The 144,179-nt window shown below is 38.7% G+C and overlaps 4 protein-coding genes, 1 long non-coding RNA gene, 1 other non-coding gene and 1 pseudogene across 8 annotated transcripts; 1 reads left to right on the top strand and 6 right to left on the bottom strand.

The window, feature by feature from the left end:
- Positions 1-3,953: 3,953 nt before the first annotated feature.
- Positions 3,954-8,290, bottom strand: LOC148714572 (large ribosomal subunit protein eL30). Its single transcript, XM_088715499.2, has 5 exons — positions 8,144-8,290; positions 7,884-7,989; positions 5,395-5,496; positions 4,359-4,427; positions 3,954-4,225 (listed from the first exon to the last, which is right to left on the bottom strand). The coding sequence occupies exons 1-5, from the start codon at positions 8,162-8,164 to the stop codon at positions 4,185-4,187; spliced, it is 339 nt and encodes a 112-aa protein (XP_088571625.1). The 5' UTR covers positions 8,165-8,290; the 3' UTR covers positions 3,954-4,184.
- A 10,440-nt stretch (positions 8,291-18,730) lies between these two features.
- Positions 18,731-32,150, bottom strand: LOC149768223 (uncharacterized; annotated as a pseudogene). The gene is made up of 2 exons (XR_016399157.1): positions 31,687-32,150; positions 18,731-25,180 (listed from the first exon to the last, which is right to left on the bottom strand). The product of XR_016399157.1 is annotated as an uncharacterized LOC149768223 (transcript).
- Positions 23,694-23,800, top strand: LOC120105873 (small nucleolar RNA R71). The gene has a single exon (XR_005508133.2). It is a non-coding gene; the product is annotated as a small nucleolar RNA R71 (small nucleolar RNA).
- A 153-nt stretch (positions 32,151-32,303) lies between the features above and the next one.
- LOC103719243 (uncharacterized) lies at positions 32,304-49,248 on the bottom strand. Its single transcript, XM_008808391.6, has 3 exons — positions 48,869-49,248; positions 34,034-34,361; positions 32,304-32,640 (listed from the first exon to the last, which is right to left on the bottom strand). The coding sequence occupies exons 1-3, from the start codon at positions 49,014-49,016 to the stop codon at positions 32,436-32,438; spliced, it is 681 nt and encodes a 226-aa protein (XP_008806613.4). The 5' UTR covers positions 49,017-49,248; the 3' UTR covers positions 32,304-32,435.
- Positions 49,249-59,184: 9,936 nt separating this feature from the next.
- Positions 59,185-110,202, bottom strand: LOC103719251 (PQ-loop repeat family protein / transmembrane family protein). 2 transcript variants are annotated; one of them, XM_017845746.5, is made up of 14 exons: positions 109,872-110,202; positions 108,706-108,974; positions 95,655-95,697; positions 94,390-94,416; positions 94,202-94,300; positions 71,595-71,800; positions 63,814-63,994; positions 63,614-63,727; positions 63,327-63,446; positions 63,114-63,134; positions 61,924-61,982; positions 61,679-61,769; positions 61,004-61,117; positions 59,185-59,512 (listed from the first exon to the last, which is right to left on the bottom strand). In XM_017845746.5, the coding sequence occupies exons 2-13, from the start codon at positions 108,942-108,944 to the stop codon at positions 61,037-61,039; spliced, it is 1,281 nt and encodes a 426-aa protein (XP_017701235.4). In that variant the 5' UTR covers positions 108,945-108,974; positions 109,872-110,202; the 3' UTR covers positions 59,185-59,512; positions 61,004-61,036. The 2 variants fall into 2 exon arrangements, with proteins under 2 accessions (XP_017701235.4, XP_088571626.2); XM_088715500.2 differs by lacking the exons at positions 61,004-61,117; positions 61,679-61,769.
- LOC149768224 (uncharacterized) lies at positions 81,045-92,698 on the bottom strand. Its single transcript, XR_016399158.1, has 2 exons — positions 91,149-92,698; positions 81,045-84,155 (listed from the first exon to the last, which is right to left on the bottom strand). It is a non-coding gene; the product is annotated as an uncharacterized LOC149768224 (long non-coding RNA).
- A 29,437-nt stretch (positions 110,203-139,639) lies between the features above and the next one.
- Positions 139,640-140,743, bottom strand: LOC149768225 (uncharacterized). Its single transcript, XM_089927778.1, has one exon. The coding sequence runs from the start codon at positions 140,741-140,743 to the stop codon at positions 139,640-139,642; it is 1,104 nt and encodes a 367-aa protein (XP_089783904.1).
- Between the last annotated feature and the right edge of the window lie 3,436 nt (positions 140,744-144,179).

Here is a 144,179-nt window from a genome sequence, read left to right on the forward strand (position 1 = left end):
CTCATATTGCTTTGATATTGAATATTTTGTTTCAAAGAGCATACTGAAATGAAACAAAGTAATCTTTTCACACTGTATTGTAATAAATTCGGTAGTAAAACTGCCATATTGGTAAAGACTTCATACATATTTTTTTCATTAATTTGTTCTTTCCCTCAGTTGTAAGAATAGGAGGATTGAGGATCGTAGGCTGTTTTATGTTTATAATATTTTAACTGCCTTTTTGGAATAATATCATAGGTAGCCCTATATAGGAATTCTTGAAAACACAGTCCCAAATAGTTGGACAAGTCTTGATGATTATGATTATAATTTGCTGAAGAGGTTTATGGTTTTTATTACAGTGTATCATATGCCTTTCGTATTCTCTGATATGAGTCTTGATGCAATCACATGCATTGATGCGGAAAGCATTCCAAGTTTTTCATGCCTTCACTGCTGATTCATGTATTTTTTAGCACAAACAGTGGTGATTCTGTTCTTTAGAAACATGCATCATGGGAGGTTGACATATTTCTTTTTGTTTTCCCTTGGGTTGGTGTGGTTACCTTTGCTTCTCTCTCCTGATTACTAGTTTCTCTTCTCAGAGGTTTAACTCCACTGATTCGATATTGCCTTGGATATTCTAACAGAAGCTGACAGTGCCCATAAATCAGAAACTTATCTTTAAACAAGAAGAAGATAATAAAGTTGGCACATAAAGATCTTCCATAATTTGGATCGAACATCCTCTTTTGACCATCCATTTCCTTCCATGCACCCAACCACCATGAAAACCATCTACGGAGCGCTGGCTATCCTTTCATGTTTGCTTCTTCTTCACTTCCTTCTATGCTCTCCATCAACTGTTTCCCTCAAAAAGGAGTCTGTAAAAGAAAGTAACGAACCAAGAAGGCTGCTGCAGCTCTTGGCTTCAAATTCTACTACTCGGAAGAGCATGCATTCAACAACCGAGCAGCCCGAGAAGGCATTCAGTGCAAGCTTCAAGAGATTGCCCCTAAGCAGCTCAAATCCAACACGCAATTAGCATGAGAGATTTGTTAATTGGAAAGAGAGAAACAAGAGCTCTTTTCATACTTCTGATGAGTTCCTTTTACGCTTCTTTCTTGCTCCTTCCTAATGGAATAGAAGAGGTTGGTTTTAGGAATTTCAGGTTGCAGCTCGGATATCTTCCAGTCTATTTAGTAGAACATAGTAGGGAGCATCGAGATGTCGAGAGGTAATTCTGTAGCATTGTATTAGAGGGCGAGATTAATAACCAAAGTGTTGCTTAATAGATCAACAATTCATAATTAACTAATATGAGCTAAACTCTTTTCCTTTTTATTATTTTTTTCTTTCTATTGTTGTGTTTTTCTTGGACTAGTCATGATGATTTGCACCAAATTTTATGTCTAAAGTGAGTTTCTGCAAACTGAAAATCTCTGGTGTTAAATGGTCCTAACCATAAATTCTTGGATCCATATCGGCCTTTTTAAATGCCCAAGAAGGTTGTCCAACAGGAAGGACTTGGTCTACTGGGCAAGTAGAGATTTTTCTCGGAAGATTTGTTTTAAAACATAATTTATTTCTTTCCCTTCCAAACATTGCTTTTACGATCCCAACATTGTATGAAGGTGTCATAGGAACAATGCCATGATTATATGGCGATATATGCATTGAAATGGAAGGAAAGGGGATCTAAATAAATGTCAAATAAGTGAGTTGCATTGATGATTTTAAATGTTTTATGAAGCTATATGAATGACATTGCTTAGTCCTATGACTTTGTGCTAGTTTTATTTTTGCACCCATATAAAGTTGCTCCGGCAATCAATTCATTGATCAAGAACTGCTAGGGAATCACAGCATAAGGCAATGTGAAGATCTTGTCTTGTTATCAATGTGACAGGTCGAAGATGAGTCCAGATATCTTCGGAGTAATAAAGAACATGCAAGAATTGTATGGGCTCCCTTATAAGACAGAGAAGATTATTTTAGTTTTGAAAGAAGATGAGTTTAATTTGATTTCTCTTATTAACATATTCTTTAACTAGGGTTAAAAGGGAGATGTGCATGCCGGAAAGCTGATTCCACCAAAACGAAGTGGATAGGTACCTTCCCAAATCTATTACGCATATCATTAGTTTCCTGGAAACCAAGGACAAAGAAGACGTTGAGTTCTCACTATATTTTGTTTTTATTAACAAATAATTTGGATGGGTCAATATTGAGCGTGCGATGATCGATTAGAAAAGTAACGCATTCTTTTCAAGTCTACGAATTATCATTTATTGTGCAATCCAAATAGTGTTGTAGCATTGAAGATGCATTGAGATAGTCCATCCTCAAGCATTTGAATATTATATAATCATTATTGAAAACTCTCATCATAAACATCATCATAGAATTAGTCATCATTAACATAAGAATAATGATTATCCAAATAACAAGATGATATGTAATAGTTTTTTTTATCAATTACGCAAGAATCAAGGAACATAGAATAATTGAGAAATAGCAAGATAGAATGACCGAGATCATCTAGGTAAGCTCTACAATAGGTTGTTCCTATGCTCTAGAGGAAAATGGATAAATGAGAGGCATAGAATGCTTATTCATGTTGGTGTTGATATCAATTGTCCATGATTGTTTATAGAGTATGAAAGAGATCCTGAAGAAGACCTATTTCCCTTTTGAGGTTACAAATTGATACTTATTTTCAACAAGAACGATCTTCTTTTGGATCGTTTCTTTTCTTGATAACCTCTTCGCAGTGGTTGCATATAGTTCTTTATATTGATAACTTACTCTTGTCCAGACAACAGCTACGAGATAGTTAAATATAATAAGAAACAAGCAATATACGGCATCTTCTATAAATTGGTTAATTTTGGGTCTAAACAATTTCCTATTGAAGTGCAATCGACCGCCTCTCCAATTACAACTACAGCATCCCATACTTTAATTATTATATTTCTCTTCATATATCCCAAAAAATCCCTCTAAAGAAATTAAGACATAGCTCACTAGAATTTAGTGATGCTTACGAGTAAAAGATCAAAAATCTGTCAACTCGAATTCGATATATTTATTAAACAGATCAAAAAATTGGCACCTAGCCTCTCAGGATCGAGGAGCCATGAGATTCAGGAGTTTGGGAACCATGCGACGTGCGGTGCACCTGAATGTAGAGGTTGTCTAGTTTTCTTTAATGTTCTCTGGTATGTGATAGGCTTGGTGTCTACTACTTTGGTATATAACCTCTATTAAGTAGACTAGTCCTAAGGGAGTAGAGATAGCTCTTTCAACCATCATCAAAAGAGGAGATCGTCCACCAAAAAAAAAAGATATTGGGATAGTGAAACAAAAAACCAATATTTTCTGGGGCTTAAACCTTTGGGCATAAATAGTGGACTCGAGATAACAAGACTACATTTGATTAGGCATCAATTTTTTATCAATTGATTTAAACTCTTGGATTTGTTTTCTAAGCAACACAATTGAGCCACACAAAACGGGAAGAACATATCTGAATATTGAACCTTAATAACCTGATGAAATCATCAGTCGCATGTAAGTATGGAAGCAGACAGAAGAAAGGTTTTCTAGCATCTTTTTTGATCTTGTAGAAGGATTTACCGAACATTAATATCTTAAAAATTTATGAGAACTTAAAAAAAAAAAAAAAAAAAAAACTGAGCATCCCCCTGAAACTAAAACCAGAAAGTGAAAAAAGGCATGAAAAAATATATTCTCCATCACCCTAGCATTAGAGGTTCGCATCACCTCAAAGACCATGGCAAATAAATACCCATGAAAGTTAAAAGCCAGGCCTGACAATGAACAAGTCCTTCAATAGCGTTCAGATCCCATTAACAGGCCTAAACTTTTTGAAAGATAATAGAGTGACCACATCATTTTGTAGTAGTTATCTTTATGCGAAGCGTAAAAAACATCAGAAGAAAAGAAAATGAGTCAGTGAAACTAGATAGATAACTGCAGAAATTAAAGTATCAAATGTCATAATAAAAAGACAATTCAAATTCTATGTATTCAAGCAAGACTTCTCCCTCAAATAACTACCTCTCGTGCCACGAAAATTTTGCATAGCTAACAGAGGAAAAAATAAAAAAGAAAACCTAACCAATCAGACCCCCTCAAAAGATCATACTCAATGACCCACCAAAAGAAATGGTCTGCCCTCAATGATCACCGGGCATGCTCTTGATAATATCAGAATCACCTGAAACACAGTAAACACCATCATCCAATGACTAATATCAGGGGGGTGGGGAGAGAGAGAGAGAGAGAGGAGAAAAGAAGGAAGGGAGGGGGGGGGGGGGGGGGGGTGAGAGCGAGATTTCATAAAAGAATACCTGGATCAATGATGCTGAGGCAGCAGACACGATAATATTTGCCACAGGCTGTTCCCAAATCAACATTATCTGATAACAGATAGAAATTGAACTACTAAGAAATTTGATGAAAAAGGAGCTAGCATTCAAAACAATATTAAAACAAGTATAGCCACACTAGGTACTGTCTAAATGCGAGTACAAGAATTCCTCCAACCTTGAACACAGATCCAAATATCCCAAACCACCAACAAAGGGCACCACTTTTCCCAACCAGGAGACAAATACAAGTCAGATTAACAAAAAATAACAGATTTGTCATGTTGTAGGTGCTTTTTGTTGTGGCACTAGACTGTAATTTGTGCATATTAAACGATTACAGCATAAGCCAACAAGAGTTGGGTCATTTTCTTGGCACCCTCACTGTGCAGTGTGTGCGCTAGGGAGAGGTTCCAGGTTCAAACCCCATAAAGCTGGCATTTTCCATAGTATTTCTCCACAAAACAAAACAAAGTATTTCTGTTATTTTTTTATTAAAAAAAAAAGATATCAACTTGCAATGTTTGCTTTCAAGCAATGGCATTCATCATCTAAGGAAAAGGAAGAAAGATCAGCTTTCTTCATTTCAAGCAAAAATGGGGCATCAAACCAAGCTCCAACCTCAATGAGCTGGCTAATTGACTTCCACATACTGTAGTTGAATATGAGTTTAGCTAGATGTCACTCAACAACAATGTTTCAATGAGATTTAACTGGAAAGTGTTGAATCATGAGCAAGGGACATGAACATTTACAGTACATGACTACAAATTTTTAATGGTGTTGAATGCTTGAGTGCCAAACAAACTAGTAATCATATTTGCAGGAAAGCCACTAAGAAACATGTCAACAAACATGATAAAAGCCACTGTCAAATATGACAACAAGAAAAACATGGGAAAAGAAAGAAGGGCAAACATGATAGCAGACCATAGACAACAACTGTTGTCAATAATAACAAACACAACAACTAAATATCATGAAGAAAATATCTGTACGAGAGGGCCAGATAACTTACTTCCATTGAAATGATGGACTCCGACCTTTGCCAACATTGCATAGTACTCAATTTCAGACTTCCGAAGAGGAGGGCAGTTGTTTGCAATGAGTACCAACTTCCCTAGAGATACACAATTGGGACCAAATAATGAGATGTCAGCAAGCGGAAATGCATACTAAAGCAATAATTCAGCAACAAACTAGACTGTTAACAAAAGCAAAAACGACCAGAAACTAATTGTCATGGGCTACGTTTCCAAACTTAATAAATCTAAAATAACAAGGCTCAATAATTTAAGACTATTAAAACTTTGGAGAACAAGACAATGCAATTTACCAGTCACATAACTTTTTAGTGATTCAATTGATTCCATGGAATGTCGTGCTCATTATGTATCAATCATATACTCCACTTACAGTTACAAAAATTAACGCACAACTAGTCTGTCTGGCATGAAGGGCAGAAAAAACCTATTGGTAAAAAAAGGAAAAGGTGATAATGTACTGCAGTGTTAAAAATATCATATACATGCAAGGAATTCAATTTTTCAAATAAAGCATGGGTTTTATTGGACAAATAATCAACAAATCTTTCACCAGCAAGAGATAAAAAGGACCCCCTCCATGGGAAGGCTATTAACTAATACTATCACCGAGGCAGATTGAAGGAGAGACAGTGATGACATTAAAAATCTATCAAGGTGAAATATGTAGGATTAAAGTGTTGTCTTGCAAGCACAAAAGAAAAATATCTGACATTTCATATCACATTTATGCAATATATTTCCAAAATTCACCATAAAGAAAGACATTTATGTGACTTCTTGTTAAATACTATTATGATCCAAAATACACAGTAGGCACAGATACAATTCAGTATCAAAAGAGCAAGTCCCAAGTCGTACTTAAAACTCCCACGTAGCAATGCATTCATATCATATGCTCTGCTTTCCAAAATACTATACTCCCCACAATCCTCAGTATTGTACAGGAAACACCTTAAGCCAACTACATCACATGCCATGAGGAACTAAGTAAAATTCTTTATCATTAATGAACAAAGACATCAAACATTAATATCAGGATACAATCTAGAATGGATAAAATATAATTTGCTCATTTACAAGCTAGAACAGGAACTCTACTAAATTGAACTATGGAAAGGTAACAGAGGTTAACATCAGGAAATTTGGTTAAATATTTGAATCAGGATTATGGGCTCAGTCAGTTTTCATTAGCTACTACAACCCAGAACACACATTCATACAAAAATCCCATACATCTCTCTCAGTAAAATTCATCATCCTTATGCGTAGTTCACAATAAAACTGCACAATCAAACTGTCCACTTTAGCCATTTTAATAACTGTAATCATTCTTCACATATTCACTGATATTCAAAGTAAATAGAAATCTAGATGAATTCTGAGGGGTAAGAAGGAAGAAGTCAATCTAGGGAACTGCATTCATCTCTGAGGCATGAATCGAAAGCCATAGAGCCAAACTTCAGCCCCAAACCAACACATAATTTATTTTTCTTCTTCAAAAAACAGTTTTTCAGCAATAACCAATCTTAGTAACAAATTAACTGATAGCACGGAACACACATTCATACAAATCCCATACATCTGGTTTGGTAAAATTCATCGTCCTCATGCATAGTTCACAATAAGACTGCACAATCAAAACTGTCCACTTTAGCCATTTTAATAACTGTATTCACCCTTCACATATGCACCAATATTCAAAGTAAATAGAAGTCTAGATGAATTCTGAGGAGTAAGAAGTAAGAAATCAATCTAGGGAACTGCATTCATCTCTGAGTTATGAATCAAAGCCAGAGAGCCAAACTTCATCCCCAGGACCCCAATCCAACACATAATTTCTTTTTTCTTCTTCAAAAAACATTTTTTTTCAGCAATAACCAATCTTAGTGACAAATTAACTGAAAGCCTGGAAGAGACATTCATACAAATCCCGTACATCTCTCTTGGTAAAATTCATCATCTTTATGGGTAGTTCACAATAAGACTGCACAATCAAAACTGTCCACTTTAGCCATTTTAATAACTGTATTCACCCTTCACATATTCACCGATATTCAAAGTAAACAGAAGTCTAGCTGAATTCTGAGGCGTAGGAAGGATGAAATCAATCTAGGGAACTGCATTCATCTCTGAGGCATGAATCAAAAGCCAGAGAGCCAAACTTCAGCCCCAAACCAACACATAATTTATTTTTCTTCTTCAGAAAACATATTTTCAGCAATAACTGATAAATTAACTGATAGCAGCCAACCTTTTCTACTATTGTCTACTGATAAAGAAAGCTAATAACGACTTGTAGGAGGATTGTAATGCAACACGAGTCCATCGCTCAAACTAAATGACGAGGGATAGCAGAGAACGATTTCCAGGAGAAACTTTTGAATACAAAAGCAGTGATCGATATCTAGGGTTTATGATCCACGAATCAAAAAAAAAGAAATGGGAAGAACGATTGGTATACCTTTGTTGTTCCGAAGAGATCTGAGGACGGTCTTGTACCCCAGGGTATACTTCCCGCTCTTCATAACGAGAGCGAGCCTGTTGTTTATGCTCTCCTGGGTCTTCTTCTGCATTAAAGAAAAAGAGAAATAGAGCCATAAAATGATCAAAATGTTCTAAATATACACAAAAATCGACGAAAAAAGGAATATAGGGTTCCACGATCTGAGGAAGAATAGGATTTCTAAATCAAATGACAAGGAAAGAAGGCGAAGAGGATACCGTCTTCTTCGCGACCACCATGGTTGCTCCGGTGACGAGACGGCGGCGGGGGACGGCGAGGCAGCGGATGCGCGAGGCGAAAACCCTGTTTCTCGGCGGTGGCTGCAAAGGGAGGAGTTAGGGTTTCTGAGTGCTAGTTATATCGACGTTGTAAGTTGTAACACAGCGCCATATTTACTGTATTGCCCCTATAGCGGTTCCAGTTAGCACCGGAAGTGTATTGGGCCAGGACAAGGCCCATTGGGCCATGCCGGCTCCAATTCGAGCCATGGGCTAGATTCGAGGGTAGTTCGATCCGCGCCGTGCTCAGGTTGATGCCTGGCCTGTCCTTGTCCAGAGAAAGCCAGGCTTGAAGTCGGGTCTGAAGCCGGCTTAGAACCAGACCCAAGCTAGCTCAAGGTCGACCCGACCATATATCCAATCCTAACCTAAGGCTCAATTTGGTATTATCCTTTTGGTGAATCCAGTTGGCCAAAGGTTGAAGCTATAAGGCCTGACCGCCTAAAGGTGAGGACTGAAGGCTCAAACCTTCGATCTCTAATTCCCTAATCCCTAATTTCCTTCAACCCTTTGCTCTCTCCACCTCTTCACCCCACTTCCAACCTAACACTAGCCGCACCCTCACGTCAACCCTCTCGTTGTTGGCGATCGCCGATCCAAGCAAAGCAAACAGGATCCTCTTGTTAGCCGACAAGGTTTTAAATAATGATGTTATAATCGTTAAAAAAATTTCTATGACCATCCGTTATAAAAACTAGAAAAAAATATATTTTTATACCATCAACTTTTGGGGTACTAGCAATCGAGTCAGTGAAGTTGTGGGTGTGGTAATTTAATCAACAATATAGAGAATCATGTGACATCAAGAAATTAGATAGATGAGCTCAACGTTGTCTATTCTTTAGCATCATGTGATAGCATGTGACTCGTAAATTTGCCGATATGGCATCTAATAGATTATAACATTGCCATCTAAAAGGGAGAGGATTAGTTACAATTACTAAACAAATTGAAGCATTTATTACCTCACCTTAAACACCTCACCCACTGATTTTCCACATGTGTACCTATCATTTATACTACATACATTAAAAGGGGAGTCGGTGCTCTCCAAGCACGCCACATGTCCAGCATTTCCGAGTAATGTGTTTTTTTTTAAAAATTTATTTTTGGGATGGCCTCTCCTTGGTTAGCAGCATGGAGAGGGACACACGCCCTCTTCTGATGATTACGGCGGGAGTTCAGCTCACCCCACCTACTACGTGTCATCTTTCACATATTAATGCGTGCTTTCTCGGTACACCATGTATCGAGCATAGGATACACCACATGATTTCTTTTTTTTTAGCCTCTTCTTGATTAACAGCACATGATCTCTCCTACGGTGTTTTTTTTTCTTTTTTTTTTTGACGATTGTGATGGGAGTTCAGCTCACCCCTCCCCCATGGGTACGTTCGATGCTTTCTGCATGCCAACACAAGGTTGACTACTCCATCTGATAGAAGTAGGGATGCTTCCGTCGTACCTCCGTACACCCTCCTCATGCCATCTACTCCTCAACACACTCCATACCCTTACACCTCCTCTGCAGGTTAGCCCCTCACCACTCTCCATTCCTCCATATACATGCTCCTCTGTTTTTTCCTTCCTCAACCACCACCACCACCCTTTCCCCCCTCTAGTGTGCGTCCTCCCTCATCACTAGAGGGGGTTGCCAATGGTGGTGGAGAGGAGGAGGAAGGCAGCAAGGTTGGTAGGCAGCAGGAGGAGGCAGCACGAGAGAGGGCGAAGGCGGCCTCGAGTGAGTTGTGGGATTAGAGGACCAAGTGGGGGACATAAGGGCCGATAAGGGCGACAGGGAGGGCAGCGTTACGAAAGATGATGGTGGCTGCAGGTTGTCGGGGGAAGAGGCGGAGGAGGGTGGTAGGGTCGTCGAGAAAAAAGCGATGTATCTTCTTTGAGAACAGTCAAGGTGAATCCCCTGCTTTCAAGGTATCAAATATGTTGTTCTCTTTTCTCGTTGACTTTTACACTATTTAATGTAAGTTTTGGTTAAAAAGTTAAAAAGTTTGCTTTTTTGGGTAAAATCTGCTCTATTTTGCTAAAAAACCAATAAACTTGCTCTTATCTCTAGAAAACTTGGTTTTTTGTTCTTAAAATTTTAAACTAATGTCCTATTTCTTTGTATGGTAATCGTAGTTTCTTGATCTAGGATTATGGTTGTGAATGAAGCAGAAAAACATAAACCTCTTTCTTTCAACTAAAATGTTTCATATATTTCTGTAGTTCAATATATTTTTGTGATCTATGTAGCATTGATGGTGGAAATTTGCTATAACTAGAATCAAAGAACTAACTTGGAGCCTTGAAGAACTTTTAAACCCATCTGACCAATGGAAAGAGGGTGGAAAATGGGTAGTATTTTTTATTGAAATACTGCTACTTTAACGAGAAGTGGTGATGTAGTTGTTATGATGGTGGATGGGATAACTAATATTACAAACTTCATAATATCAAACACTAAGGAGAAGTATTGACTACGTACGTATGGCGATGACTGGAAGCTTATAAATGTGGGGAAGGATAATACAGATAATGGAGTTGAGATGCTAGGAAACTAAATGGTGAATAATTATTAGAGACATAGAATGGGTGGTAATTTATGGTAAGCATAGGTTTGATATTAGGTATTAGATGGAATATGCTAAGAGTGCATTTCTAGAAGCATGTCTAAAGGAAAAAAGTTTAATATAATTTGCAGGAGGCGGAAGGTGATTAAAGAAAAATATTTTTGAGGTTCCATGCTACTGCTAGGAGAACAAACATTTGTAGCATTATAAAATTTTTGTGGTCAACTCATGCTTGAAAAATAACATGTGTATTTAATGATCTGAAAAGTGCATTGGACATGTCACAAGTAAATTGTTATCCTTTAAGAAAACTTTGACCACATATCATAGTTTGGTAATTGGTGGTAATGGAACTACCACTAGCAGCGGATTTTTGCTCATCTTTTTCTTCTTTCTTGGTCACTAATTATATAGTGAAAATGGAGCAATATATCTAAAAAAAAAAGAGAGAGCAAAGAAACGACCTCAAAATATGCCATGCATGTATGTTATGCTTGGATCGAAATGTAGAGATAAAAAGTGTGGCACTTGTTGGCACATGCAATACATATGGTAGAATAATAGATGACCATGCATTGATAAACAAGATCCTATTTAGGTGCTGGAGGTAACTTTTTGCTTTTATAAATTTGATGGTGACAACTTTTGAATTTCAGTTTCTGGAACATTTTAAGATTAATTAGTTTCAGTATCTATATTTTGTTTTGCACTTTATGGAGGAGAACTATCATCCACTTATATGAAAGGTATCTCAATAGAGCCTTTTTGTAGGTTTGGTAAATTTGTTGTGCGTTTATAAATATTAAAATATTTTTGATTGGAGAGTCTTGAAGAAGATCTTTTGCTGATAATTGAAAAGCCTTGCAAAGGATGGTTTAAAGAAAGCTTGAAGGTACAGTGGTGATTTTTGCCTCTGCATTATGGTATTTTATTTCTGAGGGCACTCTTTTACTGTTATAAGACATTGTTTTGTTATATAGTTTGAGTATGGTGGCTAGAGTAACAACCCTATTTATGCTGAAGTTGTAATAGAAAAGAAGAAAAAATACTCTTCCAAGGTCTGCTATTACTGCCTTCATATCTGACAGATTGATATAAATTGATTTTATTATTTTCCAACTATTTATAAGGTGAAGCTTTGCCTTTGCTTAAGCTCCATTACTTAACGCTTTTTTAATTAGTTGATAGTATTTTGTGATGTTATTTGACAGGTGATATCTCTTGTTCTTTGTCGTGAGAGCGAGAAACAGTCGATTGACATTTGTATTTTGTACTCACAAGGTGTGTATTAAATGACATATGTCATTGTCTGCCTTCTTTTGTATGTCATGACAAGTATATTGAGTCTGTAAAACAACTAATTGAATGTGATTATGTACATGTAACTCTTGGTATTTTTATAATGTTCCGAATCATTATGTATTTTCTATTATTTTTTCATAAATAAATAATTTTCATTCTGCTCCAGAATTTTCATGATCCAGAAGCTTTACTGATAAATCTTGATGCTGAATAGAAATTTTCTAAATTCTCTGTTGAGAAAATCAAACAGGTGTTGGAGGTAACTATTTGCTTTTTTAAATTTGATTATACAACTTTTGAATTTCAGTTTCTAAAACTTTTAAGCATTAGCTTCAGTATGTATGTTATGTTTTGCACTTTATGAGGAGAACTATTACCCACTTATATGAAAAGTATTTCAATAGAGCTTTGCAGTAGGTTTGGCAAATTTCTTGTGCTTTTAGAAATATTAAAATATTTTTAACTGTAGGGTCTTAGAGGATATTTCGCTGATAATTGAAAAGCATTACAAAGGATGACTTTAAAAGAAATTCAAGGTACAGAGGTGATTTTAGCCTCAAACAAACTTATCATCATTTTGTAAATCACCTAATGTCCAATACAACTTAACTTTTGCTTAATTTTAGTTATTAGCCTTTTCTTACTATAACATCCCCTTATATTTTATCATCAAAAAGAATAACAATAACCATTTACATTCTTCTAGTTCTACTATCACACCATCATCACCTATGAACTTCCATGAACTTCATAGAGACCTGTTCCCAATACTGCCCACAAAAATGAAACCCATATAAGGTGATCTACCTTGAACTAATATTATGCCATTATGTTACTTGTTTTGTTCATTAATTTTCTTTGTTGCTTATTTCATTTTCCATGCACATACATCTTAGCTATTGCTTTTACCAAGTCCTAGCAATGACGGTTGATACACCTCGAAACCGATCTCAACTGATGAGGCAACCGACCAATAAAAGCTCGCCACCTAGTCGGCTATTCACTCTTGCCACATGGCTAGCTTAGAAAGTATGCGGAGAGTTCTTTGCATTTCAAATTCTCCTCCAGCTGGCAATAACTCAGCCATGATCGCTAACTGTTTTCTAACAAACACAATACCCAAGCAAATTCCCGCAACTGAGGCATGAATCACGGGCGAGATATGCAGGTTATTACCATACCAACCAGCATATAGCCCCAAACTACTCAATGATGGGCTCTAACCCTCACCTACATATTGCGTTTCTGGGGGCCCTCAAGTAGTTCTTTTTCGACTCTCTTATACTGCCTCTCTACCCCTCTTAGGCCTCCTATTTTCTAAGAGTTGTTTTTGATTTAGGCATCGGTGGATCCCCCCGTTGGGCATTCTCCAATTAGTAGACTTTTTTATCTTTGCTGTTTCAGGTCGAAGCTAGCATCAAAGCATTGGTCAGAGTAGCGCCTCCACCATCCAACGCCAACTTGAAAGTGCTCAATGTCGGAACCACCACCGATTGAGTGTAGTGCCCATCAAATCATCACCTCAAAGGCGTGCAATGACCCCCATCTGATCTTCCGTATATGGATGGCAGACGAGCCAAGATCTTGACTGACCTCATCAGCTCGGCATCTTAGTCAGTTTGATTCCCAATGGCACCAAATTGGCGCAAGAGAAAGGGATTCTTGATCCCATCTTTGGATGTCCTATCAATTAAATAAGCAACAGCTATGAAGTCAAGAAGAACACAAGCAGCGATCACAACTACCCAATATCGCAACTACCCAATAGGACGCACCCTGAAGTCAAACGGCTCTTTATAGAGGCCCTTGGAGGGCTCCTCCTCCACAGGAGCCGCAGTCAAAGCTACGAGTCACCACTTGGTAGTTCCGTCTGCTCATACAGCAAGTTCAAATACTGACCACTGCCATCCATAACCTATAACAAATGGCTGCTAATCGGCAGCAGCAGCAGCAATAGTAGTAGCAATACAGCAGACTTAAATGCCAGGAGACCAGGAGGACCTGGCACAGCCAAATCGTCATACCCATCTGCAAAGTCTAGGATAGACTCGACACAGTCATTACTCTCGCCCATGGAGCACAAGATAAGAGAGAAGGTGTCAATCACCGAGCTTACAATCTTAGGAGGGATCAACATCGGGCCATTCATCCTACTGCTGATCGGAGAGGATCTTCAAGAGGGAGGTCGACCTCAGTCACAAGATTGAGAAAATGGATCACTGCCTCAATGCTTTGAGAGGCCGCAATGCTGAGCTCAGGGATAATGTCGACTTCATGACCGACCTCCCATTTTATGTAAAGATCATGTTGGAACCCCTTCCCCTCACTTCAAGATGCCACAACCTATGATGGCACTACTGACCACCTTGACCACTTAGGGAGCTTTAAGGTCCTTATAATACTCTAGAGGGCCACTAATGCAATACTCTACCAAGCTTTCCTAGCTACTCTTTGGAAGATAGCTTTGTTGTGGTATGCCGCGCTATAGTCGAACTCGATCCACTCCTTCAAGCAATTCAAATGGTTATATATGGCATACTTCATTAGCAGCCATAGGCAGAGAAAAGGTTTGAAGTACATGTTCACTATTATACAACAACATGGAGAGTCGGTCATGAATTATGTTAACCGCTTCAATATGGCAACCTTGAAAGTGTGCAAATAGAATCACATCGATCACAATGTTTGCATTAACGCACAGACTGAAGACGTCTTGGTTCCTTCTCTCCTTCGAGAAGATGTTCTCGAGAAGCTTTTCCGAGCTCCTCGCCTGAGTTGAAAAATATATAAATATAGAAGAAGCTATGGTAGCTTGGCAAGAGTCAGTCGAGAATAAGCCTAGCAAGAAAAAGACTAAAAGGCTTAAGAGGACAAAGATGAGCCTAAAAGGAAGCCAAGGATAGGCAACCAAATTCTCCATCGTCTAAGGAGTCCAAATCAACAATTTGAGAGGTACATCCCTCTTAACACCTCTTGATATCCTGATGGATATCAAGAACCGAGGCTCCATGAAATAGCTTCAGAAGATGAAGGAAGTTGCTAAGAAACACAAAGGCAAATTTTGCAAGTTTTGCCAAAACTTCGACCATGACAACAAAGACAATCAATAGCTCAAGAATAAGATCGAGACCCTCATCCAGCAAAGATACCTTGATCATTTTGTTGACCACCCACGAGATTGGAATGACACTAGTCGGGAGCTGCGTGCCCCCAAGCAGGAGATTGACACAAGCCTACGATAGGCATTATTAGCCTCAGGTGGTCTAGTGGCTGGGGGAACAAGCTTGTCCGCGTGAAGCAGCTGCACGCGCTCTACTCAAGCAGAAGGCCTGAATCCAAAGAGAAAGAATGGGCGAGATGATTTTTTTCTCACATGTCAATATTGAGGGTGTGCAGATTCCACATAATGCGGCTATTGAAGTTTCTTTAATTGTCGCTAATTATGATGTAATGTATTTTAGTGGATAATGGAAGCCCGATGGACATATTATTTTATGAGTCATTTTGTAAAATGAATCTACCTACTAATCGATTGAAGAGGTGAACTCTCCTTTGATTTAGTTCTCAGGAGATCAGTCTTCGTAGAAGGAGTTATCTCCCTCCTAGTCATAGTGCTACTTCTTTAATCTTGCTCTTTTAAAAAGGAAAATTAAATGTAGAATACCCCAAGTATAGGGTGTAGCGAAGTAATATTCTCGATGAGTCCGAGATCGAATCCACAGGGATTTGACAGTGAACAAAAAAAACTTAAGGCTAACTAATATTCAGATTTAAAAATATAACTAAGGCATTAGGATTCAGCCTAGCCCTTAATCATGCTTTCCTAAAATCATCTATTAATCATAATAAAATAGATTTAGTTTTTATGGGCAGCATTACAGTAATTCTATTTTAAACTACAGTGATTTCTAAGCATCTGTTATACCCGGGGGAAATAACAAATCAAAGAAAATATATAAGTTTGAAATAATTTCTATAAATTTACTGCACCATAAATCAAATCAATAACATTAAAATCCCATTGATGATTAAATGAAATACATGAAGAAAATGCTAGGCTTTTCCTTAGCCTTAGCTAAAAGATATTTAGCTATCCATATGAGATGCAAGCAATTTTATAAAAGGGATTAGCATAGAATAATTAAAATAAACATAAACCCCTTTTTTTTCTTTCTTCTATTAGGAAACAGAGTACTTTGTTTCCTTTCTTCTTCTCCCATGGCCTCTCCTCCTCTCTTGCCCGGCTGGGAAGATGCAAATGAAGACTTCCTGGTTCCGTCGGCTCCTTCTCCTCTTCTTCCGTCGGCTGCTGGTCTCCTCCCTCGCACACGGCTCTCCCGGCTGCTTTCTCCCTTCCGTTGGTTGCTTCTTCACCGGATGGCTCCCCTTTTTATAGCATGTTGAAGGCGCGGCTGGTGAGACGCGTGGAGGTTTGGGGATGATCCGGTTGCTTGAGATGCGGGATGAAGTTGAATCGCTTGGGACTTTTCAGCTGGGAGCGTTGTAGAAGTTTGGGAATGGATGAGACACGGGGTGGAATGATCCGGTTGGAAAATGAATGCTGGGGACGTTGCAGAAGTTTGGGAAGCTCCGAACGTTGCTGATATGCTTGGGAGTTGCGCATGTCACCACAAATGCTTGGAGATCATAGAATACACGGGGGCGACGCATGCTCTGTTCATTGAAGATGTGCTTCACGGGTAGATGGGATGAAAAGCTGGGAAGACTTTTATGTTGGGTTTGTTCCTAAATAAAGGAGATGGGATGTTGATCTTGCTTCAACCCGTTGACGTGGATGCATGAAATTTGTTTTGATGTTTGAGTATAGATGAATGATGGGAAGAATGGAATGCAGCTGAATGTTCTTGAAACAGGGGAATCCGAAACCATGAATGAGATGTGGCTTGAATTGAAGAGCCGGTTTGGCTTAGGTCCCTTGGAGGAGATACCATGATGCTTGGAGAGCCACATGGACAGTTTTGATGATGCTAGGAAGCTCCACGATGCGGGCATTTGTGCTAGCTGAAACATGTGGTTACAGTGATATGGATTGCATGCGGATGACGGGCGACTTGAGGCTCAGATGAGACGCTAAGGATTTGTTGAGCTCGGAACGCCAGGCTTTGGGCTCAAACCCAGCGTTATTGGGTCTTTTGAATTACTTGCACTCAAACACAAATAAAACATTAATTAATTAATTTTATTAATAAAGATTAGCTATAATACTAATTAAGATAATATGAAAATTTTACTTTTGTACGCTCATCACACCCCCCAACTAGCTTATTGCTGGTCTCTAGCAATTTAGTGTGAAAATGATAAAATGAGAGTGCAAAAGTATTGTTTATTAATATGCATGAATTAAAATAAATACTCACTTTCGTAGAGCATTACGATTGCACTTAGCACGTGCAACAAGCCGTTAAACCCCTAGGTTACCCTAGTGGACGAGTGTTGTCTCGTGAGGGTTTGCAGTGATGTTACCCACAAACATCGTTTTTAAGTTAGAAGATACTTTAAAACATAGTAACCCTTAAGGCAAATGTAAATGTGACGTCTCAGAATACCTATACCTCCACCACAATTGGGTACCCTTTGAATTCTAGGTGCACTACTCAAATTCACAAGTGTTAACTACCATTTGTTAGCTCCCGATCTACTAAATTTTCTGAATATCACATGTTATTTATCCAGAATGGTTCACATATAAAAATGAAGCTATCAATCCCAACTAGACATCCCAAGTACACAGAGTTCTAAAACAATGGAGTCAAACCAGTCATCCACACGTCACTTGGTTTAAGTTTAACTAACTTACTTATGTTTAATTTATTTATTTTTTTTTTTTTACATAGTGACTACAACAGTCCAACTCCATTAGGCTCTAGTAAGGTCCATGTAACGAGCTTTGGGTCAATGACTCTTGATCCAGTTGGCTCAAGGCATTAGGTGAAACACCCCTCGGACTTAATTACTCGAACCAGACTACGCCACGAGGCCAGACTAGTCACTTATTTCAGTCATTTTCACCTTTTTACGCGAACACTCGCTGCTTTGTAGGCAAGAGGCCCGGTTACTCAGTGAAGACAAACAGTATTATTTCTCTCTTTTTTTTTTCTATTTATTTTTTTATATATATATATATACATATGTAACGTGACTGTATTGTGACTATAGGTCAACCAAGGTCAGAACATAAGGCACCCAGGTGATCTAGCCGGGAATTTCAAACTCTATCTTTATGTGAAAACCAAAACATGGACTTTAAGACAAGGACACTCGTACTTCTCTTGCGAATAAGGTCAACAAACAAATAGGTAACACAAGTGAACTCCTGAGGTTTTCCTATTGTCATTGAATACTTGTGTGGGGATCTAATAATAGGTCTCTAATAAGTCATAATATGCTCCTTGCCTTAATAGCTGCGCATGTTTATTTCTTTGAAAAAAAAAATATAGTGGTAATTAGATGCAACAAAATATATGTTTGTTATTATTATTATTATTATTATTATTATTATTATTATTATATATTATTATTATTATTATTATTATTATTTTATTTATATATATATATAAATATATATATTTTTAAATAGAAATTTTTTTTTTATTTTTTAATGAAATACATGAAATATATGACAATTGGTATGATATATAGAAAAATATAGTAATCTCTCCCCCCAACTTAAATTCAACATTGTCCCCAATGTTTCAACATGAATGCATTAAATATGATTGTATGAAGGATAATAAGGCTGAAGGTTAGAATTTACCTGATAGAATGACTGCACACTGTTGTTGCTCACCAATTGTCATATGAAAGAAAGAAAAATTATGTACAGAGGATCTCTAGCAGATATAGAGATCAATCCTGATAAACAGGATCTTCCAGATTGGTCGATTCAACCTCTGGGGTAAAGTTGTCCAAAAATAACTTCAAACGTTGGCCATTTACTTTAAAAATATTACCGGTGTTTGGATTCTCTATCTCAACAGTTCCATACGGATAAACAGTTTTAACTATAAATAGGCCGGTCCACCTAGATCTCAATTTTCCTGAAAATAAATGAAGTCTTGAATTATACAATAGAACTTTCTGGGAAGGCTCAAATGTTTTTCTCATAATATTTCTATCATGAAAGACTTTCATTTTATTCTTATAAATTCGAGCATTCTCATATGCTCCATTCCTGATTTCCTCTAGTTCATTAAGTTGAAGTTTGCGTAGTGAACTAGCTTTATCCATATCAAAATTAAATCTCTTAATAGCCCAGTAGGCTCTATGCTCCAATTCCACAGGCAAGTGACAAGGTTTGCCAAAAATAAGACGGTATGGAGACATACCAATCGAACTTTTAAAAGCAGTACGATAAGCCCAAAGTGCATCAGTTAAACGCAAAGACCAGTCTTTGCGATTTGGGTTAACCGTTTTTTTCCAGAATATTCTTAATTGATCGATTGGATACTTCAACTTGTCCGCTTGTTTGTGGATGATAAGGGGTGGCGACTTTATGGGTGATCCCATATTTTCGCATTAAAGCCTCAAAAGGCTTATTACAGAAGTGTGAACCTCCATCACTGATGATGGCTCGAGGCGTTCCAAATCTGGAAAGAATGTTTTCCTTTAAAAAATTTAGAACAGTTTTGTGGTCATTATGTTTGCAAGGAATTGCCTCAATCCATTTGGAGACATAATCCACAGCTACTAAGATGTACAAATTTCCGAATGAAGGAGGAAATGGGCCCATAAAATCTATTCCCCAACAATCAAATATTTCGATAATTAAAATTGGGTTGAGAGGCATCATATTCCTACGAGTTATCCCACCTAACTTTTGACAACGCTCGCAAGCTTTGCAAAAGTTATGGGAATCTTTAAACAAGGTGGGCCAATAGAAACCGCACTGTAAAATTTTTGCAGCCGTTTTCTTAGCAGAGAAATGACCACCGCAAGCTTCAGAATGACAAAAGGAAATGACACTAATAAATTCGTCATTAGGTACACATCTCCTAATAATTTGATCTGGGCAGTATTTGAAAAGATAAGGATCATCCCAGAAAAAATTTTTTATTTCAGTCAAAAATTTTCTTTTGTCTTGTTTATTCCAATGACTTGGTAGTTCACCTGTGACTAGAAAATTTGCAATGTCTGCAAACCAGGGTGAAGATGTGATCTCAAACAGTTGCTCATCAGGGAAAGTATCTTTTATGGGTGAATTGTCTAAGGAATCTGAAAGAGTCAGACGGGACAAGTGATCAGCTACTACATTTTCTACCCCCTTTTTATCTCTTATTTCTAGAAAAAATTCTTGGAGCAGAAAGATCCACCTAAGCAAACGCGCCTTAGCATCCTTTTTTGAAAGAAGGTACTTAAGGGCAGCGTGGTCAGTGTAGATAATGATTTTGGATCCAATCAAGTAAGACCTAAATTTGTCTAGTGCAAATACTACGGCAAGTAGTTCCTTTTCCGTAGTGGTGTAATTCTTTTGTGCACTATTTAAAGTCTTACTTGCATAGTAGATAACATAAGGCTTTCTTTCTTTTCTTTGCCCTAGAACTACCCCAACTGCATATTCACTAGCATCACACATAATTTCAAAAGGAAGTGACCAGTCAGGTGGTTGCATGATGGGAGTAGAGGTCAGCAAGCTTTTAAGTTTATCAAAAGCTTTTTGACATTCTTCAGACCACACAAATTGGGTTTCCTTTCGAAGGAGATTACATAAGGGTTTAGATATTGAGCTAAAATCTTTAATGAATCTCCTATAAAATCCTGCATGACCCAAAAATGAGCATATATCCTTGATAGTTTTTGGGTTGGGTAAGTTAGCAATTAAGTCAATTTTAGCCTTGTCTACTTCAATTCCTTCAGATGAAATAACATGCCCGAGAACAATTCCCCTAGTTACCATGAAATGGCACTTTTCCCAGTTTAAGATTAGATTCTTCTCCTCACACCGAATTAAGACTAGTCTTAAATGGTCCACACAGTTTTCAAAAGAGGAGCCAAAAACCGAAAAATCATCCATGAAAACTTCCAAAAAGCGCTCAACCATGTCGGAGAAAATACTGAGCATGCATCTTTGGAAGGTTGCAGGAGCATTACATAATCCAAAAGGCATTCTCTTGTAAGCAAATGTGCCAAAAGGACATGTAAAAGTGGTCTTTTCCTGATCTTCAGGATCAATTGCAATTTGGTTGTAACCTGAATAGCCATCTAGGAAGCAATAATATTTATGACCTGCTAACCTTTCTAAAATTTGATCAATAAAAGGTAGAGGAAAATGATCCTTCCTAGTGACAGAATTAAGTTTCCTATAGTCAATGCATACACGCCAACTAGTGGGGACCCTAGTTGGAACTAATTCATTGTTAGCATTTTTGACTACAGTAACACCAGATTTTTTCGGGACCACTTGGGTTGGACTTACCCATTTACTATCTGAAATTGGGTAGATCATACCCGCATCCAGAAGTTTTAGAACTTCTGCTCTAACCACATCCTTCATGTTTGGGTTTAATCGACGTTGAGGTTGACGAGAAGGTTTGGCATCAGCTTCTAAGTGGATTCTATGAGTGCAAATTGAGGGACTAATTCCCTTGATATCAGCAATTGTCCACCCTATTGCTCCCTTATGCTCTTTGAGAATTTCTAATAATTTTAGTTCTTGACTTTGTTCGAGTTGGGATGATATGATCACAGGAAAAGTCTCTTCTTGACCAAGGTATGCGTACTTGAGCTCAGATGGCAAAGGCTTTAGCTCAAGTTTAGGTGCTTGAACACTAGATGGTAGAGGACTATTGTTGCGTGTGGGCAATTCTTCAAAACGAGATTTCCACCTATCTGTATCCAACAAAGGAGCTGAATCTAATATAGCACTGATTTCTCTAAAGTTTTGGTTGATATCTGTATTTCTGAAATGAGTTAGGCATGTTTCTAAAGGATCAGAAGAAAGAGATGGGACAAGAGCATCTTCTACAATGGAGTCGATCAGATTAACTCCATGAATTTCATCATTTTTGTTATCATTATCGGGTTGTTTATAAATGTTAAATATATTAAAATCTATAGTCATATTTCCGAATGACATTTTCATTATTCCATTTCGACAGTTGATCAAAGCATTGGAAGTAGCTAGAAATGGGCGGCCTAGAATGACAGGTATTGGAGTGGTACAATTCATGACAGGCTGGGTATCTAATACTATGAAGTCGACTGGAAAATAGAATTTATCAATTTGGACAAGTACATCCTCGACTATTCCTCTTGATATCTTTATAGATCGATCGGCAAGTTGGAGAGTAACCTTGGTGGGTTTTAATTCACCAAGTCCTAACTGTTCATAAACTGAATACGACAGTAAGTTAACACTTGCACCTAAATCAAGAAGGGCTCGTTGTATCCTAAAGTTTCCTATGATGCAAGATATGGTAGGACAACCAGGATCTTTATACTTAGGTGGGGTGTTGTGTTTGAGAATAGCACTCACCTGTTCAGTTAGAAAAGCTTTCTTTTGTACGTAAAGCTTCCGCTTTATGGTACAAAGATCTTTTAAAAATTTGGCATAAGATGGGATCTGCTTAATTGCATCTAATAAAGGAATGTTAATCTTTACTTGTTTAAAAATTTCCAGAATTTTTTGGTCAGGTATTCCCTTTTTAGCTGCAAGCAAGCGCTGAGGAAATGGAGCAACTATCTTATGATGCAGTATTGGATCATTTTGTTCATTATCATCTTCATCATTCTTTTCAATAGATTTTTCAGATTTGTCATCTTTTGTTGGAATTTCTTTATTAATTATTTTTCCACTCCGAAGGGTTGTGACAGACTTAACTTGCTCAAATTTAGGTTGGGATGAACTTGCTACATGGACCTCATGTTGACCCTTTGGGTTAGATTGAGGTTGGGCTGGAAATGTCCCTCTTTCCCTAACATTAAGTTGAGCCTCAATTCTACCTACAGAATTTTTAAGTTCTTGGAGTGATTGCATTGTATTCTGATTTATTTGAGTCTGCCCTTGCATGAAGGTTTGCAAAGTATCTTCAAGGGATTTCCTATGTGGTGGCACATAAGGAGTAGGAACATAATTTCCTTGAGATTCATTGGCAGTGGGTCCATGTCTCCAGCTAAAGTTAGGATGGTTTCGCCAACTAGGATTATATGTTTCTGGAAATGGTCTTTTATAAGTATTGGTGAAATTTGCTTGATCATGCAACACTTCTTGAAAAGCAGGGATTGTAGGACAATCCTTGGTTACATGTGCATTACTCTCGCAAATTCCACATATACTTTCAACAATAGTTTGTGCTTTTCCTATATTGGCTTTGCTTAATTCCATGGCTTCAATCTTCCTAGTCAGATTAGCAATTTTTACATTGACATCATTATCATCTTTAATAAGATATATTCCTCCTTTTGCATTAGGTGTTATTTTTGATTTTTCATTTTTATCTGTTGTATCCCAAGCTTGTGCATTTTCTGCTAAAAGATCAAAATAATCCCAGGCTTCATTTGGTTCCTTACTCATGAATTCACCATTACACATCATTTCTACAAATTGTCTCATATTGGAGGACAAACCATCATAAAAGAAACTAATGACCCTCCAAATTTTATATCCATGATGTGGGCAAGCAAGTAGAAGGTCCTTAAATCTTTCCCAACAATGAAAAAATGTTTCTCCATCTTTTTGTGCAAAGTTCATGATATTTCTTCTAAGTGTGTTCGTTTTATGTGTTGGGAAGAATTTCTTTAAAAATTCTCTTGTCATTTCTTGCCAGGTAGCTATGGTCCTAGGCCTTAAGGAGTGTAACCATGACTTAGCTTTTTCCTTTAAAGAAAAAGGAAATAACTTAAGCTTAACTACCTCTTCAGTGACATCATTGAAATGAAGTGTTGAACATACTTCATCAAATTCTTTCAGATGCAAATAGGGACTTTCAGAATCAAGTCCGTGAAACTTTGGAAGTAATTGGATTATTCCTGGTTTCATGTCAAAAGCTCCCGCAGCAGTAGGAATAACCATACAGGATAGGGTACTGGTCCTAGTGGGTTGTAGATAATCACGAAGCGTTCTAATAGGTAAGTCATCTTGAAATTCATTATCTCCCTGATTACTACCATTATCTTCCATTTGATTATTTGAATTTTGAACAATTAAATTTTTATCTTTTGATTCAACTCGAAATAATCTATTTGTTTTATCTCTCTCCCACAACAGCATATACTAAGTTTTTTTTTATTTTATTATTATTATTATTATTATTATTTACACAAACACCCTAATACAGTAAAACAAAAGTTTAATTAGAACATGCATTAAAGCATCACCCAACAATTTCTAAGGTTTTCCTAAAAATTCTAGACAGCTCCTAACTGGGTTGAGGAGGACACCTAAGCCTCCAATCCGGTCTATTAACCTTAGTCGACCAGGTAAGCTCCCAGGTAAGTGGAGGGGTCACGATGCATGTAGCAAAGGTCCCACTTAAAACCCACTTTCCTCGAACAGAAACTGTCTCCCTTTAATCACTTAAAGGGACAAAGCTTGCCTAGACATCGACCAGATAACAGAGCGAAATTGGTGCAACTTTCGGTGATCTTCGTCCTATTGAGCTTCAATATCCTTAGGGGCCAACGTCTAGTTGATTTTAATTAGGCTTAGGATATTTATGCACTTGGATGATTTTTGGGCTAAGGACGAGTGATGAAATCCCGACCTTATCTTTTTAATGGGTTCAGCCCTTAGATTATTTTATGCAAATGCTTTATACTATATGCAACAATCAAGAAGATTTTTTAACATTTTATGTCATGACATTAAATTGCAGTTGAATAGTTGATCAAGCAAACTAGCTAAAAAAATTTTTTCTTCTTTTTATTTATTTATTTATTTATTTTTTTATTATTTTAATTAATAATAATTTTTTTTTAATTTTTTTTAAAACAAGAGTAAAATTCTAATCTAGGAAAAATAGGACTAGTATGAGCAAAACAGAAAAATTAATTTAAATACTCACGGCCGAAGTTCGTTCACTCCGGGAATCCAAAAAAAATTGATCTTGATCTTCCTCGTTACTGGTCCCGCTTTTTGTCGTCCTTGAATCTGTAAAGATTTGAAATTTCAGCTGTGTTAAAAATAAGAAAAATTGAAGAACTAAAAATAAAGAATTGAAATTTTCAGCCTTGTTCTCGTTCGCACGTTGCAAATCCCCGGCAACGGCGCCAAAAACTTGCTACTTCTTTAATCTTGCTCTTTTAAAAAGGAAAATTAAATGTAGAATACCCCAAGTATAGGGTGTAGCGAAGTAATATTCTCGATGAGTCCGAGATCGAATCCACAGGGATTTGACAGTGAACAAAAAAAACTTAAGGCTAACTAATATTCAGATTTAAAAATATAACTAAGGCATTAGGATTCAGCCTAACCCTTAATCATGCTTTCCTAAAATCATCTATTAATCATAATAAAATAGATTTAGTTTTTATGGGCAGCATTACAGTAATTCTATTTTAAACTACAGGAATTTCTAAGCATCTGTTATACCCGGGGGAAATAACAAATCAAAGAAAATATATAAGTTTGAAATAATTTCTATAAATTTACTGCACCATAAATCAAATCAATAACATTAAAATCCTATTGATGATTAAATGAAATACATGAAGAAAATGCTAGGCTTTTCCTTAGCCTTAGCTAAAAGATATTTAGCTATCCATATGAGATGCAAGCAATTTTATAAAAGGGATTAGCATAGAATAATTAAAATAAACATAAACCCCTTTTTTTTCTTTCTTCTATTAGGAAATAGAGTACTCTGTTTCCTTTCTTCTTCTCCCGTGGCCTCTCCTCCTCTCTTGCCCGGCTGGGAAGATGCAAATGAAGACTTCCTGGTTCCGTCGGCTCCTTCTCCTCTTCTTCCGTCGGCTGCTGGTCTCCTCCCTCGCACACGGCTCTCCCGGCTGCTTTCTCCCTTCCATTGGTTGCTTCTTCACCGGATGGCTCCCCTTTTTATAGCATGTTGAAGGCGCGGCTGGTGAGACGCGTGGAGGTTTGGGGATGATCCGGTTGCTTGAGATGTGGGATGAAGTTGAATCGCTTGGGACTCTTCAGCTGGGAGCGTTGTAGAAGTTTGGGAATGGATGAGACACGAGGTGGAATGATCCGGTTGGAAAATGAATGCTGGGGACGTTGCAGAAGTTTGGGAAGCTCCGAACGTTGCTGATATGCTTGGGAGTTGCGCATGTCACCACAAATGCTTGGAGATCATGGAATACACGGGGGCGACGCATGCTCTGTTCATTGAAGATGTGCTTCACGGGTAGATGGGATGAAAAGCTGGGAAGACTTTTATGTTGGGTTTGTTCCTAAATAAAGGAGATGGGATGTTGATCTTGCTTCAACCCGTTGACGTGGATGCATGAAATTTGTTTTGATGTTTGAGTATAGATGAATGATGGGAAGAATGGAATGCAGCTGAATGTTCTTGAAACAGGGGAATCCGAAACCATGAATGAGATGTGGCTTGAATTGAAGAGCCGGTTTGGCTTAGGTCCCTTGGAGGAGATACCATGATGCTTGGAGAGCGACATGGACAGTTTTGATGATGCTAGGAAGCTCCACGATGCGGGCATTTGTGCTAGCTGAAACATGTGGTTACAGTGATATGGATTGCATGCGGATGACGGGCGACTTGAGGCTCAGATGAGACGCTAAGGATTTGTTGAGCTCGGAACACCAGGCTTTGGGCTCAAACCCAGCGTTATTGGGTCTTTTGAATTACTTGCACTTAAACACAAATAAAACATTAATTAATTAATTTTATTAATAAAGATTAGCTATAATACTAATTAAGATAATATGAAAATTTTACTTTTGTACGCTCATCACATAGCTAGCCGATCCTCAAGGAAAATGACTTTGATACTCGATTTTTAGGTCATGAAGGTCCCCTTTGCATGCAACGCCATTTTGGGTCAGCCTGAATTGAACATTTTTCATGTCGTAGTATCCACCTACCCATCTACTCATGAGGTTTCCGACTGGACATAGTGTAGGAGAAGTCTAAGGCAACCAAGCACTGGCTTGGCAATGTTATGTGGTGACCTTGCAAGGGAAGACGCCCATGGAAACACTTCACATTGAAGCTTCAATATTCGGGATGAGCAAAAGCAGAAGCGAGGAGAACTAGCCAAGGAACTCCTCCAAGTCCCCATCAACAAAGCAAACCTAAGCAGGATGGTGCAGATTGGAGCCACCCTCGATGAGGCTACCAAAACTTGGCTGGTGGATTTCCTTCAGACTAAAGCAACGTCTTCACTTGGTTAGCCTCCAACATGCCAGGTATAAGATCTGATGTGATTGTTCACAAGTTGAACATGGATCCGGCACACAAGTCAGTTTGGCAGAAGAAAAGGAGCTTCATCCTAAAGAGGCAACACACCATCGATGAGGAGGTGGACAAGCTCCTTATAGCCGACTTTATCTAAGAATCACCTTGACTGGATAGTAAATGTCATCCCCATAAAGAAGGCTAATGGGAAGCAGCAGATGTGTATTGACTTCATCGATCTCAACAGAACTTGTCCCAAGGAAAGTTTCCCATTGTCAAGAATCGACCAGCTTGTTGATGCAACATCGGGGCACCAGATGCTAAGTTTTATGGATGCATTCTGGAGCTACAATCAAATTCAGATGGCACTTGAGGATAAGAAAAAAACCTCCTTTATCACCATAAAGGACTGTACTACTACAAGGTCATGCCATTCAGACTAAAAAATATCGTACGTACCAATGCTTGGTCAACAAGATCTTCGAGGACCAAATCGGTCGCAATATGGAGGTATATGTTGATGATATACTAGTAAAAAGCAAGGAGGCCGAGCAATACATAACCGACTCACAAGAGGCGTTTGCTTGCTTGAGAAGGCACCATATGAAGCTCAATCTAAGCAAGTGTACTTTTAGATTCATTGCAGAAAAGTTCCTTAGATTCTTGGTTACTTAGCACGAGATCGAAGCCAATCCATAAAAAATCTACGTGGTGATGGAAATGATACCCCCAAGGACAAAGAAGAGGTCCAACACTTGGCAGGTTCATGGCCAGATCAGCTGAAAAATGCTTGCATTTCTTCAAAGCACTGAGGTAAACCAAAAACTTTCAGTGATCCAAAAAGTGCCAAGCTGCCTTCGACCAACTTAAGCAGTACATCAGCTCATCATCCCTCCTCACCAAGCAGGGCCTGGAAGACATACTACATCTCTACCTTTCGTTGTCCCCCTCGACTGAGAGCTTAGTTCTCATCTGAGAGGAAGGAGTGCACTATACAAGTCGAGTCCTTTGTGACCCAGAGACAAGATATTTCAAACTTGAGAAGATGGCTTATACTCTCCTTATCTCGACATAAGGACTCCAACTATATTTTCATGTGCACTCCATCACAGTGTTGTCTGACCAGTCGATGCAATAAGTTCTACAAAAGTTGGATGTGTCTGGAAAGCTAACTAAGTGGGCAGTTAAGCTTTAGAGAATTTGACATCTAATTTCATCCTTGACAAAGAAACATTCTCGTCGAAAACGAAGAAATGAAAGGATTTTGGGGATGGAGCACTAGTTCACCCTCGGGCACACTCTTAGGATGACTGGTTGCAGAAATTTCAAAATGAAGATGAAGCATAGGTCACTAGCATTATATAGAGCCTCGAGTGACTCAGATCAGAGCCTCGGGTGACTCAGATCAATATCATTCAAGCAATCAATTCGATCTCTGTCGACCGGGCATTTAATTTCGAATTCTGAACCATCACTAAGATTTCTGTCGGCAAAGCGTCCAATCATCGCCCCAAAAATCCTGCCACTAATAATACCATTTTGAAAAGGGCAAATCATAAATATTGTCTCTAGAAGATTTTCAAAGCTGACATGACAACCCTGGCTGATCAACTTTGCAACTTGCCTCTGTTGGTTTTATCAAGGAAAGCTACTTCCTTCACCCGAGCTAATCATGTCACCTTGGCCTTGGAAGCGGAGTGGGGAGCAAATGATACACCTCAGAACCGACCTCAGCTGATGAGGCAAACCAACCAATGAAATCTCACCAGCATGCTAATCATTCACAGCTTGTCATTTGGCCAACCCAGAATGCTTATGGAGAGTCCTTTGCATTTCAAGCGCTCCCCCTAGCTAGCAACAACTCGGTTATGATTGCTAGCTATTTTCTAACAAATGTGATATTTGAGAAAATCCCCGCGTAGGTATGATTCACAAGCTAGATATGTGGGTTGTTACCGTATCCACCAATGTATAGCCTCAAACTACTCGACGACGGGCTCCAGTTATTGCATTCTTAAGGACCCTCCAGGTAAGTTCTCTTTTAACTTTCTTACTTACCTCTTTGGCCCTCTCAAATCTCCTTCTATTTTTTGAGAATCATGTTTATTTAGGCATTGAAGAGTGCCCCGCTAGACATGCTCTGATGGGTAGACTTCTTTATCTTTACTATTTCTAGTTAGAGCCAATCGGAACACCGGTCAGAGTAGCACCTCTACTATCCAATGCTAACTCGGAGGCACTTGATGTCAGAACCACTACTGATTGAGCACAGTGGCCACCAGATCATCGTTGCGAAGGCGTGTAGCGACTTCAATCTGATCTTCCTGATTTGAATAACAGATGAGCCAAGATCTCCAGCAACCCCATCAGCTCGGTGCCTTAATCAAGTCAGTTCCTAGTGGCAACAATGATCACACTACAAATTATTTAACTTATATTTTTGTATAAAGAACCCAAATGTAACGATACAGAATAAAAAGAGAAAAAAAAGGATTTCATCAAATTTGCTTATTCTTTTTTGTCAATGCTAATAATCTTCATCAACTTTTTTTTTCTTTTTTTTTACCACTAATACGGATAAGACTGAAGAAGCAAAATAAAAGTGAAGAATGACAATCTTCTCAACTTAGGTGGAAAAAGATAGAGGTTTTTTTGTGCAAAAAAATTTTTAATTGTAATTATATTTTTGCGAGGAAAAGCTACTTTTATATTTATGCACCATTTAAATTATGATATAATAGCAGTTTTTATGAAAAAATCATGTAATTATATAGCATCTAATATTAAATACAACTATAACTTGTGATTACTATCATATTTCTATTTTTTATTATTTAATTAAATTTTGCTGCCTAGCGTTACAAGCTAGTTTACTCAATATTTTAGAGACCACCATCCCTCCCACACTCACATAAAAACTGATCTCACAATGGCCGCCCTACTTCCCTCACCCCTCCCTCCGCCGCCGCTTACTGTTCTTCTTTAAGGCTGCAAATAGATCGGGTTGACCTGTGACCCAACCCAATCCGATCCCAACCATTTTGGAGGACCCATGGGGCCAAATCGGGTCCTAAAATTGGATCCATTTATTTTTGAGTCGGGTTTGGATTTATTAAATTCCGATCCGACCCAACCCAACTCAAGCAACCCATTAAAGTATTAAAGTATTAAAGTATTACTATAAATAATAAATAATCTGGGTTGTAAGAATCCGCTGTCACTCTGCGCTACTTCTAGCACACAAATCATAATAAATGCACATTTTGACTTTGTGAGCTAAATCGGGCAGCTGCGGGTGCCCTAATAAATTTCCAAGATTGCTTGATGAAAGAGGTTAATGATAAGTTTTTTTTTTTGAATTTTTGAAGGGAGAGGCTGACAAAATGTCACTTCCCACTCTTTTTTCCCTACAACCTCGGTCTACGACCCATGTTGTGGCTGCGGGATATCCTAATAAATTTCCAAGGTTGCTTAGCTAAAGAAGCTAACGACAAGAAGCTTTTTCTTTTTGAACTTTTTGAGGGAGAGGCTGACAAGATGTCACTTCCCCCTCTTTCCACTACAGCTATAGAACAAAGAAATGAAACGATTAGGGAGAGGGGAGTGGGAGAGAGAAGCGACAGAATGGAAGTCGGTCTCCTTCCGGCCACCTACTTTACCAGCTCCTGAGCCTCGGTCTCCCCTTCGGCCCCAACGACATCATGCTAGCCGCCATCCTTCTGCTGGCTCACGACGTGCCCACTGGTCAAGAACGGAGCACAGGAGGTCGAGGAGCTGGACGTGGCGGACGAGGCGAAGGAGGTCGACGGTCCGGAGGCCAAGGAGGTCGACGGTCCGAGGACCGAGGAGGTCGACAATCAGGGCCTAAGGAGCTCGGACATGCAGAGGTGCTTGACGAAGCGCCAGTAGGGACCGTAGGGGGTGAAGGCAAAGCCAGCGGCATCGTAGGCGAAGCGGCGAGCGACGGCGGTCTGGGGGTGGTTGGAGATGGCGGTGTCGTAGGTCTTCGCAGGCGACGTCCGAAGAGGAGGTGATGACATAGGGGGTGGAGCCGAGGCAAAGACTGAAGAGGGGGCCATGGAGGGTGGCGAGCCAGTAGAGGGGAAGGACCTCTGAGGGGTATTTTGGGAAGGTTTCGGGTGGGAAGGAGGGGAGAGGAGGAGATTTTGGAAGAAGGCAAGCCACTTCCATCCTCCGATCCCTACCTAAAACCCCAAAATTCACCAAGAATGAGAGGAGAACGAGTTTGCGATTGGTTTGGGAATAAAATGGAGGATACCTTGGCCCTGTACTTGCCGCAGATATCTTAGTGTTTTGGAGTCGAGGTTGAGATCCTCGGCAATGGTGGCGATGCGAAGGGGCTCGACGCGCGGAGTTGGCGTTGTAAACACCGAAGAGCACGGGAGACACCACTTCCGGTCACCTTTATCTTCTCAGAGGACACAGACTGGTTCACGGAAAAAGAAAGAAAAAAAAAATGTAGTCAACAATAAAACAAAAAAAATACATCTCTCTCTGGCTCTCTCATTTGGTCCATGAAAAAAAAAGAGTCGTATTTGATTAGAATGTTTAAAGATGAGAAAGTAACATTCGTTTAAAAATAAAATTTTTGTATTTTATAAAAAATATATAAAATATATATTTTATTAAAAATTAAGTTATTTAAAAAATACCTTTAAGCCATCAAAACCTATAGATCCCATATTTTTGAGTTTCAGATGATACTATTTCACGTGATTTCACGTGACACTATTTACTTAATTATAATTTTCATTAACATACTTAAGCAAAAGAAAACTAAAAAAATTAGTTATAGTTTTTTTCCTTTCAGATGATAATGCTATAATCTATTACATACCAAGTCAAGGAATTTATAAATCACATGTGGTCATACCATAATAAAAGGCAGCCATTCGTCTGATTTTTTTTTTTAATTTCATATGATTTCTCCACATTGTTGACTAAATTGCCACAACCCCAAATTCACTGATACAGAGCATAATGACAATTACAAAGCACAATCAACTATCATAAACCAATAATTTTTCTATGCAAATGCTCTCCAGTGGGATGCACCTCACCATCGTGATGATGGAAAACAAATGTTAGTATTCCAACCAGGCACAACACTGACCCAACAAGAAGCTTATCATAGCGTTCCACCCAGTGAAACTTGATGTGGCTGGCACCATAGAATGAGAGAGCTACCAATGAGGTCATCACAGTTGTAGTACTGCAGATCCACAGACAAAAACTTGCATACATTAAACACTCATAACAAAACAAAAAATTAAATAAGTCTAGCCAGATTTAAGTGTTCTACCTTGTTAAGGAAATTAATCTCTATTGAAGTGCTCTACCCTGTAAAGTGGAATCAATTTCTAGCATATGAAACAACTGCCATATTATGTATTGTGGATTCACTCCCCTTATTCTGACAATTTTCATTCTCACGTCTCTATATTCCAAGGTTGGTGGCTCTGATCTGCCACAATTTTGAGAGATTCTACTAACAACCTAAAATTTGAGGAGTTAATGCTATATGTGCAAGCCAATATAAGGAAAGAAAGAACCGCATATATAGCAGCACAAAACTAAGATGCTTCACCCACAAGACAAGCACAATCACTGAACAGGAAAATGTTCTCACACTTCTGAGCAGAAACAACAGATTGTTTCATACTGTCCACAATTTGTTCTGAAAAAAATACTCAGAGACTTATTATTTCATCACTTGGAACAGCCAAATTAGCATTTCCGAACAAAAATGATATGGCATTGAATCAGAGTAACCAAAGTCAGGCTTGAAGGACCATGCCAGGGCAGCAGGCTGCCTTAAAGGCAGAAATTTTGGGAGTTTAACCCCATTTCATACAGGCTGAGGGTTGTTCATCGTTTTAGCATTGCTATTTTAAAAATAATATACAATTACCTTGCTCCTTTGATACACTTGTTAAATATTGCATGCTTTTGAAATCCCCTTTATTTGTAAACACATTCTAGATCAACAATGTCAGAATGCAAAATCCAAACCTTAATAGCATTAATACTTCAGTAAAAAATACTACATTCATCCATATTCCATAGCCTCATATTCTGCAACTGTCATCTTATGCCAACCTGTTCCAGTACAGCCCCATTAATCATATTTAGATAAAATATGAAATAATCAAAAGCCAAGATGTTAAAACAATTGCAAGTTAGCAACACTAACCAGACCATCCAACATGCTATCAACAATCAAACAAATTAACTACTTCCTATACTACAATAAGAGTGTCTGGATGAAGAAATGTGTTAAACTTCCAACATCTTCGTCAAGTACAAGATAATTTTTCTACTAAGGTGATTCAATGGTGTCATAATATTTTAGTGTCTAAAGCATCTACATCCTCTCAATGATTTTTCCCTTCTGCCTCTCTGTTTCTAAGACTACCAGCCCAACTAGAATTTATTTCTCCATTGCATGCTGTAGAATCTATGCACCCCTTAATTGCTTATATGAAAGCATACCAGCTACTTACTAATTATTTCCCCTACAATTTAGAAGTTGTAAAGCACCTAATACATTTTCATCACTTGCCTTCAGTTAGCAAGATCAAATTACAAGAAACAAAACAGCGTACCTGAATAGTAGCACAATGATGGCAAGAATCATCATAGAGGATGAGTTACCAACTGCAAGGAAGACAGGAAGTGTTGTTGCACAAGGAGACAATGCTGGTACGAGTATAAGCCCTGCCACAGCCATCTTCTCCATGGAATGATTATGGGCGTGGCTATGGCCTCCCTTTCCGAGTGCAAACAGGACGACATAACTTCCTCCAAGAAGTATGAGCAAGAGGGAAGCAAGTCTGTGCACTGTTTCCTCCCCAGCAATAGTGTTTGCCATGGTGATTGCAGTCATGCCAAGAAGAGAGGTTGAAATTACATGCAACACGGCTCCAAATGCCGCTGTAAGGTTGATGAGGTTTCATTAGTGCACTTGGAAGTAAGAAAAAAGAACTATAACCATCAGAAGCACCAAACCTTGTCCCAAACTATTTAGGGTCGGCTTAAATCCATTTCATAGTTTGGCAAAAAAGATAACAGAACCAAGAGAAATAACAACAATGTTGAGCAAAATAATATAAAATTATATACATAAGAATCATGTGAATGTCATACATAATATTACTTCTCCAAGGAACATCCAAAATTAGCCTCACAAAACCTACAACATAAAGGATGAAAAAGAAAGTGCTGAATGGAGGCACAAATACGGATGTCTGAGATGTATCTGCCAAAAAATTAAAAAAATTCAGAAGCAGCAATTTGGTGGAATTACTCAATATAAGAAATACAATACGAAGAACATATACAATTAGATACTTGTATATGGAGAGGTACATGCATATCTGTTGCATATCCATATCCACAGTATTTACACCGTTAGAAGAGTTCTGGAAATGGTAGGATATAATACCAATCAAGGAATTGAGCAAATATGGAAGAGCCTTTTTTAGCTAGTTCAACTTGACTTAGCAAATGTCCTCAAAGGGAGAATATAAAAATTTGACAGATGTCCAGATATTTCAAAAATCATAATAATCCTCTGAGCTTGAAAAGACACCCAGCAGACATATGTCGACATAAATAAACCATCAAGGCCTCATTTCATAAGCAATTGGATAAAAATCAATAAAACATTATTTAAATATCTAGATCTACTGTTTTTCTATCACCAGGTAGAAATCTGCTCACAAATTTTTAGCTTAATCCCTCTCGGTGCGGCGCTAAGTCTCGGACTTAGCCAGCCTTCCCAATGCCCGAAAGCGTGTAGAGGTTCTGTCTCCCTTCTATGCACTTGATCTAACACTCTTCACCAAGACCAGATCATCCTTCATGCAAACATTTCATAACCAAACACCAGGATGGAGAGAAACGGGAGAATCTCCTTTCATTGAACTAAGAAAGGTTACAAAACTTTTGGACACCTCACTTCCCTTTTGGAAACTCCACTTAAGAGCTCCTTACAAGTGAACTCGAGCCCACACTTGGCTCTTCCTCTCACTCTAGGACCAACTCTTGAACAACCCCTCTCAAGCTCTCTTTCTCACTCAAAGAGTAGCACACTAGGGACCCAACTTCACTTCTCTCTAGAGTTCTCTCTGGAGTCCTGCCCAAATGAGAGCTACAATGCCCTATATATAGAGTTGGTGAAGCTCCAATCTTCCTGAAGAAGCTTCAGCCACCTAAGCTCCAGCTAGGTGCCACATAAGCTAACCAACATAACCACTTCAACCACTTCTAGTTAGCCAACCAAAATTCTGGTTCAGCCCAATAGAATTTCAACCACCTTTTGACCCAGCATAACCTCTAGCCAAAGTCGCGACATCAGCGCCTAATCAGCATCCCAATTGGTTGCCACGTTGGCTTCCAAGCTGCTGCCCAAAGTCCGGCTGTCTTTATGGGTGTTTGCTGTCCACTGCAATTCAGCAACCTGCTATTGTTGCAGTCCACCCAGCAGTCCACTTGGTTAGCTTTCTCCCGCGCACACAAGCTCCGCCGCTTGCTGCCTTGCCGAGCATCGTGCTGTAATGCTTCGGCCGTCTCCCTACATGCGGTTGCTGCACATATCCCCAGCAAGTTCATGCTGCGCACCAAACCGGCTGCGCACGCTCATGTCCTGCGCACATTTCAGCACGTTGCCAAGGCTCACCATGCCTTAGCCGTCCAGCCATGTAGTTGCTCGTGCTCTCCCACTTGTGCGCATCCAACGCCCGCGCACATGCCGTGCCAAAACTTGCGCACACCCGCGCATGTCCGCAAGCCCCGCGCACCTTGCACACGCCCGCGCATGCTCGCGCGCCTCACGTGCCAAGACCTCATGCCGCACGCCCATTCGTGCGCCTAGGTCCACTGTGCCACGCGTCTCAACTTCATCCACCTGATGCCCCGAATACCAGGCCGTGCGCCCATCCGGGCGCGCATATCGTGCGCCCCAGACTAGGGCCGTGACAATAGGATATAATACCAATCAAGGAATTGAGCAATATGGAAGAGCCTTTTTTAGCTAGTTCAACTTGACTTAGCAAATGTCCTCAAAGGGAGAATATAAAAATTTGACAGATTTCCAGATATTTCAAAAATCATAATAATCCTCTGAGCTTGAAAAGACACCCAGCAGACATATGTCAACATAAATAAACCATCAAGGCCTCATTTCATAGGCAATTGGATAAATATCAATAAAACATTATTTAAATATCTAGATCTACTGTTTTTCTGTTCAAATTTCCAGAAATCCAGAAGGTTGGTAATTTGGCATTTATGTACACAACAAACCATATGCCATTAAGAAGGTATTATGTGTAGTTTTAGCACCATTAGTCCCCCGGCCACCAATCTAAAAGAAGATCAAATAAAGATACAGAATCAAGTCTTTGGAGAACCATCAATGCCTTAACACAATGAAAGACTTATTGATAAACAGGCATTGGTTAACCTTTGTAATTAGGCCAACATTTCTAGTCATACAGCCTTAGAAATTTAGCAAGCATCAACGATCTATTTGTCTAAACGATCAACTCTAGGAAGACTTTCAGTTCTAGACGGCAATGGAATTTAGAAGGATCATTTTCTATATTAGGGAAACTAGATCTGGTTCCCTGTCTATTTTCCTGTGCCATTTAAATCTACGAGCAAAATTCCTATAGTTTCCACCATCTAAGTTCATTCCTGCTCCTGCTAATGTACCCACTACTTCCTTTTAAGCTATGAAATTCCAACTTCCCTCACTATCCAATTAATCTTGTACATTGGAAATTCTACATAACATTTAAGTTGCATGTCAACTATCAATAGGGAAATGTATATGAGATGGAAAAAGTAGTACGCTTCCACAGTCCTATAAAAAAGAAAGGTTATTTGGCATGAGAAAGAGAATTTGGGTTATATGCATCTATATGGGTCACATACATCTATACTACTACACAGTGACAGAATGACTGTTGCTTTTCATCTATCTGTTCCATATGTTGTGTCTTTCACATCTTAATCTGACATAACCCAGTGAGGAAAGACAAATTCCATCCAACCAATCAAGGGTGTTTATAGAAACTCTTGCTCCAACAACAAATGAAAAGTGGTGGTTAGTTGCATCCTTGCTAGGACATGTTTCCTTCCTATGCGCGTTCAAAATATTCCAGTAAAAAAGACAAAAATAGGGTAAGATCCCAACAGTAGGGCATGTTTATAACTTTTTGATGGAGGATGCTGGCAGCAGCCACTAAAGACCTATAAAAGGTGTCTTAAGGCTCAAGCCTTGATTTGGAATATGCTGGATGATATGGGGCCCTCTTGGGATCTTGCTTAAGGTTACCTAGTCATTATAGAATCTTAATTTATATATTTCAGCAGTAACGTAATGCTAGTTTAGTTTTATGAATGTTTTCCTAAGTTTGTAGAGTCAGTAGTATTTTTCTAATTTTCCATATTTTCTGGACATGGGCTATCTTATAGGGCTCATGGATCATATTTTAGATCTATGTTTTGGAGCTTTATTTATGGTCTTTAGTGGGGTCTTATCAGTGAAAATTATAGATTTATTATTTAGAGTCTAAATCCTAGTAGGAGTAGGAGTATTAGAACTCCATAAATAGGGCTGTAATATCTCATTATGAAGGCCATAAAAAATTTCAGAGATTTTTCCTAAGCAATTACGCTTTCTTTTAGAATTGTGTGATGCAATTCTAACCCTAGGTGTGATAGCTATGAGATTCTAGGAATGATTTCTAGAAAATCTCTCTTTTCTTGTTCTTTTTCTTTAATTACAGCAACCTAAAATCTCAAATTTAGATCTGATTCCACCCCGCTAAACCTTAGCAACCAAAAGCAACAAACCTGTAGCCACCCATCCATCAATTAGCCTTCAGATTCACAAAACAAACAATATTTTTATCCCTATTTTTCTTTTTTCCAGATCACATAAAACCCTTAAAACTTCATCTTTTTAACCCTACCTTATACCCCAATCGCTTCCCATCCATATACTGACACAAACCAAATTTCTTACATAAATTCCCTACCTTTTTTAGCCTGTTAGGCATCCCTGAATTTTCCTAAGGCTGTCCCATACCAGTTTGGTAACAGAGCTGAAGTTCGCAACATGTTGACACATATGGGAAGGTCTTTTCGGTGAAAACTAACACATACCCAATGAGATGATATGCTGTTCAGAACCATGGAGCAGCTAGATGGGATAAGTGCTCGACTGAATGACATTGAAAGCTGGTTTTCTCAACCTAGTTGCAACCCGATGGCTGATGCTCAAGAGAAACATCCTAAAGTAATAATAATGCTGAAAATCAAGAGAATAAGCTTGAAAACCAGAAAGAAAATCCTCCCCAGAGATGTAATTTGAGAGCTGTTCATGTCCAAGGAGCTCATCAAATCTTAATCTTAAGTGGGCTTGAGAATTTTTGGAAAGAGCTTACTATGAACCATATGATACAGCTGGTGATGTCACAAAGAAAGTTAGGATGCAGATTCCAGATTTTGAACGAAGGCTTGATCCTACAATATTCTCCGATTGGTTGGATTCTATTGAGGAGTATCTTGATTGTTATGACATAACTGATGAGCGAAGAGTGAGATTTGGCCAAATGAAACTAGTAGTCTTAGGAAAAATTTGGACTGGTATTGACAGTGATATTAGGAGATTGGAGAAGCCACCAACAAGCACATAATTAGAGATGAAAGCCAAGCTTCATCAAAAATATATGCCTGCAAATTATCATGATAAATTGTGCGAACAACTAGTGATTTTGAAACAGGGAAACATGTCAGTGGTAGAGTATACACAAAGGTTTGATGAACTGAAGACTAGGTGCCAAGTTGTGGAGGATCCCCACCAAAAGTTTGCTAGACTTACGGATGGTTTAAGGGATGAACAAGGAGAGAATTAATTCGACAGCCAATTTATAGTGTGGAGCAAGGTCCGCTGTACCGGTACCGGTCGGCGTACCGGTGGTGGGCAGTACCGGCCCCGTATCGGCCGGTACTGGTCCTGCGATCCCGTTAAATAGCCGACTTTTGGGATTTCACATACCGGTCCCGTACTGGTCCGTACCGATCCCGTACCGGTCACGTACCGACCCATACCGGTCTCGTACCGACCCGTACAGGTCTCGTACCGGCCCGTACCGATCTCGCACCGGTCCCGTACCGGTTCTCCAATGAAAAGCTCCGGTACTGGATTCCACACTGATCTGGTACCGGTTCAGGATGGTACTGGTACATACCGGCCGGTATGGGCCAGTACGGCAGACCACCATACATTCCAAGTAGCTCTAGATAGGGAGGAGTATTTGAGATTCTTTATCACTAGAAAAATCAGGTCTCAAGCTGGGGGAGGCTACAGCTAAGAGATCTAATGATGCAAATTGTAGCATGAAATTAGCACCTTCACAATCTTTCAATCATTCCAATAGGTCTAAGCCTTCTTCTTTTTATGAGGCTGATTCTAAATACAAAGCAGTTCTGACTAATAGACCTAATGGGAAGGATAACAAGAACATTTGTTTTTAAGTGTGGAGAGCCTGGTCACATGGGGTTATCAATGTCCAAGAAGAATAGCCTACATGTTGGATGTTATGGGTGGTTCTATTATCTTTTTAAAGGATAGATTTGAAGAGTGGCTATCATCAAATCCGCAAAAGGCCTGGACATGAATAAAAGACAGCTTTTAAGACCAAGGATAGCCTCTATGAGTGGCTGGTCATGCCTTTTGGCATATCTAATACCCCTTGCAAATTCATGCACTTCACGACTCATATATAACAGCCCTTTATCGGACACTATGTGGTTGTTTTCTTATGATATTTTGATATACAGCATGACCAAAAAGGAGTACATCTCTCATCTACAACAAGTTATGAGAGTTCTTTGCTAAGAGTAGCTTTACATAAATTTGAAAAAGTGTTCATTCATGACTTCAAGTGTTATCTTTTTGGGCTTTGTTGTTTCTTCTAAAAGAGTGGAGGTTGATCCGGAAAAAATCAAAGCTATTCAAGAGTGGCCTATTCCTTCTACTTTGCATTTATTTCGAAGTTTTCATGGGTTAGCTATATTTTATAGCATTTCATCAAATATTTCAATACTATAATGTCTCCAATCACTAACTACATGAAGAAAGTACAGTTTGTTTGGACCACAGTAGCAACAAAGGCATTTGAAGAAGTTAAGGATGATTGAAGCACCTGTTTTGCGCTTCTAGATTTTTCTAAGGTGTTTGTGGTGTCTTGTGATGCATCACATGTTGGTATAGGAGGTGTACTTAGTCAAGAAAGCTATCCGGTTACTTATTTTAGCAAGGAGATGAATGTAAATAAGCAAAAGCATTCAACATATGGTAAATAATTCTATACTATAGTTCAAGCACTTCAGTATTCGTGACATTATCTTATTCCTAAAGGGTTTGTATTGTATTCCGACCATGAAGCTCTCAAATACATCAACTCTCAAAGGAAATTGAGCTATTTCCATGGCAAGTGGGTTTCTTTCTTACAAGAATATGCTTTTGTTATTAAGCATAAAGCTGGAAATGAGAACAAACCAGTTGATGCTCTCAACCGTGTAGTGGGTCGAGCGGCACTAATTCTTTCTTCTATTGCTGTCCAAGTTGTGGGCTTTGATTTGCTTAAGAAAGGCTATTTTACTTGCAAGGATTTTGGCCTCATACATGCTGATTTGATGGCTGGACAACATGCTGACCATTCAGATTTTTCTTTGCATGATGGGTATCTTTTCAAAGGAACTTGCCTTCGCTTGCCTAATACTTCCCTATGTGAAGAAGTCATTAGAGATTTACATTCTGGTGGGATGGCTAGTCTTTTTGGAAGAGATAAAATCATTGCAATGGTTAAGGACCATTTCTATAGTGTCTAGTTTGATGTAAGATGTTGCAAGAATTGTCTCACGATATTAGACTTGACAAATTTCAAAGAAAAATACAGGTTTGTACACACTATTACCTTTGCCACATGAGCCTTGGCAAGATCTAAGCATGGACTTTGTCCTTGGGTTGCCAAAGACCCTTAGAGGTCATGATTCTATCCTTGTGGTTGTGGATCGCTATTCTGAAATGGCTCACTTCATTCTTTGTTCGAAGACTTCCGATGCTTTCGATATTGCTAAACTCTACTATAAGGAAGTTGTTCGTCTACTTGGGCTGCCTAAGACTAATGTGTTTTATTGTGATGTCAAATTCATGAGTTACTTTTAGAGCACTTTACGGAAGATGCAGAAAACGAAGCTACAATTTTCTTCTTCCATTCATCCACAAACCGATGGTCAAATAGAAGTTGTTAATAAGAGTTTGGCTGATTTGTTTCATTGTTGTATTGATAATCATGTTAATAATTGAGATCAAGTTCTTCTTTTGGCTGAATTTGCTTATAACAATTGAATAAATCAAACTACAAGTCGTAGTCCCTTTGAGATTGTAACAGGTTCAATTCCGAGGAAGCCAATTGATTTGGTACTTTTACCTGTTGAGGCACGTCCTAGGAGCTGAAATTTTTGCCAAGCATATTAGTGAGCTACATGATAAAGTTCGAAGAAAGATTGCTTTGAGCAAAGAAGGCTATAAAGCACATACTAATTTGAGGAGATGATTTGTTGAATTCAAAGGAGACATGGTTATGGTGCAACTTAGACCTGAATGTTATCCTAAGGGTACGTACAAGAAACTTGATTCAAAGAGTGCTGGTCCCTATAAGATTCTTAAGAAAATCAGCTCTAATGCTTATATCTTTAACTTGCCTGAAGAAATGGGAATTTGTAATATCTTTAATGTTGAAGATCTCACTTTGTATCCAGACCATGACGTGCTACACAACATGACACCTCCATTGCTAGACTTCCACTAGCCCCACGATTGAAGGAGATTGAAGACATCATTGACCATCAAGTGATTCGACAAAGGGGGGGGGGGGGGGTGGCCACCAAAAGTATAGTGTAAAATGGAGAGGATGTCCGCTTTTGAAGTATACATGGATCACATATGAAGAGCTCAAAAAGCTTGATCCTAATCTTTATGATAGATTCCATGCTTTTATCTTACTGGAGTCGAGTCATCTCAACCCAGGGAGAGATGATGGAGGATGTTGGTAGCAACCATTGAGACCTATAAAACACATCCTGAGTCAAGTTCTAATGCTTAAGCTTTGATTTAACATATGTTAGTGATAAGGACCTTGCTCCAAGCTAACTAGTCACTATAGAATCTTAATTTTATGTTTTTCAGCTGCACTATAATGTTGGTTCAGTTTTATGAATATTTTGTAAGTTTATAGAGTCAGGAACAAGGTCCACCGAACCAATATTGGAACTCATACCGGTCGGCTACTAGTTCGGTACAGAGTAGTTCACCCCGATTCAATAGACCATAATTCAAGCCTTTTAAACAGGTAGGTGGCCCAAACCGGTTCAAAACGGTGCGAACCACGCGGTTCCCACCGGTTGAGCTCCGAACCGCCCGGTTCGGAACAATTCGGAGCAGTTCAGAGCGATTCGAGGAGGATTTCGAAATTTAGGGCCGAACCGACTAAGTTTTTCACCAGTTTGGTTCGGTATGGGGTGAACCGAATGGTTCGACATATCTTGGTCAGGAGTACTTTTGTAATTTTTCATATTTTCTAGACATGGGCTGTTATAAGGCTTATCGGTTATATTTTAGATCTATTTATGTTTTGGAGGTTTATTTATGCTCTTTAGTGGGGTTTTATTAGTTAAAATTACAAAATTGTTACTTGGAATCCAAGTCCTACTAGGAGTAGAAGAACTAGAACCATGATTTGTCGTACCGAACTGCTTAATACGAAAAATACCGTACCGTACTTGGAGGAAACTAGTACAAAATTCAACTTCGAGTCATGACAAGCACCATACCACCTCGTATCGAGGCGTACCGCCCCGTGCAGAGGCGTACCAAGATGTACCAAAGTGTATACCAGCCCATACCGAAGCGTATCGACCTGTATTGAGGCATACCAAGATAAAAATAGAGAAAATTGGTTACAGAGCAATTACAATACAAGGTGCATACCATACCATACCAAATCGATAAAGTATCGATACGGTACCCGGTACCGAGATTGCAAACCTTGACTAGAACTCTATAAATAGGGCTATAATCTCTAATTATAAAGACAATAAAAAATTTCAGAGCTTTTTCCTAGGTAATTATGCTTTCTTTTCTTTAATTACAACACCCTAAAACCTCAAATTCGGATCTAATTCCATCCCCATTAAAGCCTAGCAACCAAAAGCAACAAACCCATAGCCACCCATCCATCAATTAGCTTTTAGATTCACAAAACAAACAAAAATTTTATTCCCTTTTTTCTTTTTTCCGGCCAACACAAAACCCTCAAAACTTCATTTTTTTTGTCCCTGCACCCAAATCACTTCCCATCCATATACCAACACAAACTTTAGCTTCTTACACAAATTCCCTACCTTTTTTAGCCCAAAACAACCTATTAAGCATCCCTGAATTTTTACTAATCAAGGCTGTCCTACACCATTTGTATTAACATATCTCTTGCTTGTTGTTTGGCCCATCAACTAGCATAGGATATCCTTCCCCACTAAGTTCTGTTAAGGTCCTCCAACAAGGAAGACCAAAAGTGAAGTTTGCTACTTGTCTACATTGTTCTTAAACAAAATGTTTAGTAGACAAGAGTCTCTTGCTACATATGGTGGGGATGGTGTTTATTCTACATCATAGAATTCCCTTAATGGCTTGTCAAGGAGATACATTACAAATCTCATACATTACAAATCTCTTTTCTCCTCATCCTATAAATTTCTTATGACATGATCTTAGCTAACATACCAATTTATGCATTACAGTTAGTCATCCAGACATGCACCTAGTAATGAGACTTAAAAAGAAAAAAAAGGAGAAAAAGTCATGCTGATCTATAATTTCCATTAAGAGCTCAATTAATCCTATCAATGATTAAAATATGTGTGTATGTGTGTGTGTGTTTGTGTGTGTGTATGCATGATCACAAATTTCCAACCATCCAGAGCTAGGATTATGGGCACCTACCTGGATCTAGTTTTTGTAGAATCAAAAACTAATCTAAATTTTGATCAAGTTGGACCTAGGAACCCAAGCCCGATCAACTACCACTTCAGTTGTACCAAATCAGGTTGAAAAAATATTTTCAGATTGAATCAAATCAGAAACAACCTAAAATTATACATCATAAAAAGTATGTAAAAAAATGGGTTGCTAATTATATACGAAACATATGACGTAAGAAAACAAACAATATAACAATAAAAAAGCATTACTAACAACAAAAAGTCGATGATAAATTGTTATTAATCCAATCCCTTTGTGGTTCAAATCCGGATTGTTGCGAGCATTTTTTTCTTCTGACCATGCTGTATTCACTAGAACCCCTTTAGTTTTCTTAGAAATTGGGAGAGCTTTCTTACTTTTCAATTTTTTTTCTTTTTATTAAGAATGGTATATGAAAGATGATTAATGAATTTTAATTAACTATAGAACTTCAAATATTTTTAATATTTTGTTTCATATATAATCTAGTACAGGAAGACTTTCTTTTTAAAAAAATTACTTTATGTTCCTTATATTCCAATTTAGTAGTAAATGAAAATGGAGGTGCTTTTGGCATTCCCATTTATTTTTAAGTGGGGCAATCAAACACACGAGGCTCCCACCATTACAGGATCTGGGGAGGATCAGAAGTACGAAATATGTTGCTTTACCTCAGAGGTTGTTTCCTTGTTTTTTGAACCTATAATCTCTAAGTCATATGGTGGAACCTTACCATTGCGCCAAGGCTCACCCTCATTCCAATTTATTTTTCTATTTCTAATTTACCTTATTTGACTGTCCTTTTCTTTATTGGACTATGAATTTGCAGTGCCAACATATTCATGCAGTTTTATGTTGACTTTCTTGTGTTGCCGTTATTTGGGTATCAACTGCACACAATTAGAATAATCAAAGAGAGTATACCTTGTTGCTTTCTGAAGGCTTTGGATATAATTCTAGGAATTCACAGAGGCTAGATAGAGACACAATAGTGGAGCAAAGGACCATGGAATAAAAGGGGAAGCTAGGAGAACTAGAGCATCATTTCCATTTTCAGTATCATAGGGGTGATAGAAACTCTTTATGCAGCGACTACTATTAAAAGGTGCATTGAACAACACCAAAAAATTCTCATTTGATAAAGAATGGTTATTTGGAGCAACCAAGACTGGCATGATCACATCTGTAAAACTTTGTACAATCTTAAATTATTTTCAGATCTAAATATTTTACAGTAAATTTCAATTTACAGAAAATCTGCATATGGATCGATTACTATGATTTGAAGTTTGAACAATCTTTCTTCTCAACGGCATACCTCAAGCCCCAGCATAAGAAGGAAAACATAAAGAAGACAAACTGAGATATGGAAGAAGAAAAAGAACAGAAGTAACATTATTATTCATATTGCATTGCCTCCTCATCAACAGGATATAAAATTGGGCAATACTTAATCCGAAGCATTAATTTAAGCAAACCAATCCTAATCTTAGAACAAATTTATGACTAATCAAAGTGCTCATGTCCTTAACTCCACTTTAGCTTTTTCAGGCCATGATAACTTGGCCTAAAGTCTTATGTTTCTGATAATCTATAAGATGCCTAGCATTGAGACAATCCAAGCTCATATGTAATTAGCTAAAAGGAATGCTTGGATCTCAACTGGCAACACCAAAAATGTTATGCCTGTAACTAAAATCCAAAGAGAAAAAATGATAAAAAAAAGTAGTTATCGACCTACAACTCATCAGATCCCACCATGGAATCTCCCAAATTTGATTACAAGATCAAGTACTAACTTCCTTGCAATCAGATTGTCCGATGATGATACTGGTAGTTCTTGATCAATGATTAGACTATCTCCAATGGCATACATTGATGGATCTGAAAATCTAACAAGGGGTGAATCATAAGTTTTGAGATATGACCAAAACCTTCAAATATTGGTGTTTGTATTTACAACAGCCAAAGATTGTCTGAAAACTTGCAGTCTTCAATTGTCCTGATGAGATTATGATAAATTTCAATCTATCCAACCGAAACAACAATACAACCAATGCCGTGACTGCTCATGTTGTCAAAAGTCTTACTCATGTTGATGTCATCTTTTATGATCCACTTGACACCACATGCATGAGGCTGGCAATTCCAACTCAAACATATGAACCCTAAGTAGCTAATGCAGGTGTGAGTGCGGGTGCGGACATGCGTGAGACTGTGGGGAATGCAAGGTTCAATAGGTTAAGGGGTGGAAGCATCTCGGAAGCATGCTTACAAATTTAAATATTTAAAATTTATTATATATTAATTATTATAATTATGGCTGTTTCTTTTTTTTTTTCATGTTCAGAATGACCGTTTTGTATAAAGTCCTCTTTCAACAACCATCAAAATATGAAAGTAAATTTGCAAAAGGTATTTGTTATGATAAATAAAAGACATTCTATTAATCAAATCAGTTATTTGAGGTTGCAGACCTTCCGGAATACTTGGTTATTGACGCAGTTGGGGTGGGTTGCAGAAAATTTTTTTTTCTTTTTTTTTTCTTCCTTCCTTGTCAATGGCGGCTAGGATTCTTTGTTGGTGGAAGGGAGGAGGAAGAAGATGGGTTGCTGGTTGGACTAGATTGGGTTCGAGGGAAATCAACCAATTGACTAAAATTGGACACCAATTTTAGTGGGTGGCTAAAATTGGTTAGATCAATTGCATGTAGGCTGACATGAGATTGGTTGGACTTTTAATTGAATGGGACTCCAAAGGGAACGTGAGGGGATTCGTTGGTGGCTGATGTGGCAAGTCAGATGGCGTACACAAGGAGGGGGAGGTGTGGATCCAAGAAGATAAGGATAAGAATGAGTTAGTTATAGAAGTCTCATCCAAACCACTCACTTGAAGGCGTGAAGGGGGAGAGGCATCCCACCTCTCCTCCAGCCAATTGGTGTCGCACCAAAGAGGGGAAGAGTCTCTCTTCACGTAAACAAGGAAAGATTTTTTTTTCCAAACACCAAAATTCTGATTTCATTCTTCATACCTTCCCTTATATAGAGAGGGAGGTTGGCAAAGATAAAAATTACAACGAGAATTTTATTTGGACTCCTATCCACATAAGGATTCTTTTTAAAATTCAAATCTCCTAATTGATCACCTAGACAACTTGCCAATTGAAGCTTAGCCACACGTGGAAGCTCTTCTTGGCGTGAGGAAGGGAGAATAGGAAGGAAATTTCAGCCGCAAGCAAGAGTCTTCTTCAAGTGGGACTCCATCTTGCAGCATGAAATCAAATCCAACTCCTTAGGACTCTATCCCAAATGACATGTGGCCACTCCTAATTAATCAATGACCTACTCGACGCCTTGGACTCAATCTAATTAGGCATCGAAGACACTAACCCATTGTGAAGTTAAATCACTTATTACATGGACTCAATCACACCACAACTTGAACTTAATTTTTTCTCACACGAACTCAATCCTCTCACACATAAACTCAACCACTCAATTCCTAAATTAAATCAAGACCCTCCAATGCCTTGGACTCAATTAAATCAGGCGTTGGGACAACTAAACCCAATGTGACTTGATGCTGAAAACCTGGACCCACTATAATTTATTGCTGGAACTTTGTGGACCCAATGTGATTTGGTGCTTACCCAAGGAAAGAACTCAATCACCACACGCGCCTCCAACTTGGGCCCATGCTCCTGCATCAGTTATGCTTAGCACCATTATGCATGATGGTCCTTTTATTCCACCATCCAATGACATATGAATGGCATGGTAACATATTACTCTGGATTTCCACAATCAAGCATGCCTTAGTATACTAAATTTATCCTATACATTGTTCTCTTTAAACATTGTTACTCCATACCAAAAGAGACTCCCAAACATAAATCTGTATTTTGGGACTAAACATTATAATGTATTTGGAAATTGAAGCCAGCAATAGCATTCATATTTAATTATAACAAACTTTAAACGAGCTGGACATCTAGCTCCAATGCTTAATATCCATAATATAATTCAAAGCAACCAAAAGTAGTCCAAATAGCACATCTTCTTGTACTTAATTCACCTGTTTTAGGAACATAGTTTAGGTTCTCATGATCAGCGAGAAACGAAATGCTGGAGATTTAGACGATCTAATTTCCAAATCCATCACCAAAGATACAAAGTTCTTCCAGATTATAAATCTCTAGATCGAGCAACGCAAAACTAGATTGCAATGACGTCAATTTCTCAGCTATTAACCAGAAATCTACTAACAAATTCACGGAATCGAAGAAACTAATAGATAAAGATCGGGTTTTTCTTATAAGAGAAGTAGAAGTAGGAGGACTCACTGACGAGGAGAGTCCTGGAGAGGGTCCACTTCTGGGCGCGGCCGACGATGGAGAAAGGGAGCCAATGCGTCGGGATGAAGGAGTGGAGGAGCGAGACGGTGGCGATCCCGCCGATCGTGGAGAGATCCTCGGCGGTGAAGCCTCCCATTTCCGCCGACGACGCCGAGATCTATAGATCCTCTCCCATCAAGAGATCTGCTCGAAAGATTGGGATTTTTGAAGGATTGAGTGGTTAGGGTATTGAAAGATCCAAGTTTTGGAGGAAGAAATTAGGAAACGGGTAAGGTGTGGCAGAAAGTGAGAGGGTAAGACCGCGAGATGTTTCAGTAATACCAATATATTCCAATTCTGCTGTTATTTTTCCAAATCCGCTTGGATGATGGATATGAAAACAGTGATCATGCCGGCTTTTACCAGCCATTGTGACATAAGATAATTAATTAAAAATTAATTTATCCTTATTTCTATATAAACTAGCTTTTTTTTTCAGTTTTTCAATTTCAAAATAATCCTAATTAGATTACTCCAAATAAAATTTAAAATATTTATATAATAATTCTAATCAAATTTCATTTTTGAAAGGGATTAAAATATAAGAGATTTCTAAAGAGAATAACTTCAATACTGCTCTACCTCTAATTAGATATCTTCTGCAAAGGGTTAAAACATGCTAGACTTTTATGGATGAAAGTACTTTAACATTGTTTGACTTCTAAGAATAAGAAAAGAAGAAGTTTTAGTATTGCTTGATTTTTGTCTATAAGAAAAGGAAGAACAGAGAGTATATGTAAGAAAAGATCTGTACAAACTTCTAAACTAATATGTGAGAGAACAAATGAACCAAGAGGAAAAAAAAAGTAATCATGCATTAGAACAAAAATTATTTATTAATTTTTATTTCAAATCTTTTTAAGTATATATTTTAATTAAAATATTTCAATCCGAATTATTAGCAATCCCATGCATTTACATTTTAACTAATATTAAAAAAATAGGCTAAACTTTTCATAGATAGCAGTCCGGCTACGTTCAAAAAAATGGCAACAAGTATTAGCTTAGGTAATTGGCATGAGGCATCACTAGATTTGGATGTTGATGGTTTAATTCTTACATATTAGAAAAAAGAAAGAAAAATGGTATGCCAAGTTTGTTCTAATCTAGTTAAATGTTAAGCATGGTAATATTTATTATTTTGAAAATAGTTATGATAATGACCAACTATAATTTTTTTAGATCCAATATTTGGACACAATGCTTGCAGGATTACAACTCCAACTTACTTCCAACATTACCTCTCATTCTCCTATGTTTAACCTATGATTTTGCTTTTCTCTCCTATCTTATCATCTAAATCCTTTGTCACCTCTCTCATATACCTCACAAGAGGCCATGCATGCACCATTGGCCACCTCAAAGACATACCATCTAAAAGGCTCGCACCCTCTTAGCTTTGATTCATGTTGTCATACACCCAGAGTGTCCACTTGGTGGCTCTTTTGCCAATTCATGACTCTCTCTTGTACTCTCGCTGCAAGCACCCCATCCCTTGCCCTCGTCATTTGTATTGCCTCCTTTCTCTCTATCCTTCCTTTCCCAATACCTGAGACCTACCCCACAATGCACCCAAACTTGTATTATCTCTTTCCTCTCTTTAGCTTCTCCATCTCCCTTCTATAATGAATATTTAGTTTTTATTTTTCTTGCCTGGTGTTCAAAGTTAGATATCAAGTCAAGAGACAAGAATCTAATGAAGTTAGTATCATTTGTATTGTTTAAAAAAATATCATATTCTACCAAGGATATTTATGATTTAAAAGAATTTCCATAAGAAAATATTTATAGAAGAATTAGTATTGAATTTTATACCCACAAATGACTAAGCTTTTCATTTTGATGATATTCATGATATTTTTCTTAATGGTTATGCGCCATTTATCGAACATTGATTTTAGAATGTAGAGGCTGCATTTATTTTGTTATAATTGTTTTGCAAAAAAAAAGGAAAAAGAAAAGGATCTTAGTGTGAAAAAATTGGTTTGATACAAAAAATTACTACATAATTGAACCAAAATTTTATTTTCATCAAGCAGATTTTACTCATTTAAAGAAAAATTGACTCATCAAGAAGATGGATGAAGAAAAGTTTACTAGAATGGCCTAATTTTATTGAGTATAGTGAATTGATATTTATATATATACACACACACATACACATCACATATACAAATTCAGCATATGTACAAAATCAAAAGAAACATAAGTCAAGCTAAACAAATCCCATAAATCAATTCATGATAGTTGCTGCCCAAGTTGACTAAGTAAACATGATAAGTGAAGACATATCCCATAAATTAATGCATAGTAGCTACTATCCAAGTTGACCAAATAAACATGATAAGGAAAGTTTGGAGGAAACTTCAAGATTCTATCACTCCCCCTTAAGTTGGAGCGTGGTGGTCCATACCACTCAACTTACACTAAAAAGAAGAAGTCGATCACATGCCAGTGCCTTAATGAAGATATTAGCTAATTGACGATCACTAGGAACATAGGTAGTAGAGATATCATGCATTTGAATATGTTCATGAACTATGTGGCCATTAATTTTAATGCGCTTGGTGCGTTCATAAAATATTGGATTAGTAGCAATGTGAAGTACAGCTTGATTATCACAATAGAGCTTCATAGGCTGGGTATGTGCGATAGCCAGGTCAGATAATAGAGAGTTGAGCTATAATAATTCGCATGTGGCAGCTGCCATAGACCTATATTCAACCTCAACAAAAGAGCAGAAGACTATGGATTGTTTATCTTCTAGGAGATGGGAGAAGAGCCTAAGAGAGTAAACTAGCTTGTGGTAGATCGCCAAGTCATAGAATAAGTAGCCCAATCCGAGTCCACATACAAAGTGAGATCACTAGAGAATAGGAGAAGTAACTATTTTACCAGAAGATGATTTCAAATAATGCAACACCCAAATAGGCGCATCACAGTGTGGCTTCTTTGAATTTTGCATAAATTAATTAAAAATGTGAATTGAATACACAATTGTTGGCCTAATGATTGTCAAATAAATTAACCAACCAACCAACCCCCTATAGACAGAAGGATCCTCTAGTGCAACACCATCATCAATTAGCCTCAACTTCTGTTCTATGGAAAAATCACATGGTTTTGCACCTAACTACCTAATCTCAGAGAGAATATCTAGTGCATACTTGTGTTGATTAAGAAAAATGCCTCTGGATCTATGCCAAGAAAATACTAGAGACAAGAACCTTGATGTGAAAGTGAGTGTTTAAGAATTGTTTAAACGTAACAATTTGTTGAGGATCACTATCGGTCACTATAATATTATCAACATATATAAGGACCATTGTGAAACCTGATTCAATATTAAGCGTAAAAAGTGAGTAATCCACATTGGATTGCTCATAATTCTTGCTTTGATAATAGAGGTAAACTTTTTAAACCAATTCTATGAGGCTTGTTTCAGACCGTAGATAGATTTATATAATTTACAAACATGATGCTCTCTCTATCGTGCTAATCCCGACAATAAATGTATACACACAACTTTATGTAAATAACCATGAAGAAAGACATTATTAATGTCAAGTTGGTACAAAGGCCAACCATGGATGGATGCAACAACAAGAAGGTAATATATTGTAACTAGTTTGGCAATCGATGCAAATATTTTATAATAATCAATGCCTTCGATTTGGTTGTAGCCCTTAGCAACGAGACAAGTTTTATATCACTTAACGGTGCCATCGGATTTATATGCGATTTTATAAACCCATTTTGACCTATTGGGAACTTTGCTTAGAGGGAGAGACACCAAAGACCATGTATTGTTCTTTTCTAATGCTTCTAGTTCGAATGCTATGGCTTCTCGCCAACGTAACGTGGCTCATTAATTACCTTTGAACAACTAGTGGGCTCATCATTGGAGGAAATGACCAATAGAAAAGCAAAGTGTGTGAGAGAAAAATGACAATAAGAGATCTAGAAGGAGATGGGATAAGCAATACATGAATCTACATCTGATTGTAGAGAAATGAGGGGTATATCACAAGAGACCGAGCAAATATAATCCTTAAGGTATGAAGCATGAGCATGAGTTCAACTAGAATGATGCAAAATATTGTTCATTTGTTTAGAAGATTTGTTGTGTACATCATTGATCGAAGCAAGGGGTGTGTAGTCACAACATGATCGTCTTCAAAAGCAAGAAAAGCTAAGGGAACTATAGGACCTATGCTTGTCGGGGTTGTATTTGAAAGGAAAGATTGTTTCATAAAATTTAACATCATGAGAAGCAAGAGCTTGGAGATTTTCAAGATCACAAACCTAGTACCTCTTTTGACCAAAAGGATATTTTATAAAAATACAACGAGTAGGCCATGGATCAAATTTATGTCGATCAGGAGTAAGATAATATGTATAACAAAGACAACCAAACATACGTAATTGGTGATAATCAGGTGAGCTTTCCAACAACATTTTATGAGGTATCTTCCTATATAGATTTCGTATAGGAAGACAATTAATTAAGCCACAATAAGAACACACTCGCTGTAGAAAGATAATGGTAATTGAGGCACAAGCAACTTCGAAAAAATGAACGGTGTTTGTATTTAGCTACCTTATTTTGTTGGAGTAGACATATCAATTGATGAATTTTATCATTTTCATAAAAATAATCGTGCATAGATGTGAACTCCCGACCATTCTCAGTTCTAATGACCTTAATAGAATAGTTAAATAGAGTTTGAACCATATTACAAAACATCTTGATAAAGGTGCAAGCTTCATATTTGTGTTTCATTAAATAAACTCAGGTGTATCTACAATAGTCATCTACAATAGTAAGTATATAATATGCACCAATATGTGAGGGTATGCAATATTCACTTCCATTATTATTTAATGGAAAAGGATTTCAAGTTTGTCGTGACAAATGATAAGTTTCAAAATAAAAATTGCAATCAAAATGAAAATTGGAAGACTACCAGAAAGAGAAAATAAATGGACCAATGAAGGGTGACCAATTTATTAGTGTCGCAACGAAGAAAAAAGACTACACGATGCTGATGATGCTTTTCAAGCAGGTGGTTGGACAAAGTGATATACACCATCACGCATCTCTCCCACCCCAATCAGTTTCTTTGAGATAAAGCCCTGAATTACATAAAAGGTTGGAAAAAATAAAAAAGCATAATTCAAGGCATTTGTTAGTTTGCTCACTGATAATAAGTTAAAGTGAAAATTTGGAATGCACAAAACATCACCTAGAGGTATATCATGTGATAAGTGTACCATGCTAGTGTGACAGAATGGACACAAGTGCCATTAGGCAGTTTAATAAGCTTGGTGTCTAGGCATTCATTAACATTTATCATATCATAGAGATTAGGTGTCAAGTGGTCTGAAGCCCCACTATCTATTAACTAATCATTATATTCAAAAAGAGTATGGTTGCATTATTACTTACCAACAAGGTTGGATTGTAGTGATTGTTTGTCTTGGTTGAAGAAAGATATGAGTTGTTTGCATTAGCTAACAGTTAACCCAAGCATAGGAGAGTTGTTTATATTGACTAGCAGTTCACCCAGACATAGGAGAGGCTTTGGCATCATCATTAGCTATGTAGGGAATATTATTAGTGACAACAGTAGCATAAGGATGAGATACTTAAAACCCCATTTAGGAGAGCTTTTGGAGGGCCAAAAAGCACTTCTGGCCCTCCAAAAGCACTTTTAGATAAAACAGGGGTGTTTGATAAAATTTTTGGGTTAGAAAGCTAAAACAACTTTTTGGGAGAAGCTCCATTTTGGAGCCGAAAAAGCATTTTTAGAAATTATCGGAAAGATGTTTTGAATTATAATATTTTTTTCTTTTTAGACTAAAATATCCATAATAAAATATAATAATTACACAAAATATCTATTTATAATAATATTTTTATTTATGTAATAATACATATTATATTTTATTATGTTATATTGTATAATACTATGTAATATCCTTTATAGTCATTTGTCATGCCAAAAGTATTTTTTCAGTTTATTTACCAAATACATATTAAAATTTTACAATATTTTAGAAATATAATTATCAAACAGTAAACAACTTTTTATAAAAACTCTAATTCTCAAAACTTTACTTCTAAAAGCTCTACTCCCAATAACTCTCCTAAATGAAGCCTAAGCAGTAGGTGTAATTCTTTGATGCTTAGTGTGCTACCCAACTTTGTCTAAATTAGTATTTTGTGATACCCAGTTTAGAAGATAACCAACAAGTTTGTAGCAAATTTCTTTAGTGTGATTGGACAACCCACAATGAGTACAGAAAAGCTTCTTTTTCTCTTTTCTTATATTTTTCTCATCATTGGATTGACCTCCTTTAGCAATGAGTGCCGTCGCTTCAACATGAGGCTTGTTAAAAGAGGCCAATGCTTGTTATTTTTCTTCTAGATAGATCAAGGAATGGACTTTGTTAACATTAGGAAAATGATTCGTTGCTAATATTTGTGTGAGAATGGTGGCAAAATTATCATTCTACCCCATCAATTACTGATAAACTTTTTCACGGTTGACTATGGTGACAAAAACTTTTGATGCTCCATACTTAGGAAAAGAATTGGCATGTTGATTCCTAGCTTGTCCCAACAACCTTTAAGAATGGTGAAATATCCAATGACATATTGTCGTCTTTATTCATGCAAAGCAATGTCACTGCGTAGGGGTCTCCTTTTCTTGAGAGAACCTTTCTTCAAGATCCTTCCATATTTTTTGAGCCATGTCAACATAGGGAACACTATTATGGAGGTCTCTTGCAAAGTTGAAAATCTATGAAACAACCATGGAATTACATTTTTCTTAGGCTTGGACATCTAAGAGAGGAGCTGATGGTTTTGAGAAGGATCTATCAACGAAGCAATATTTGTTTTTGGCAAGGATGCATTTCTCATGTCTCTTTTCTAAGTAGAATAATTATTACCATCAAGAAAACAAGATACTAAAGCTGCACCTGGATTATCAGATAGGTATAAATAGTATGGAGAAGAGCTTGAGATTTCATTATAAATAGTATGGAGAATAAATATGTTTTTGAAGGTAAGAAAATAAAAGCAACAAACTGTTGTGGAGAAATATGCAAATCTAAGAACTTCCATAGTTCTGATACCATGAAAGAAAATTTGATTAGAATGCCTAAATTTATTGAGTACAAAGAATAGGTATATATATACATCATATATACAAATTCAGCACGTGTAGTATTTGCACAAGTTGACCAAGTAAACATGGTAAGTGAGGCAAGATTGGAGGAAACTTTGGGATTTTATTAGTGGATGTCATGCTCATATACATGTAGCCGTTTTGAAGTACAATAAGTATATATATTAGTTTGATACAAAAAATGGCTACATACTAGAGCTAATTTTTATTGTCATCAAGGGGGTTTTCCTCATTTGAAGGTTATAAAGCCATCTAAACAATAGAGAAATTGACTCGCCACGAAGGGTGGATGTCATGTTCATATGCATATAGCCTTTTCCTGGGTACAACATATATATATATATATATATATATATATATATATATATATATATATATATATATATATATATATATATATATATATATATATATATATATATATATATATATATATATATATATATATATATATATATTGGTTTGATACCAAAAAAAATGGCTGCACAATTAGAACTGATTTTTACTGTCATATCGGAGGTTTTCCTTTTTGGAGGTTATGAAGCCATCTATGCAGCAGACAAATTGACTTCCATGGCTACATATAGCCTTTTTGTATCTTTAAAAGAATCTCAAAATGGAACGATGGAGCCATCATCATGAACTACTAAAATTAGTCAATTCTTTTGTGTGTTAGACTTGTGACACACACACACACATACACAAAAGATTGGGATGGGCTATTCATGACCTTTTTTGCCCTCAATCGAAACCCATCCTTGATGATTATGCCTTCCATTGATAGTCAGAATTCTTTTAGCAGTTTATATGATCTTGCAATTCTAATTTGGATTATATTTCATGAATGTGCTTGTAAAAAATCATCTTCATAGGTTTTTTATTCTTAGATTATTTTTTCTCTTGTTCATTGAAGCTTTTCTAATTTCTTAAGATCTTTATTGATTTAATATGATCCAATTTGAATTTGTAAAGCCTTTTCATTTAATTATTTTATCCATGTAGCAATCACAATGTAATGCATTATTTTCATCGTTTAGTATGAGCTAGGCCTCTATTATTTAGATGGAATTCAGAAATTTATCTTTCACGGAGCTTTATGGAGTCACAGGAAACAATGTTACCCACCAAAGGATCTAAAGAAATGCTTAAATGTGAGTCTAAATTGGGTTCTTTCCGCTAAAAGAAACCTACATATCACTTTTGGTCAGCTGAATGAAGTGATATGGTAAAGGTCATTGATTGGTACCTATGATATCAGAGAGAGCAAGAGAGAGAGAGAGAGAGATCAATAATGTGGGGCTTGCAGATGGGTCACTACCCTTTCCTTTTTCAATTGACTCTTCTAGTAGAAAGCAAAGCTGTCAATAGAGGCCAACAACCTGCTAACCCAATCCGAAAACGACCTAAGATATAGGGTTTGGATATGAAAATAAAGTCAAGAAGCTGTTAGTTTTGCATTTGAATTCTAAAATTAGACCCAAAATCTTATTGGGTTAGATTTAGGTTTCTATAAATCTATACTCAAAACCTTGAACCCGACCAGTCATCCTTAAACATACGAATATATGTATATACAAACATGAACAAACAATTATATATATATATATATATATATATATATATATATATATATATATATATATATATATATATATATATATATATATATATATATATATATATATATTCCTTTTTCAATTGACTCTTCTAGTAGAAAGCAAAGCTGTCAATAGAGGCCAACAACCTGCTAACCCAATCCGAAAACGACCTAAGATATAGGGTTTGGATATGAAAATAAAGTCAAGAAGCTGTTAGTTTTGCATTTGAATTCTAAAATTAGACCCAAAATCTTATTGGGTTAGATTTAGGTTTCTATAAATCTATACTCAAAACCTTGAACCCGACCAGTCATCCTTAAACATACGAATATATGTATATACAAACACGAACAAACAATTATATATATATATATATATATATATATATATATATATATATATATATATATATATATATATATATATATATATATATACACACCTTTTTGTATGCATCTATCAATTTTACGTAAGTGGGGCAATGTTGGAAGTAAGGGTCTACATAAGAAAAATAAGTAGGCATGGGCTTAGATGGAAAATAGGAGAATATGGAGGGCAATGTTGGAGGGCAATGTTGGAAGTAAGGGCTACTTAGATATTCTTGTGCAATCCAGCAAGATTCGCATGGAGGAAAAAAAAATAGAGGTAGGACCCAGCCTATATTCATAGAATTTACACAAACCTGCGACAAGGGGTCTTTTCCTTCTCCCCCAAGACGTGTGTTGGCTCTTTTTCTTTAGTTTGTACTTTCATAACTCCTTTATTTTCTCTTTTCTCTATAATGATTTTCATATAATAAAAAATTCAGGGGGCACATCCATCCTCCTTTCCTCAAGAAAAGAAAAACGGGTTAATGTATTTGCTTCTTTAATCAAGTTCTTTCCTTCCATAACTTTGTTCATTGTACATCCTTCTAATCTAAGTACTAAAAAAATCCAGATATTTTCTTAGAACTTTCTAATCATTTTAAACCATGTACTACCATGAAAGAATAAAGTACACAAACTGAAACAAGTAGGTATTCATTCTTTATCCTTCTCAATCCTTTTTTTTTTTTTTTTTTCATTTCCTCTTTTCTTCTCTCATTTTGTCATGGTCGAGTATTGTTGCAATTCAACTCAATCAGATGTAAACTTAACTTGGGCCTACGATCCTAAAATCAACCCTAGCCTATACAGGGTTCAGGTATGATGGAGTTGATTCACTCCGATATTGATTCACATTTTATAGGTGCTCTGATTTCAGCCATCCATCTAGAAAAGATAAATACCGGGAGTTCCACATTAACGATATTATATGTTATTGCTTTATACTAAACAACATCTTCCCTTTGAAAAAAAAATCTATTTTGAACCAATCATTTTTCGTTAATAAAACTTTTCATACATCTTCATTGATTGAATTTTATGGTCTCTTATTTGAATCTCTGTACATAAAAGGCCAAGAACATATCACACCAAACACCATTGCATAGCAAATCAATTAAAGACTTACTAATGTTCTCAAAAGAACAGCTGAACAAGGAGTAACTAAAAACATCATAGGATAATATCCTCAATCTAAAACTAAAGTACGGAATGAAATTATATCCTCCAGTTTATTACACATTTTAAGAGAACATTCCAAAACAACATTCCTTTGGAAAATCAAAAGAAGGGGAAAAATGAAACCGATCAGAATTATCATCTTGGCACCAAGTAGTATATCGGCTTGATTATCTTGCACCAGAGCATGCATAGTTCACATGCTGATCAGCACAAACCTAGTTAGAAGTTTGACGTGGGAGTGCTTCAATTCACCTACAAGAATTAGAAGAAGAATTAGATAGCAGCAAGACTAAAAACTGCATGAAATTATTATCAATGGGCAAAAGCTCCTGTGAAGAATTACTTAGATTGGTCTCAAGATCTACACCGGAAGCATAACAATAACATAATAAGCAATCCTTCTTGGAGCAACGGATCTACTCATTCTAGACTAGTCTCAAGGCTTTTACAATTCATGAGTGGTGCAGTACCATTTTGCATCAAGTAAAATGAGTAGGCTAGCATGCAACATAGCTAACATATTGTACCTATATAAAGCAGGTGGCAGATGAAACCAACATTAGCGCTGAAAATGTATTGGATATGTACCAAAATCCATATCCACATCCATTTCAATTGGTAGATACAAATATGAAAACATATCAATCATAGCTAAAATTTCTCTCCATTTTTCCTCTAAATGGATATTGATACAAATTGAACATTAGAAAATGCAAATTATTTAAAAAAAGCAACTTTTGAATTTGCTTAAATAAATGCAAATACAAAATTTCTTTAAATGAAAACATGAACCAGTTAATATCCACGTGTCTATGCATAGATAAATGTTGCGGGCAGAATTTGATTCTACTTATGTTTTTTATTCATTCAGATTATTTATACGTCTTTCAATTGTTTGGGTTAAAAGACTCACTATAGACCTAGTAGCTTTACTTGGGTTAAAAGGCTTGCCGTTGGTAGTTCAAGGATGCAACTCAAGTTAAAAACTGGTACTATCCGGAATAGAAATCGAAAGACATTATTACTTTAAACCTAGTTAAATATGGCAAGAGTCATATTAGACTAAGAAACATGGCTGAAAAAGGTTTAGATATAATCAGAAATGTGGATGTAGCTAGATCCATGTCTGCTTTAATATTAATTGGATTCTGAACTTATCCATAAACGGATAAACGGGTATTATTTGATCAGTTTCCACCACCAACCAACGAAGTTTATGGGTTCAACCAGTTATTACTTATATCCCATCGATGTCATCCCATCCATGAAAAGAATGCATCCAGTAAGATTGGTCAGCAAACAGATATTTCCAAGAAATCACAATAACCATAACTGTAACCATCAAGCCTTATCAGCTATTTGGGGTTGGCAATCTTTCCAAGAAATCAAGCATAATTCTTTTCACCAAGGGAAGCTAGGAGTTTTCCTTTTGTTATTTTCTTTGTAGGTAATTTCAACCATGATAGGATCATGGTTGGTGTGGTATGGCCGGAGCTGACACATAAAAACTCCCTAGGAAATTATTTGAATGAGATTATATGAGTATATCAAATGGTTGGTGGGGGCTAGAGAAGATTTTTTGAGGGTGCAAGCATTTACTCAACGGCTCAACCTTTAGCGACTCCCGTATATAGAAAAAAGTTGCCAGCCATACGGATGATAGGTCCTAATATATATGGGATGCGGGAAAACACAATTTGGTAAAATGGAAGCAAGAAAAGAAAATGTAAGGAAGATTATCACCTGTGGATTTGCCAAAAATTAAATTTGCCTTCTTTAAGAAGAATCAAATTGGTTATTTCTGCTTGCAACAGCAATGGGCTTCCGAAGGTGGAAATAGAGAAACTGGAGGAGAATCTGAGAAACACAGTTAAAGATATTCTAACTGCACCACATCACAACATTATATCAAATAAAAGGAGATCTCGAGGTTTACAGCAATATAAAGATGCTTCCAGAACTGAGCCGTTTTATTTTCCAAAAAACAAAATTTTCTATTAAAAGCAAGAATAAGAACCACCATTTCTTCCGTCTCCCTCTCAAACTGTGGATTTTGTTGGTGGTTTTACAAACAAACAATAGATTGCAAAATCTCCAATTCCTCCTAAAACAGGGAAATGATGTGCCTCTCATAACATCCCTCAAAAAGGTGTGAAACAGGTCTGTCCATGAACCAGTGCGAGAAAATAGGAATACTTTTCCCCAAAAACAACCCAATTCCCCTCTCCCTGGGGGGACTAGATCTCAACTCTGGTTTCCGCCCTTCTGGAGGATGTTTTAGGCACACATAGTTACCCTTGAAACGAGAATAAAAAATGAATTCTATAATTTGATGTCTGCTGAATATTATAAGTAATCAAATGAGAAGAGGTATAAAGAAAAGAAAAAGAAAATAATAAAGGAGCAATTATAGGATACAAAAGCATCCAGAAGAACACATCCTCCTGCATCCACTAACCATGGCAGGTTAGGTCTGATTCTAGACCAATCTAAGCTGTTGACAATTATACTGCAAAGAAATTGCATATGTTATTCATTTGGTGTCAGATTAAACATGGAAACACATGATGGAATGTTAAAATATTATTTAAGTCAGTAACTGTAAGTCTAAAAGAAGGAGCAAGAGATGGGTAAGTTATAAACACGTGACAACAAAAAGATACCTTCCTACATATGTTGTATTTCCAATCACTGCAAATATAAACATCAATGGATTGAGGCCCTGAAATAAAAGCATAAAAAATAAACTTTACTATTAACCACAGCATCACAATTTACAACCTACAAGAACTCCAGATATCATGACATAAATCATGAGAAACAGACCTCCAGATATGTTACCTTTTTCGTATGTGAGCATGTCATCAAATTCTCTAGGTAAGTAATGTACATTACAGGTTGTTATGCTTTTGGTTTTTTGATAGTTAAAAGAAGTCTGTCTCCCTAGTACGCCTCTCTCCCTCTTCATTACCTATTCCATCTCATTTTCTTTGGTTCATATGCCAACAATGTATATATCTTAATCCCAAGCCTCAACTTCTATTTATCAATGAATACATAATTCATCATTACTTAAGTACCTTTTTGGTGAACTAGAAATTTGAGATCTTCATGAACCCCATTTCTCACAATTCATTGTCCGTGGTGAACAAGTTACAGATTCAAGAACCAGGTAGCAGTTGTTCAATATAAAATCTTGAATGACACATGATCCTAGATGCTTGATGGCTGATCCAGTTTCAATCAATAATGAGGCACTTTATAAACCATGGAAGAAGATATCCTGTGATCTAGCATTAAAAGAAAAATAACTTGCACCATAGATTTTAGTGTTTTTTTTTAATGTCAAAACTGAATCTTCAAAATTGCGAATGTAACACGAAAATTAACTATCGAAGGAAAGAGATTGGACTGTCTTGCAATTTAAGCATCACCACTGAATACAGATTTAGCCCAGTTTCAAAATGATCCAAGGCAACAGTGTTTGCATAGGCTGCAACAATACTTTGGCATCCTAGAACTTGCATGAACATTGTGCAATTACTAACCAATTATAATTTCTTATAGTTATCCATTCGGTGCCGGCAATTCTCTTATGAGCATAAAGAGCCGCATGCAACTATAGGCATTCTTTAGGAGAAGACAACTAGACATGTCTGTAGATTTTCAATTGTATAAACTATAAAGTATAAACATTTGTTTTAGGGAAAGGTTGGGTAATTGTATAGCTAACTAGAATCAAGAACTAATCCACATAATTTATGAAATTATAGTTAGACACAAATATAAGGAACAAAATAGATTTCACTTGGCAGATAAATATCTTTTGAGAACAGCATCGTATAGTACTTGCCTCCACATTGCCTCTTCTGATCTGGAAAGATAAAAAAAAATGCTGAGTCAAAACTTGAGCCTTGCCCCTCATTTGAAATCCATACAAATTACATGCAGAGAGTAAAAAGAAGAACAATTGTTCAAGGATTTGCTCGTTTATCTATTTATTTGCTGTTTTCAGCAGCAGCAAATACTTTGATATTAGAAATAAACCAATTTATATAAGTCTCACATTTAAGCAAATTTGAGGAAGCCTTCCACCCATATATATAGCTGCCATTGCCCAGCCAAGTAAGTTTCCTATTCCTCTGCTTCCATCACCATGTCTCACTGGTGACTCAAAAACCTGGTCCTGTGGACAGAATGTATTGATTACCATATCATGTTCTATGTTATATTTTTTAAATGACATTAAGAAACTAAAACATTGTCAAAAAATTTTAATATGTACATGAGGGAAATGTATGAATTTCATTTATTTTCTAATGTTCCCTACAAAAAGTATCAGCTTTTGAGTACCTGTAAAAGCTTTCGGCCCACTAATATCACTGCTGGATGAGGTGATGCATTAAAGGACTTCTTCATGAAAAGGTGGATACTATAAATGCCAAGGAGAAATGCTACAGAAGGTACCTGTATTTGAAAGATGAGCTGTATAAATTATCTCTTGACACAGGCAAAATGAAAGATTGTCATCTACGTCATGACTTTATTCTCACCACAGAAAGCATATTTTTAGTGTTCATCAGTGGTGCAGACTTTTGTGGAACCAGCCTACCAACCAAAGGCTCTTGTGAAGAATGTCGATCATGGTTGAGAGCTGTTCTGCTATAATGATGTAAATGTGCTAACCATGAACCTGCTGTAGGGATTGGGCTCTTTGATAAAGAACGCGCAGACCTGGCAAGTCAGATAAAAGACTGTATTTCAACCAAAGAATACATAAGGACACCACTTATATTTGATTTAGGAATATCTGATCTTTCTACTGACACACAACATTCGCAGGAATGGGAACTTAACATTATCCGACACAACTGAGGTAATTTCTTTCTGTATAACATATTAACATGTGTCAATAAAAGCACCTTCAGAATTTGAATTTAGGAGCTAGCTTATCTTGAAAGGAACATGATATTTCATCAAAAAATTAAACCAGAAATATAATGAATTTACACTGTATAAGTAATGTGTTACACTAACTCAAACATGTGTGGACAACAAAATTCATACATATAAAAAGTCCATGTACAGATCCAATTGAGAATTTGAAACTTTGAAGAAAACATGAGAGAACCCTGTAGTTGTTATATTGTTTGTCTAAAGCCAGAGACTATGATATGAACTTACTTTTGAACTAGAGGAAAATCATACACCAACAGTTTGACACAAGAGAGGGAAATCAAATTATGGTTATCAGAACATCCCTCAATGGGGAAGGGAGAGAATAACAGAGGGAGGTATTAGAGAAGATATGAAAATGGAGACAGTGCCGTTATGGATGTTAAGTCATTGACAAGCTTTGGTAAGTACCAAGTACACAATATGAAATGGCTTATACTGACCAAAGTTCTAAAGTAGTTCTAAAGCATAAGAATTGACCTCATAAATAAAATATAATGATGAAGACAAGCTGGTGTTTAGTTCCTGAAGCAATGCATATGATCAAGTAAAACTCTAAAATGAAGACTTTAATGGTGATGATTATGATGATGATGATCTTTTGTCTCGCAAGATTGGAGTAAACCCCATCAATTGACAATGAGATTAACTGCCCAATGAACACAAACAATATCCAACTAACTAAGCATCTATGGCATGGAAATGGCAATGTGAAGACGTGGCAAGATCATGCTCAGTATTTTAGTCAAATGAAACAGGACACAAACACCAATATAAACAAGACGGCAAGAGTACTAGCCAAGTCTGATCACAAGGTCCAGAATATGAGGAAGAGAAGCTTCAGCCTCATCCTTCAACATGGCTGGCCTCAAAGTTGAGTGAAATTTGAAGAAATAAAGATGAAGGATAATCAAAGAGGTATATTGCGAAGTGCAAGGTATCACAGGCAAAGGCACAGAAATTCATGACTCTTAAACTATGTGCTACTAAGTGAACAAATAGCAAGAGTTAAATTAAGGTACGCTGAACCGGACCGAACCGCCCTGCTAGGCCCGTACCAAGCTAACCAGGTAGGAAACCAGGTCGGTTCACCTATTGGAATCAGTTTCGGCCCCAAACCAGCCAAAACGGATTCCAAAACAATCGAAACCAGCTGGAAAGGTCTGAATCGGCAGGAACCAACCTAGAATCAGCCTGGAAAAGGTCTGAATCACCGGATGGTTTGCATCGAGTCGACACGGTTCGGAACCACACCCCTTCCCCTCTGCTTCCTTTGCTAAAAAGTTTGGAAAGGCCGAAGGCCTTCCCAATAGTTTTTTAATGAAATTCGTTTGCCATAAGACGGCTAACCGACTCCCTCTTTCCTCCAATTTGTGAAATCACACTGATTCAGCACAATTAAAGAAATATCCAAGCCTACATAAGGCATGCTTCCTCTCCCAATCTCATTCTCTCTATTTTTTTTGGCTTAAAAAAATAGCTCGAAATTTGCAACATAAGAAGAGACATGCCAAAATTTTTAATTTGGGCTTGATTTATTATATTTTGTAGATCTATAGATGATCTACACGATGATATAAAAATTTTTAATTTTTGAATTATATATAATTTTTAAAAAATAAAAATATATTTTTGGAATAAAAAATAAAAAATATAAAAATATAAAATCAGAAGTGTATTTAGGTGCATGCAAGCTACTCTTCAGCAAAATTTGGTATTTATTTATTCAAGTTTTAATGCGATCACATGCACAGTGGCCTAAGCCTAAATTTGAAAAAAATTGAGAAATAAGCAGTTTTTGATGCATGCCATGGGCCTAGAAAAATATATGTAGTATCCATTATTGGGTTCTACATAGATCTGAGCTAAAATTAATTTTTTCAAAAATTTACATTTAAAAATTATTTTTAACTTTAAAAAATAATAAAAAATATATAATTAATACGAAAAATTATGAAAATTTAGTAGTACATATTACATAATTCAGAAGTAATTTCTGAGGTAGAAAACATATTTTCTGAATTTATGATATTTAAAAATGTTTTTAAATTTAAAATATTTAAAAATATAGAAATATATAATAAAATATGAAATATTCGTATTATGTATTAGATAAATTAGATGTATTTTCTGAGGTAAAAAAATTATCTTTATCATAACGAAATTTTTCTATTTTTAAATAATTCATAAACTGACGTATTTAATAAACCTGCAGGAATGGAACCATCAAGAAAAAAGGAGCCAGAGCGTAACATTGGTTGGAATCATGGGCAAATATTCTCGGGTCGACACCATTGGAAATGCAACTAGTGCAATACAAAATTCAAGGAAGAAAGGGTAACCAGGTTGAAGTAGAACTTAGCTGTTGGCTATCCAAATGTATCTATGTGCCAGAAATGCTCACAGAAAGTTCGGCAACTGATAAAGAAGCACTTCGCTGATTTCAGAGCAACGAAAAAGAGAATTTCCAAGAAGAAGACGGAGGTGGACCGCTTTCTATCACTCTAGAGAGTCAGAGGAGGCGTCTCCTCTAGATGATGAGAAGGCACAGATCCAGGCTGCCATATAGGTAAGCTTTGATGATCAATAGCAGCAGAATGAGGTGGCTAGAAATAGGGCTCGATTTGGGCTCTCATACTATAAGTCGAGCTCCAGATCTGCAAGCAGTAAGGCAGATCCAGAGTTTAGGAAGACCTCAATCAGGAAGGCCGTTAGCAGAGATGGTGGCTGCATTGCAAAAATGCTGTGGGCTTTTAGTAGCAAAAAAAAGTCATCTAGAGAGATTCCACCAAGAGCAGAAATCCATGATTTAGATCCATATACCTTCTCCAGCAAAGATTTGAAACAGTAGAGGGTTGACATCAAGGTTCGCCGGACCGATCGTACCGGTGAGCACCGGCACCGGTACGGTTCCGATTCGGTACTGGCTTGGAACCGGTACCGAACCGAAGCCGCGCGCGCGACCACGCGCGCGCGGACATAAAAAAAAACAAAACAAAAAAAAAACGCGTCCGCGCACGCCCGGGACGCGCGCGGACGCGTCAAATGCCACAGGGTGGCATTAAATGCCACTCTGTGGCATTTAATTCCCCCACACGGGCTGGCAGCCTGCGTGGGCACAGTGCCCCGCGCAGGGAACCGCGCTCAGGCGCGATTCCCTGCTGGGGAATCGCGTGCGGGCGCGGTTCCTGCACGGGGAATCGCGTGCGGGCGCACGTTCTCCGCTCGCGCGTCCGCGCGCGTTTCCCAAAAAACAAATAAAAAATGCGTCCGTGAACGCGTCAAATGCCACAGAGTGGCATTTAATGCCCCCACGCGGGCTGCCAGCCCGCATGGGCACGGTGCCCCATGCGGGGAACCGCGCTTGGGCGCGAGAATCGCGCGCGGGCGCGGTTCCTGTGCGGGGAAACGCTCGCGCGTCCGCGCGCGTTTCCCAAAAAAAACTAAAAAATGCATCCGCGTGAACGCGCGGACGCGTTAAATGCCACAGAGTGGCTTTAAATGCCACTCTGTGGCATTAAGAGGCCCACGCGGGCTCCAGCAGCGTGGGCGCTCTTCTCCGCGCACGGGGCGCGCTGCTCCGCGCCCACGCCCCGTGCGCGGGCGCTCTTCCCCGCGCGTGGGCACGCGGGGAAAGAGTGGCTTGGACCGGTGCGAACCGGGCCGGTTTGCACCGGTACCGACTTGTACCGGCGCAAACCGGGCCGGTTCGCACCGGTCCAAGTACGGCAGCAATCGATTCCAACCCAGTTTGGGTCGGAACCGTTTTTATACGCTATACCGTACCGGTGCCCGTCGGCACCGGTTCGGTACAGGCAGCATACCCTGGTTGACATAATGCTGAAAAAGCATAAGAAGAAGAATATGTGGCAAGTTGTTGGATCTTGATTCTACTTCAGTTACATCCTAGCAAATGTGGCAGACAATACGCACTATAGGTCTGTCATTTCCTCCATACAAGTTGTCGGTCCCGATATAGATCCTGTAGGCTCGAAGGACATCTATGGTGAGCTTTTTGACAATAATTAGGAGCTAGAGAAATGAATTACCTTATAGAAGAGCAAGTGGCCCATATATGGACCGACGGTGATGTGCGATAATTGGACTAGTCCTTTCAGGCATAGCATTATTAACTTCTTGACATATTGTGATACAAAGACTTTCTTCGACAAGTCAATTGATGCTTTTGATCACGTGCACGACGCCTCATCCTCAAATTGATGGAGGAGGCGATTGATTAGGTAGGAGAAAAGAATGTCATGAAGTCATCACTGATAATTAGCCACAATATAAGGCCACCGAAGAGATCTTGATGGAGCAGCGGCCACATATTTTCTACACCCCATATGCACATTGTATCGACCTCATGTTGATGGACATTGCGAAGATTCATAGAGTGCAGCAGACAGTGAAGAGCCCAAACCATCACCAGATATATTTATAACCATACATGGGTCCTTTCACTGATGAGGAGATACGCAGGGGGAGAGATCTTGAGACCAGAAGTCACATGGCTTGCTACCAACTACATTGCACTTGATAATATTCTTAAGAAAAAAAGCAGCCCTATGTCAAATGTTTTCCAGTCCCAAGTACCAAAAAAGTAGATATGCGAGGGCCGACACAGAAAGGAGCATTATCGACGACTTGATGACAAGATAGACATTCTGACAGTGAGCCACTACAATAGTGAAAGCTATCGGATCATTGTATTAAGTGCTTCGGACCATAGACAACGAGAGGCACCCCCAGATGGGCTTTTGTATCATATAATGGAGAAAGCAACGATTCAGATCAAGGAGGCAGATCCGATGTATGCCCAGGAGTACATCGACATTATTGAGCGATGGTAGAACTACCAGATGGGTAGGGACTTGCATCTAGCAGGTAAGTAAAAATATTAAAAATTAGATTGCTCCTGTACTTGTAAAATTTTACTAAAACAATAATAAACTCTATCTGCAGTATACTACCTAAACCCTCGGTTTTAATACACCGTAGCTGGAATCGTTATGGATGACGAAAATCCAGCAGCTCTACGTAATGTGATTTACAAGATGGAGCCTGATCCAAAAGTCGCGGCCCTATATGTAGAAAAGGTAAGTTAACTTAAGTGACATGTGTAAATTAACTGGTAGCTTCAATTATTAACATATTACAACATGATTTTTTTCACAAATCAAAATATTGGGAGAGGGCATTGATAGCTTTAGAGTCTCGACAGCTATCGTAAGTAAGAAAATTATGAATCCAGGTATATTACACATTAGGAGGACATTTACCTGACGTTAGATAGTTACTTATATGGTACTATCTTATATGCAATTTTTTTCAATGTTTTTCTAGCTAAATAGTGGATTCATTTTGGTTTGTCTGCGAAAACTAGTTTCATAGCTAGCGAGGCTTGGGTCGATGCAAGGCAATGGGCAGAGAGAAATATTTCATGCATCCTTCCAGCCGATCAACCACTGCCACAGGAGAGTCGGTCACTACATGACTCCTTGTCCGAGACATCCTCTCAGAGATATGATCGAGAGAAGCTTAGACAAGGCCATTACGCTATTCGGTCTACTCGGTCGGGAGGGCCACATACATCCTCCCAGCATAGCCAAGCAGAGGAGCACGAAAGGTCAGCAAGTAGAGAGTGGCACGAAGGGTAAGCAAGGAGTGAGTGGCACAAAGGGTAAGCAGGTATGGAGTGGCACGAAGGGTAAAAAGACAGCTTCCCAGCACACCAAAAAAAAAAATAAAAGACACCTGCAGCCCTAATGGAGCGTAGAAGAGGAGCTAGTTCACTCAGATTCAAATATCAGGAGCAGCAGTTTTGGTGGTCATGGATCTGCTAACCAAGGAGGGAGTGGAGGACATGAGACTATCATTTATAAGACACGGCTGCAGGGATCATGATCTTCGATTCACTAGGAAGTCCCAGTTTACGTATGCTACATAGAATAGAGACCACAGTGCACGATATGATGGAGCCCGCAAGGATCCGATTGCATATAAAAGACAGTCTCCTCGAGGTCATTCAGGAGAACACAGTGCAGCTGCAGATGATCTCGCACGAGTAGAATCTATGGACATATCAGGTTCCGACTCATATACTAGATCTTATGACTTGCAGCCACAAGCAATCTATGACCCATAGCCTAGAGCATCTTATGGGTCAGATTTTGCTACCAGCTTATTCGAATGGACCTCTTCACAATCATTTTATCAGCTATCAGCCAGAGGATACCTCTCAGAGCTAGAGCTTCATCAAGAGATCTGAGAGTACTTATAACCCGGAGCGCGTTCCTTATGGGATGAACATGCAAGACTGCAACGCCGCTTGGTTAGAGGGATGGATTGATGTGCCCTCTGACTATGCTAATAATTCGAATATCTACGAGAGACATTTTACTCGACGAAATTTTAGATATCAGTATATATACTATACTTTAAATAATATAATTGATTGTATTATTTTATATTATTCACTTCGCTACTTGATTTGAGAATATTTTATGTTGCTTCTTATAGCGTGCAATATCTCACTAATCATTTTATATTTTGTATCATTTTAAAACAACAAAATGCATCATTTAGGTTAAACCGGGATCAGAGAAACATCAAAAACATAATTAAAAAAGAAATCAAATTAGACACAAAATCATTGAAAAAGTTCAAAAAAACCGATTACTAATTAAATCAACTTGAAAAGTTCCAAAAAAATTTGGGCGTGCCGGCAAGCGTACTGTGTATCGATACGATGTCTGCCAATCAGTACAGATCCCGATACTGGTTCGGCAGACCTTGAGTTAAATATTGAGTCCTCAAGCATACACACCAGTGAGACAATAGTGAATTAGGTAATGCTATCAAGCACTAAAACTAACAGAATATAGACAATTTTAAGAAGAAAGAAATGCAATTTCAAGTATGGAAAAAAAGTCAGATAGACACCGAATAAGACATGTATCTCACAAAGCTAGACTTCACAAAAATCTAAAAGCAATGGAAGATGAAAAACCTATGATAACCCAGTCAAAACAACTAAGATGAATCAAACTTATAGAAAGTCAACATATCCCATTGGGGCTAAAAATGCAAGCAGCAATACAAATCCTAGGAATTAACAAGGTTGTATAATCGAAAAAACAAATATCTGATAACAAGGAAGCAGAAAGATCTTACGGCAGACATAAATGGAGAAAGAAGACCCATAAATACTAATCAGGTCAAGTAAGAGTGAGGAAGGTCCTGATAAGACCTGGTTCTATAAAGGTACAAAAAATGGAGGCAAAACAAAGAGACGGGAAAAGAAAAAGATAACCAATCCACGCATGCTCAAATACAGATGAGGGGGAAAGGTATTTCAGAAAGAGTGGAAAATTACATGTAATACAAGTCTCTCCCATAAGAACCATAGCGACCAATTACAGGTGCCGTCACGGGAATAGGTGAACTTGTCATATGCATTCCTTCCCTTACAGGATTTGATCCATTTGCCTGATAATTACTGGCTCTTGTTTCCTTGTCATCGATGTTGTATCCTAGCAGTCTTTCTTTTGTTGGTTCATCTTCTTGGTGATGTCTGTGGCTCTGCAATAATGTGAAGAGGTAAAATGGACAAACAACAACGTTGTCAGATGAAAGTTCCATTAAAATTTTATTGATGAAAAAAGTGAGTTCAATTTTTTCAACTTTATCTCATCTCCCTTCCTGTCAATAGATAAATATCTCCAAAAACAATTAGGGACACACCATATACTAAGAGCTGTTAGATATTTTCTGAATCTTGAAAAATTGCTAAAATGATAGGTGGTAATGCTAAAATTGATAGATTTTTAAAAAAATGATATAATTATAAAAAGACCCTGCTTCTATCATTACAAAGTAAAAAAGAAGGAAGATTAGTAACATAAATGTACTGAAAGTTTCAAATATCTCTACAGCATCAAACATATGAAACAAATCATATGAATCATCATGATTTTTGTGAGACACGGGGCTGAAGTCGGCAGCCCTCGCCGACTTCAGCCCCGATTCAATTAGGGGAGGAGCCGGAACAGAGGATCGCGTTGGCGATCCTCTCCGGCTCCTTCGGGGGAACAAACAGGGCAAGGACGCCGCGGGTATTCCGCGGCGCCCCCCCCCCCAGCCAATCCGCGGCCAATTCACGGCCGCGGATCTCGCCCGACCGCCGCGATTTTCACGGCGGAGGGCCGTTACGGAGGGGACGATAAAAACCCCACCCTTTCTTGCCCTAGAGCACCACCGAGCCCTCTCTTCTCCCTCTCCTCCCTCGGTTCCCTCTTCCCAAGCCGCCGGCGGGCCGCCTTGGCCAACCACCACCACCACCCGAGCCTCCCCTGTTTCGAGACCTTCTTCCTCTTCGGAAAGCACCGCCGCCACCGCCGCTTGACCACCGAATCGAGCACCGGCGGCCGAGATCTTCCTCCCACTGCCTCTGCCACCGCCGGTGAACTTTATCCGCCTATCTGAAGTAGGGATTAAGCGAGAAGAGGTAAGTAACTTAATACTTCAAGTGTGATTTTCAAATAAATAGATTAAATTCTGAAATATGTTTTGTATTTAGTAAAATGGGTCTGGCATGTTAAATTTCATTTGAAAATTATGCTCTGAAATCCGTAAACTATGACTGAAAAATTTATGAAATCTGTTTATATATATATATTCTCAGCATGGCTATGATCTGTTCTGTTCTGTTCTGGCCCCGCCAATGGGGATTATACGTTGGACCTGTCGACTTGTAAACTGCGAGGAACCGGTTTCGACACCGCGCCACCGGTGATTAGAATAGTGGTTTCTGGACACCGTTTCCACCGGTGACTAACAATAGTGGTTTCTGGCACTCTGTGCGACCCATGCCACTGGGTTACGTGGCCGTAGCCTATCATGTTGAGATTATGATATCAGAGTTTTATAAAAACAAAAATGATATTATTTGTGAATTGTTTCAAACATTGTCCTGTATTTTGATCTGATATGCTCTGACCCCACTCTGGGGTATTTTGTTGCTTACTGGGCTAGTGCAGCTCATTATTCTGTTTTCTCCATTTTTCAGATCCAGAGGCTTGATCGCACGGGATTGGGGAGTGCGTTAGAGTTTCCGATGATTCTTCAGTTATTGGCATTTTAGTTAGTTTAGTTTGGACATTTGAATTATGTTGGCATATGTTATTTTGGAATTTTGCAAGACCGCTTTTGAACAATTTAAATAATTATGTTATCTTTGAAAAGCTGTATCTGCTTTGGTATGATCTGCTGCCTTGCGCGCCCGTGCGGCCCGCCATGCGGGCGTGCGGCGTCTGCCGCGCCTCGGGCTCGGGGCGTGACAGATTTGGTGGTATCAGAGCTTAGGTTTCAGATTCATAGGGATTATGTTTGAAACAGTCATATTTGAGCCTAAGTTTTAAGATCCTTAGGATTCGTTGGAAAGTTGAGAGATGGGGTAGTAACTAGACAAAGGGATGATGTTCATTTGCTTTGATTATTTTTGTATTATTCTGTTTGGATAAATATTTTTAAAATTTATATATTTTCATTGAATCAGAATGCCGCCTCGCCGTGTCCGTAGCTTGAATCGGATGGTTGGGCGCTCTCGGGGAAGAGCCCCCACTAACCAAACGGGCGAGGTATCGCATAACTCAGGGCCCCAGGGTCAATCAACTCCAGAAGCTGCTGCCGGAAATCAAACTCGGGTGCTCGAACTGATCGAGGAGGTCGTCGGGTTAGTACGCCAACAGAGGCAACAACCTCAGCAACCAGTCCAGCAGGATGTTGCTCCTCCTGAGCAAAGGAGTATTGCAGAATTCAAGAGAATGGCACCTTCGGCTTTTAAAGGCACTACTAGTCCTCAAGAGGCTGAAACCTGGATAGATGAAATGGAGAAAGCCTTCAGGGCAATGGAGTGCACCGATGAAGAAAAGGTCAGATTTGCCACCTATATGCTTCAGGACCGAGCTCATCATTGGTGGATGTCTGTGGAGCGCACATTGGCACCCGAGCAGGAGGCACTTACCTGGCAAAGATTCCGCACCGCATTCTACTCCAAGTATTTTCCCTCCAGTCGCCTGAGGGAGCTAGAGAGGGAATTTCTCAATTTGAATCAAGGAACTATGACTGTGGATGAGTATGAGGCAGAGTTTGACAGGCTATCTCGGTTTGCTCCCACCCTCGTCATGGATGCAGAGTCCCGGATGAGAAGATTTGAAGAAGGATTGAAGCCTCACTTACGTCGGAGTTTGGCCGCAATACACTCGACGAACTATGATGATCTGGTAGACAGGGCTAAGAATTTGGAAATTGTCTGGAAAGAAACATATGATGCCAAAGATAGGAAACAAAAGAAGAGAAGCAGAGATTATGATGCTCGCAGTGGACAGAATTCTAGCAAGACTGCAAAATCTCATAATCAATCTTGGCAATCAGGGAAGCAAGGATCTTATGGAAAAACTATTCAGCAAGAGAAGCATAAGTGTGATGCATGTGGTGGTATGCATAAGACTGAACACTGTAGACGATTTTTTGGTGCTTGTTTTAGATGCGGCCAGCAGGGTCATAAGGTAGCTGAGTGTCCTCAACAGGACCTTCGACCAGTTCAGAGGCCTCAAACTACAAGAACCCAGCAAGTGCAAACTTATCATGCTCCGGCTCAGTCAGCTCAGCCTTCTTCTCCTAAGCAGCAGAAAGGGGGGAGACCACACACACAGGGTCGTATTTATGCACTGACTCAGCAGGATGCTCAGGCATCCAACACTGTGGTGTCAGGTACATTGCCAGTTGCTTCTGTTTATGCTCATACATTATTTGATTCTGGTGCTACGCATTCTTTTGTGTCATCTACATTTGTGCAAAAACATGACCTGCCTTATGTGCAATTAGAGTATGATCTGCATGTTAGCACTCCTGCCGGGAGCGGGATGATTGGTAACCAGGTCTGCAAGACTTGTCCGATTCAGATAGTAGGTAGAGACTTGCCTGCTGATTTGATAGTTATAGATATGCATGACTTTGACATAATCCTCGGTATGGACTGGTTAGCATCACAATTTGCCACCATTAATTGCCATGAGAAACGGGTAAACTTTCAGATCCCCGGAGATACCGAATTCAGCTTCGTAGGGAGTGGTGCTTATACCTCCCCTCGAGTTGTCTCCGCTATGCAAATTAAGCGGCTGCTTAGAAAGGGGAGTATGGCGTATATTGCCACAGTGGTTGATACCAGACAATCAGATCAAAGATTGGAAGATATTCGAGTAGTGAATGAATACCCTGATGTCTTTCCGGAAGACCTTCCTGGCTTGCCACCAGATAGAGAAATTGAATTTGCAATTGATTTAATTCCTGGTACCACACCAATCTCTAAGACCCCCTATAGAATGGCTCCAGCTGAAATGAAGGAATTAAAGGAGCAGTTGCAGGATCTTCTTGATAAGGGTTTCATCAGACCTAGTGTTTCACCTTGGGGAGCTCCAGTCTTATTTGTAAAGAAGAAGGATGGTAGTATGAGATTATGTATTGATTATCGAGAGATAAATAAAGCAACAATAAAGAACAAGTATCCTCTACCAAGAATTGATGACTTATTTGATCAGTTAAAGGGTGCTCAGATATTCTCTAAAATTGATCTTCGTTCTGGGTACCATCAATTAAAGATAAGGGCTGAAGATGTGCCTAAAACTGCTTTTCGTACTCGTTATGGGCACTATGAATTTTTGGTCATGCCTTTTGGACTGACAAATGCCCCTGCAGCTTTTATGGATCTGATGAATAGGGTGTTCAGACCCTTTCTGGACAAATTTGTAGTAGTCTTTATTGATGATATCTTGATCTATTCTGGGAGCCAGGCCGAGCACGAGCAACATTTGAGGTTAGTACTGGAAACCCTAAGACAAGAGCAGTTGTATGGTAAGTTGAAGAAAAGTGAATTCTGGCTAGACAGTGTGATGTTCCTAGGGCATGTAATATCTAAAGAGGGTATCTATGTGGATCCAAAGAAGATCGAGGCAGTGGTCAACTGGAGCAGACCCAATAGTGTTACTGAGATTCGCAGCTTCTTGGGCCTAGCAGGATATTATAGACGATTTGTTGAGGATTTTTCCTCTATTGCTGCATCTTTGACTCGACTAACTCGTAAAGGAGTTAAGTTTGAGTGGTCAGATAAATGTGAACAGAGCTTCCAGGAGCTTAAGCAACGTTTGGTGTCCGCTCCCATCCTTACCCTTCCCTCTAGTGGCGAAGGTTATACCATCTACAGTGATGCCTCAAAGAAAGGATTGGGTTGTGTACTGATGCAGAATGATAAGGTTATTGCATATGCTTCCCGACAATTAAAGTCATATGAGGAGAACTACCCCGTTCATGATCTGGAACTTGCTGCTGTTGTGTTTGCATTAAAAATTTGGAGACATTATTTATATGGTGAATCTTGTAAGGTGTACACTGATCACAAAAGTTTGAAATACCTTTTTACCCAGAAGGAACTAAACATGAGACAGAGAAGATGGTTAGAGTTACTGAAAGATTATGATTTGTCTATTCATTACCATCCGGAAAAAGCTAATGTGGTAGCAGATGCACTGAGCAGAAAATCCACTGGTAGTATTGCTGCCTTACTTACCTCTCAGAGGAAAATTCTGGAAGATCTGAGGAGAGTAGAAATTGAGGTATGTTGGCATGACTCTGATGCACAATTGGCAAACTTACGTGTCCAACCTACCTTGATAGAGAGGATCAGGATTGCTCAAGCAGATGACCCTCAGTTGCAAAAGCTTAAAAGTGATATTGAATCAGGTTCTCAATCAGAATTCAGACTTCATGAGGATGGATCATTGAGATACAGGAACAGAATGTGTATTCCAAATGACTCCGATTTAAAAAATGAAATTATGAAGGAAGCTCATAATACTGGATATACAGTGCATCCTGGGGGTACTAAGATGTATAAGGATTTGAAAGGTACATTTTGGTGGAATAATATGAAGAGAGAAATTGCACAATTTGTGGCTCGGTGTTTGACATGTCAGCAAGTTAAAGCAGAGCATCAAAGACCGGCAGGGTTGTTGCAGCCCCTACCACTTCCTGAATGGAAGTGGGAACACATCACTATGGACTTCGTCTCCGGGTTGCCTCGCACTCTTAAAGGTTATGATGCTATATGGGTGATTGTGGACAGATTGACAAAGTCGGCACACTTTTTGAAATTCAAAGTAGGAATGACCTTGGAAAAGTTTGCAGAGCTCTACATTGAACAAATAGTGAGGTTGCATGGAGTACCCGTATCCATTGTTTCCGATAGGGACTCGCGGTTTGTATCTCACTTTTGGAGTAGTTTGCATAAAGCCGTGGGGACCACTCTGAGCTTCAGCACAGCTTTCCACCCTCAGACTGATGGCCAATCAGAAAGAACCATTCAGACCTTGGAAGATATGCTAAGAGCTTGTGTAATGGATATGAAAGGTTCTTGGGACCGTCACTTGCCTTTGGTTGAGTTTGCATATAATAACAGTTACCAGGCAAGTATTCAAATGGCACCTTATGAGGCTCTATATGGAAGAAAGTGTAGATCACCTATCTGTTGGGATGATGTTGGTGAAAGAAAAATTATGGGCCCCGAGATTGTGCAACAAACAGTAAAGAAGATCCAGCTGATCAGGGAACGCCTCCGGATAGCTCAGAGCAGACAGAAAAGTTATGCAGATAATAGAAGAAGGGAATTGGAATTTCAGGTCGGAGATCATGTGTTTCTGAATGTGTCTCCTACTAAAGGGGTGATGCGATTTGGAATACGCGGAAAACTCAGTCCACGCTATGTCGGCCCCTTTGAGATTCTAGAAAGAGTAGGAGCAGTGGCTTACAAATTGGCACTTCCACCTTCACTGTCTGGAGTTCATAATGTTTTTCATGTTTCCATGCTAAGAAAGTATATTCCAGATATGAGCCATGTGGTAGAAGTGGCTCCCTTGCAGCTTAGAGAAGATTTGACATATCCTGAGCAGCCTGTACGTGTGGTTGATAGAAAAGAGCAAGTGTTGAGGAGGCGCACGATTCCTTATGTTAAGATCCAGTGGAGCAATCACTCAGAACGAGAGGCCACGTGGGAGCTGGAGGACGAGATGAAGGAAAAATATCCGGACCTTTTTGCAAGCTAAGGTATGTTAAATTTCGAGGACGAAATTTTTTTTTAGGAGGGAAGAATGTGAGACACGGGAGGGGAGGAGCCGGAACAGAGGATCGCGTTGGCGATCCTCTCCGGCTCCTTCGGGGGAACAAACAGGGCAAGGACGCCGCGGGTATTCCGCGGCGCCCCCCCCCAGCCAATCCGCGGCCAATTCACGGCCGCGGATCTCGCCCGACCGCCGCGATTTTCGCGGCGGAGGGCCGTTACGGAGGGGACGATAAAAACCCCACCCTTTCTTGCCCTAGAGCACCACCGAGCCCTCTCTTCTCCCTCTCCTCCCTCGGTTCCCTCTTCCCAAGCCGCCGGCGGGCCGCCTTGGCCAACCACCACCACCACCCGAGCCTCCCCTGTTTCGAGACCTTCTTCCTCTTCGGAAAGCACCGCCGCCACCGCCGCTTGACCACCGAATCGAGCACCGGCGGCCGAGATCTTCCTCCCACTGCCTCTGCCACCGCCGGTGAACCTGATCCGCCTATCTGAAGTAGGAATTAAGCGAGAAGAGGTAAGTAACTTAATACTTCAAGTGTGATTTTCAAATAAATAGATTAAATTCTGAAATATGTTTTGTATTTAGTAAAATGGGTCTGGCATGTTAAATTTCATTTGAAAATTATGCTCTGAAATCCGTAAACTATGACTGAAAAATTTATGAAATCTGTTTATATATATATATATTCTCAGCATGGCTATGATCTGTTCTGTTCTGTTCTGGCCCCGCCAATGGGGATTATACGTTGGACCTGTCGACTTGTAAACTGCGAGGAACCGGTTTCGACACCGCGCCACCGGTGATTAGAATAGTGGTTTCTGGACACCGTTTCCACCGGTGACTAACAATAGTGGTTTCTGGCACTCTGTGCGACCCATGCCACTGGGTTACGTGGCCGTAGCCTATCATGTTGAGATTATGATATCAGAGTTTTATAAAAACAAAAATGATATTATTTGTGAATTGTTTCAAACATTGTCCTGTATTTTGATCTGATATGCTCTGACCCCACTCTGGGGTATTTTGTTGCTTACTGGGCTAGTGTAGCTCATTATTCTGTTTTCTCCATTTTTCAGATCCAGAGGCTTGATCGCACGGGATTGGGGAGTGCGTTAGAGTTTCCGATGATTCTTCAGTTATTGGCATTTTAGTTAGTTTAGTTTGGACATTTGAATTATGTTGGCATATGTTATTTTGGAATTTTGCAAGACCGCTTTTGAACAATTTAAATAATTATGTTATCTTTGAAAAGCTATATCTGCTTTGGTATGATCTGCTGCCTTGCGCGCCCGTGCGGCCCGCCGTGCGGGCGTGCGGCGTCTGCCGCGCCTCGGGCTCGGGGCGTTTCCCCCCTCATGTGGCCCCCACGTGGGCATTAGGTGCCTCACGTGCCTCGCAAAGGCGGGGGCGTGACAATTTTAGCCTCTTAATTAAGAGCTAGGTAGATGTAAATGGAAACAACAAAGCTTAAAGATCATCGAAAAAGTGAATGCAAAAGTTTGACAATCAGTAAGAAACAACAAAAAAAACCCAAAAAGACAAAAGCAGAGTTCAATATATGAAAATAAGAGTACAAAACATTCTTGTGCAAGAGGGAACACGTCTACCAGTTTCAAACAAAGCACATATGCAAACTTAAGGAGAAAGAGGAAATCTGCAGTCAACATTATATCTGCTATATGTAATTAATGGACAAGCACATATTCCCATAGAGAAGATTTTAAACCCAAGGAAATAAATTATATTTAGGATAGAACCAACCTGTTCCAAAAAGAAAAATCATCACTGTAGGGTTGTAGCTTTACACTCCCAAGACAACTAAGATGTAATATAAGCTTTGGATGTGATACAAGAGCTGAGAAATTATGATAATGTAACCACAATCGCTTTACCGATTGATAGTAGTGAGGAATCTCATGGAAAAGAGTGCACCGAATGAGTAGATACAGACTTGATTAGCAACTAAACCAACCAAATTAAAGATTTTTGTAGAGAACAAAGAATCTTTTTCAGAATACTAGCACCTAAACATTCACAGCATTGTATATACATGGTCTGACTTGATTTTTTTTTCTCCAAAAACCACCGAAGAATATACAATAAGTTTAAGCTTAAGCTTAACATTTGGAACACAAAAATAAGGTGTAATACAAATTTTAAAGGTCATATAAGAGTTAAGGAACCACAGAAGCTGTTACCAACAGAAATGTACAAATTGGTAATAGAATAAAGAGGTCAACATCAGGCCAAATCTTTGACAAGATCCAAAACTATGGTCATTTTCCTTCGCAAAGTTGTATGAGATCCCAAGATTTAGCTAGATTTGGTTACTGAATGCAGTGGTTCTCAGAGTTGCCAGATTCCTGTGATGCAATAGCAAAATGGTAAATCAAAGAAACAGGCACATAAAGGCATATTAGTCAAATTCAGTGGTTGGCCTGAGGTATCAACTCTTCAAAACCTGGTACATTCTTAGAAGTTATCATGAAAATGCCACCAAGAAGCTTTATGGATGGAGCTGGATGGCCCTTGGTAGAGATTGCACATTAGGGTGAAGGCCACTCGGAGTACATGAGGGATCATCAGGTCCTTTTAATTGAGCAATAAGCAAAGTTGCAAAGTCAGACAAATTTCTGTGATAACAGACCAGATAAATCTGAACTCCCCATGTTTAACATTGACATAGCAAGAGCTACGTACTGCAATGAGGTGATAAGATCCCGGAGGAGTACCTAGCTAAACATAAACCAATTTGGCCACCTTGAGCAGGTCTTGGTTGAGCTTGGTTTGTTTCTTGACTAAACACCTACCACCAAAAATTTCTCTACAAGGTTCATTTGAGGCACAAAACAGTACATTGGACAACTCACTTATCAAAGTTTATGATATTGGAATTGGATCCCCTGATTAACATTCATTTGGAACCAATTTTATGTAGACAGTCCTACAAATTCCTTTGGTTAGAATAAAATATTATTCCTCAGAAAGAATTCATAACGATTGACAGACAGAATATTATCAAAAAAATGTTGGAAACTTCATTCTTCTAGATAGCTGTAGGCTTGCATATATCCACATTAACCCAAATTACAAATGCTAATTAAACTTAGCGTTACATGCCATGTGATTGGAAGTGCACATGCAAATCCAAGTGTACAACTCAGCAAAATGGGAAGAAAAGGAGCGATGGGAATATGCAGGAAAAAATCACCTTAATGAATCACCCTTATTTGATTTTTTTCTAAATTCCTGGTAGAAAACACAAATGGAATTTAGTTTTAAGGTGTTTAGCATACATGATCTAAAAACAACAAAAGGCCTACTTCCAATGTCAGTATAACAGGTCAAACTCATTGTTGGAGAGGCCAAATAATAATCAATCTCTAAAAGCCATAACCCAAGATTTTGACAATTATCTGACATTCTGATGAAATCCAAGTGATGGATGAGTATCCAGCATTATTTCTGGAATCGAGTTTCAGAAATACCACATATTGCCCTTGACAAAAGATCAGTACGGCATGTCCCTTAATGGGTCGTGCCAAAAAAAGAGTATTGACCTATATGCTTTGAGGTGATATAACTAAGCCCACGGTACGGCCTATTTTGGCCTCTATAATTATTTTTTCCTTAGCATTTTTCTTATATTTTATTGTCTTAATGCTATGTTTTAACAAGAAATATGACAAGAGTATCACTTTAAGTGCTCTTGTCATGGTTTTCGGTATGTCCTAAAGTTTGTGTTGCTAATTTATTGCATACCATGAGATAACTTGCAATTAATATATATGAAAACGATGTGTTAGAAATAACAAATGCAATGCAATTAGGTTTTTGGAAATCATTGACTTAAATATTATGTTTTCAGTTTGATGAAACAAGCTAGCTTATTTCTTGGAAATCACTGATTAACATTAACAATAGAAATGAATCTCTAGGGTTTCTACATTTCATCAAATCTAAAACCACATCTATAACATAACATGCAAAATTCTACCAATTTCCTTGATTTTGATCCTAAATTCAAAAGCTAGGACGTGTATTTGGCAACCAAACACCATTAGATCCACCAACAACAAAATTTCCAGTTTCTACATTATTTTTAAGTTATGCAAAAAATAATTCTCGAACTCTTCAAAAATTAATAAAAGGGGTTGGAAAGAGGGATTTATCAAACTCAAACACATCCATAGCCCAAAAACTTGATGATCCTTGCATCAATCTTGTTGAAATCCAATTCGAAGGGCTGTTAGCTTCTTCCTATGCATGTTTCTACCTTGAAATAGCAAAGAATATGCATTAAAACCCTTAAAAACATTATGACAAGAGGCACTAGGTGTGAAGAATAAGCATTGCTCCATTTGGCAATGAGTAAGGATCAACGTGGCTTAAATCAAGCTTGATATGCTCAAGTCAGATTGTCTTGCCACCATTACAGGAAATTCTAGGGAATACCAACACCCCTTCTCATCTTGGCTTTTCACTGATATGGGTTGTATTTTAAACCTTGTCTTGAACATAGGAGTAAGTAACACTTGTAAAACTACTCCCACTAATAGAGTAAGATAACGCTAATACTACAAACGAAGGCTCAGCATAAATGAGAAAGGATATTTACATATTTCTAAACACAACAATGGAAAGAACTTGTCCAACTTTCTTAAAAGCATGGTTAGGCTTCTACTTTCTTTTTTATTTGCAATATTATAGTTTTCAAATAGAAGATACAAGGGGAAGAGAATTCTCTCAAAGACTTGAAATAACAACGGACAAGGATATAGAGAGAATTAACAACAATGACAACAACAACAATAAAATATCTCAAAACTAATTTAGTTTTATTCTAGAAATGTCAACCATGGAGACTATTTCTACCTTACAACACAACTAATTTAACAATTGAGTAGAGACAATCTTAACACAATTTTCCTTAAGTGGAAGAAAGAATGATAGTTCTAAGAGAGGCAACATGGTCACATTAAGAACAAGGTGTAACACCCAAGGCACAAGAACATGTCTAAATAGTCCTGGTTTTATTGATAATTTATATACCATTGGTTGGTCTTAAGCACATGCCCTTCATACACTCAAGCCAAGATTGACTGTCAGAAATTCAAATAAAAAACGGTCTTTTCATTCTTAGGATATTTACTCATAGGAGTCATCAAGAATGATTGATTTGGATTTACATGCTTGGATAAGCATTAGAATATTGAGTCGGTGACAGCAAAGCTCATTACAAATAGCTTCTTCAATGAAATGGGCATGGAGAGAGATAAACCTTACCTTTTCATTGGTGGCTTCTTCAACAAAAACCAAGGCAACTTAACACCACTAATAAAGAGGGAGTAGGAAAAAAGGGAGATAAAAAACTGATATTGGAATGGATAGAGAGGATATCGGGTGGGAGTCTCATTGTTTTAATGCTGCCAAGCTTTCATTTATTCCCATGGACATATCCAACATGAGGGAAACAATAGCCAAGCCTTCCCAAATATTGTCTACCCCACTGTACAGAAATCCAATACCCATTAGTATCAACATTTCCATGTCTATATTCTTACCAAATATGGCAATGGATCGTCATGGGAAGCCAATACCCATTCTTGCTTCCCATTCCAATAAACATCTGGCTATAAGGAACATTTGCAGTACCTATATATACAACACCATTTCGGTACCAAATTGATACTCGGTATGGAGAGCGTACAAAGTGTCAGTGTGCCCAACCGAACCATATTCTAAGCATACCGATATTGTACCTGATGGAATGATTAATTTTAATATATATCATAAACCATACCTTGAGTCGCTATATCCATCTTGAATTGTACTCTAAGATGCGTGCGCAGCTTTGATCAACGGAGATTGTTCTCTGGACAGAGATTAGCGAGAGATTTTCTGGAGAGAGAGCTCTTAATGCGTGTATTAGAGAAGGGGTCTGACAGGGTATTTATAGCCCTCTCCAGGGACCAAACACCGTGATTAGTTACACACGTGAAGAGTCACCCCCCATTAAGGCAACCTTTCACTGCCGTGCAATTACCTTAATGCCCTTGTGATTGTCAGGATTTACAAGTGACACTTGTCAAGATGTGGGTTCTAATTAAACGGGATCAAGGTTTAATTAAACGGGATCCAACATTCTCCCACTTGGACCATATTGACGCCATTTGTCAATGTGGGCCACAACTTGACGGGATCCCAACATTCTCCCACTTGGACCATATTGACAAGTGAAATATCCTTAGCACTTGAATTTTATAATCTTTATACGCATATTCTTTTTATTCTGATATCAAGTCGGGCAAACTTTATGTTTGACTACTTTGAGAATAATAATACGAACCATGGCGGAAATAACACCTATTTGATTGGCGGATAACCTTCCATGATCACTATATTACTAAACCATCATAACCAAACCCTTATGAATGAACTTCTCATAAAATTCATTCTTTGATCACAATTTTTGCTACCATAGTATGCATAAACCATATGTATTCATTAAAGCAGAAAATACAATATATGTGATTTACAACCATCTAAAATGTGCACAATAATACATCAATTAATTTATACAGAAAAGGCCCATTTGACCGACATGCTCCTTATGCAATCCCGGAGCTATTGCTTTGGTCAAAGGATCTGCCAACATAAGCACAGTATTGATATATTGAACTGAAACTTTATGGTCTTCACATTTTTCCTTTATAACAAGATATTTCACCTCCATGTGCTTATTTCCATTGGATATCTTGTTATTCTTTATTGAGGAAACTGCTGCTAAATTATCACAATATAATTTTATGGGCCTTGAAATAGTGTCCACCATCTGTAGGCCCGTGATAAAGTTCCTCAACCAAATAGCCTGTATAACTGCATCATAGCATGCTAATAACTCAGCTTCCATTGTTGAAGCAACTGTCATCTTTTGCTTCGAACTCTTCCACGAGACTGCACCACCAGCTAGTAGAAAGATATAACCTGATGTTGATTTTCTACTATCTGGACATTCCGCAAAGTCTGAGTCTGAGTATCCAACTATCTCCAAGAGATCGGATTTGTTGTATGTGAGCATATAATCTTGAGTTCCTTGAAGATATCTCAATATTTTCTTTGCAGCTCTCCAATGTTCCATTCCTGGATTAGCTTGAAATCTCCCCAGTAATCCCACAACATATGCTATATCAGGTCTGGTACAGACTTGAGCATACATTAAAGTCCCAGTTAGTGAAGCATATGGAAATGCTTTCATATGCTCCCTTTCAATTTCATTCCTCGGAGATTGTGATTGCCTCAACTTTTCACCTTTAGTAATAGGCACTGGGCTTGGTTTGGAATTTTCCATACCAAATCTCTCCAACATTTTCTTAATGTAGGCTTTTTGAGATAGACGAACTTTTTCCTTAAATCTATCTCTATGAACCTCAATGCCGATGACATATGAGGCTTCACCCATATCCTTCATATCAAAATTACTGGAGAGAAATTGCTTAGTCTCCCTAAGCAATGCCAAATCACTACTAGCAAGCAAAATATCATCTACATATAAGACTAGAAAAATGAATCTACTCCCACTGATCTTAAGATAAATACATCTATCAACAATATTTTCTACAAAGCCAAATGTAGAAATAACATTATTGAACTTAAGATACCACTGTCGGGATGATTGCTTCAGTCCATATATAGACTTATTGAGCTTGCAAACTTTTTGACTCTGTCCTTCTGAAACAAAACCTTCAGGTTGTTTCATGTAAACTTCTTCCTCTAAATCTCCATTAAGAAATGCAGTTCTCACATCCATTTGGTGCAGCTCTAAGTCAAAATGAGCCACCAAAGCCATAATTATCCTTAAAGAATCCTTCTTTGAAACTGGAGAGGTCTCATGATAATCAATACCCTCCTTTTGAGTAAATTCTTTGGCAACAAGTCTGGCCTTATGTCGCTCTACCTTGCCTTTGGAGTCTCTTTTGGTTTTAAAAACCCATTTGCAGCGTACTGCAGTAGCTCCAGGAGGTAGTTCAACTAAATTCCAAATATTATTTTTAGCCATAGAATCTATCTCATCTTTCATAGCATCTAGCCATTTGGAGGAATTTACTGAATTTATGGCTTGTGAGAAATTTATTGGATCATCTATATTCCCTATGTCATAATCGCTTTCTTGAAGGTATACTATATAATCTGGTGGAATTGGAGATCTCCTTACCCTTGATGACCTTCTTAAAGTTGCTTCTTGATCCACTGGTTCTATAGGTGGAGGAGCAACATTCTCAGTGATAACTGGCACAGATTCAAGTGGAACATTAAAAGTAGACTCATCCTCCTCCAAATCATTATCAATGATAGGTAGAGGAATCATTGGCTGCTTATTTGAATCTTGCACACCATACGGAGTTTGCTTTTCCTCAAAATTAATTTCTTGAGGTTTTATACTCCCACTGATTTGGTCATTTTCAAGAAATCTAGCATTTCTTGTCTCCACAATCCTCAAAGTATGATTAGGATAATAAAATCTGTATCCCTTGGACTTTTCTGGATAACCAATAAAATAACAACTAATGGTTCTAAAGTCCAACTTTTTCTCTTGTGGGTTGTACACCCTTGCCTCAGCTTGACACCTCCAAATGTGTAGATGTCTTAAACTAGGTTTCCTACCTGTCCAAACTTCATAGGGTGTTTTTGGGACAGCTTTAGTAGGAACCCTGTTTAGAATATACGCAGCAGTTTTTAAGGCATCACCCCACAGAGAAATTGGGAGAGTTGAGTGACTAATCATACTTCTTACCATCTCCATTAATATTCGGTTTCTTCTTTCCGCAACTCCATTTTGATCAGGAGTACCAGGCATAGTGTATTGTGCAACTATACCTTGCTCTTGAAGAAATCGAGCAAATGGACCTAAATGTTGTCCTGTTTCAGTATACCTACCGTAGTATTCACCACCTCTATCTGATCTCACAACTTTAATCTTTTTATCAAGTTGTAACTCTACCTCTGTCTTGAAAAGCTTAAATGCATTTAATGCCTCAGCCTTATCGTACAACAAGTAGAGATACCCGTAGCGTGAGTAATCATCAATAAAGGTGATAAAATATTTATGACCAGTAAAACATGGGGTCGAAAATGGCCCACATATATCTGTATGTATGAGATCCAATAAATTTGTGCTTCTTATGGCACCTTTCTTAAACTTGTTAGTCTGCTTTCCCTTGATGCAGTCTAAACAAGTTTCAAAATCACCATAGTCAAGAGTTGGTAAAATTTCATCATTTACTAATCTCTTGATTCTTTTTATAGAGATATGACCTAATCTTCGGTGCCATAACATAGAGGAATTTTCGTTTATCATGCTACGTTTTAATCCATAATGATCTTTATTTTGCAGGGATAAAAGGGATAGCTCAAAGGATGTATCAAGGTCTAATTTGAATAAACCATCCTCTAACAAGCAATTACCAACAATAATATTATTCAAAGAAAGGTTTACAAATGACCGTCCAAATGAAACGGTATATCCAAAGAAAGTAAGTTTAGAAACAGATATCAAGTTTCTTGAAAATCCAGGTACATAGAAGGTATTTTCTAGATACAAAATATGGCCAATCTTTAAGGTCAATTTGAACGTTCCAACAGCTTCCACATGTGAACGCATCTTATTTCCCATTATGATGCTTCGTTCACTTTCCGTTGGAATTCTTTTGTTCAACAATCCCTGCAAAGTTTTACATATATGGATAGTAGCACCAGAGTCAATCCACCATGTGTTATGAGGTACATCAATAAAATTTGATTCATAACACACTAAGGAAAGAAAAGTACCTTTCTTTTCGAGCCATTTCTTGTACTTGATGCAGTCCTTTTTCAAATGTCCCTGTTTCCTACAGAAGAAGCACTTTATTTGCCTTTTGTCAGTCACTTTGGCTGACACTTTCATTTTCTTCTTCTTAACAGGAATATGATGACTGGTACCGCCGACCTCTTTATGTCCTTTTCCCTTATGAGAGGTGAGATAAACACTCTCTTGCCTCTCTTGTTTTATTCTCTGCTCCTCATCAACACACATGGCTAGAAGTTGATTCATAGTCCATTTTTCTGTATGTGTGTTGTATGAGATTTTAAATGGTGCATATTCCATAGGCAGAGAATTAAGAACAAAGTGTACAAGAAAAGTCTCTGACATGTCTACTTCCAATGATTTTAATTGGGCAGCAATGTCACGTAATTCCATAATGTGCTCGCGTATGCCACCATTATCATTATACTTTAAGGAAGCAAATCTTGATATTAAGGTGCTGGCTAGAGCTTTCTTTGAACTCACAAATTGCTCTTCTACTGATGTTAAGAATTCTTTTGCAGTTTTGCAATCAGGAATTGAGCCCCTTATCTTTCTGGAGATATGATTTTGTATGAGTAAAAGACTTAAGCGGTTTGACCGCTCCCACCTCTCATACAACTTTTTCTCCTCTGGCGTAGTTTCCTCCGTGGGGACAGGTGGCATGTCCTCACGAAGTGCCAGATCAATATCCATGCACCCTAAAGTAAATGTCAGTCTTTCTTTCCATTCCGAGAAATTTGAACCATTAAGTATTGGGATGCATGATGTAGATTGTGAAAAAACTGTCGGAAACAAAGCTGCAAAACATATGCTTACTATCAATATGCATGCTATAATTACGCTAAAACCTTATCTAAATCACTAACCCATATTAGCAATTTAGTGAGTAAATCAAAATTAACTTTACATGATTTACCCCTTTACGATAAAACTAATGCATTAAGTATGATATTTAATGAACTTTATATATCTAGTTGGAAAAATCCAAAGAATAACAGCCAGATCAGCTCCAGATCGGTGGTGGAGCACTAGGCTCACTTAAGTACCAGCCTTTCTTAGGCACGTATGCCTTTTTGACAAGCTTTTCTTAGACACCGTTATTCAATGGATAAAATTTTACTAGATATTGTTCAATATTAATGAAGAATTCAAGGCCTTTGGGCAACAAGATTTCATCATAAATATCATACTAATAACATTATTTCATCCCATCATTAACTTTGTATAATGATTTCCCTTTGGGGCCGGTTCATTATATATGATGCAAATATTCAATTTCATGAGATGATGATAAAAAGACTCTTTATTGATTAAATTAAACTAAAGCATTCTAAAATTTATGGGATGCTTTGGCTCGTCACCACAAATATGCAAAAATTTAATCATTTATATATCTTTTCCTATATAAGATGCTTTGGCTCGTCTCATGCATATATCATCCTTTTATCATGAAAAATATGAATAATTTAAACAATCATGTATCATCATAAGAAAGCATATAAATTGTTCATTTATGCAATAAATTTATTACATGGAGTAATACATAATTATCAAAGTACTGTTCTGTAATGAAACTTTAGCAAAGGGACCACATAAAAATATTTTAGGACCCTTTTGATAATTCAACTTTCGGCTGGGGACCATATATGAATTTAAAAAGCCCCTTTTTTAGAATAACATATTGTCAGGGGTTTAACTGCAAAATGCACAGTTTAGTCAAAAGGATTCAGGTTTCGGGTTGCGGTCCGAGATCCAATAACCCGAAACCTGTTAATCCCTTCACCTTTTTTTTTTAAATTATATATATATATCTATATTTAAATGGATTCGGATTGCGGGTTGGAACCCAAAACCCGATCCACTTACTTCATCTTCCCCAAATGAGATGATCGAAAGAAGAGGAAGAGGAGGAGGTGGCCAAAACCGGTGATCTCCTCCCATCCTTTCGGTGGTGCAACCGCCGCCGCCGGCCGCACGGAGGCCGGGAACACGGCCGCAGGCCGCGGGGACGGCCGCAGGGTGGGGCCGGAGGCCGGTCGGCGGCGAGGTTCAGCCGTAGGATGCGGCCGCAGCCCGCGGTTGCGGGCCGCAGGGGCGTCGGCCGCTAGCCGGCTCGCTCGCGACCGGTGGCCTTTCCGGCCAACCATGGGAGGAGGGCACGGCGGCGGAAGCCTGAGCGTCGCCGCCCTTCCTCCTTTTTCCCCTCCACCCGGCTCGGCCATGCTGGCCACGGCGAGTCGCAGCCGCTGCCGGCTCGCTGAGGGGTGGGTCGCAGCGGCAGTCAGGGAGGCGGCGACCATGGCGGCCGTGGGCGGCGGTGGCCATGGTTGCCCCTTCTCCCTTCTTCTGTTCTTAAACAGGGGTGGAGGAGGTGTGGAAAGGGTGAAGGGGTTTAGGCTTTTAGTCCCACATCGGCCAACCAAAAAAACTTTCATATGTTTAAATAACATCGGGGTCTCCAGCTTTCTCCGTCCAGCAGATTATATAGATATGGTTTATTTTAAATTTCATCTGCTCTGATACCATTGATGGAATGATTAATTTTAATATATATCATAAACCATACCTTGAGTCGCTATATCCATCTTGAATTGTACTCTAAGATGCGTGCGCAGCTTTGATCAACGGAGATTGTTCTCTGGACAGAGATTAGCGAGAGATTTTCTGGAGAGAGAGCTCTTAATGCGTGTATTAGAGAAGGGGTCTGACAGGCTATTTATAGCCCTCTCCAGGGACCAAACGCCGTGATTAGTTACACACGTGAAGAGTCACCCCCCATCAAGGCAACCTTTCACTGCCGTGCAATTACCTTAATGCCCTTGTGATTGTCAGGATTTACAAATGACACTTGTCAAGATGTGGGTTCTAATTAAACGGGATCAAGGTTTAATTAAACGGGATCCAACAGTACCAACATGGTACTAAACACCAAGATCACATAACCTGCTAAGGACACTACATATATGGGCTAGGTTCAAGTTAGGTGTAACTCTTATAGAGTTGCACCTTTTCTTGAATTGGACAATTAGGGTTCCGCAAGTGATCCGAGCCGTTGAATATGATCTATTATCTCTAAGTTGCTTTACACACCAAAAATCATGTGATTTGGAGACCCCTAGCCTATGCAACAATTGATCAAAAATTGGATAGTTTAAATAACACGAAATAATACATGTTTTTTTGACTACTTGATGTATAGGCTAAGGGTCTCCAAATAACATGAGTTTTGATATGCAGGGTCTCCAAATAACATGAGTTTTGATATGCAAACAACCTAGAGGTAGTAGATCACATCCCATAGCTCGGATCACCAATATGAACCTCCATTTTCAATTCATAAAAGGTGTAACCATGGTATGCAGAACCGGCCCATACCGGCCGGTTCAGCACGTACCGGACCGATCCGGTTCAAGCATAGAAAATGGTTCCGTCCCCTCTGGGGCTGGAATAGATCGGTACAGTTGCTACCGATGCGAGCCGAACCGATTTGTACTGGTACGAATCCGGTACCGTATTATACCAGTACGAACCGGACCGATACGCGCGCCGCATGCGCTGCCCAGCGCGCCGCAAGCTATTCTCCGCGCTGGAAACTGCGCTCGCGCAGGGTTCCCCGCGCTGGGCCACGCCTTCACGCGGTTTTCCGCACTGGGCAGTGCGGGGCGCGCGCTGGGAACCGCACCCACACGCGGTTCCCCGCGTTGGGCCGCGCGCCCACGCACGCTGACCTTATATTACATTATCAATTTGATGAGATTGGATATAGTGAGCTGATGTACAAAAGAAAACCTTGAAGTAATGAACTTTAACAAAAAGGCATGAGGAATAAATTACAATGAGAAGATAAATGAGGACAAAACCTTAACTTTAAGCATTGCAAAATAAGAATGCCGGCCTATTTGTGTCAAAAGATAGAGTCTAATCAGAAAGAGCTACACAAAATAAAGCACAAGAACTAAGAGAGGAGATACAACATTCATAAAAAGGACCAACAATCCCATCAAGAAAAGTGATTCAAAATATTATAACAAGATAATTAAAGAGAGGACGAGTCACATGGCTGAAGATAGCACAGACAAAAGTTGTTTGGAGGATATGAAAAATCTTTTGCTGAAACTTGATAAAAGACACAACTTAGTAGGAAACTAGAAATAAATATCAAGGATATACAGAGCTTAGCAACAATAGATGTAGCCTACTGGTTATAAGAGTTCTTGTCATGCTTGAATTGCATAATCAGTTAATGATAAGCAATGATTCACCTCCTGCGTACTATGTAAGCCAAGGTCAGAGAAACCGGTACCGGGCACCGTACCAGTTCTCCAACGGCACGAGTCGGTACGGGCCGTGCCAGGCCCGTATCAACAGAGGAGAGGGCACGGTATTGTCAGAGAGAGGAAAAGAAAAAAAGAGAGAAGGGGAAGAGAGGGAGGCCGATGGAGGGTGGCAGACGCCGGCGGGGGGGGGGGGGGGGGCCAGCAGAGGCTGTAGCCGGACCTCTGTTTTGTTCGAAATAGAAGAATCGGCTACGACCTTGCCTGTCGCGGCCTCCGCCAACCCTCCGGCAGCATCCTGATCTCTCCCTCTCCCTCCCCCGCTCGCTCTCTCTTTTCTTCTTCTCTGGCTCCAGCAACGGATCTCATTTTCGTTGCCAGAACCGTACAATGAGCTACCAGTACGGCTCGGAACGGCCAGAACCACCCGATTCGGAATGGTTCCGTCGACCCTGGTGTAAGCACTTAGAAGTTAGAACGCATTACAAACAAACATGCATGAAAATACTAACAAAGATCATAAGATACAAAAGAAAACATTAATTTTTTCTATTATATGACTATTTTGTATTGCTTGATAATGACACATGCATTAAATTATTGAATCAATTACTTAATCCTTTCAGGCAAAGCCCACAACATCAAACCACTCACTCATGTAATTCTTTCATCATAATAAAACCAGTGAAAATATACCTTCTATACCATATTAAATATTAAAAAATAATATCAAAATAACATTATCTAGGCCAACAAATCTCAGCACAAGAAAGCTCTATTAGCTCTAACAACTATCAGCCAAAATGAAAAGAATTGCTATGCTTGACATATCAATTAATACACCATGCTATGTAGTGATAGAGCTAGATTGATAAATAATTACAAAGAAATGGTGTATCTGTTGCCAACCATGTCTTGGCATGGCATGTTACAGAACTTATATCAAGAAAAACCATTAACAAATACAATTCTATTCAAATAGTAGATCTCTGTTTCATACAGATCATACCAGATATATTCCTTTTTTTATTTTTGCAGTGGAAGGAAACTGTTATAGCTTAATGCATTTTAAGAATATTGCATGAGTTAAGTATGTCATAAGAATTTTCTTGACCGACAAGCTTAGACAACATGATGTAATTTTAACAAGATACTAAGCACTGCGCTGTTAATGATAAAACAACATAATGTGATATGGCCCTAAAAAAGCATTGAGCTGACAAAAACAATTACGTTGAATACAATCTGAATCAGGTCTTTCAAGATAGACAGTGACAAGACCACATAAAAGTATCATGCTCATGCAGTAAACTGCTGATAATACAGCAAAATGAAAAATGTCTTCACACAAAAACTTTCATGCAGAGAAATTAAGCAGACAGGTCATCCACCTGAGCAAGAAAAACAATAAAAGGAAAACAAACTTTCCTCAACCCAAATGAGATATATGAGATATTGGGATATGCGGAGCCAACTGTGCCATATGGTGATTTCTATTTATTTCTACGGAATTGCCAGATTGAAAAGCAATTAAGATAAGAAAAATCCAAATGTGAATTAATAAGTTGATTGCCAGAGCATCGCTTTGCAAGTGGATGCTAATTTGGCTTATAAAGGGGATGAAGATAATAAAAGGGAAGTTTGACTGCATCATTTCCATGCATTAGCAACAAGCTCACAATAAATTTACCTTATGACATACTCTGTCTTTGTTAGCTTTCAGGCGATGATAGATGTGACCATAATATACAGTCTGTGCTGTCAGAATCACAGTAGTAGTCGTGTATAACTGCAAGTCAACAGATGCAGAGTGTTTCACTAAGACTTGAAAAATCTATGTCACATACTAATGAATGACTTTTAAGTTGTAATTCTCACCAACGCCATGTAAAATTGTGTTGGCAGCTGCAAAAATTAAATAAGCAAAGTCAGTAAATTAAACATGTATGTATGATCCATCTACAACATGGAATGGTGTCTCTTATTAAAATGGAATATGATGGGGTGCAAGAGCTGCCCATATATTTGGCAAATCAAATTGATTATAATAAAGAGGCTGTATGGATTATCTGGTATTGAGTACAAAGATAACATATGTCAGAATCTAACCTCAAGGCTCGAACGAAACATAGCTTTTGAAGGCAGATGAAGATGTTGAGAACAGAGAAAGATTGTAAGCAGAATAGGAAAGACAGGTCAAAAACCAGAAATTTGTATCCATAATTCAAAATTTGGGACATGTGAAACACCTTTTAACTGGATTCTCTATCAAAATAGAAATCACAATTTTACCTATCTAAATCTACAATATCACCAGCGCTGTGAACTATTTTAACCCTGAGGAGTTGGTTCTCTGATCTGCCATCATCTTGTAGGATGTCTGAGCATCCAAACTCCAAAGACATGAATAATCATATTGCTTATCATGTGTGTTAGGTTTGCGGAAATGCAGGTAAGGAACCATAATATAAGCTAACAACAGTTGAAATAGAAATTGTTTACAAGCTTGGCATCTTTCCAACAGCTGGCTCTATGTGAAAGCAAGCAGTTAATGCGGATATACTGTGACCAGATCAGTGATATCGCTAAAAGCATATGTTTTAGCAAGCTCACTGAAGCAAATACGTGCCTGCACATGCATGTACATGCGTGTGTATGAATAGATGCGCAAATGCATGCTTTGATGACAAGAATATTGACTGGTCAGACAAGTACCAGCCCAAGATGCCTGAATTGGAACGGATGTGGGAGGCATTACAAGCATGAACACAAAGAAACAATAATATTGTTATAGCTCAAAGATTGAGGTTGTACAGAAGGCGATATGAGAATCGAAAGCAAGATTGTGGCCTCGGAAAAGGCATATAGCCTTAATGTAGACATCTCTCTATCAACTGCATGTGTATACAATACATATCATATGAAAAGGACTCCAGCGCTATTATACTTACTAAGCGGTAGAAATATGTGAAATTCTTTACTGAATTCACATTGCAAAAGGATAAAGAAGCAGTAATCAACTTATTGAGGATATAATTACACAAACAGCCAATCATAATATGTTGTATAAAAAATGATACAGGAAATCTACTCCCAAAAATTTGGCAGCAAAACATTAATATGAAGATGAAAATGAAACTTACAGTAGTGGGCTCCAGCAGACAACCGATAAGATTAAATAGATCTCTGCAGATGTATGAAAAAAAACAGCAGAAGATATCACAAAATGTAACAACAAAGAAAACATCATGAAATATATAATGAAATTACCTAAAGGAAAAAAATCTTTTCATTAAGGATAAGATTGCAGCTACTTCAATGCACATTTGTGCACTATTTAAACTTAAATGCAGTCAGAGCTTCCAATAACTCTAAATGCAGGCAGAGAAAAATTGAAGACCTTTCAGCTTTAGCACATGTAAATAGGCATTAGCATAGAACCATTATGTTGCAAAATCATTTCTGTTTAACCCAAAATGTTTTTTTTTTAAAAAATGTAGAAAGATTAAGGCATATTTCTTGATAAAGCCTTTTAGAATAACAAAAAGAAGTAAATATCTTGCAAACGAAGAATGATTTCTTTAGTTGTTAGGAAAGAGGTGAAGAAAAGGAGGGAAGTTTGCCTCCAGCATGCGGTGTTGTCGCAACTCAACCATGTAAGGATTAGAAGCAGCTGGACCAGTACATGAGGTTATTAGGCTGATCCATAAAAAGAAAGCTAGGCCAGGTCAAGTTTGATGTTCCATTTGATCAGGTGAGATAAGGATTTATCAACCTCAAAAACTTTCTCGTGTCGATTAAGGATTAAAAAAAATGAAAAAATGTAGCAGTAGCAGAGTAGCGGTACACTCCTCGGAACCCATCCATACTAACATGGTATCAGTATGTTGGTATGCTAATATATCATAATCAGGTGATTAATCACCAGCATGGGCAGTAGTACCAGTACTTTCAACCCTTTTATGGACCAAAATTCAAATGGCTCAAACTTTAAATACTTTCTTATAATGGATCTAGACAAATCATTTCTGATGTACCGAGAACCTGTTCATGACCCTACCCTATTCTTGAACCCTCTGCTAAGCTCAACCCTTCCTGAAGTTCAAGGGAGCCAAGGAAATGTCTCCATCAGCTGCCAATAGCGTTCATTCATAACTCTACTGGACAGGGCAATCATCCCTTCTGTACTTGATGCATGGGTAAGAAGAATCTGAAACATTTGAAATTTTGTTTATAGGCATTTTGGAAGAGTAGTTCTCAGTGAACAGTGTGTATAATTGATTTTTTTAATACTTTACTAAGTCATTCAATGTTGGAAGGAAAAATAAGGTTTAATTGCAAATATGCATAACCTATCAATGCAGAAAGTAACTGTCAATTTAGATCCAACAAATGACCATGACAGAAACATCAAATTTTTTTACAACTTAAAGCAGTGCTGAGAATCTCCAACTCTTGCTATAGATCTCCCTCCAACTTTCTCAAGCAGGGGGCAGAAGAGTTAGAGCCAAAAGCCTGAAGATTATATGGTAGCCAGACTATCCTAGTAAACCTGGTAAAGTTATCCCCAACCTGTTCTTGGGCACTCCCGGTATACGGCAAAAGTGACCAAGTAGAGCTAGCCCAAATAGGGGCTGTTAATGAGGAGCCAGGGCTGAGACTGGGTTGGATTATATGCCCTAAATTGTTTCTGTATCTATTTTTAAATACACAAGGACATACATATCTACACCTGACCTGGAAATGGATATATATATATATATATCCGGTTATCATTATCTAAAGTTGCACGGTAGTACTTGCACCCTTCTGCATCTAAATATGATTTTGATTTTTATTACCGAACCGGTGCCGACGGGCACCGGTACCGTACAGCGTATAAAAACGGTTCCGACCCAAACTGGGTCGAAATCGATTGGTTCCCTACTTGTACCGTTGCGAACCGGGCCGGTTCGCGACGGTACCGATGCGAACCGGGCCGGTACCGGTGCGAACCGGCGTACGTGGGAGCTCTTGTACCGGCGCGAACCGGGCCGGTTCGCGGCGGTCCAAACACATTTTCCCTGCGCGCGGGCGCGCGGGGAAGAGCGCCCGCGCGTGGGGCAGCGCGCCCCGCGCGCGGGGAAGAGCGCCCACGCGGCTGGAGCCCGCGTGGGCCTCTTAATGCCACAGAGTGGCATTTAAAGCCACTCTGTGGCATTTAACGCGTCCACGCGGACGCGGTGATTTTTTTTTTGGGAATCGCACGCGGACGCGCGAGCGGAGAACGCACGCCCGCGCGCGATTCCCCAGCAGGGAATCGCGCCCGCTCGCGGTTCCCCGCACGGGGCACTAACATTTAATGCCGCAGTGGCATTAACATTTGACGCGTCCGCGGACGCGCTGTTTTTTTTTTTTTTTTTGATGTCCGCGCGCGCGCGGCTCCGGTTTGGTACCGGTTCCAAGCCGGTTCCAAACCGGACCGTACCGGTGCCGGTGCTCATCGGTACGCCGGTACGGTCGGTCCAGCGAACCTTGGGTCAAAGAAAGGGTTAAACTACTTGAAGTTCCAACAAAACCCAATGGAGCAACAATCAACTCTAAGTGGCTAAACTAGTCCTTCAACCTTAACTCTATCAATGTCTTGTCTCATGGATTCAACTTTGCACTAACAAAAATACAAGACCGTCCGCAAGAAGGTTGCTGAAACAACCCTAGTTTTTAAAATCAATGCTATTATCCTGAACTCTGCAATCAAGCACTACCTCCACCAGCCTTAATCCCTAGACCCTATCCATTGGTTGCAACCCTCACCAAATCTCCCTCCTCCATCCACACTAACTTTTCCAAACTTCTTAGGATTTTTCTTAGTAGCTATGTGATCTTTTTATTGTTAGTTGTGCATGAAATCAGCCCTCTCTTGATTCTCATGGAAAAATTATATTCAGTTATTAATAATATTGGAGGCTTCATTCTTTATTAGACCGTATTGTTATAACTTTATAATTGAGCAATGATATGAGTTAAAAAGGAAACCCACCTATTAAAGGATGGAACATCTAGAGGTCTGAAATTGTTTCCAATATAAAAAAATATTTATCTTAATTACTAGCTTGATCAAGACACATCCACAAAGCCACTATCAATACCCAGCACCAATTAATAAATGTTTCTACGATGAGCATAAATTTATTTAGTTTGCCTCTTTGATTGCTATTAACTGAAGGGGTCTAATTTGCTCAAGGTTCATAAATTTCTTTGAAGGGCATTTTGTTGAAAGGATTTGTGGTCATGATGAACCAGGGTTGGAGGAACCAGTACCAGGCACTGTACTGTTTATCTGGCGGAACGAGTCGGTATAGGCCGTATCGGGCCCGTACTGAGAATGGAAACCGCCGGAGCTGGAGAAGGAGAAGAGAAAAAGAGAGCTAGCGGGGGAGGGAGGGAGAAGAAGCGGCAGCAGAAGCCGACGGAGGCCGCGAGGGGGGCAGCGGAGGCCGCGGCTAAAAAATTTGGGGTTTTTTAAGTAAAGTCGGCAAATCACTTGCCGACTTCACTTAAAAATTTCGAAATTTTTTACATTGAAAATTTTTAAGTGAAATTGGCAAGCGATTTGCCGACTTTACTGAAACAATCCCAAATTGTTAAGCCGCAAACGCATCCTCCGCCGCCCTCCCCCCAAAGCGGCCTCTGCTGTTGCCCGTTCTCCCTCCCTTCCCCGCTTTCTCTCTCTCTTTCTCTTCTCCTTCTCCGGCTCCGACAACGAGCCATTTTCAATGGCAAACCATACCGGTGAGCCACCGGTATGACTCGGAACGGGCGAAACTGACCGATTCTGCTCGGTTTCGCATTCCATGTGATGAACCTTCATCTCCTTAAAAATTCTTAAATGTATTGTTTTGACATGAGCATCCTCAATTTTTCTGTGATATTCAACTTTATTTAAAAGAAAATATGAAAGCAGTTAAAAATGATCTGTATCAATACTATAATAAGAAATTAAGAACAAATATGGATGATGGATATTTAAATTGTATCACTATGGACTCATTTGTTTCATGAAAAGATGAGTGGGGAAGTGTGGTCAATGAGAAAATGACAAAGTGGCTTATGTTTAGTTGGAGGTTTCAAATGAGAAATATAGGAAAGTAGCCTTCCCATGGGAATGAGCTTCCCACCTCCGTACAGGAAATAGCAACCCATGCCGGACATAGGAAATGCACTTTCCCACGAGCTTAGAATTGAGCAAAAATTGTTGTTTTCTAAAACTGTCCTTAGTCATCAGAGATGAAACCTAAAAGCGTAGCCCTCATTTGCTCTCACTCCTCACATGATCTCTCTAAACCTAGCACCACCCATCACAACGCCTCTCCATCACCGGCTAAAATCAGTTGATTTTGGCCAAATCAAGGTGAATTTACACAATATTCGAACCAACCAGGATCGGCGGAACTGCCTTGAACCAGGGGGTTCCGGTTATTCCAAGCCATACCAGCAGCTCACTGGTATGGTTCCAGCAACAAAAACAAAACTATTGTTGGAGGCGGAGAAGGAGAAAGAAAAAGAGGAAAAGCGAGTGAGCGGAAGAGGAAGAGAGAGGGAAGCCGGTGGAGGGTGGCGGAGGCCGGCGCCTAGGCGGGAGGCGAGGTCGCGGCCGGTTTTCTTGTTTCGAATGAAACAGAGGTCTGACCACTTAAAAAAATCATGATTTTTAAGTGAAGTTGACAAATCGTTTGAAACAGAAGAACCGGCCACGACCTCACCTCACCTCCCGCTCAGGCACCAGCCTCCTCTCTCCCTCCCTCTCTCCCCCTTCTCTCTCTCTCTTTTCCTCTCTCCCATAGTCTGCATCGCCCTCTCCTCTATCGATACAAGCATGCATGGCACAGCGTGGGCCCGTACTGACTCGTGCCGCCGAAGAATCAATATGGTGCCCGGTACCGGTTCCGCTGACCCAGACACAACTAAACCTTTTCATTGATTGATTTTCATATTTTTGGCCAAATTTCTCATTTTTGCTTTGACCCTTTGCTGTGAAGGTTGGGTTCAACACATAACGTTGGCATTGCTGTTATCGATGGGCTTTAAGGCAACATTAGGTAACCAAGTGATATTCTCACTATGGTCTGCTGAACCGGCCCATACCAGCCGATTCAGCACGTATCGTACCGGTACCGGCGCCAACCAGTATGGTTCAGCTGTGGAAAACGGTCCCGCCCTATAAGGGCTAGAACCGACCGGTTCGCACCGGCCCGCACGCGAGATAGGATGCCCGCACACGATTTTTCGTGCTAGTAACAGTGTCTGCAAGCTGGAAACCACGCCTGCGGGCAGGGCAACGCGCCCACGCGGGAGATGTAATGCCACAAAGTGGCGTTTAATGCCACTTTGTGGCGTTTAATGTGGGGTGCACACACGGCTTTTTTCCGCGCACGCGGCTTTTTGCGCGCACGCTTAGCTCTGTCAGTACCAATTCAAACCGGTCCGAACCAAGACCGTACCAATCCGGTAAGTGATCGGTACGCCTACCAGTACCGTATGGCATACCTTGATTCTCATAGTGTATCAATTGCAATAAACATCATTTTTTTTTAATGTTTCTTTCTGAAATAAATATGAATGCTCAGCTTGTTGAGTTAACTATTTTTCCTTTGATTGTGAATGTTGCCCGTGCAAGCAGACTTCTAACCTTATTCTTTATTACTGGGTTCAATTGTGAGGGATTACTACTACTACTAATGGGTTTGATGTAGACGGCTGCAATGAATTTTATCCTTTTGATTTTCTAATTAGTGGTTTGCCTATTTCTTTGTTCCGTATTGTTGGTGTCTAAATTGATTTTTGTTTTTTGGTTGGTTTTGATCCATTTGATAGAAAAACTGATATTTGAGTTAAATTGAGTATCAAATTTTAGTAGTTTTTCTATTTCATTTTCTCTTTCAATTGCATTTGATAGAAACTAGTATTGAGTCAAGACTCAAGAGTATATATGATAAAAATAGTTCATATTTGAGTTCTAAATGGACTATGTTGTGCATCAAGTGTGCATCAAGTGTTGCTATCTTAATTATTTTCAAAAAATTATAGATTAATTCTTTTAGAGGTGAATGTAAAATACCGAGTTAGTATGATGAACAACTTAAGGCATGTTTATCAGTTTTGATTTGACATAGCTTTTTACATTATCCATATGATGTGTTGTTCAATGACTTCAGTAGGATATTTTGTAATAGAGTTGATGTTTTGGAAGTTCTTTGAGGACCCTAAGCATGCTATTGAATTATATACTATGTTATTTTTATCAGTGAATTCTATTCTATGTTATTTTTATATTTCTGCTGTGTTTTCTTTTTGGTAAGAATTAATACAAATTCATATATGATATTGTTTAGAGACTTCTAAATAGATTCATGCAGATGATTTATTTAATTTTTGTAATATGATTGCTTGTTGCTTGCTTATGGCAGTTATGGCTCGTTTACTTGTCCAGAAAGAAGAAGATGGCAATTAGCATTTTCGTGATATACACTGAGATGATGTTGATGATAATATCAATGCTGGCCATGATTCTTGAAACCTTGGCATGCATGAATGTTAGGATTCCTAGGGAGATGGTGCATGTTTTTGATAGAACACTTGATAAGAAGGTGATGAATAAATTGCCAATCTTAGGCTTATGATAATAGAGAGTGATCAAGTTTGTATTGATCAACTTACAATGAAGGGCATTTTAGAAGCTGTGAAATGCTTAAAGTGGTTGGCAAATTGAGGAGAATAGAAATGTTGATGTGAAGAAGATGGGTGTAATATTCCTTTGCACCCTAGGCCAACACTCAAAAAACAAAGTTATACAATTGTACTTTTGTAGATCAGGTGAGACAGTAAGTCAGCATTTTAATGTTGTTTTGAATGCTATCTTGAGGCTTCATGAGCACTTGCTAAAGAAGCCTGAGCCTATATCACAGAAACATCAACATATGAGAAATATAAGTGGTTTAAGGTGGGTCAATATTACGGTTAGATTTAAAGGCAATGTTTTGGCCTATTAAACTGTGATTGAACTGAGAGAGAATCGGGATGGTTCCCCTCCTTGGCTTGGAAATAGACCTAAGCCGCACTAAATTGAGCAATTTGGTACAGTACCGATGTGTACCGACCCCCTCTCAGATCCAATAATTGGGGGCGCTAAGAGCCCCCCACCCCATGAGCTCTCAGCAACTTCCAACCCCCTCCAAAGACCATTTTATAAAAGAAATTGAAATCTGCAAGATCTAGCCCATTTCACGGATATCAGCCTGAATTTTTGCTGAAAGTAGGTAATGTCACTCTCCTCTCTTCATTTCTAAAATTTTTTTACTTGGAAGCCAAAAATTAGCCATAAATTAGAAAAATAGGGTTAGGATATGTCAAACTTTCATATTTTGGTCTCATTTCATGATATGTTGTAGATTTAGGAAAGATCTACATGATGATACCAAGACTTTTCATTCAATCTGTAATTTTTAAGCTAAAAATATTTTTTGGATTTAAAAATTAAAAAAATAAAATAAAAGTCAAAAAATCACTATAAAATCAAAAGTATGTTTAGGGCTATGAATGCCCTAGGGTGGTCTTTGATTCACCGGAGAGTCCCTATTCACTCACACAACATAAGATAGGGACCACGATGCACGATCGAGAGACATAATGATATAATTGCATACGGAAGATGGGGTTCTTGAGGTCGTAGTGGATATGAGGCCACTGTAGATGACATAGCATATAGGGTAGGATCCCTCGATATATCAGGTTCAGAATCCTATATGAGATCCTATTACCCATAAACCAGCTACTTCCTTTATGGATATGGTGCTTTAGACACACCATCCTCTTGTGGCTACTATCCTACAAAGCCTAGAGCATTGTCTTATAGGTCGGAATTTGTTGCAGGCATATTCGGATGGGTCGCTCCATAGCCACAGTATTGAGCAAATGACTCCTAGAGTGACACCATCATCCACAGCACGTACAGAGACTATATAGACTACATACCTTATGACAGTCCAACAAGCTTATAAGATCGGGGGGCCCATCTGGATAGAGATTTAGGTTGAGCCCCTTGCATATGAAGACCCCTACATCTACGAGAGACATCGCCATTCCATGCGATTTTAAATGTTGGTATATATTTAAGTTTTAAATTAATTTTATATTCTGTATTTTATTGATTTGCTTTATGAATATAATGACTTATGTACTTTAATTGCATTTACCATTGAAATTATTGTCATTTTATAAACAAAATATACAAAGAAAAGAAACAAAACATTAAAGAACATCAAAACACCTCAAAAACATCAAATTAATGTCTAAATCACTCAAATTTTCATAAAACATCATTAGACGTCAAAAATAAAAATAATAAAAAAAAAATCTACCCTGATTGATATGATACAAACCTATTGATATGTAATCCATGCTAGGACAAGAGGCCACTAGTTTAGGCAAATCATAGTTGTCAAATAGCCTAGGCGATCAGGAAACTACCTAGGCAACGAACTTTGTACAAAATTCACAAAATTAATTTATCGTTTTATATATCTGGGATATTGATCAAAAACCTGCATTGTTGTCAATAAACTATTGTATCACACAAGGTCTGCAAAACCATCTCAAACTGCCCGGTTAGGGGCATTCTGAGCAAAACCGACGGCTAACCAAGACGGTTCGGAAATTGAAACTGATATGCCGTCACCGGAGGGGGAGAAGGAGAAGAAAAAGAGAGAGAGAGAGAGAGAGAGAGTAGAGAAGGGAGGGAGAGGGAGAGGGAGAGGAAGGAAGAGAGGCCGGTCGGGGCCAGCCGACAGAGGCCAGAGAGCCTCCGCACGAAGGAGGCAGAGGCCAAAAGACACGAAGGTGGAGCTCCACTTCCGATCCCTTTAAAAAAATTAAGTGAAGTCGGCAATGAGTTTGCCAACTTCAACTTAAAAAACACAAAAATAAAAGGAGCCCCCTCCGGACCCCTGTTTTGAACAAAACAGGGGACTAGAGGTGCAGCCCTGCCTCCGCATCTCTCCGGCCTCCACCTCCTCCACGCGGAGGCTCCTCGGCCTCCGCCAACCGGCCCCGGCCGGCCTCTCTTCCTTCCTCTCCCTCTTCCTCCCTCCCTCCCCCGCTCTCTCTCTTTTCCTCTCTCATTCTCTCTCTTCCTCGTCTATTCTGCTATGTCGGTTTGGGCCCAGTACCGGTTCCGCCGACGTTCATATCACATAATTCAATGATATGTTGCTGAAAATTAATGCATAAGCTTTACTTCACAAAACCGCTCCGAAACGAGCAAAACCAAGCAGTTCTTCTCAGTTTGGCCTGGTTTGGACCTTTTACCAAGCCAAACCACCAAACCATCACAGTAACTAATCTGTTCAAGCCAATAGGCCTTGAACCTAGCAATTCAAGATGGTTCAGCTGACCTTGGCTTATGTCACCTGAAAAAATAGGCATGATATTCCTTGATGTTTTGAATTTTGACCTCTTTTATTGACAAAAAAGAGGTGGAAGAGGACATTACCTTAATTTAGAAAGGATATATGCTTCAAAGGAAACCAAATAGCAAAAAAAGGGAACCAAAAGCCTTTTGACTAGTGATCGCCGAACCGATCCGAAATGGGCGATTCGGCCCATACCAAACCAAATAGATGCCAAGTTGGAAATATTCAGCATCTTGTTTTGGTTTGGGCATCATAACCCCTCTCACAATTCAACAATTTGACATCCTTCAAGACTATCTCCTTCACTCTCTCACCCTCCCCCCTTCCCCTGCAGTTCGACAATTCGAGAGCCTTCGAGACTCTCTCCTTCACTCTCTCTCTTCCCAAAGCAAGCGATTGAAGCGAGCAAGAGAAGAGAGGAGACAGAGAGAGCGATCGAAATCCTAACCCTCGACGTCTTCTGGCCAAGATCTCGAGCTCTAGAAATCCTAACCATAATGGCAATCAATGCTTCCTCCTAGTTGCCAACAGTAGATCCCTAAGTCTGGCATGCTTGCACCGGCCCACCACCAAGCTCCCTGCAATCGATTCCCTCACCTAGTACTTCCCCCAAGGCCATGTCGAGTAGGCCTCCTCCCCACCTGATCCCCCAACGGTCTCTGCCACTAGTGGCTAGCACCCCCTTCTTCCTCTGCTTTTTCGATGCTGTAAAGGCCTCATTGGTAAGAATCCTCCCTCTCTCCCCCCTTCCTCTCTCCCTCCATCTTCCTCCCCCTCCCTCTCTCTCTCTTCCTTTCTCTCCTCCCTCTCCCACCCTCCCTATTTCAGTATGCCTCGAAACGACACAGTACAGACCCTTCTGTATTGAATCGGTCGCCAACAGTACAAGCCCCGATACCAGATCGACAAATCTTGCTTTCGACCATGTCTTAGCTAGTATTGACAAGGACTAGTTGGTGTCAATCAAGTTTTGCTTGGTACCACTTGGTAGTAACTAGTACCAATTAAGACAGCCCCCTCATAAGGGCATCAAAATCTTGGGTGTTTATTAGGACAATCGGTGACTAATCTGATTCAAGACTACCAATATAGGTTGGGACCAACCGAGTCCTTAATCCTTGCACTCCAACATGGTAGTGTTGGATAACTAGACCCAATCCTCTCATACACTGGCCAATATGCTAACCACATGGTTCTTTTAAAACAGAGGACTTGTCATGTTCTAAACTGGCACAATAAAAATCCATAATAATGAATAAAAAATAGTTATGTAAATGTTTTGGATTTCATTTTCTCCAATTACTCTTAAGAGCCACTTAGGTTCATGCTTTAGACCCATGCTATCAGTAATTGTAAAATAAACTTCCCCAAGAGAAGTTTACCTAATGAATCCATAATTTCATCAACAAAAGCAATCATGGACACCTTGATGTCCTTGTCAACAATTATTGTTCCAACAATGTGGTATGTTCATTTTTCATGATTCATCTTCTTATGGCCTTCACTCTACAAAATATGCTAGAGCTTCACTCTTCTTATGGCCTTCTTATGATTCATCATGGGCTTTTCCATATGGGGTACCACTTCTAGATTGACTACTAACTCTTTAGCCAAGTAGACCCCTTTACTTGCTTTAATTGCAATGATATGTTTTACCTCAGAAGTCAAATCATCAAAGCACTTTTTGTTCATTCTACACCATGATACAGCTTCTCCATTCAGATGAAAATGTTTTAATCTCTATCATCCGGATCAGACTACAAATTAGCATAGCAAACACAACGGTCTTAAAATCACCATCTACAAAGACAAGCACATAAACCTTAGTACTTTTAATCCGCTTAAAGATATGGTACAAAGCCTCCTAACAAGCTCTTTTTGAGGATTTTTAAATTTGATATCATGAAGCAATACCAACAACATTGGACATCTAGCCAAGGATACGACATAGCATACAATTCCAAATTTATTCGATATCACTGAAGAAACACAAACCATACTATAAGCTACCCACTCTAGAAGCATATCACACCTTTTGCATGTGATGGATATCCTATTGAATCTCAAGACCAATCACACTGAACTAGTGAATCCCCATATTTGAAGGGTCATGTTCTTTTGCAAATACCAATAGCATAACTGGTCAAAACCTAACTATGTATGAAACCTAACCTAAGCCAATAATTTTCATCTTACATTTCTAAGCAACTTCAAGTTGGGAATGGAAAAAAAAAAATCACTGAAACCCTTTACAGATAATTGGTGAGACAACTAAGAATTTATAGATGATAAAGCCTCTAGTTTAACTAACTATTATTCAAATAACATCACAATATAGGGCATGAAACAGAAAAATGTTTTCGATAATTTTTGGTACAACCAAGTTTCTATAAGTCTTTAATTCTAGATTCAACAAGCTTTCTTAGTCTGTAAATAGGCCCATTCTACTTAGATATAGAATGCTCACTCCTTAAAGAAATAAAACAGCATCTTGGCACGTACTTTGTCTTCATTCAACAACTAGTCAAGGAGAAATGTTTGTACATCCAATTGCAAAATAGTGTATTCTACAACTATAATCAAGAGAATAGTGGTAAGAAGGTTTCTTCATAATCGATAACTTTGGTTCGAGAATAACCTTTTGCAACAAGTACAGCATTGAAGCCTTTGCATCCTCACCAGCTCACTGTTTCCTCTTGAAATCTATTTAGTCCTTACAAATTTTATTCCATAAATAAGAGTCAACACACATTTCCTTCTTATCATATCAGTATCCAATGCCAAGACCACAATTCATTTTACCACATCAACATCACAGACTGCTTCTTGATATGTAACAAATTTCACATCAGCGTATCAATCTCAGGCAAAAACAACTCAGCAAGATAGGTGTACCCAAATGGTTGACACACTTGTCCTCTTAAATTACAATCATTTTCGGTTTCACCATACAGAAGCATATCAGCTTCCAAAAAGGTTCATTTCTATTCATACAAAAAAATGATCCTCTATGCAATAGAAATAAAATTCCTTAGTTTTCTCTAGAGCCAATGAAAAAGCAGAACTCATCTCATGACCCCAAAGACATTATATTGACTCCATAATGAGTTGAGGGATCCTTAGGACTAAGGACTCATAATTTAATCTGCAATGATTAGTTAAATGCTCAAAGATATAACAATATGACATTCAGAAGTGAGTCCATAATCTGAAACCAATATATTGTTTTGTATATTTGTAAACACAGGTAGACTGTAGATGTTTCCATTATTTGAAACACCTAACATGTAGTAAGCAGATGTTTCCATATTTCTTCCCCCATTACTGCTCTTGCCCCCACCTTACAATTATCAGAGCTAAAAGTCAGAGGCGACAGATTGGCCAAGGCATGCTAAGCATGTGATCAAAAATTGCATCCCAGATAGCCATGGACTTGATACACCTTGGCGCAAACAAGCTATGCCATGCCTGAGCATGAACAAGCAGCTGTAGACAAAACTTGCTCTACCCATGCCCAGCTTAGTTGCAGCTCTAGCTAAAAATTGTTCAACTATAGAAAAGATCTTACATGCAATAGTAAACATTATGTGTAACTTTATGAACCAAAAATAATTATATCTTTCTTGTTTTTGAGGAACGTGAGAAGGAAGTCACTAACCACATTTCAGTAAGGAATGAAAAAAGCAACCTCAAAATGAACAAAATTGAAAAGGAGTTATGATATCAGTGTGTCAAATATATCCATTACCCGATAATCCATGTCATCAGAAAAGCAATTGAAAGGCCTTCCATGGATTTCTCTTTGTAATTTGTGATGATTTGAGGAACCTCAGCAACACCCCAACTGACAACACTGACCAGTCCAAGAGCTAAAGACATGCCATCCTTTGCACTACACAGACAGTAGTTCAAGTAGATTCGAGCCCACTGCCAGCAATGCTGGTTTAACGAGCAAGCATGGGGGAGAGTTTCACTAAGAAGAGACATGACATACAATCACCTTTCACCTATTCCAACCTGAAAATCAAATTCAGGAGAAGAATCATTTTCATGTATGTTTACATAGATGCAAACTATATATATAAACAGGTAGAAGCATTGTAACACCTAAAATTATATGTTGCATTTATGAGAAAGACTCAACTACACAGGATAGAAGATTGCAGTAATGTCAACATGGTAATCTTCATAATGTGCTTTCAAGACCTTAGAAATGTTATAGTTGGTCACAGAAGTTATAAACCACACAAAGTGATCAGATGAAGTAGAAGAATACCATTATGTTGTAAGGAAGAAGACTCCAAATTAAACTATCAGATTATAGCAGTGAATTACATGTCTCGATAAGAACATAGGCATAATTAATGACGCATCAAAATCCAAAAGGCATCAATAATGTTGCAACAGTAAGTTCAGGAAATCCTAGTTCTATAAGAACTGAAATACTGCCTTGGGCAATATGAATATTCAGTGTATGCAGATAGACAACACCAAAAGCTTCAATAAAACTACAAAATTTTCTCAAAAAGACTCAATAAATTCTGCGATTCCTACAAATCTAAAACCAACAGAAACAGAAACAAAGTTCGAAAGTTACATCTCTCGCTATACTTTGGTATGCTTCCAATCCGTTCTTCCCTAGTAACTAAGCTAAAAATCGCCGAAGAAACCAAGCAACAATACCTGAGAAACTTATTGCTTTAATCAAAAACCATCCAAAGTATTCAAGTTTAACGGTGACGGCTATAAAGTCTCTACAGAATACTCTCGAAAATTCCAATCTCAATCCCTAGCGAATATTCTCGAAATCCAAATTAATGGCCATGCCAAGAAGCAAACCCACAAGAAGCTCCAAAACATTGACATGGTAGAATGAAATTTCGGATTAAAAATCAGAAAAAGCAGAAACAATACCCGATTTCAGATCACTTAACAGGCCCCAGAGAACAGATCAAAGAAAGCCTCGGAGATTTCTAGGGTTTTCCTAGTTTTTCCGGAAAGAAGGGATTAAAGAAGGAGAGACTCATGGAGATGAGAAGAGCCAGAAAAGATATCCTTCCGGTCGGGTGGTGGGGGGATTAAGATTTGGAGCTGGATGTTGGCGGGTATCTTGGAAGGATTCGCATCCGCCGCTTGCGCTGGGGGCACGTGACGGAATCTGGGACCGCCACGTGGCACGTGGAGGCCCTGAACGGAGTCCGCGCGCCGCAAGGGCGAGGAATATTTTAGCTTTTTCGCCTAAGCTATTTTGGAGCACATAGGGAAAGTGATCGCTATATCCTTTTTGCTCCAGCTTTGGCTTCTCTTTTCTTTGCTCTTTTTTTTTTATTGAATCCTTTTCACTATTTTATGTTACAATTATTTTTAGCATTCTTGTTAAGGTATTTTTTAGGTTGTGATCCTAGTCATGATTCTAGCCTTTCTCCAATGGCAATGTTGGTTATAAATGGAAAGAAACTCTCATTTACATTTTTTCCATGGTGTATCAAAATCTACCATATGGTACTCCAACTTTCCTAGATGATGCATTACCGATATGGTAATGGTGCAATATTGCATTTTTGTAGTTTGGGAATGGTTGTTTTAGAATTCCTTTAATTAAATGAAAATAAATTTGAGAATAATTTAGCTAAAAGTAAAATCAGATTTCATAGACAAGTCCAAAAGTCACCAAATAATTTCAGGAATGTTTCAAATGGTTAAAAATATGTAAAGATGAAGAAAACAAGAAGATTTTAAAATCATTCAAATATTCATGAAAACAAAAATATGTAAGGCTGGTAAAACATAGCAAAGATAACCTCATTTGTAACAAGAAATAGCATCAAAAAGTTGTATCTCATAAAGATGTCTTTAACGAGTCCTTCATAAATAAATTATAAAATTGATGAGGGAAATCATGGATAATTACATAGTTATAGATTAGCTATTCAGCAAGAATACTTGCGAAAACTACTAACCTAAAAGAAAAATTGAGAATAACTAGATAGTAAAAAAAAATCAGAGAATATTGTAAACATGCATCATAGTAGTTTGAGGATTCATCTCCAAAGTAAACTCTTCTTTAATTTTGGGCATATAGAGGGAATGTCAATATATTTGCTTTTGTGTTATTTTTTTAATTTTTTGTTTTATTTACTACTTTATGTCATAGTTATGTTAGATAGATGGTGTCAAACTCATAGTCGGAGAATGCCGTCTCATTGAAGAAATAATGCGGGTCCGAGGGTTTCTATTCCTTACCATTTTAATTGTATAGAAATATTTCCTCTAATGTAAGGAAAATAAATTTGCATAAATATTTCCTTCATTTTTACAGTTGATATATATTGAATAATTGAAATCCACATTGCAGCATTCAAGCACAAAGCTTCATTGCTGATCTGTTAAAATCAAGTAGACAAATAGCAAGAAAGTCCCTGCTAAGTTGATGATCTAATTTTCTTGTGGTCTCTCCAGGGTTTCCACATGCATTCAATCATATTTGATGTTAGATTACTTAGCATTTTGTATTAAAATCTTTTTTATTGTGTTATTAGTTTGATAAGTGCTGATTAATCTATAATTTAATATTCTTTTTCCAGCATTTATCAATGTTCTTAAACGGATAACTACTTGTTTTACCATGAAATTGAATAAACAATGAAATAAATTTAAATTATAGTAAGAGGTAAATAATACTTTTCTTAAAACAGACTCTGAATTTGTCTCTCTTCTGGTTGAGATCTTTCATAAAAATATATAAGGAGGAGATTGTGTTGACCCGAATTATTAACCTGATAGAGTTGCAATCAAGCTAAGGGTATAATTCAATGGGCTTTGGTCCTGGTTAGATTGAAAGTTATAATTATATGGAAAAATATTTGATTAACCCTTTTATTAAGTCACGGTCTGATCTGGTTGAGTTCAATCTGAAGCGGTATAGTAAGAATTAAATGTCATTGGGCTCGAGAACAAATTCAAGCAAATCAACAATCATGACCCACCTCAAACCCAAAGTCAATTCCCAACCAATGCCTTGTATGCCTTCATATAAAATTTATAATTTTAAAACAAAAAAAAAATAATAATAATAAATGGATCGGTTCTTTCAATTTTGAAAATAAATCACGCAATAGCACGTATCCTGTAGGATAGTGATTACGGGTGTCGGTCCACAGGGATTGGAGACTAGTTATTTTTCTTTAATAATAAATCAAAAAGAAGAATTTGCTAACTTGATTTAACTAAATTAATCTATGAGTACGAATTGAAATTTTTATCAAAGTAAATAGATCAAGAGTTTGGAATCCACCACATAGCATTGCATCAAGGATTGTGTTCTTAATTTTTATCTTTTGGAGAGGCATGCAATTTTGGCTGCAAGCCTTTTAAAATGAAAGCATAAAGAGTGTTAGGAAGATCCATCTTCGGTGTAGCATGAAGTGTCTACCTAAGTATGCTAATCTAGGATGCAGCACGCTTCATCTTCCTAGGCATGGATCATCTTAGACTACTTTAGCAAACATGATTAATAACTAGCATGCTCAAAATTTAAATATCATGAAGAAATATTTTATTGGAAATAAGAATTTAAACAAGCTCCAAAATAATAAAAAACAAGAACTACAATTACCCTGATACATTGCTAGGGCTTCATCCAGCCCTAGACTAGATGTTTAGCCGAGCATGGCTTCCGGACGACCTCCCATCTTCAAATGAAATTGATCACCTCCCATTATTCCCAAAATATCCAAAACTCTTCTCTTCCCCCCCCCCCCCCTCCTTTCTCTCTTTTTTTTATTTTTTTATCTCTCCCGCTCGGTTTCTTCTTCCTTTTCTTCACCGAAACAAGGGTTCTCCCCTGTTTTCTCCTCCCCCAAGCCCCCTTTGCCACCGAACGATGGCCTCCTTTTATAGTGGATGAATGGTGTCAATGGCGTGGTTGGATCTTGGGAGGGATCCGTGGAGCGTTTGATTGTAATGGCCGGAAATGAAGCCGGCCGCTGGATCGACGGGAGGAGGAGGGAAGAAGATGAGTGGCCGCGGGATCGATGGGAGGTGCTGATTCGGAGTATCTGGATCTCGGAGAAGCCGAGGACTGAGCTGTAGATGAATGCCGAGCTGGGTTTCCGGCGGTTGGGAGCCGATCACGGCTTGGTGCTAGGGATGAATCCGGACGGAAAGATGTTGCAGGTGTCTGTGCGAATGATGAATTGGAAGCGTTACGATCGGAAGGAGAGGCGGGGGATCCGGTCGCTGGCTGCACCCCGTGGAACTCGTGCTGGAACGGGCTGATGCGGAGCATTTGATTCCCGACGGTTGGAGCGGCTCGTTGATTGCAGCGGAGGAGTGATCGCCGGCGGAGCATCCAGGAATGAGGACGACGCCATGGCTGGATGCGGAAGGTGCCCGGCTGATCTCCCTCTTGGATTTGGCACGCGGATGATGGGGGATCGGGTTGTTGTGAGCGAGGCGAGATCACGGGAAGGTTTGGCAGCGGGAGGAAGCTGGAAAGGATAGGTAACGGGGAGGGGAAAGAAGATAAACAGTGGGATATCGGGAAGAAGAAGAAGATAAACAGCGGATATTCTTTATTAATTTATTTATTATTTGATTTATATATATACATAAATATATATATATTTGTAAAAACACTGTTCATGTGAACAGTGTTTTCACGGGATACTGTTCATATGAACAGTGTTTCCAGTAATTCTTCCCGAAATTATTTTTATTTATTTTATTATTTTATTAATATTATTTATTATTATTTTTTTTTGTTTTAAAATTATAAATTTTATATGAAGGTACGCAAGGCATTGGTTGGGAATTGACTTTGGGTTTGAGGTGGGTCATGATTGTTGATTTGCTTGAATTTGTTCTCGAGCCCAATGACATTTAATTCTTACTATACCGCTTCAAATTGAACTCAACCAGATCAGACCGTGACTTAATAAAAGGGTTAATCAAATATTTTTCCATATAATTATAACTTTCAATCTAACCAGGACCAAAGCCCATTGAATTATACCCTTAGCTTGATTGCAACTCCATCAGGTTAATAATTCGGGTCAACACAATCTCCTCCTTATATGTTTTTATGAAAGATCTCAACCAAAAGAGAGACAAATTCAGAGTCTGTTTTAAGAAAAGTATTATTTACCTCTTACCATAATTTAAATTTATTTCATTGTTTATTCAATTTCATGGTAAAACAAGTAGTTATCCGTTTAAGAACATTGATAAGTGCTGGAAAAAGAATATTAAATTATAGATTAATCAGCACTTATCACACCCCCAAACCTATGTTTTGCTAGTCCTCGAGCAAAATAAAATTAGAAAAGAACAACTCTAACTCACTTTCGCAGGCATCGCGATTGCATTTACCATATGCAACATGGCTTTAAACCCCTAGGTTACCCTAGTGGACGAGTTATAGTCTCGTGAGAGTTTTCAGTGAAGATACCCACAAACTTCAATAAATCATTTTTTTATTATTATTTATTATTATTTTTTTTATTTTTTATTTTTTTATTATTTATTTATTTTTTTATTAGATCGATTGATCTATGAAGTGAAAATCGAATTCCAAATGCATACTAGCTAAGATTTTCAAAAACTCTCTTTTATTATTATTATTATTATCTAAGATACATAAATGATAAGAATTTCAAAGCACACACGGTTTTATTTACTAAGTCAGCCCAAATTCTAGGTTAGTATGCAATCTAAGTTAAAGTCATTAAGTTTCCTTTTAGGGAGTTGTAAGACTTATTTATACTGGAGTGCTCGGTGAAATCTGGACCGTACCCAAGCTAAGAGTTCGGATCTCCAAAATATTGCTAATACCAGTAGTTTCCAAGGATTGGTCACTGATTCAAAATCATCTTATCTGCAGGATTTCGAGAGTTGTGGATGTTTACTTTAGTACCTCACGGGCTTTATCTGTAATATTCCAGTTTACTCGAATTTTTACAACGACGGCTTTCACACTATTGTCTTTTCGGTCAATACAGCATTTTTTTTCTTTTTTTTCTTTTTCTTTTTTTTAAGAAAGATATATAAATTGTGCACTTTTACTCTTGTGGCGATTTCTCCGTGTAACGAGCAATCAGTCGACAACTCTCACACCAGTTGGCATAAGGTGTCGGGCATCAAGACTCCCCTACGGACTTATGCTCGGAGTCCTCATCACAAGCCCACTTGACCTTTGACAATAGGTAGCCCTTTTCGATGTTCCTGACTAAATCCATTTTTATTGATTTTTTTTTTTTAATTGGATTAGATAAGTATGATTCATCAGGGTCCAAGGTTGCTACTATACTATCAACATAATGTCGAGCCTAGACCTTAGAAGGGTCGGCCAGTGTGTAGTGAAATTCCAAAGTATTAATTAGCTTACAACTCCCTAAGAGAGACTTAATAAAAAGAACTTAAATTTGTATTACTTTCCACTAGTCATTGGGCTTTTAAATTTTATATACCTTGTGTGTTTATCATTCTCGCATAAATGTATATAAATTAGGTTTTTTTTTAAAAAAACTTTTTTTTAATAATTTTTTTTATTATTATTTTATGAAAATAAATACATTTTTTTAAAAAAATATTTTTATTTTTTTATTTTTTTAAAAAAGATAATTTTTTATTATTTTTTTAACTTTTTTTTTATTATTATTTTTAACTTTTTTTTTTGATGAAAATCAAGATGAATATGGGGGTAGAAAAACTGCAGCAAAAGTTTTACAAAGTGGATTTTATTGGCCCACACTTTTCAAAGATGCCCATAACTTTTGCCAAACTTGTGAACGGTGCCAACGGATGGGTACCATCTCTCGTAGAGATATGATGCCTCTCAATCCTATTTTAATTGTAGAAATCTTTGATGTCTGGGGTATTGACTTCATGGGCCCTTTTCCACCATCCTTTGGTTTCGAATATATTCTGGTAGGGGTTGATTATGTTTCAAAATGGGTAGAAGCTGTCGCCACTAAAACTAATGACCACAAGGTTGTGATTAAATTTTTACATGAAAACATCTTTTGTCGTTTTGGTACACCCCGAGCCATTATCAGTGATGGGGGATCTCATTTTTGCAACCGATCTTTCGAGGCTTTGGTTCGCAAATATAACGTCACCCACAAAGTTGCTACCCCATACCATCCCCAAACGAGTGGACAAGTCGAGGTGTCCAATAGAGAGTTAAAACACATCTTAGAGAAAACGGTACGTCCCGATAGGAAAGATTGGTCTCAAAGGATAAATGATGCACTCTGGGCTTACCGTACCGCCTACAAAACTCCTATTGGCATGTCCCCCTACCGATTAGTTTTTGGTAAAGCTTGTCACTTACCGATAGAACTTGAACATAGAGCTTTCTGGGCTATAAAAAAATTTAACTTAGACATGGCAGTAACTGGTCCTCACCGAAAACTCCAACTAAGTGAACTTGAAGAATTACGTAATGAGGCTTGTGAAAATGCTAAAATTTATAAAGCAAGGACTAAGGCTTTTCATGATAAAAATATTAACCGTAAGTCCTTCGAACCTGGTCAAAAGGTTTGGCTGTTCAATTCCAAGTTGCGACTCTTCCCGGGTAAACTTCGCTCTAGGTGGGATGGACCATTCATAGTGAAAAAGGTTTCTCCTTATGGTGCAGTAGAGATCCAACACCTCAATGGTGGACATGTTTTAAAAGTCAATGGTCAAAGGTTAAAACCTTATGTAGACTGTGTTGCCGACGGGCAATTGATCGAATCCCTTAATTTAACGAACCCTGTTTATCAAAATAATTAAGGACCCACTGTGTCTGGCTGAAGACAATAAACTTAGCGCTTGTTGGGAGGCAACCCAATTCTCTTAGATTATTTCTTAACATTGAGGACAATGTTAGGTTTAGGTTTGGGGGTATTCATCTTGATTTTCATCAAAAAAAAAGTTAAAAAAAATAATAAAAAAAATCATCTTTTAAAAAAAATAAAAAATTAAAAATATTTTTTTAAAAAAAATGTATTTATTTTCATAAAATAATAATAAAAAAATTATTAAAAAAAAGTTTTGTTAAAAAAAAAACCTAATTTATATACATTTATGTGAGAATGATAAACACACAAGGTATATAAAATCTAAAAGCCCAATGACTAGTGGGAAGTAATACAAATTTAAGTTGTTTTTATTAAGTCTCTCTTAGGGAGTTGTAAGCTAATTAATACTTTGGAATTTCATTACACACTGGCTGACCCTTCTAAGGTCTAGGCTCGACATTATGTTGATAGTATAGTAGCAACCTTGGACCCTGATGAATCATACTTATCTAATCCAATAAAAAAAAAATCAATAAAAATGGATTTAGTCAGGAACATCGAAAAGGGCTACCTATTGTCAAAGGTCCAGTGGGCTTGTGATGAGGACTTCGAGCATAAGTCCGTAGGGGAGTCTTGATGCCCGACACCTTATGCCAACTGGTGTGAGAGTTGTCGACTGATTGCTCGTTACACGGAGAAATCACCACAAGAGTAAAAGTGCACAATTTATATATCTTTCTTAAAAAAAAGAAAAAGAAAAAAAAAGGAAAAAATGCTGTATTGACCGAAAAGACAATAGTGTGAAAGCCGTCGTTGTAAAAATTCGAGTAAACTGGAATATTACAGATAAAGCCCGTGAGGTACTAAAGTAAACATCCACAACTCTCGAAATCCTGCAGATAAGATGATTTTGAATCAGTGACCAATCCTTGGAAACTACCGGTATTAGCAATATTTTGGAGATTCGAACTCTTAGCTTGGGTACGGTCCAAATTTCACCGAGCACTCCAGTATAAATAAGTCTTACAACTCCCTAAAAGAAAACTTAATGACTTTAACTTAGATTGCATACTAACCTAGAATTTGGGCTGACTTAGTAAATAAAACCGTGTGTGCTTTGAAATTCTTATCATTTATGTATCTTAGATAATAATAATAATAATAAAAGAGAGTTTTTGAAAATCTTAGCTAGTATGCATTTGGAATTCGATTTTCACTTCAGAGATCAATTGATCTAATAAAAAATAAATAAATAATAAAAAATAAAAAATAAATAATAATAATAATAATAAATAATAATAAAAAAAATGATTTATTGAAGTTTGTGGGTATCTTCACTGAAAACTCTCACGAGACTATAACTCGTCCACTAGGGTAACCTAGGGGTTTAAAGCCATGTTGCATATGGTAAATGCAATCGCGATGCCTGCGAAAGTGAGTTAGAGTTGTTCTTTTCTAATTTTATTTTGCTCGAGGACTAGCAAAACATAGATTTGGGGGTGTGATAAGTGCTGATTAATCTATAATTTAATATTCTTTTTCCAGCACTTATCAATGTTCTTAAACGGATAACTACTTGTTTTACCATGAAATTGAATAAACAATGAAATAAATTTAAATTATGGTAAGAGGTAAATAATACTTTTCTTAAAACAGACTCTGAATTTGTCTCTCTTCTGGTTGAAATCTTTCATAAAAACATATAAGGAGGAGATTGTGTTGACCCGAATTATTAACCTGATGGAGTTGCAATCAAGCTAAGGGTATAATTCAATGGGCTTTGGTCCTGGTTAGATTGAAAGTTATAATTATATGAAAAAATATTTGATTAACCCTTTTATTAAGTCACGGTCTGATCTGGTTGAGTTCAATCTGAAGCGGTATAGTAAGAATTAAATGTCATTGGGCTCGAGAACAAATTCAAGCAAATCAACAATCATGACCCACCCAAAGTCAATTCCCAACCAATGCCTTGCGTGCCTTCATATAAAATTTATAATTTTAAAACAAAAAAAATAATAATAATAAATAATAATAATAATGAAATAATAAAATAAATAAAAATAATTTCGGGAAGAATTACTGGAAACACTGTTCATATGAACAGTATCCCGTGAAAACACTGTTCATATGAACAGTGTTTTTACAAATATATATATTTATGTATATATATAAATCAAATAATAAATAAATTAATAAAGAATATCCACTGTTTATCTTCTTCTTCTTCCCGATATCCCACTGTTTATCTTCTTTCCCCTCTCCGTTACCTATCCTTTCCAGCTTCCTCCCGCTGCCAAACTTTCCCGTGATCCCGCCTCGCTCACAACAACCCGATCCCCCATCATCCGCGTGCCAAATCCAAGAGGGAGATCAGCCGGGCACCTTCCGCATCCAGCCATGGCATCGTCCTCATTCCCGGATGCTCCGCCGGCGATCACTCCTCCGCTGCAATCAACGAGCCGCTCCAACCGTCGGGAATCAAATGCTCCGCATCAGCCCGTTCCAGCACGAGTTCCACGGGGTGCAGCCAGCGACCGGATCCCCTGCCTCTCCTTCCGATCGTAACGCTTCCAATTCATCATTCGCACAGACACCTGCAACATCTTTCCGTCCGGATTCATCCCTAGCACCAAGCCGTGATCGGCTCCCAACCGCCGGAAACCCAGCTCGGCATTCATCTACAGCTCAGTCCTCGGCTTCTCCGAGATCCAGATACTCCGAATCAGCACCTCCCATCGATCCCGCGGCCACTCATCTTCTTCCCTCCACCTCCCGTCAATCCAGCGGCCGGCTTCATTTCCGGCCATTACAATCAAACGCTCCACGGATCCCTCCCAAGATCCAGCCACGCCATTGACACCATTCATCCACTATAAAAGGAGGCCATCGTTCGGTGGCAAAGGGGGCTTGGGGGAGGAGAAAACAGGGGAGAACCCCTGTTTCGGTGAAGAAAAGGAAGAAGAAACCGAGCGGGAGAGATAAAAAAATAAAAAAAAGAGAGAAAGGAGGGGGGGGAAAGAGAAGAGTTTTGGATATTTTGGGAATAATGGGAGGTGATCAATTTCATTTGAAGATGGGAGGTCGTCCGGAAGCCATGCTCGGCTAAACATCTAGTCTAGGGCTGGATGAAGCTCTAGCAATGTATCAGAGCAATTGTAGTTCTTGTTTTTTATTATTTTGGAGCTTGTTTAAATTCTTATTTCCAATGAAATATTTCTTCATGATATTTAAATTTTGAGCATGCTAGTTATTAATCATGTTTGCTAAAGTAGTCTAAGATGATCCATGCCTAGGAAGATGAAGCGTGCTGCATCCTAGATTAGCATACTTAGGTAGACACTTCATGCTACACCGAAGATGGATCTTCCTAACACTCTTTATGCTTTCATTTTAAAAGGCTTGCAGCCAAAATTGCATGCCTCTCCAAAAGATAAAAATTAAGAACACAATCCTTGATGCAATGCTATGTGGTGGATTCCAAACCCTAGATCTATTTACTTTGATAAAAATTTCAATTCGTACTCATAGATTAATTTAGTTAAATCAAGTTAGCAAATTCTTCTTTTTGATTTATTATTAAAGAAAAATAACTAGTCTCCAATCCCTGTGGACCGACACCCGTAATCACTATCCTACAGGATACGTGCTATTGCGTGGTTTTATTTTCAAAATTGAAAGAACCGATCATAGTTCTACAAACTAACTCTTTGATTGGCCTTATATTTGAACTATTTTCATTTTTTATTATAGAAATCTTTGAATAGATTGATAAGGATCAAATGCCATTTTGTATTCTTTTAATTGAGAAACGTTTGATCCCCAAACAACCACCAAAATATGGGGCAGTCTCATTAATACAAAGGCCTGACACCTTCAATCATCATCCATTTTCTAAAAAATATTGTATTAAATCTTCGAGTTGCTTCAGTTTAGTGGATTAGTGACTATTGGTTATATTAGTCATACAAGCAAACAAGCTTAGACAAATTACTCATTAATGTTGTGCGTAATAATTTTTATACCGAATATTTTACTAATAAGATGCTGCATAACAGCAGATTAGATACAAAGAAAGTATGTATATTGTGCTTTTGGAGCATAGAACAAGATTCATGGCCAACCCATCATCAAGCTAGAAATATGCATCAAGTCTGCCAACCTGTCCACAGCCCCATTAGTATCTATGGAAGGGCACCATGAGAATTGTCTCTCCCTATAGTTTTAGTTTTTGTATCCTTTCTGGCCATTTTTGTTGATCTAGCAAGATGCTTTGTAAAATATTTAAATCACATAAAAAAGGAAATCTAACAATTATAATAAAACAGTTGTAAGAAAATATCTGGCCTGTGAGGTGTGAGAGGCACGCCAAGAGACGCACTGTCCTAAAGCCGTTGTTGCCTCCCCACGTGCAGGTATTGGCAGTCAGCGACGGCTCCAAGATACAACCCAAACGGCTCACAGCGGGTCTAATCTACAGTGCACGTCTGTAGTAGGTAGATTACCTAGTCTATATCGGTTGCCCAAAATATAAAATAATATAGAAAATTATAAAAGAGAGAATGGTGGTAGAGAGAAACAATGAGAGCAAGAAGAAGACTCTTGTATTGTATATATGTTGTTAGATGCAAGGAATGGCTCCTTTATAGGCCTTTTGCAATTCAACCATAACGGTTGAATACTTATGGCCTCATTAAGGCCATAATGAGAGATAATGGGAAGTTTTGAAACTTCCAAATGGAATTGAAATACTTAAAGGTTGCAACAACTCTTTTACAAATTTGGGGGTTACAAATCTTTTAATTTACACCTCTTTAAAACTTTTCAAAATTCATTGAAATTCCAACAGTCCCCCACAAGTTTCAAAACTTTATAAAATCATATACATATATATATATATAGAAATTTGGGCAACTTTATACTATGCAATGGGTGCAGGTGTCTTCCGGACTTGAACCTCCACTTAGTGTTGATAGTTCTAACCTGAAGGATCATAGTGAACTAAGTCTTGAACTAGACCCTTTGGACCAGATTTTAACATGCCACACACATAGTATTGATATAGACTTGGTGCGGGTTAGCGCTATTTATGGCCATGCGCTGAATCTTGATTCTCATGAGAGTTATTAGAGAACAGCCCAATTCTCACAGTCGCGGCCTCACGACAACTCTCATTTAGGTGAGTCCTCCAAGAATACATGTGACCTGTATCCTGCAGGAGTATGCCTGCCTTGGGCTCATTCAGGGTAACACCCTTCCTTAACGTCACATATCAAAGCACTATTGCCATAGGGATGAGCAGGAGACTCTCTCCTTAAAAGTAGTGCTGAAATGAGTCACGCAATATGGATTGTTTCTACCCATTGAACCTTCTTCATGGGATCTCCAATCACAAAGGTTGGGTTACCTCCCTAGGTGACTCCCTTATGGGCTTAAGCCCATCCCCCTCGACAAGTCAATGATAGCTCTCTTAGAAAGAGCTTTGGTCAGCTGATCAGCTATATTTTTCTCAGACTTTACAAATTCTAAAGACACAATATTCTTATTCAATAGGCTTTTAACTGATTTATGCCTCACTTGCAAATGCCTATTCATTTCTTATTGGTATGTGCTTGCCTTACTAACTCTATTACTGCCTTACTATCACAATGTATGGAAATGGCAGGTATGGGTTTATTAACTAAAGGCATGTTAAGCATTAAGTTCTTAATCCACTCAGCCTCAGAGCAAGTTGTATCTAAAGCTATAAGGTCTGACTCCATAGTACTGCGAGAGATAATAGTTTGTTTCTTAGATCCCCAAGATATTGCTGCTCCACCCAAAAGAAATACATACCCTGAAGTGGACTTTACATCCATATTGTCTGTTATCCAATTCGCATCACTATACCCTTCAACTACATTCGGAAATCCCTTATAACACAATGAGTATTCCAAGGTTCCTTTAAGATATTTAAAGACTCTCTCTAAAGCAACCCAATGATCTTTGCTAGGATTATGAGTATATCTACTAAGTCTCCCAACAGCATATGCTATATCAGGCCTAGTTTTATTTGCTATGTATAACAATGATCCAATCATTTGTGAGTACTTCAGTTGAGATACTGGTTCACCATTATTTTTCTTCAAATGCACATTTAGATCATATGGTATTGATATAGATTTACAATCAAAATAATTAAATTTTTTTAACATCCTTTTTATTGTACTGGTTTGATTAAGAATAATTCCATCAGGTGTTCTTTCCAACTTCATTCCTAAAATTACATAAGCTTCTCATAAATCCTTCATGTCAAACTTTCTAGAAAGATAAGACTTAACATCATTTACTATCTCCAAATTTGTCCCAAATATTAATATATCATCAACATAAAGACATAAGATCACATGTTCTCCATTACTCTCTTTGCAGTACACACACTTATCATATTCATTAATCTTAAAGTCATATTCTAAGATCACTTTATCAAATTTCTCATGCCATTGCTTAGGAGCTTGTTTAAACCATACAAGGATTTAACTAACTTACAGACCTTATGTTCTTGACCTTTAACTACAATACCTTCAGGTTGCTCCATATATATCTCTTCATTTATGTCTCCATTTAGAAAGGCAGTCATAACATCCATTTGATGAATCACTAGATTATGCACTGATGCTAAGGCAACTAAAATTCTAATCGTAGTTATCCTAGATACAGGTGAATATGTATCAAAGTAATCTATTCCTTCCTTTTGTATAAAACCTTTAGCCACTAGTCTGGCTTTGTACTTGTCTATGGTTCCATTAGGTTTTAACTTCTTCTTGAACACCCATTTACACCCAATAGCTTTATTTCCAGGAGGTAAATTAGTTAACTCCCAAGTGTTATTTTGAATAATAGACTTTATCTCACTTTGTATAGCTTCCTTCCAAAATGGAGCATCTAAAGAAGACATAGCTTCCTTATAGGTAGTAGGATCTCCTTCTGTTAAAAAGGAATAAAATTCGTCTCCAAAATTTTTCTCTATTCTAGACCTTTTACTCCTTCTTAACTCTAATTGTGTTTCTGGTTCCTTAAATGCACTTGTACTATTGGAAGGTTTATCATTAGTAGATGATTTATCTATTACTTTGTGTGAAATTTTATTTTTATAAGGAAATATATCTTCAAAATAGGTAGCATCTCTAGATTCTATAACTGTGTTATTTGAAATTTCACTAATCTCAGAGTTTATAACTAAGAATCTATTAGCACTACTATTTTGAGCATACCCTATAAAGACAGCATCTATAGTTTTAGGCCCTATCTTCTTTCGCTTAGGCTCAGGGATTGCTACTTTAGCTAAACACCCCCACACTTTCAAGATTTTAAGATTAGGTGTTCTTTTCTTCCAAATTTCGTAAGAGGTCTTATCATTATCTTTCACAGTTACTCTATTCAATATGAAACATGCAGTAAGAATTGCTTCTCCCCACAAATTCTCAGGTAGTCCAGAACTTATCAACATCGCATTAACCATATCCATTAAAGTTCTATTCTTTTTTTCAGCTACTCCATTAGATTGAGGAGAGTATGGCGGAGTTATTTCATGTACTATTCCATATTCCTCACAGAAGATGCCAAAATTAGTAAGGGTATACTCACCTCCTCTGTCGGATCTGAGTTTCTTAATCTTTCTTTCTAATTGATTCTCTACTTCGGTCTTATAAATCTTGAATTTATTAAACACCTCATCTTTAGTTTTTATTAAGTACACATAGCAGAATTTCGAACAATCGTCTATAAAAGTCACAAAATACTTATTTCCTGCTCTAGTAGGTGGTCTGTTCGAATCACATACATCACTATGTATAAGCTCTAAGAGTTGAGTGTTTCTTTCTACAGACTTATAAGGCCTTTTAGGTTGTTTGGCTTGTACACACACTTCACATTTATGTTTGAAGTTTAGATTGGACTTAGGGACTAAGTCTAGATCCATCATTCTTTTAATTTTCTTTAAGTGTACATGTCCCAATCGTTCATGCCATACATTAGAAGATTCAACATTGAAAACACTTGAAGAGATAACTTTAACTTCTGAAAGTACATTTAATTTAAACAACCCCTCACTAATAAATCCTTTCCCAACAAATACATTATTTTTTGAAATTACAACTTTATTGGATTCCATAACAACCTTGTATGAGTTGTATCCTTGTTGGACTAAGGATGACCCACTAACTAAATTTCTTCTGATTTCTGGAACATGTCGCACTCCTTTCAAAGTTAAGGTCTTTCCAGATGTCATCTTCAAATCTATGTCTCCAACTCCAAGCACACGTGCAACAGAGTCATTACCTAATGTTACACTTTCTCCACTTGATTTCTGATAAGTTTTAAAATAACCATGATCAAAACAAATATGTACATTAGCTCTAGAATCTAACCACCAATCTTTATTTTCATAAGTAAAATTAATAGAAGAAGAACTAAAGTTATACCTAAAGGATGGCTCGGCTGAATTCTCTTGATCCATCAAACATATAGACTTGGGCCTTTGGATCTCTTTGATAGTGATTTGACTTGGGCTTGGGCTTATACTCCTCAGTCTTCTTGAAGAAGCAATCTTTCGCCATGTGATTAGTTCTCCCACAAACAAAGCATAGCCTTTTCTCACTTCCTTTGCCCTTGAATGTTTTATTATTATTATTATTACGGTATTGGAAGTTTTGGTTTTGGTTAGAACGATTGTGGAACCTATTATTTTTCTTGAAGTTCTTACCCCTATGTTGGAAATTATTTCTTTTGTAAAAATTCTTAGTATTATTTTCAACTAGGTTCACCTTAGGAGTCTTTTCATCCTCTTTCTTAGTATTGGCTCTATGTTTTTCCTCAACTCTAAGAGAGTTTATGACTTGAGTTAAGGTTAACTCTCCTTGTTTATGCCTAAGGGTCCTACCAAAATCATTCCAAGATGATGGCAGCTTATCTATAAGACAGGAGACTTTAAAATCTTCACTAAATTTGGTTCTCTTTTTCTCAACTCCTCTCAGAAGTTCTTGATACTCATGAATTTGATCTCCCACTAGTTTATTGTCTACCATTTTATAACTATTAAAATTTGAGACAGTAAACCGATCAATACCAGCATCTATCATCCCATATTCAGCCTCTAAAGCATCCCAAAGTTCTTTTGCACTTGAGGTAGTGGCATGATACACATCATAAAGGTGGTCAGACAAAGCACTAAGTATTCTATTATAGCAGTGGTACTCTACTTGCTCATTAGTCATTCGAGAAGGTAACTCTTGATTAGACCGTGGTTCCTCTATTGCAGATACAAGTTCTAACACAGTCAACCAATATTTAAGTTGTCTTCGCCACCTACGAAAATTTTGTCCACTAAATTTTTCAGGCTTAATACTATTAGCTTCTTCCATATTTGCCATTCTAAATTTTAAACTCTAAGTTTTTTAAAGTTTAAAAGGGCAGTAGAGTATTCAACTGTGAGGAAAAATAATAACAATAACGTCACTAATGAATAAATTTAAACAAGATGTTCCTAAGAGTATCTCTTAATAATATACTATGTAACAATAACTTTACTAATAATTGTAAAGAAAAACAACTCCAATATCACCAATTAGATTTAATACTTATATCTTCACCAAAGCTTTTTTTTTAAAAAAAAAAGAACAGTAAACTTTTTTTTATTATATTAAATAGTAAACTGTATTTTTTTTAACAGTAAATTGTTTTCTTTGATTAAATAGTAAACTGTTTTTTTATTAAACAGTAAACTGTTTTTTTATTAAAACAGTAAATTGTTTTTTTAAATTAAACAGTAAACTGTTTTTGTTAAAACAGTAAACCGTTTTTTTTAAATTAAAACAGTAAACTGTTTGTTTTTTTTTTGATTAAACAGTAAACTGTTTTTTGTTAAAACAGTAAACTGTTTTTTGTTAAAACAGTAAACTGTTTTTTTAACAGTAAATTGTTTTCTTTGATTAAACAGTAAACTGTTTTTTTTTCTATTAAACAGTAAACTGTTTTTTTATTAAAACAGTAAACTATTTTTTTTTTAACAGTAAATTGTTTTCTTTGATTAAACAGTAAACTGTTTTTTTTCTATTAAACAGTAAACTGTTTTTTTATTAAAACAGTAAACTGTTTTTTTTTTTTTGATTAAACAGTAAACTGTTTTGTGTTAAAACAGTAAACTGTTTTATTTGATTAAAACAGTAAGCTGTTTTTTTTAATTAAACAGTAAACTGTTCTCTTTAATTAAGCAGTAAACTGTTTTTTTTATTAAACCGTAAACTATTTTTTTTATTAAAACAGTAATCTGTTTTCTTGATCAAAACAGTAAACTTTTTTTAATTAAAATAGTAAAACAGTAAACTGTTTTTTTTTAATTAAACAGTAAACTTTTTTTAATTAAAACAGTAAACTGTTTTCTTGATTAAAACAGTAAATTATATATATATATATATTTAAATTAAACAGTAAACTATTTTTTTAATTAAACAGTTTAATATTAAAATTGAGAATCTAAAGCTAAACTATATATATATTATTATTTAAAGTGTATCCAACAATGATTTCTATCAAAGATGAACAAAAACAGTATTCAACAATGCATCTTGCAGAATATATAAACATATAGATGGAACAATATAAAAACGGCTTTAGAATGTTGATCTAGCAAGATGCTTTGTAAAATATTTAAATCACATAAAAAAGGAAATCTAACAATTATAATAAAACAGTTGTAAGAAAATATCTGGCCTGTGAGGTGTGAGAGGCACGCCAAGAGACGCACTGTCTTAAAGCCGTTGTTGCCTCCCCACGTGCAGGTATTGGCGGTCAGCGACGGCTCCAAGATACAACCCAAACGGCTCACAGCGGGCTTAATCTACAGTGCACGTCTGTAGTAGGTAGATTACCTAGTCTATATCGGTTGCCCAAAATATAAAATAATATAGAAAATTATAAAAGAGAGAATGGTGGTAGAGAGAAATAATGAGAGCAAGAAGAAGACTCTTGTATTGTATATATATTGTTAGATGCAAGGAATGGCTCCTTTATAGGCCTTTTGCAATTCAACCATAACGGTTGAATACTCATGGCCTCATTAAGGCCATAATGAGAGATAATGGGAAGTTTTGAAACTTCCAAATGGAATTGAAATACTTAAAGGTTGCAACAACTCTTTTACAAATTTGGGGGCTACAAATCTTTTAATTTACACCTCTTTAAAACTTTTCAAAATTCATTGAAATTCCAACAATTTTCTCTGTCATGCTTAACCATTCTAAAAGCATCCATATCGAGGGTTTGATTAAGTTTTAAGGGTCTGGATTACTGTCGCTATAGACAGCTCAATGGTTGCATGAGGTGGCTATATGATCACCTAAATTATTTTTTAAAAAAAGAAAACTGCCCACGTTTGATTAATTTTTCTTTTTTTGTTTTTCTTTTCAACTGCATTATATTAGGCTTGTTAACCTTTTTATTTTTAGTAGGAAGCCTTTTTAGCCGTTATAGAAACAAATAAAAGCATAGAATAGCACAAGGATTGCATTATTGAAATAATAAACAACCACAAGGACCAGAATGGAACATTGTTGTCACAGCTCATCATGCATATTTTTGTCATTATTCCTAGGTTGTTGCACATGCCTATAATGTTATAGAGATGCCACACAAACTGTTACAACAATCATTTCCTGAAACTGTTGCAACATTATGAAAGATGACGCTGTTAATCCAAACCAATTTGGATTTTATAAACAATTTGGCTATCACTAAAGATTCACTATCTCAAAAAAAAAAAAAAAAAAAGAATTCACAAAATATTGGAAAGAAATAATGTCACCAACAATTAGAAGGAAACTAACAAAATAAATAATAAAAACACTATCAATTACAATCCATCATTTTTTCTTTAAGTAATTGGAAATAATGCATTAAATATGAGCTATTGAAAAATTCTTGATCAATAAGTTGATAAGAAAAATTCAGCCAAGAATAAACAAATCGTGTGCTATTCAAGAACTTTTCAAAGCTGATGGAAATAAAAACCATGATGTAAAGCCCCAAAAATGCATGTCTAATTCCACAAAAGAGCTGAAACTTGGACTGAAGATCAGCAGAAACATTTCAATGAAGTCTGAGGCAACAAAGCCACCACCATCCCAAGCTTGCCGCATGATGACCATCACTTACATTCCAATTGATGAAATGTGTGACACTGGAAAATTTCCAAAAAACTATCCAAATCACCAAATGACATGGAGATGCAACATATTTTTCAAAACCTTTCGATCTAAATCCTGCTGCACAGGTGAATTTGTGCTGGTTCCAATGGTCACACACATTTGTTGGAAAAATTAATGCGCACGCGGCCCGAGACGTGTATCTCGGGCGTGCGGGCACCTGCCAGCGGGCGCCTGCTGGGGCGTTCGCGAAATAAACACGGGCTGGCCGTGTCCGCATTCCGCGGACGCATACTAGCTCCCTCTGGCCGCAGGAGAAGTGGACGCATCTACAAAAAGACCAAAATACCCTTGCCCAAGAACCCTATAAATAGCTTCTATTTCCTCCTATTCGGGATACGAAAAAAATAGAGAAAAATACTGAAAAAATTCTGGAGAAAAGTTCTTCCTTCTTTTAACCACTTCTGATTTTTATTTTTGCACTTTTATTCAGCATATTTTATTTTATTCTTTTTATTTCGTTCTTTACTGGATCTGCAAATCCGATCGGATTCGTTTTGGTTTCTTCCGAGACGTACCGAAGAAGAACCTTTTGGGTCGTCGTATCTCTGAGGAGGATTGCCGGAAGACCCGTACGTGGGGGCAAACATTTTTTTAGGACAGCGTCTGCGTGCTTTGACCTGCATTCAATCATGCTATTTACTCTTACCTTTATTTCAAATTTAATATTAGTAGATCTGTAGTATTTGCAATTTTATGATTTAAATTTATTTGAATAGATTTATTTTGTGCTACAATAGATTTCTTTTGTGCTAAAATAGATTTATTTTGATGTCGAATAACATATATATATATATTATTTCTTTTAAGATTTTTATTAATTGTAATTATGGATTTATTTGTTTATTTAGGTAATATATTGCTAACAATTCGAAGAAGTGTTTACTTATTTTTTAGTTAGTAATATATAATTCATTAAATCCTTTATTACAATTGTGACATATTAGATTTTAATTACAATAATTATTTAGCTAGCACAAAATTAGTAATCAATTATTCTAAAAAAAAGTAATAATTTGTTTAACCTCCAAGAGGTTTATTATACCTCCATTTGGACTCCTCAAGGAGTAATTTTCAGATCCCATTCAAATGAAAAATTTGAAAAATGGTTAATACAAAATAACTAATTAATTTAATTGACAAACTAGATCTCAATTACAATAATTATTTTGCTAGCACAAAATTAGTAATCAATTATTCTAATAAGGTAATAAATCATTCTAATATATATTTTATTGAACTGACATATTAGATCTCAATTATAATAATTATTTTGCTAGCACAAAATTAGTAATCAATTATTCTAATAAGATAATAAATCATTCTAATATATAATTTATTGAATTGACATATTAGATCTAAATTACAATATTTGTTTTGCTAGCACTAAATTAGTAATCAATTATTATTAATTCAAAAAATTCAAATGGAAAATCCAAAAATTGGTTAATCCGTAATAACAAATTTAAGTTTGCATTTAGGCTTTTCTAAAAATTAAATTTGTATGATTTCTAGTAATTATATCCACTAACTAATAGTATCAAAGAAAATCTTGTCAAAAAGGCATACATGCCTAAAAAAGGCTGGTACTCAAGTGAGCCTAGTGCTCCACCACCGATCTGGAGTTGATCTGGCTATTATTTTTTGGATACATTAACTAGATATTCAAAATTCAATACAAATTTTAGTGCAATCTTTTTGACATAAACTTTTTGCCTCCATTCAAATTTCTGTCTCTTTTCTATAACCTTGAACCTATGGCCTCCAATACTAGTGATCATCTTAGTGCCAAACCTGAAAAAATTGATGGCCATAACTTTAGGAGGTGGTAAAACCAAATGCGGTTCTGGCTCGCCACATTAAGTTTGATCTCAGCCATAGGTACTGAAGTTGATAACGAGTCCAACCCAACTACTTCACGACCTGCGACTCACCAAAACTCAAACCGAAGTTCATCCTCCTTCCACACGGAACCTTCTACCTCCACCAGCACACCCTTTAGGACACCTAATGAGATAGACTATCATTGCATCCATAGAATCGTAGGTAACCTTTTTAAGAGATTGTATGATATTTATTATATAGCCAAGAGTGCCAAAGAACTCTGGAACACTTTAGATAGCAAATATGGTCTTGATGATGCTGGAGTAAAGAGGTTCAAGGCCTTCGACTTCAATAATTTTAGGATGGTGGACTCAAAGCTTATGAATGGCCAAATCCATGATTTTGAAATTCTGATCCACCAGCTTAGGGCTAATGGAACTAATTTGGATGAATCATTCTAGGTAGCCTATTTGATAGATAAACTACCTAATTTCTGATCTGATTTTGCTAAGACTCTGAGCCATATCCAAGGAGGTCTCACCCTAATCCAAGTTTTGAACTCCATTAGAATTGAAGAGCAGCATAGGCTCAGGAGTAAAACCTCTACTAAACACAAAAATAATGCTTATAATATAGAGGCCCTACTTAGAAAAAATCAGAACCAACCTTTCAAAAATAAGCATTATGAAAAGAAACTCTACAACCCTAGAAACCCTGACCACCATAATGGGAAACCTATCCAATCTTAGGAGCAGAAGATAAAGAAAGAGGAAAGTGGTGTTCATTTCTATTATGTGTGTGGTTCGACCAATCATTGTCTCTCTAGTGCTTTTATAAGAAGACTCCATCTCTTTAATCCAAGAAAATAGGTCCACACACAACCAATGCTCAAGTCAACATGGTGACTTCCGGCGTTGGCTCCTCTGAGACTGCTTTTAGGTCTGTTTCCCTCACTCCTGAAGTTAACATGACTTTACAAGCACTTGATTGGTGGATTGATACCGGAGCTGGTATTCATATTTGTTCAGATCGCTCCTGGTTTTGTTATTACCAGGTCTCAGGGGAGGAGCTATAATTATGAAGAACAGCTCGGAGGTGCGTGTGCTAGGAGTGGGATATGTAGACTTAAAGTTTATCTCTGGAAAAGTCCGGTCCCTGCACGGCATCCAACATGTTCCAGTTGTTAGAAGAAACCTCATTGGTGGTTCCTTGCTTGTCCAGCAAGGTTTTCGTCTTATTTTTGAGTCCAATAAAGTTGTAATTTCTCATGGTGTAATGTTTATTGGAAAAGGATTTTTTAGTGAAGGATTGTTTAAGTTGAATGTAATAATTTCTTCAATGAATAAAAATTCTTTGATTATGAATATAGAACCTCATTCTATTTGGCATTGTAGATTAGGTCATGTAAATTATAATTCAATTAAGCAACTTATGAACCTAAATTTAATATCAAAAAGTGATCTTAAGAACCATGAGAAATGTAAAATTTGTGTAGAAGCCAAACTCCCTAGGAAGCCTTTTAAATCTATTAATAGGGATTCAAATCTATTAGAGTTGATCCATAGTGATGTTTGTGACTCTAGTAGAACTTTTAAAAGAGGTAACAGATACTTTGTGATATTTATAGCTGATCTATTCAAGTTCTGTTATATCTACCTAATTAAAATCAAGAAAGAGATGCTCAGCAAATTTAAAATTTTTAAGATCAAAGTTGAGAACCAATAGGAGAAGAAAATTGAAATTCTTAGATTATAGAACACAGATGCATACCAGCGCCCGCTAGCCATGAAATAACCGCGGGCGCGTACGCAAAAAACTAAAATGCCCCTGCCCAAGAACCCTATAAATACTTCCTATTTCCTCTTATTCGGGACACAAAAAAAATAGAAAAAAATACTGAAAAAATTTTGAAAAAAAGTTCTTCCTCCTTTTATCCACTTCTGATTTTTATTTTTGCACTTTTATTCAGCATATTTTATTTTATTCTTTTTATTTTGTTTTTTGCTAGATCTGTAAGTCCGATGGGGTTCGTTTTGGTTTCTTCCGAGACGTACCAAAAAAGAACCTTTTGGGTCATCATATCTCTGAGAAGGATTGCCGGAAGATCCGTACGTAGAGGCAAACACTTCTTAAGGATATCGTCTAAGCACTTCGACCTGCCTTCAATCAGGCAAGTTATTCTTACCTTTATTTCAAATTTAATATTAGTAGATTTGTAGTATTTACAATTTAATGATTTAAATTTATTTTGTATTAGAATAGATATCTTTTGTGCTAAAATAGATTTATTTTGATACCAAATAATATATATATATATATTATTTCTTTTAAGATTTTCTATTAATTGTAATTATAGATTTATTTGCTTATTTAGGTAATATATTGCTAACAACATTTGCTTGGCAATCAGATGTCCGAGGTTGGAATCTTGGAGAGTGCATCTCTAAGTATTTGAAGGTGGGTAATTGATGTGCGGGGTTGGTCTTCCCTTTCTCTGAAGGAAAGAAATTCCCTGCTGAGTAAAATGATACACAACTAAACAAGGAGACCAATGCTCTCCATCATCTACCAGCATGAACATATTATGTCACGCCCCGGATCCGGATCCGTGACACGGCCGTGCTATTGCCGACTATCGCCCACAGTAGCACGCAGCCTCATACAGGGGTCACAGGTAGCCAATAGGATTAAAACTTTCATAAATTAAAATATTTGCAGTACGACCTTGAAGTTTGATACCAAAAATACAGAACTTCTATGTTGTTTAAATGTACAAAAGTATATAAGCTTCTCCAAAAATAACGAAGCTCTGTAACAAAATAAAAATATATCTGATGGCGGTCACTGGTGAGGATCTGAAAGAAAATGAAAAATAAACAGACGTGAGCTACACGGCTCAGTAAGTAATCCTGCATAATCCTACCGGATCAACTAGTAGGCTAAACATAATTATCAGGGCTTGAGAAGCTGACATGCATGTTTATCTAACAATTATCATGGCATAATATGTGAGCAAATTAAGCAAAGTAGTATTGCAAGTCACAAAAATTTTTACAAAATATGCATATCTAACCGTGCCCCCGGCATGCCGTGGTCCATTCTCTCGGATGCTACTGCGAAGTCCATTCGGCCACTGGCGGGGCCAGCTAGTCATTCTCGGCCACTAGCAAGGCCAGCTAAGTCATTCTCGGCCACTAGCAAGGCCAGCTCAATTGCATTCGATCAGTAGCATCTTTGAGCCCATTATAGTGCCTCTTGGCTAGCTAAGATTATACAAACTTACATGCATGATTAAAATATCAGCATAATCATGTTGCATACATGGCCATAGCTTATGAGATCAGGCAAGTTACTTATGCATCGTAACATATCATGCATGAAACATATATACTTAAAAAAAAAAGCTTAGGAAACATGACATGATCCATAACATGATTAGAACAGGTTACTTACAATAAGTAGTATTCCAATTCCTTGGGTCCGGACGATGGGTCTCTGATTCCTAAATCACATTGCAAGACCCACATTATCCTCTAATTAACATAAATTTCGTTCATCTTACTATGGACTTGTTTGTATCCCAACCAAGGATTTTAGCCCAGTTCAATTCACCCAACTTGAAGCCTTTGGGTTTAATTAAAGCAATTTTGGGTTTACAAGGCCTAATTGGGCCTTTAATGAAAGGGTTGGGTCAGGTTTGTGGTTAGGTCCACCCTTTTTCTCGCCAATTTGGCTTTCTGCCAACATAATTGGGCTTAAATTGGGCCTGATCTATATTCAATTGGGTCTGTTGGAACTAACCCAGCTTAATTGGGTTCGGACCCAAGTCTATCTGGGCTTAATCCGGTTCGGATTTGACCCAATTTGCAGTTTGGGCCTGTCCAGACTTAGCCCAATTTAACTGGGCTTATATTCCAGTTTAATTGGCCTGCAGGGACCAATTAGGTCCTATGCACTTAGCTTAATTAGAGTGGGTCCAGCTTTGTGTTCGGTCTAAGGCCAGCCCGAGCCCAGTAAATTAATTTAATTTAAATTGGGTGCGGACCCAACTGAACCTGTGCTTAACCTAAATTAAGGTTAGCCCAATTTAGAATTCGGGTCCACTTGGATTTAACCCAGCTAATTTAAATTATTTGGGCCTAACGAGTTTCGGATCCGGACTCGGATCCGACCCGCTTGGCAGACCCGTTAAGGCCCCCCCCTTTTTTTTTTCTTTTCTCCTTTCTGGGAGCTTCCAGAGGCTTCGCCCCCCCCCCTTCTTCGCCCGTGTCTCTCCATCTCCCCCTTCCTCCGGCTCCCTTTCGTCTTCCGGCTCATCCCCCTCCTTCGCCGGCAACCGGAGAGATGGACCGCCCTCCGATCCACCGGCCGAAGTGGGGCTCCTCCCTCGGGACAGCGACGGCGGGAGGCCGGTCCCCTTTCTCCCCTTCTCCGAAGTAATGCCGGAGAAGAGGGGGAAGGCCGGGAGGTGAGGTCGAGGCTGGACCTTCTCCGGGGGTCTTCACCGGCTCCGACCACGGCTAGGTAAGGCCGTGGCCCGAGGTAAGTATTTTATATTTTATATTTTTTTCCTTCTTCTCGTGGAAGTCATGCCACCACCTCTCGGCCGGCGGAGAGATGGGGCTGAGGCTGGCGGCCTTGAGACCGCTTCGGTCGCCGGCACGGCAGACCCGGCGGCCCTTGGCTGCCCCTCTGCCCTAGGGCAGCCACAGTCGGGGCCTGTCACCCGCAGGCCGAGTCCGGCTGGGCTCGGCCCGGGTGGTGTTGGGCTCAGGCTTGGGCCGTTCTCAGGCCGGCCCACGGCCTGTGGGTCCGGCCCGTGGCCCGTGAGTCCGGCCTGAGGTTCTCTCTTCTTTTTTTTTTGTGCCGGTCTTCTCTGAGCCGGTCTCCTCCCCCCTGCTTCACAGATGGAACTAAGAGGAGAACACCCCCACAGAGGGAGGTTTCCCCACTCTTTTCTCACCTAAGTCCTATTTATAGTGGTTCTTACCTTGTTGTGGTCGGTCGGAGTGGTGCGGTGTCACCGGTACACAGTCCCTCCTTCCTCTCCTAGGGCTGCGGGGTGCCTTCTACCTCCAGCTCCAGGGCCTAGCCCTCTGGTACAGGAATTACAGAAGGTTAGAGGCTTAGGAGGGTATATCCAAGATTAGGGGTTAGCAGGCTTTAGGGCTATAAAAAGCTTGGCTTAGGATTTGACCCCAAGGAGAGGTGGCATCCTCTCCTTCCTCAGAGCTCCGGGAGCCACCAGCTGCCCCCCCTCTTCAGGCCAGCTCAAGGCTCAGCTGCCGAGGAGGAGGAGGTGGCGGGCTCTGGTTGTGCATGCCTATGGGGGTCTCTCTATTGGCCATCTGGTGGTCCTGTCCTTTCAGCCCTCGGGGAAGATGGCCGTCTACTCCTCCTAGGCCTACAAGGCCTGCTAACCCTTCACCCTGGCCCAATACTTTTCTACTGGGCCCTACAGTATTGGGCCCAGTCTGTATTGGGCCCGGAACATCCTTCCCCCCTTAATTAAATTTCGTCCTCGAAATTAAACATACCTTGGTTCTCGAAGAGCTGAGGGTAACATTGTCGCATCTCTTCCTCCAATTCCCAGGTAGCCTCCCTTTCAGTGTGATTGGTCCATTGGACTTTTACATAGGGGATGGTGCGCCTTCGGAGGATTTGTTCTTTTCTGTCGAAAATGCACAGGGGAGCCTCCTCATAGGTTAAATCTTTATTTAATTGTAGAGGCTCATGTGGCACCATATGGCTGGGATCCGGAACGTACCTTCGTAATAGAGAGACATGGAAGACGTCGTGTACACCTGATAGCTCTGGGGGTAGGGCCAACTTGTAGGCAACCTTGCCTATTCTGGCAAGAATCTCGAATGGGCCGATGTAGCGAGGACTTAACTTGCCGTGTCTTCCGAATCGGATAATACCCTTCGATGGAGAAATTTTTAGGAAGACAAAGTTTCCCTCCAAAAATTCCAAGGCCCTTCTTCCTCTGTCAGCCCATCTTTTCTGTCTATCTTGGGCGGCCTGAAGCCTTTGCTTAATCAAGAGTTCTTTGTCTCTAGTGTGCTGGACCAGTTCGGGGCCCAACATTTTCCGCTCCCCGACATCATCCCAATGTAAGGGGGATCAACATTTTCTCCCATAGAGAGCTTCGTATGGAGCCATCTGGATGCTGGAATGGTAACTATTGTTATAAGCAAATTTCACCAGTGGTATATGACTATCCCAATTTCCATCTAGGTCCACCGTGCATGCCCTCAGCATGTCTTCCAGATTTTGGATTATCCGCTCTGACTGGCCATCACTCTGGGGGTGGTATGCTGTACTGAGCCTCAGTCCGGTATCCATAGCCCTTTGAAAGCTTCCCCAGAATCTGGATACGAATCGGGGGTCGCGATCTGAAATGATGCTTACTGGTACTCCGTGCAGGCGTACAATCTCGTTGATGTATAATTGGGCCAGTTTGTCCAAAGGGGTTCCAATTCTGAAAGGTAGAAAATTAGCCGATTTTGTGAGGCGATCAACAATCACCCACACTGCATCATTCTTTCTTACCGTTTTGGGGAGTCCTGTAACAAAATCCATCGTGATGTGTTCCCACTTCCATTCTGGAATTTCTATTGGTTCTAGTAACCCTGCCGGCATCTGGTGCTCTGCTTTTACTAGCTGACAGGTCAAACATCGGGCCACAAACTCAGCTATCTCTCTCTTCATCCCCTTCCACCAGTAATGTTCCCGAAGGTCTCGGTACATTTTAGTACTGCCCGGGTGAATAGAGAAACGGGATTGGTGGGCCTCTTCCATGATTTCCCTCTTTAGGTCAACATCTGCCGAAACACATAATCGGTGGCCAAACCTCAAGGTGCCATCTGGGTGGATTTGGAGCTCGGGTCGTAACCCCTTCTCCACTTCATTCTTGAGCTGACAGTTGTGCTCATCAGACTGCTGGGCAACTTTTATTCTGTCGATCAATGTTGGTTGTATACTCAAAGTGGCCAGCAGACTTCTTGCAGTTCGGGTAACCACCTCAACCCGCAGTTTATCGAGATCCTTCTGAATCTGTGGTTGAGTGGTGAGTAATGCGGCGGGGCCCACTACTGACTTGCTGCTTAGGGCATCAGCCACCACGTTGGCCTTCTCTGGGTGGTACTTAATACTCAGGTCATAATCCTTCAGGAGTTCCAACCACCTTCTTTGCCTCATATTCAATTCCTTCTGGGTGAATATATACTTTAGGCTCTTGTGGTCGGTGTACACCTCACAGTGTTCGCCATACAAATAATGTCTCCAAAGTTTCAAGGTGAACACCACTACGGCCAGCTCCAGGTCATGTGTCGGGTAATTCTGTTCATAGGGTTTCAGCTGTCTTGAGGCATAGGCTACCACCTTACCATCTTGCATCAGCACACAGCCTAGCCCGTTCTTGGAAGCATCACTATAGATGGTAAATTCTCCAGTTAAGGACGGCAATGTTAAAATTGGGGTAGAAACTAACCTTTGTTTAAGCTCCTGAAAGCTTCTCTCACACTTGTCGTCCCAGATAAACTTGGCTCGTTTCTTAGTCAAATGGGTCAAGGGAGTAGCTATTTTGGAGAATCCTTCTACAAATCGCCGGTAATACCCGGCTAATCCCAAGAAGCTTCTAATTTCTTTGGCGTTGGTAGGACGAGGCCAGTCCACCACCGCTTCTATCTTCTTGGGGTCCACTGACACTCCTTCCTTGGAGACCACATGGCCGAGAAACGCCACACTGTCCAGCCAGAACTCACATTTGTTCACTTGGCGTACAGCCTTTTCTCTCGAAGGGTTTGTAGCACCACCCTCAAATGGTCTTCATTCTCCTTTCTGCTCCTTGAGTAGATTAGAATGTCGTCGAAAAAACTATCACAAACTGATCCAAATATTGCCTAAAGACTCTATTCATCAAGTCCATAAATACAGCCGGAGCATTGGTCAGTCCAAAAGGCATAACCAGAAATTCATAGTGCCCATACCTGGTTCGAAATGCAGTTTTTGGCACATCATCAGCTTTAATCTTCAACTGATGGTAACCTGACCGCAAATCTATCTTGGAGAAGACTTGGGCGCCCTGCAGCTGATCAAACAGGTCATCGATCCGGGTTAGGGGATATTTGTTCTTTATGGTTATCTTGTTCATTTCCCGGTAATCGATGCATAGCCGCATACTCCCGTCTTTCTTTTTCACAAACAGGACAGGAGCTCCCCATGGCGACGCACTGGGCTGGATGAACTTTTTGTCCAGGAGTTCTTGTAGTTGTATCTTCAATTCCCTTAACTCAGTAGGGGCCATCCGATAAGGAGCCTTGGAGACTGGCCCCTCTCCTGGTGCGAGGTCGATAGCGAATTCGATCTCTTGGTCTGGGGGTAATCCCGATAATTCCTCCGGAAAGATATCCGGATATTCTCTAACTACTGGAATGTCTTCCAGTTTGATCTCTTTTTGAGTATCCGTTACACAGGCCAGATAGGCCATACACCCTTTTTTCAGAGCCTTTCCAGCTTTCAAAGCGGAAATAAAGTGCAGTGTAGGAGCACCCGGAAGGGGTATGTCGCCCTGAAAGAAAAATTCTTGCTCCCCAGGTATCCGAAATACCACCCTTTTATGATAACAGTCAATATGAGCATGGTACTGAGACATCCAATCCATGCCCAAAATAATATCGAAAACTTGCATATCAAGCTGCAGAAGATTTGTCTCTAACTCTCTTTCCCCTATCTGAGTTATGCAGTCTCTATATTTAGTGTCAATAATTACGGTTTTCTGAAGGGGTGTAGCAACATGCCATGGTTCCACTAATTTCTCAGGTATGCTATGTAATTATCTGGAAAAGCTAACTGACACGAAAGAATGCGTAGAACCAGAATCAAATAGAGTGAGGGCAGGGGCTGAGTTGACCAGAAGTGTACCTGTCACCACCTGATCGCTAGCACTGGCATCCTGTCGAGTCAGTGCGAAAACCCGAGGGTTACCCCTCGATCTCTGGTCCTCCGGTGCAGTATGTCTGGGCTCGTCCTTCTTCCGACTCGGGCAGTCGCGGGCGATGTGTCCTGTCTGCCTGCAAGAAAAACAACCCCCGGTCTTCTTCAAGCAGGTACCATTGTGGTTTTTGCCACAGGTGGGGCAGCCTCTGCTCTGTCTCTTCTTGGGCACAGACCCCTTGCTGCCTCCGGACCCACTACTCTGTGCTCCCGACGATCGGGTCCTCTTCAAGTCCTCCCTCTCTCTTCCGGACCGCATCAGGTCGGCCTCAACCTTCAAGGCTCGGTCCAGTACATCCTGGTAGCTCGAGAACAGATGGGAGGATATTCGGGACCGAATTCCGTACCTCAATGCCTGCTCGAACCTGTTTACCTTACTTCTCTCCTCCTCCATGAACTGGGGGCAAAATCGTCCCAGCTCGTTGAATTTATTGGCGTACTCCAGAACAGACATCTGGTCGGTCTGGGTCAGCGCCAAGAATTCATTCTGCTTTGCCTGGTGGACTGAGTCCGAAAAATATTGGTTGTAAAACAGCCTCTTGAAGTCCCTCCAGGTGAGTCCGTCGACGGCATAAGCCGTCTCCATGGCCGTCCACCAGTACTCGGCGTTCCCTTTCAGCATAGAGATCGCCAGTCGGACCGTCACCTCATCGGAAAAGTGGAGGGCTCGGAACATCTTCTCCATCTCCCGGATCCATGCTTCTGCCGCCATGGGGTCAGGCCCACCCTCAAAGGTTGGGGGGTTCAGTCGGCGGAACCTCTCGTAGCAGGAGTCTGCCGAAGGCATAGCGGCCAGCTGCATCATCTGTTGCTGTTGCAGCACTTGTGCCATGAGCTGATATACTCCGGCTAGGCCTGCCTGACCTGCTGCAGACCGTGGAGTATCCGGAGGAACTGACTGCTCGCTGGGCTCCGGGGAGGGTGGTCTCCTGTCGTCGTCCATGTCTTTCAAATGATCGCCTAGCAGTCAAAATTTTTAAAGTGAGATTATGATAAACTAGCATATTATAGCATTTTTCATGACGGTGACATTCTTAACTACCCATTTTCTCAGGTATTTTATGGTTATTCTATTATTTAACCTAAGGCTCTGATACCACAAGATGTCACGCCCTGGATCCGGATCCGTGACACGGCCGTACTATTGCCGACTATCGCCCACAGTAGCACGCAGCCTCATACAGGGGTAACAGGTAGCCAATAGGATTAAAACTTTTATAAATTAAAATATTTGCAGTACAACCTTGAATTTGATACCAAAAATACAGAACTTCTATGTTGTTTAAATGTACAAAAGTATATAAGCTTCTCCAAAAATAACGAAGCTCTGTAACAAAATAAAAATATATCTGATGGCGGTCACTGGTGAGGATCTGAAAGAAAATAAAAAATAAACAGACGTGAGCTACACGGCTCAGTAAGTAATCCTGCATAATCCTACCGGATCAACTAGTCGGCTAAACATGTTTATCAGGGCTTGAGAAGCTGACATGCATATTTATCTAACAATTATCATGGCATAATATGTGAGCAAATTAAGCAAAGCAGTATTGCAAGTCACAAAAATTTTCACAAAATATGCATATCTAACCGTGCCCCGGCATGCCGTGGTCCATTCTCTCGGATGCTACTGCGAAGTCCATTCGGCCACTGGCGGGGCCAGCTAGTCATTCTCGGCCACTAGCAAGGCCAGCTAAGTCATTCTCGGCCACTAGCAAGGCCAGCTCAGTTGCATTCGATCAGTAGCATCTTTGAGCCCATTATAGTGCCTCTTGGCTAGCTAAGATTATACAAACTTACATGCATGATTAAAATATCAGCATAATCATGTTGCATACATGGCCATAGCTTATGAGATCAGGCAAGTTACTTATGCATCGTAACATATCATGCATGAAACATATATACTTAAAAAAAATGCTTAGGAAACATGACATGATCCATAACATGATTAGAACAGGTTAGTTACAATAAGTAGTATTCCAATTCCTTGGGTCCGGACGATGGGTCTTTGATTCCTAAATCACATTGCAAGACCCACATTATCCTCTAATTAACATAAATTTCGTTCATCTTACTATGGACTTGTTTGTATCCCAACCAAGGATTTTAGCCCAGTTCAATTCACCCAACTTGAAGCCTTTGGGTTTACAAGGCCTAATTGGGCCTTTAATGAAAGGGTTTGGTCGGGTTTGTGGTTAGGTCCATCCTTTTTCTAGCCAATTTGGCTTTCTGCCAACATAATTGGGCTTAAATTGGGCCTGATCTATATTCAATTGGGTCTGTTGGAACTAACCCAGCTTAATTGGGTTCGGACCCAAGTCTATCTGGGCTTAATCCGGTTCGGATTTGACCCAATTTGTAGTTTGGGCCTGTCCAGACTTAGCCCAATTTAACTGGGCTTATATTCCAGTTTAATTGGTCTGCAGGGACCAATTAGGTCCTCTGCACTTAGCTTAATTAGAGTGGGTCCAGCTTTGGGTTCGGTCTAAGGCCAGCCCGAGCCCAGTAAATTAATTTAATTTGAATTGAGTGCGGACCCAACTGAACCTATGCTTAACCTAAATTAAGGTTAGCCCAATTTAGAATTCGGGTCCACTTGGATTCAACCCAGCTAATTTAAATTATTTGGGCCTAACGGGTTTCGGATCCGGACTCGGATCCGACCCGCTTGGCAGACCCGTTAAGGCCGCCCCTTTTTTTTTTCTCCTTTCTGGGAGCTTCCAGAGGCTTCGCCCCCCCCCTTCTTCGCCCGTGTCTCTCCATCTCTCCCTTCCTCCGGCTCCCTTTCGTCTTCCGGCTCATCCCCCTCCTTCGCCGACAACCGGAGAGATGGAGCGCCCTCCGATCCACCGGCCGAAGCGGGGCTCCTCCCTCGGGGCAGCGGCGGCGGGAGGCCGGTCCCCTTTCTCCCCTTCTCCGAAGTAATGCCGGAGAAGAGGGGGAAGGCCGAGAGGTGAGGTCGAGGCCGGACCTTCTCCGGGGGTCTTCACCGGCTCCGACCACGGCTAGGTAAGGCCGTGGCCCGAGGTAAGTATTTTATATTTTATATTTTTTTCCTTCTTCTCGTGGAAGTCACGCCACCACCTCTCGGCCGGCGGAGATGTGGGGCTGAGGCTGGCGGCCTTGAGGCCGCTTCGGGCTCTAGCACGGCAGACCCGACGGCCCTTGGCTGCCCCTCTGCCCTAGGGTAGCCACAGCCGGGGCCTGTCACCCGCAGGCCGAGTCCGGCTGGGCTCGGCCTGGGTGGTGTTGGGCTCAGGCTTAGGCCGTTCTCAGGCCGGCCCACGGCCTGTGGGTCCGGCCCGGGGTTCTCTCTTTTTTTTTGTGCCGGTCTTCTCTGAGCCGGTCTCCTCCCCCCTGCTTCACAGATGGAACTAAGAGGAGAACACCCCCACAGAGGGGGGTTTCCCCACTCTTTTCTCACCTAAGTTCTATTTATAGTGGTTCTTACCTTGTTGTGGTCGGTCGGAGTAATGCGGTGTCACCGGTACACAGTCCCTCCTTCCTCTCCTAGGGCTGCGGGGTGCCTTCTACCTCCAGCTCCAGGGCCTAGCCCTCTGGTACAGGAATTACAGAAGGTTAGAGGCTTAGGAGGGTATATCCAAGATCAGGGGTTAGCAGGCTTTAGGGTTATAAAAAGCTTGGCTTAGGATTTGACCCCAAGGAGAGGTGGCATCCTCTCCTTCCTCAGAGCTCCGGGAGCCACCAGCTGCCCCCCCCTCTTCAGGCCAGCTCAAGGCTCAGCTGCCGAGGAGGAGGAGGTGGCGGGCTCTGGTTGTGCATGCCTGTGGGGGTCTCTCCGTTGGCCATCTGGTGGTCCTGTCCTTTCAGCTCTCGGGGAAGATGGCCGTCTGCTCCTCCTAGGCCTACAAGGCCTGCTAACCCTTCACCATGGCCCAATACTTTTCTACTGGGCCCTACAGTATTAGGCCCAGTCTGTATTGGGCCCGGACATTACATATTACACCTGAAGTACTCATTAGTCGACGTTTGCAAGCAAGTCACCACTCTCCAAGAGCCAGCAAGCATAAACCAATATTACTGGTGCTTCAAGTTTGAACATTACACGAGGCAAAACCTTGTTTAGCAACTATGGCAGTAAGAACAAAACAAATTATCTGAAAGGCCTCTCAACTCTCAGGTTGTTTTTTCTTTTTTCTTTTTTTTTTTTTTGCTAAAGAACTCTAAGGTTGTTAACTGCAAAAGTTGGATGCACATGCACGCATGCACACGCAAGCATGCGAGCAAACACACATCCACCCACCCACCAAGCAAGCGCAAACATGAGCACTCACACAACTCACACATGCGCACTGACATGCATACGCACGTTGCATGGATGCAGCATGCACGCACACGCACCCACACATCACAAC

Source organism: Phoenix dactylifera, chromosome 2, assembly GCF_051530095.1.
Source record: "Phoenix dactylifera cultivar Ajwa chromosome 2, Ajwa_hap1_PhDact_Kaust_v1.1, whole genome shotgun sequence".
Classification (NCBI taxonomy): domain Eukaryota; kingdom Viridiplantae; phylum Streptophyta; class Magnoliopsida; order Arecales; family Arecaceae; genus Phoenix; species Phoenix dactylifera.

Excerpts from the sequence above, each read along its gene's own strand:
- LOC149768225 (XM_089927778.1), bottom strand. The coding sequence starts at position 140,743 with ATGGACGACGACAGGAGACCACCCTCCCCGGAGCCCAGCGAGCAGTCA.
- LOC148714572 (XM_088715499.2), bottom strand. The coding sequence starts at position 8,164 with ATGGTGGTCGCGAAGAAGACG. Across the intron at positions 5,497-7,883 it reads ATCTCTTCGGAACAACAAAG|GGAAGTTGGTACTCATTGCA; the intron begins GTATACCAATCG and ends GTGTATCTCTAG. Across the intron at positions 4,428-5,394 it reads AGTCCATCATTTCAATGGAA|ATAATGTTGATTTGGGAACA; the intron begins GTAAGTTATCTG and ends ATCTGTTATCAG.
- LOC103719243 (XM_008808391.6), bottom strand. The coding sequence starts at position 49,016 with ATGGGAGGCTTCACCGCCGAGGATCTCTCCACGATCGGCGGGATCGCC. Across the intron at positions 34,362-48,868 it reads CTCCAGGACTCTCCTCGTCA|CGGCATTTGGAGCCGTGTTG; the intron begins GTGAGTCCTCCT and ends TCAACCTTACAG. Across the intron at positions 32,641-34,033 it reads ATCATTGTGCTACTATTCAG|TACTACAACTGTGATGACCT; the intron begins GTACGCTGTTTT and ends GTGGATCTGCAG.
- LOC103719251 (XM_017845746.5), bottom strand. The coding sequence starts at position 108,944 with ATGTCTCTTCTTAGTGAAACTCTCCCCCATGCTTGCTCGTTAAACCAG. Across the intron at positions 95,698-108,705 it reads CTGATGACATGGATTATCGG|AGATCTATTTAATCTTATCG; the intron begins GTAATGGATATA and ends ATACATCTGCAG. Across the intron at positions 61,770-61,923 it reads AATACAACATATGTAGGAAG|TATAATTGTCAACAGCTTAG; the intron begins GTATCTTTTTGT and ends ATTTCTTTGCAG.